We start from the raw sequence: 144,179 nt of genomic DNA, 5'->3' as shown, positions 1-144,179 counted from the left end.
GATGCATGACAGCCAAGTTCTTCTGGCCACATGTGATCGTGTTGAGAACTCATGCACTTTTTCTTCTCAGCAGCTGTCTCAGGCAGGAGGGGGGAACTTCATTTGTTGGTTTACAAAAGATATCATGATAGAGCCCTGCTTCAGTAAATTTAATGTACATACTACTGAGTATTATTTCTAAATTATAAAGGATAATAATCTAGCTGTTCCACAACAGTTGAAAGCTGAATGCTACAGAATACAAAGCCACTAACAGAATAGAAATAGAGCTTATGGTGGCAGCAGAGGGTTCAGGATTTCTGGCTTCACATCGTGTGGGATTGGAGGGCATCCAGATACAGCTTTCACAAGGATAAGATGGGGATGTCTGGCACAGTCTTTACAATACAGACGTAGGGGTGAAGCTTGCAGTGAGTGGTGGTGAGAGCACCTGCTGAACTGTGAGGAGAGAGCATTTGATTTAAGTTTATGTGCATTGTGATCACAATGAAAGGGAAAAATGTGAAAGCATTCCATATGGCAGGAGCTCTCGTGCAGGGGTTAGTGTCACGGCCTCTAAGTCAGGTGTTCTGGGTTCAAGTCTCCAGGTTTGACTTGATGACCATGAAAGGTGTGTTCATAATGTTGCCAAACAGGTTTTTTGTCAGGCTGCTTGAAGTGGAGTGGTGCCCTCTGATTACAGGCAAGCAATCAGTTCCAGGAAAAACTTGCTACAGAACCAGGTGTAAGCATGTCCTTCATCTGCTTTATGCATCTCTAGGGGCAGAGTTTTACCTCCCGCGGGCGGGTGAGCAACCAACCCAATCGGGCGTAAAATAGCACATGATGGCATCGGGCGAGTATCCCAACGTCATCACACACTCACACACACACTTTAACGTGTCCCTGTTCATGTGACAATCATATGTGGGGACATGTTGCTCTTTAAAATCTTTATTTTTGTTTCTACAATTCTTCAGCTCCTTGAGGCAGCTCTGTGCCTTCAGGGAGCTTTCAGTGTGTGCTCCTGCACACATGCGCAGCCTTCAGTGCCCACCCTCCTCTTCCACCCCACCCCCGCTCCGGCAGTGCTGAGCCTTTCAGCACGTTGTTAATTGGCCAGCCAGCGTGAAATCACAGTCACTGGCCATTCGCAGGCGGCGGACCGTTTCCTGGCCGCGCCTGACCTGTCCGCCGCGCCCGCCCGACAACCAGAAAACCCTGCCCTAGGTGTGGAAATAGAGTCAAGAAGATGACTCCATGTGGCACTGAGCTGATTTCTTCAGCTTTTATTGTTGAGTGAGCAACAGGTGCGTTTGGTTGGGGTGGTAGAGAAATATGGAAACAGTGAGGGGAAACGGTGAACTAAATTGCAAGGCTTCAAATGAGGCTGGAGTAGTTAAGAGATTTGGACAGGCTATCAGCAGAGGGAAGAAGAAATTCAACATTGAAATTTTGAGTTGTCAGCCTATTTGAAGCTAGTTGTCGGTATTTCCCAGTTCTGTACATTGATATTTGTGTTACTTCAAAATATCAAATCTGAAAAATATAAAACCGAAGAAACATTGCGGTGAATTTTAAACCCAAAAATTAATGCATTGGGATGAGATGTAAAAATCAAAAAAAACTCCAATCCACCCTATTCTGGGTTTAATGGTGGCAGTGCCAGGAACAAGAGAGGCAACACATGTTGCCCATTTGATTAATTTAATGAGGATGGCAGCTTCAGATTTAACCTGCTTAAACAGGTTTTACTCTGGCCAGTCAGTTGTCCCAGGTCTCAGGAAACCTGGCAGCTCAAGGGAGGTGAGGACAGCTTTGGGGCACGGGGGTTGGAGGGGGTGGTTGGCAGAGGAGGTGTTAGTAAGTGCCTTTATGGCATCGCTTATGGGCCATGGGGAGCAGGAATGCTTCCCTCCGTTCCTCCAAGCTCACTTTCTTCCCTTGAGTTGTGCCTCCCACCGACACAATTCTGCGTTTGGGAATTGAACCCACCCTTGCAGTTGAGGATTAGACCCCCAAACCACCTAATGCCTCCAAAGCTCCCACTAGTAGCTTGCAGTGTCCTTATCTGGGGCTGAAACTTGCTCCATAGTGTTCTCTGCCCAATTGGGAGCCAAGTCTGTTAATGAGGCAGGGAATCTTTTTTCTTTACTCATTTACAGGATGTGGGCTTCGCTGGCTGGGCCAGGATTTATTGCCCATCCCTAGTTGAGAAGGTGGTGCTGTGCTGCCTTCTAGAACCACTGCAGTCCATGTAGTGTAGGTAGACCCACAGAGCTGTTAGGGAGGGAGTTCCAGGATTTTGACCCAGCAACATTGAAGGAACGGCGATATATTTCCAAGTCAGGATGGTGAGTGACTTGGAGGGGAACTTCCAGGTGGTGGTGTTCCCATTTATCTGCTACCCTTGTCCTTCTAGGTGGTAGTGGTCATGGGTCTTGAAGGTGCTGTCTAAGGAGCCTTGGTGAATTCCTGGAGTGCATCTTTTAGATAATACACACTGTTGCTATTGTGCATCGGTAGTGGAGGGAGTGAATGTTTGTGGATGTGGTGCCAATCAAGTGGACTGCTTTGTCCTGGACGGTGTCAAGCTTCTTCAGAGTTATAGGAGCTGCACTCATCCAGGCAACTGGGGAGAATTCCATCACATTCCTGACTTGTGCCTTGTAGATGATGGTCAGGCTTTGGGGAGTCAGGAGGTGAGTTAATTGTCGCATGATTCCTAGCCTCTGACCTGCTCTTGTAGCCACAGTATTTATATGGCTAGACCTGTTCAGTTTCTGGTCAATGGTAACACCCAGGATGTTGATAGTGTGGGATTTGGTGATGGTAATGCCATTGAACATCAAGGGGCGATGGTTGGATTCTCTCTTATTGGAGATGGTCATCACCTGAAACTTGTGTGATGTGAATGTTGCTTGACACTTGTCAGCCCAAGCTTAGATGTTGTCCAGGTCTTGCTGCATTTGGACAGTGTCTGAGGAGTTGCAAATGGTGCTGAACATCACCGCAATCATCAGTGAACATCCCCACTTCTGACCTTATAATGCAAGGAAGGTCATTGATGAAGCAGCTGAAGATGGTTGGGCCTAGGACACTATCCTGAGGAACTCCGGCAGTGATGTCCTGGAGCTGAGATGACTGACCTCCAACAACCCCAACCATCTTCCTTTGTGCTAGGTATGACTCCAACCAGTGGAGAGTTTTCCCCCGATTCCCATTGACTCCAGTTTTGCTAGGGCTCCTTGATGCCACACTCGGTCAAATGCTGCCTTGAAGTCAAGGGCAGTCACTCTCACCTCACCTCAGTAGTTCAGCTCTTTTGTCCATGTTTGAACCAAGGCTGTAATGAGGTCAGAAGCTGAGTGGCTCTGGTGGAACCAAAACTGGGCATCAGTGAGCAGGTTATTGCTAAGCAAGTGCCACTTGATAGCGCTGTTGATGACCCCTTCCATTACTTTACTGATGATGGAGAATAGACTGTTGGGGCGGTAATTGGCCGAGTTGGATTTGTCCTGCTTTTTGTGTACAGGACATATCTGGGCAATTTGCCACATAGCCGGGTAGATGCCAGTGTTGTAGCTGTACTGGAACAGCTTGGCTAGGGGCGAGGCAAGTTTTGGAGCACAAGTCTTCAGTACTATTGCCGGAATATTGTCAGGGCCCATAGCCTTTGCAGTATCCAGTGCCTTCAACCATTTCTTGATATCACGTGGAGTGAATCGAATTGGCTGAAGACTGGCATCTGTGATGCTGGGGACCTCTGGAGGAGGCCGAGATGAATCATTCACTCGGCACTTCTGGCTGAAGATTGTTGCGAATGCTTCAGCCTTGTCTTTTGCACTGCTGTGCTGGGCTCCTCCATCGTTGAAGATGGGGATATTTGTGGAGCCACCTCCTCCAGTGAGTTGTTTAATTGTCCACCATCATTCACGACTGGATGTGGCAGGACTGCAGAGCTTAGATCTGATTGGTTGGCTGTAGGATCACTTAGGTCTGTCTATCACTTGCTGCTTATGCTGTTTGGCATACAAGCAGTCCTGTTTTAGAGCTTCACCAGGTTGACACCTCATTTTTAGGTATGCCTGCTGCTGCTCCTGGCATGCCCTCCTTCACTCTTCATTGAACCAGGCTTAATTCCCTCGCTTAATAGTAATGGTAGAGTGGGGGATATGCAGGGCCATGAGGTTACAGATTGTGTTCGAGTACAATTCTGCTGCCACTGATGGCCCACAGCGCCTCATGGATGCTCAGTCTTGAGTTGCTATATCTGTTCAAAATCTACCCCATTTAGCACGGCTGTAGTGCCATACAACATGATGGAGAGTATCCTCAATGTGAAAGCGGGACTTCATGTCCACAATGATTATGCAGTGGTCACTCTGACCAATACTGTCATGGACAGATGCATCTGTGGCAGGCAGGTTGGTGAGGATGAGGTCAAGTATGTTTTTCCCTCTTGTTGGTTCCCTCACCATCTGCTGCAGGCCCGGTCTAGCAGCTGTCATTTAGGGTTCGGTCAGTAATGGTGCTACCGAGCCATTCTTGGTGATGGACATTCAAGTCCCCACCCAGAGTACATTCTGCGCCCTTGCATCCCTCAGTGCTTCCTCCAAGTGATGTTCAACATTGAGGAGCACTGATTCATCAGCTGAGGGAGGGCGGTTGGTGGTAATCAGCAGGAGGTTTCCTTGCCCATGTTTGACCTGATGCCATGAGACTTCATGGGCTCTGGAGTTGATGTTGAGGACTCCCAGGGCAACTCCCTCTCGACTGTATACCACTGTGCCGCCACCTCTGTTGGGGTTGTCCTGCCGATGGGACAGGGCATATTCAGGGATGGTGATGGTGGATTCTGGGACATTATCTGTAAGGTATGATTCCGTAAAGATGACTATGTCAGGCTGTTGCGTGTCTAGTCTGTGAGACAGCTCTCCCAATTTTGGCACTAGCCCCTAGATGTTGGTAAGGGGGATTTTGCAGAGTCGACAGGGCTGCGATTGCCGTTTTTGTTTCCGATGCCTAGGTTGATGCTGGGTGGTCCGTCCGGTTTCATTCCTTTTTTGTGTCTTTGTAGTGGTTTGTTACAACTGAGTGTCTTGCTTGACCATTTCAGAGGGCATTTAAGAGCAATCGAGAACTAATTCTTCTCTTCCACTCTCTCTCCTCCTAGTCCAGTCTTTTCTTCTACTTCAAATATTCATTCAAATTTTCCCTTTAAAAATACTATGGTCTCTGCACCATCAGCCCCTGGTGACAAATTAATCCATGCCCACCAATCCTCTAAGTAAAGAAATTTCTCCTAACTTCTCTCATAACTCAGTGACAATTTTTTTGAGATCACTCTATCAAAACTCTTTCATAATTTTAAAACTGCTATTAAAACTTTTCTTAGCCTTCACTAGTCCAGTGAAGATTATCTCAGTATATTTAGCCTCTCCTTATATCTGTAGTTTCCCAGCCTTGGCATTATCCTGGTGAATCTACGTTTTCTATGCAATTAGTGGTCTTTTTATAATAAAGCACCTGCACATAGCACTACAACTGTGGCCGATCAAATGTTTTGTAAAGTGCATTCCAACTTTACTTTGTAATGTATGCCTTCATCTACAGAACTCAAAGCGGCACTAACCTTCATGCTGCTTTATCCTCCAACTAAACATTGGGAAGACCACAGCCGTTACCTTCTACCTCTACTGTAAACTCCATTCCCTAGCCATTGGCTGCATTCCCCTCCCTGCCAACTGTCTGAGACTGCTCGCAACCTTGGTGTCGTATATGACCCCAAGATCAGCTTCTGACCACATATCCGTTTCATCACCAAGACGGCCTACTTCCACTTCTCTAACATCACCTGAGTGCACTCCTGCCTCAGTTCATCTGCTGCTGAAACTCTCACCCATGCCTTTGTTATCTATGAACTTGATCATTCCAATGCACTTCTGGTTGGCCTATCATCTTCTACCTTCTCATAAACTTGAGGTCATCCAACATTCTCCTGCCTTATCCTCACTCATGCCAAGTTCTAATCACCTATCGCCTGTGTGTTTTCTGACCTACATTAGCTTCCATTCGAACAGCATCACAATTTTAAAATTCTCATCCTTGTTTACAAATCTTTCCTTGGTCTCAGCCCGCCCTCTGCCTGTGACCTCCTGCAGCCCTATAACCCCCAGATCTCTGCACTCCTCCAATTCTGTCCTCTTGAGCATCTCTGATTTTAATTGCAGCACCATGAGCAGCATGTTTTCAGTGCCTGGACACTCAATTCTGGAATTCCCTCCCTAAACCTCTGCTTCTCTCACCCATCATGGTACTCATTAAAATCTACATCTTTGACCAAACTTTTGGCCATTGGTCCCAATATATCCTTCTGTGGCTCAGAGTCAAATTTTGTTTGATAATGCTCCTGTGAAGCATCATGGGGTGTTTTAGAACATTAAAGACGCTATTTAAATACTAGGTGTTGTTATCTACCTCTGCTTACACTTCCAGAGACTTAAGTATTTATAAGTATGTAAGTATATCCATACACTTTAAATCATTTCATTGTGATCATTCCTCATTTTTTCTCCCAAAATGTTTTAGCCTACATTATCCAAATAAATTGCATCTTCCACTTTTCTGCTCATTCTGCTAACCTGTCTGCGACTTCCAGAAGTCATTTAATCCTCCTTGTCATTTGCCTAACCCCTAATTTGGAATTATTAACAAATTTCAAGATTGTGTTTTCCAAGTTTATTGAATGTACACATAGCAAGAGTAAAACTGGACCCAGCATTAGATCCTGGGATATACCGTTATTGATTATTTTCCATTCCAAATGGTACAGATTTATTTTAACTCTGTTCTATCTGTCAACCAATCTTCCATCAGTGCTGCCAAATTTTCTCATGGCTTAGTCCTAAGTTTTTCTAAAAAGCCTTTTGTGAAATGCCTTATTTTGTCCTTTCTGAAATTCTAAGTATACTATATTCTCTTTATTTTCCAAAAGAAGCTCTATATGGTTTGTTTAATTCTGGTTTGAAATGAAGAAATCACATGTGTATGTGGCTGGCAGTATAGAACAATATCGAGATAACAAGTTATAATTACTCTGTCTTCATTTCTGCACCACAGGATTTAGTCATAGGAAATCTAAGGACTGGATTTTATGTGACCCCGCTGGGTTTGTTTTCAATGTGAGGGGGTCACAAAAAATAGGGTGGGTGTCAACCCCACCATCTTCCCGTCCACCCCTGAGCTCACTCCCTTAAAACAGTAGTGGGCAAATGCCAAAATCAGCAGCCCGCCACCACCTCATGAAAATAAATAATCAAGGGTCAATTGAGCTTGTTTAGGAGCCAATTGACCCCGATAATACACTGTCCATACCATAATATGGTTGGCATGGGCAGTTGGGCAGCAATGGGCAAGCTGTTTTTTAAAAAAGCTAAGTGGGGGTACTATCTTCAGGGGAGCCCTTTGTGTATTCGGGGGCCACCTCGCCCCCACAAGATAGTACCCCCCTTCTTACCCATGTCCTCACCAAAACCCACCATCCCTACCCTCCTGCCCTAAACTGGCCGAACCCTCCCCGCCCAATACCCCATAATTACCTTGGTCCAGGATCCATTGGACTTCCTTCTTGGGACTGGTTGCAGTCCTGGCAGTCCTCACTAGACAGTCCTGGTGTTGCTGGGACTGCTGAAACTGCCTTCAATTGGATTGACCAGCAGCTCCCCAAGGTGGGACTTCCTCACCAGTGAGGGACGGAAGTCTCACAGTGATGCAACGTAGCCCACCTGCAGCACATTATGGCTGCGGGGCTGACTGGCTTGGAGCATTTGGCTTCCCGCTGACTTTCCTTCCACAGGGGCGAGCCATCCACCCCCTTCCCCCTCCCTCACCCCACCCCCTCCATAATCTGCAGCCCTGAGTTTTGCTATGGAATAAAACATTCACCCAATTCTCATTTAACTCTTTTTTATTTATTCTTTATTTATTTCTAGTGTGCACATCAGACCAGTTTAAGTGCCACAATGATATGTGTAAACCCGTGACCTGGGTCTGTGATGGAGTTGATGACTGTGAAGATATGAGTGATGAAGCCAACTGTGGTAAGAAACTTGCTTTTTGATTATGGAAAATCTATGGCATAAAATTGGTGATAGATAGCTTTTCCAACATTATCTCAAACACTTTCTTTGAAAGTTATTCAGTCAAGTATGAATGCAGTTCCTTAAGCAATGCAGTCCTCTGATATCTTGTCCAAATGACTATTCTTCATGTGCAAGCTTCAGCTCAAGGCAGGCAAGAACAATTTTGGTGTGGGGATGGGGGGGGGGGGCGGTGGTGTTGGGTGGGAGGGAGAGTTAGGAAGCACCTTCAAAGCATTGTTTATGGGCCATGAGGAGCAAGCGTACTTCCTTCCACTCCCCCCAAGCTTACCTCTTCCCCTGGATGTACTTCCCAATGACAAAATTCTGCAATTAAGAAGCAGACCCATCCTAGCACTCTTCAGTTGCAAGCCTAAATCATGAATATTAACAGGCTATTAAAGTTTAGATGGGAAGGGTTTGCAGGAGTCCACTTGATCCATTTCTCAAGAAACACATGCACGCATAATTTTCTAGCAGGAACTATGAGGTAACAATCAGGAGGAGTAACAGTGACTGACAGTTTAAACTCCCTTGTTTGGGGATGCAGTGCCCAACCATGGCATTCTTATTTAAAAGCAAAAAACTGCAGATGCTGGAAATCTAAAACAAAACCAAAAGTACCTGGAGAAACTCAGCAGGTCTGACAGCATCTGCGGAAAGGAACACAGTTAACGTTTTGAGTCCGTATGACCCTTCATCAGAACTAAGGAAAAATAGAAAAGAGGTGAAAAAAAAGCTGGTTTAAAGTGGGGTGGATAGAGGGCATTCTTATTACTGGTCTAATTGCAATCAGTTTTCTCTGGGCCAGGCAAGGATTGTACTAGGAGGTTCTGCTCTTGCTTGCGTCAGTACCTCACAAGTGGACATTTACCCATAAAATCCAGCATCTCACCTGTGTACAGTGACTCATGGAGACATCAGCAAGGTTGCTATGTGGACAGGGGTGGGGAACGGGGGAAATAACTCTTTACATTTCTACTTCAACTTTTTGTAAGTCAATATCGCAGTGAAATACATTACTTCACTAACTTGGACTTAATTTTGCAGTACAAAGTGATCAATATTTTTTCTGTGAAAATGGATTCAAACCGAGATGTCAACTACAACATTGGGGCACTCTGCCACACACTCTTGAAACTCAATGTGACAATCAAGTAAAGCACATCAGTTGTGTTGTTTTCAACTTGTTTTAGAGTATCTCATGAGAAATTATTACATCTTCTCTGTTCCATTTCCAGATTGCCCTGCTGGGTTCTTCAGCTGCCAGAAAGATAATTGTTTGTCCATTAATACCTTATGTAATGGAATTACAGACTGTCCTGATGGCAGTGATGAGGCCAACTGTGATAAAACAGGTAGGTGCAACCTGCTTTGCCCTCCTAATATTATTTTCAGTACATGTACTGACATCAAAATTTTAAAACATTTGTTCTTTTAAATGTCCTTGTTGGTAAAAGTTATATTGGTGCTTTACATAACAGAGAATCATCAACAGCAAAGCCCACATTCCTTTATTTTAAACCAAAATTTTATGCTGATATATAGAATACTATAAATTGTGAGAAATTGTCACTTTTTATCTTGTCTGTGAAAAAGATTTATTTATGATCCAAAAAAGAAATCTGTAGAGTGTATAATGCTATATCAATCTTAGCCTGTGAGCTGTGACTCAGTTGGTAGCCTCCAAGTTAAAAGATTCTGGGTTCAAATCCCACTCCAGGATTTTAGTATGAAAATTCAGGCTGACATTCCAGGGCAGTATGGCTACACTATTTAGTGCCATCTTTTGGATGAAGTGTTAGACCAAAGCCTGTCTTCTACTCTCCCAGGGGGGGGGCATTGGAAATCCCATGGAGTTATTTGAAAAAGAGCAGAGGGGTTTATCCCCAATGTTTCTCCCTCAATCAACATCACAAAAAACAGATTACCTGGTCATTATCACATTGCTATCTGTGGGAGTTTGCTGTGCACAAATTGGCTGCCATGTCCCCCACAATAGTGACCACATTTCAAAAGTACTTATTTGGCTGTAAATCACCTTGTGACATCCAGTGATCATGAAAAGCACTATATAAATGTAAATCTTTTTCTTTTTTAGAAAACACTATTGGCAATGTCAGATAAGCCCACAATGTATTTCCAAACATTCCTCTGTCCACTGTTTTAGTGGACACCGTAACCAATTCAAATGGGCTGAGCCTGCTGCTAATAAACCAATCAAAGGAATGTGAATCTATTAGCCATTTATCAGCTAACATTTCCAACCAATCAGGCTTTATTTATTGGTAGTAAATTTGTTAGTTTGAATTTCACTAGGATCATTCAATGTCTTTAAACCACACTGTTACTAATCCTATTTTTCCCGCCTTTATATTTGTTAGACATCAAATGTACTTCCATCAGCTACAAGTGTGACAATGGAAAATGCATCGTCAAGCCCAATGCAGAATGTGATGGTATGATCGACTGTTTAGATGGTAGTGATGAATCCCATTGTGGTAAGTTCAAGAAAAGGAGAGAGAAACTTTTGACCTAATAGCATTTTTTGATCTGGGTTTATAGATAATACAAAGGAAGAGATACAGAAGTTACAGAGTTATTTGAAGCCAGGAATTATTTTACGTATGCATTAAAAATGCCAGTTTTGGCTTTGCATGTACATTGTGATAATCACATTACGAGTTTCATTTAGTCTGTTGAATATTAATCAGGTAAAAATCATTTATCAATAGCTTCTATTTTGAATACTTAGATGTCTAATAGTGTTTTGACATAAATGAAATTATCTCTTTTTGCAACATTCTCTCTCTGTAATACGTAATACAAAAGAAGCTAGATGACTCTATACATTATTTTTCATTACTATTGTTGATGCTTCCCTAGTCTGTTAATTTTTCATTACTGTATTCAGAAGACGCTATGGACTAAAGTTTGGTCTGCCTTATTTTTGTGGGTAGGGATTGTAATTCACGGCTTTCTCATACCCCATCAAATCAAGCTGGGCAGGTTTTTGTCTACCTACCCCATTTGACCAGTGGTAGCGTTGGGTTGAGCACTTCCCATATTGCTTGGTTGTTCTGCATGCTGCCTGTGGCCTCTGTGCACAGCAGGGGTCCAGCAGCATTGGCTGGAATTTTCCAGCCCCTCATGTCGGCAGGATCTTCCAGTCCCACCAATGTGAATGGAGACTTCAAGGGCTCGTTGGCCCCGCTGGAAGGGTGCTGGAAAATTCGGGCCATAGTTTTGCAATCATGTGCTCCTGGCAGCCTGCTCTTCTTAAAGGCTGTCTGCCTATTAAAGGGAGGCAGCACATATGAAATCATAGCTGATGGAAAATCATTTTGAAACATTGGAAGGATGTTATAGCAGCTAAGAGGGAGGGCTTCCTGGTTTAGTAACACTGCACTGGATGCTCTGGTCACTGAGGTGAACTCCAGGAGGGAGACAATGTTTCTCTGAGTAGAAAAGAAGCTATCAAGAAGCAGCCTGAAGAGAGAATAGAAGTACATTTTCTGGTGAATGAATGCCTGTAGTCTGGTGCCACAGATATGGTAGCACTGGAGGAAAAAATACAATGATTTCACAAGGATGGTTAAGGTGAGTGAATGCATCCTCACAGTACATCTCATGCCCACCACCTCAACAACGATTCACTGTGCTCAATATACCACACCCATTTCACTTGCCCAACAGCACTCCCTGGCATTCAGGATACATGCCTAATATTCTTAAACTCCGTCTCATCCACACACATCTTCCAATGCTGCAGCATTACAACCACCTCTGCCTACCTTCACAAGCCTCCAGCTATTCAAATAAGCCAGGCACCTCACCCAAGGAGAGTGCCACGTTGTCAATTACACTCCTTCTCTCTTGCAGAAGGTTGCCCATAACCATGAGGAAGAGGCAGTGATTGGGTGTAGAGTTGGGGTGGGGAAGAGGGGAGGTATGTGGGAGAGTCCACAAATCCATCCTGAAGCCTATGGACAAGATAGCCTTACACATCATGGGGCCAGAGAAAATGTAGCCCTTGCATCTGGTGGAGCACAGGCTGCCTAGGATGATGGTCTGCCTTATGCCACTTTTCAACTCCCTTGTCACCCTTGAACTGAGATGTGGCATCAAGTGGAAGCTGAAGACGTGTGACCATCGAGCTCCTGCTTTCCTTCCCACCGGCTTCCCTCACCACAATCATCCCCTCCTTGTTTGTATTCCCATTTTCAGAGACAAAAGAACTGCTGGCTGGAGAGCCTCAGCCGACACACGAAGTAGGGAAAAAACTACCCCATGGAAATGGTGGGAATGCATCGTCGCTTGATCTTCTATTTAGCACAGCTACCAACTCAGATACTGGTACTATGTGGGCCTTAGTGAAAGTGTGATGTACGAAACATCATAAGTCACTGGCACAAATGGGCTGCAGCCTGGCCAGCTGAAAAGGTTAGTTCATGTGTCAGCTTCTGAAGGATGAATTCACAGATGGGTTCCTCAGTAGGGAACTCAGATGAGGACATTGATGGGGCAATGTACAGGATAACAAATGACAATGCACATTGCGATGCTTGGGGAATTGGCAGACCTGGCAGACAGCCACCTATCAATGTCTAGGAGCATGAAGAGTCTAGCTCCGATGTGGCAGAGGCCATTGTTCAGTGCATGAAGTCAATCATTTCTACTGTGGAAGTGGTGGCCAACTCCATGTGAGCACTGGTGGCTTGGACCATAAAGGAGTATCTATTCGGTGGCCACTGTCTCAACTTCCACTGAAGCACAAGTGGAATCATCCCAATGCCTTAGTGCTGCAGTGGAAGCTAAGACGGAGGTCACAAGATCTATGGTTGCTGCCATACAGACTCAGCTTGTTGCCATCATAGGTTTGGATCTCAGTGTTCAATGGGGCATGCAGGTTCTCATAGCACTTGAGCAATTTGTGCTCCAGCACAAATTCTGAAGAGCTGACTTGTAGGAGCAGTGAAGAGGGTAATTCCCACCATTTGTGAAATGGCAGTTCGGTAGCTATATTACTGGACTACTAATCCAGATGTTTGGACAAATGATCTAGAGATGGGAGTTCAAATTCCACCATGTAAACTGGGATATTTGAATTCAATTAATTAAATAAGCCTGGAATAAAAAGCTATCTTAGAAATGATGATTGTGAAATCAGATTATTGTTAAAACTATTGGTTCGCTAATGTCCTTTAGGAAAATCTGCCAACCTTACTCCATATAGCCAACAAGTGATTTAGACCCACAGCAATTAGGTTTACTCCTAACTGTCCTCTGAAATGCCCTCACAAGACACTCAGTGGTATTAAACAACTGTGTTAAAAAAAGGTTGAATAAGAATAAACCAATTGGACCACCCGGCATTGACCTCTGCACCAGGAACAACAAAGGTACAGCCTGTCCAGTTGACCCTGTAAAGTCCTCCTCACTAACATCTGGGGAGTTGTGCCAAAATTGAGAGAGCTGTCCTACAGACTCATCCAGCAACAGCCTGACGTAATCATATTCAATGAATCATACTTTTTAGCCAATGTCCCTGACTCCTCCATCACCATCCCTGGATATATCCTGTCCCATTGGCAGGATTGACCTGCCAGAGGTGCAGAACAGTGATATACAGTTGCGAGGGAGTGGTCTTGCAAGTTGTCAATATTAACTCCAGACCGCATGAAGTCTCATGGCATTAGGTCAAACATGGGCAAGGTACCCTCCTGTTAATTATGACCTTCCAACCTCCTTCAATTAACAAATCAATACTCTCCCATGTTGAACATCACTTGAAAAAAGTATTAAGGGCAGCAAGGGCACAAAATGTACTTTGGGTGGGGGCACTTTAATGTCCATAACCAAGAGTGGCTCTATAGCACAATTACTGACTGAACTGGCCGAGTCCTGAAGACATAGCTGCCAGACTTGGTGTACAGCTGGTAAGCAACCATTACGGGGGAGGGTGCTACCTGACTTCATCCTCAACACTACCTTTCACAGATGCTTCTGTCCATGACAGTTTTGGTTGAAATGACCAGTGCACAATTTTAGTGGAGATAAAGTCCTTCCTGCTCACTGAGGACACCCTCCATGCTAAATGGGATTGATTAAGAACAGAGCTAGCTGCTCAAACTTGGGCCTTCATAAGTGAGCAGACTAAGAAGGACTAATGGAATACAAAGACAGATTTAGGATGCATCTATGTAAATGTATGAAGTGTGGTGAATAAGGTTGATGAGCTAAGCACAGATAGCCATGCGGGAATGTGAGTCCCAGTACATCCATACAGGGATTCCTCAGGGTAGTGTCCTAGGCCCAGCCATCTTCAGCTGCTTCATCAATGACCTTCCCTCCATCATAAGATAAGAAGTAGTGATGATTGCACAATATTTGGCATCATTCATGATTCCTCAGATATTGAAGCAGCCTGTGTTCATATGCAGCAAGAGCTGGACAACATTCAGGCTTGGGCTGACAAATGGCAAGTAATATTTGCGCCACACAAGTGCCAGACAATGACCATCTCCAACAAGAGACAGTCTAACCATCTCCTCTTGCCATTCAATGGCATTACCATTGGTGAATTCCCCACATCAACATCCTGGGGCTACCATTGATCAGAAACTGAACTGGACCAGCCAAATAAATACCATGGCTACACAAGCAGGTCAGAGGCTAGGAATCCTGTGGTGAGTAACTCACCTCCTGACTCCCCAAAGCCTGTCCACCATCTACAAAGCACAAGTGAGAAGTGTGATGGAATACACTCCACCTATCTGGATGAGTGCAGCTCCAACAACACTCAAGCTCGACACCATCCAGAACAAAGCAGCCCACTTGGCACCCCATCCACCACCTTCAACGGTCACTGTCTCAACCACCAATGCATAGTGGCAACAGTGTGTACCATCTACAAGATACACTGCAGCAACTCACCAAGGCTCCTTGATAGCACCTTCTGAGGCCATGACCACGACCATTGAGAAGGGCAAGGGTAGCAGACACATGGGAACACCACCACCTGGAAGTCTCCCTCCAAGCCACTTGCCATCCTTACTTGGAAATATATTGCCGTTCCTTTGCTGTCTTTGGGTCAAAATCCTGAAACTCCCTTCCTAACAGCACTGTGGGTGTACTCACGCCACATGGACTACAGCGGTTCAAGAAGGTGGCTCATCATCACCTCTCAAGGGCAATTAAGGATGAACAATAAATGCTGGCCTAGCCAGCGACACACACATCCCTTGAAAAGATAAATCAAAAAATAGAGCATAAGTTGGTGGAAGGTCAGAGATAATTTGCTCTTGAAAACCAATTAATCCCTTGAGATAATTGATTGGTTTATTGGGGTTATCATTTACAATCAGTATCCTTTTGCTTCTTCACTGTTATGACTCAGCTGCAAAAAGTACTGAAATACAATTGTCTTTTATTAGTCATCTGTACTTGAAAGGAATGACTTAGATGAGAAGGCCATATTTGGGTTTTCAGTCACCATGTGAGTTTCTCTGTTACAGAATACACAATGGTCATTCTGTTCGCTGTTTGTATGTAGGCCAATCTTCAGCTTGGAACAAAAACAAGAATTTGCTATGTTTCTCAGATGTGCATTAGGAGAATAGCTTTGACACTGACTCCAAGTTATTCTTATTCAGAAAAGGTTCAGAAATTTATCGGGTGCAAGTATGTTACCCTCTGATGAGGAGATGCAGCCTCTTTCATCTCATTGCAGTTTCCCCATCCAGATTATGCACCAGCATAGAGAGAACTGGTAACCTGCTGCCGGCCAAAGTCACTTACCCAGCCACAGGGAGATGCAGAAGCGTGGCACAGTAGAGACAAACTGGCCAAGTTTGCATCACTCAGTGGGAAAATGTTCAGTTTACCTGTTCTGCTTCCTCCATGGAGTGGGGCAATGCACTGTACCCTCCACTTCATGGCACTGGACAATAATAACCCATATTCATAGAACCATTTTATTACCAAAGAAACGTATTGATATGTAGAGGTGTAAGTTTTTATGAATTTGCACCCCAGTATGGAGCTTTGTGTATATCAAGGACTGACACAAAATGGTTGAGGAAGCACATGTGGGGAAAAGTGGGTGTGAGAGGACATAACACAATCATGAGAATCCTAACATCAATAGTTACAGCTTAAAATGGATAGGTACCCATTGAAAATCACATTCTATCTTTACGGTAAATCAAACCCACGACTGCTACCATCTAGGAGGACAAGGGCAGCAAACACATGGGAACACCACCACCCACAAGTTTCTCTCCAAGCCACTCACCACCCTGACTTGGAAATATATTGCTGTTCCTTCACTGTCACTGGACCAAAATCCTCCTTCCCTAACATCACTGTGGGTGTACTTATACCACATGGACTGCAGCAGTTCAAGAAGGCAGCTCACCATCACCTTTTCAAGGGCATTTAGGGATGGGCAATAAATGCTGGCCTAGCCCGTGACACCCACATCCCATGAATGAATAAAAAGAACTTTGTGGGCTTAAAGATACAGGTCCACTTTAGCAGCAGAATAATTTATTGTATGTCATATGTGTTATAATATCCTATAATTATATGAGTATCAAATCATCCGATTTATCCAATGTCATGTGAATGGTGATCCGCTAATGCATATTCTTTCTGTGCATTCTAGATCACATGTTCAACCCTTGTATTGATTACATTTATACCTACAGAACTGTGAACACTTAATTTTGACCATTGAAGGTTAAGATTCAAGTAAATAATTTTGCGCAGTTGTAAAATATAATTTTTTTACATTGAGGCATTTACAAAGAACTGGATTGAAGTTGTCTTAAGTGGTTTAACTGCATTCGGTGCTCATGAGGGGGTGGAGGTATTCCTCATGTGATCTATATCTGATTCCAGGTTACAAGGATAGGGGAGAATCTGGCAGCCAGTTCTCCTTTATTTGAATCTCAGTGGATCCTAATATTCTGGCAGCGCACCAGCAATAACCTTTCCCATCCTACACTCAGTTTCATCCTGATCATGGCATTCCTGTACTACTCAAAGAGTGCTTTAATTCCAGTAGAGAGATAATTTCTAGTAGCTCATTTGAGCAAATCACTGGATTAATTTCAACTGATCAATACTTTTATTCTCAAATATGGTGCCATAGCAGTTATTTGTAGATTACTGCCATGGCAGTGCCTTTTTGTTAAACTGTAGTAGGTGCACAATTTGCATTATCTTGACTTTAGGCAATTTTTATCCGGTGCCATTCCTCACTACAACTTGACACCTGTGTCTAATGATGCTATGTTTAAAATTATTCCCAGATACTTTTCAATAATATTGATCTACATCTTAATTCTAGGAAATGCCTAATACATCCCTACATTTGTAGTGAAATTGCAATGAGTGGTGGCACAAAATTACAGTTCTGTTGAAGTTGTCAACTATTCCCACTGGCAGAATAGCAAATCCTATAGAACAGTGCCCATAATAAACCAAAATTCCGCACTGGTAACCCCAGATTAGCTGAACTTGTCTACGTTTGTCATATGACCATGCCAACCAATCAGAGTTAGGCCACATAAAAGCATGGAGTGCTGGGCAAACCATTGTTTGACATCAAGGTCTCCCTGTGAAAGGATGTGCAAAACCTGCGAGTATGGCTAAACCTGTAATAATGTTGTCAATCAGAGAGAAGGCGAAGCTGATACAGCAAATGGAAAACCGTAACGCAAAGCCGAAAGTGGACATTGCGAAGGAGTGGGAGATTCCACCACTGAGTTTGCCCATCATTATGAAACAGAAGTGAACATCTTGGAACAGTTCAACAAGCATGCATTCTTTCCAGCAAGGAAGAAGATGAGAAGGATTGATTGCATTGACGACATGGTGGACTGTATTGCACATGTCCGAAGACCGCATGCTAAGCAGAAAATGATTACGGAGATTTTCCCAAGCTAACTCCTGACATTTTTCAATTCAAAGCTCTGGCCTTTTACAAGGTCAGGCCATTGTAAGGTGTGAACAAATTGATTAAAGACTTTTTCCCACATTTACTGCTTTACTGTGTTTTTATTTAACATTTGAATCAGTTGTTTTTGACATAGACCACATTTATCGGGTTACATAGAGATGCATTCATGTGGCAATGGGGCCTCCTCAGCTATCACAAAACTCCGCTTAGCACAAAATTGTGGGCAGAACCCCTGGGATTCGACTCATTGGGATTTTACTGTAAGCCATGATGATAGGTTGATCGCGTGGAAATGATCAGCTTTTAAAATAATTATCAGTTTAGTCACACTGTGTGCAGTTCAGGCAGTCCGCCAGTAAACAAACACTTGTATGCTAGAATCACAAAAATGTTTCTATCTGATCACGTTTAAAGTTTTGGAACAGTTCAAGTAACTTCATACAACAAAGAGCTTCTCTTTTTACACAGACTGTGGAAACCGACCCTTCCTTAAAAGTCGAATCATCAATGGTGATAATGCGGAGCTTGGTGAGTGGCCCTGGCAAGTCAGCCTCCACTTTGATACCATAGGCCATACTTGTGCTGCAACGTTGGTAAATAATTGGTGGCTTCTAACTGTCTCACATTGCTTCCAGGATGTTTATCCCTACAAGTAAGTGATAATCTAGATACCGCCAGAAAAAGAAAAAAATCTGCACCTTAGCGTAGCAAGTTATGTTTCGCTTGGTTAAAACTAAAAAACATTTCAATTCATTTCTGAAATTTGTATATAAAATTTGTAAGATCTCTTACTCAAAGGTACTGTTTTTTAAATTTTATTTTAAGTGTGCTTATCCTTTTTGCAAAAGACATTTTCTTTTTTTTAAAGAAAACATTAACATGTTGCTGATCATGCCTTATGAATTCATTTAACTCTGCCAGGCTCCATGTACCTGCTTCTAGGTTTATCCTGTACCACTGACTAAAGGGAATGTGATCTGATTGTCAAATGGAAGGAAAGAGGGCAGAGTCTCACATCTGCAGCTTCCCACATTAGTATGCATCAAAAATGGTAGTCCTGGCAAAGATTGGGGAGCTCCAGAAGTTTTACCACACCCCTGATAATTAAGTTAGCATGTAGTAATTAATAACAATACCATGGTCTTGGCATAAGCTTTCACATATTGGCTACATAAGCAATATTTATGTGAATTAGGAATACTTAGTGTTGAAATGGGTTAAACTGCAGCCATTAAGGTTTAGCATTCAGTTATTCTATTTTGGTTTGAGAGGGCTGGGGAGTTTCACTTGGCCTTTTGCAAATGTTTAATACCTAGCCACCATTCTTGAACATCATAAAGAACAGGAGTATCAAACACATTTGATGTGATGGGTCTGATCCAATAACCTGGCACCTGGCAGAGGGCAGAGGTCACCTTCAGCAAAAGTTATTAAGACAGAAATAGATAAAGATAAACCATATTGGCATTTACTCCCAGTTAGATTTTATTTCCTACTTGTGTTGACCACAGTTCAAAAGTACTTTGTCTGTACAGAGCTTTGGGATACTCTGAGGTTTGAAAAGTCCTAGATATAAAATTTAAAAGAAGTTCTATTTATTGTCACCCAATAACTAGAGACTGTGGTACATATGAATGCATGTGCTGAATAGAAAACTATACTGACTGAACAAGCCTTTTAATCAGAATATTGAATAGATATTATTGATGTGTATTTTATCAATTCTTCCTTCATTTATGCGGCATACCTCTCATTACATTTTGCTAACTTGAAAAAGACCCATTTATGCCTACTCTCTGCTTCCTGTTAGCCAGCTAATCTTCTGAGCTTTTATTTTCTGCAATAACCCTTGTTGTGGCACTTCATCAAATGCCTTCTGGAAACCTAAGTACAATACATCCACCGGTTTCCCTTTATCTACAGTACCTGTTACTTCTTCAAAGAACACCAATAAGTCGGTTAAACACAATTTTCACAAAACCATGTTGACCCTGCCTGGTGACCTTACGCTTGTCCAAGTGCCCTGCTATAAATTCTTTAATAATAGCTTCTAATATTTTCCCAATGACAGGTGTTAAGCTAACTGGCCTGTATTTTCCCACTTCTGTCTCCTTCCCTTTTTGAATAATGGAGTTACGTTTTGCTATCTTCCAATCTAATGGGACCTTCCATGAACCTAGAGAGTTTTGGAAAATTAAAACCAATGCATCAACTATCTCACTAGACACTTCTTTTAAGACCCTAGGATAAAATCCATCAGGACCCAATCTCTTGTCAACCAACAGCTCCAACAATTTTCTCAGTACCACTTCTCTGGTGATTGTAATTTTCCTGAGTTCCTCTCTCCCTTCCATTTCCTGATTTATAGATGCTTCTGGGATGTTATTTGGATCATGTATAGTGAAAACTGATGCAAAATACCTGTTCAGTTCATCTGCCATCTCCTTGTTTGCCATTATCAATTCTCCAGACTCACTTTCAATAGGACCAAATCTCACTTTGTTAACTCATTTCTTTTTGAAATATTTATAAAAACTCTTACTATCAGTTTTTATATTTCTGGCTCGTTTTCTCTCATACTCTAATTTTTCCCTCCTTATTAGTCTTTTAGTCATTCTTTACTTTTCCTTATATTCTGTCCAATCTTCTGACCTGCCACCTGTCTTTGCACAATTATATGATTTTTCTTTAATTTTGACACTATCTTTAACCTTTCTAGTTAACCACGGTTTGTGTGTCCGTCCCTTGGACTTTTTGTTACTCGTTGGAATTTATCTATTCTGTGTATTCTGAAATATCCCCTTAAATATTAGCCACTACATCTCTATTGACCTATCCCTTAACCTAATTTGCTAATTCATTTCACCCAGCTCAGCTTCCATGCCCTCACATTTGCCCTTATTTAAGTTTTAAAAGATTGTCTCATACCCACTCCTCCCTCCCTCAAACTGAATGTAAAATTCAATCATATTGTGGTCGCTGCCTTCACTATGAGATCATTAATTACTTCCATCTCATTGCACAATACTAGGTCTGCTCTCTGGTTGGCTCCAGAATATACTGTTCTAAGAAACTATCCTGAAAACATTCAATGTACTCCACATCTAGGCTATCTTTGCCCATCTGACTTTTCCAGTCTATGTGTAACTTAAAATCTTCCATGATTATTGCCGTGCTTTTCTGACAAGTTCTCATTATTTCTTCCTTTATGCTCCACCCTACCATGTGGTTACTTTTAGGGGGCCTGTACGCAAATCCCACAAGTCACTTCTTGCCTTTCCTATTTCTCATCTCTACCCAAACTGTTTCCACATCCTAGTTTCCTGAATTTAGGTCATCCCTCTCTATTGTGCTAATACCATCATTAACTAACAGAGCCACCCCTCCACCTTTTCCTTACTCCCTGTCCTTCCTAAATATCCTGTATCCATTAATATCCAGGTCCCAATCCATGTCCTCTTACAGCCATGTCTCCATAATGGCTATCAAATTGTAATTATTTATTTCTATGGGCCCTCTCCGTTTTGTTTGGAATGCTACAAATGTTCATTAATTTACGTGTTTTTAAGAACAATGAGATTTGAAGCCAATAAGATAGATGCACCCTTTAAACCCCAAAATATCATTACAATTATTTATGCTTGAATAGCCTCAGATTAACCCATTTGATTTCTAAATGTTACATAGAATTACACTGACTTATTCCCATGTTATAATTTCATTCAGCCCAATCAGTCTGTGTTGGCGTTTATCCTTCATATGAACAGTAGTCATACTTCCATTTGCCTAGCCTGTTCTCCTACTTTCTGCACAAATCTTTTACATTTAGTCTGATAAATGTCCCCTTGTTTTAGGCTTCTCAAACATGAAAAGCAATCCATTTTAATTACCATTTATACTCGTGTAAAAGTCGAATTTTTGAGATCCAATTTTAGGCAAAAAATTTAGGGAGCGACTTTTACACAGGTAATGTTTTCAAGGGACCTACTTTAAACCACATGCAGACACTTGTGGTTCACACAGACAGCTGGTTACTCCACACAGATATCTCTTGGGCTGATATATAACTTTTACGAAAGTTCTCCATTATCTCAGTTGACTAATTGCCATCTTGCAGTCTTGTACTGATGTAGAAAGATCAAAAAACTCCTGATACAAATCCTGTGTTACACTGAATATAGAGTGGGGCAATAGGCTGAGTCAAAGTGGAGACCTGCCAGGATTTGCTGTATCCGTGCTCTGGCCACAGGATGGGCAGCAAAGTCACCAACCTGGTTTGGGAGGCAGTGGCAGCAGTGGTCAGCACAAACATCCTGCAGAGGAGGACAGTCACCTAGTACCACAGAAGGATGAATGATCTCCGTTCCTCCAGGGTAAGTCACCCTTTTCATTACTCCCAACTCTCACACTCATCAACCCATCACACATCCACAGTGCCCTCACTCACTGCCAGTGCAAGGGACATTATCATTCACTCTTTCTATCACACACACTGTCATTGTCCTCATCCCATCCGTTGGACCACTCACCACCCACACAGGCCAGGCATACTTATCGTTCGGCCTCACAGGTATCCTGACACACTCTCCCCATCTCTATCCATGAAGCACAAACTAGTTCACAACAAAAGGGAAAGGTCGCAGGCAAGTGGGGGGGATTCCAGAGACCAGAGTTCTGACAGAATTCGAAAACAGAGCCATTCAGCTGGCCGACGATAACCAGGACTGGTCCTGTGCGGATGGTGAGGTCAGCGCTGCTCTACCAAGTGAGGATCCAGCAGTGCAACATCCACCAGACAACCATGCCGTGAGTGATGTGTCCTCTTTCAGAGGCAACTGCCATGGGCTAATTATCTCTCCTTGCTTTTGCAGGCATATCTGCCAAACAGCCGACAGAGTACATGACCCAGGCCCTCCAATCAAGCCCCGAAGAAACCTCTGAAGAGGAACCTGAAGGCACCCTCCCTGAAGTCCCATCAGAGCTCTCACCTACACCCCCCACCAGCACAGAGACACACACCTTGGTGGGACCTAGCTGTAGAGTAGCCTCGGGATCACAGTCTGGTGAGCACATCACACTTTCTGATTTATAGCAGGCAGAGGCAGGGACTTCCCAGGTCCCCGGCACTCAGAGGACTGCTGGAGGCCAGAATGTTGCTTAGTTCAAGTCAGATGATGAGCCTCTGGACTCAGTCATGTCACAGTTGCTGGAGCTGCAAAGACAAGCTCGGGAACATCTGGAAGGGATGTCTGCTGCACTCCTCAGATTGCAAGGCACAATAGAGGAGGTTGTCTGTCTTCAGGCTGAATTGATAGCGCCGGCATTGCAACACACCAAAGTCAACACTGGCGGGCTAAGTGGACGATGGCAACCTGCCTTCACGCTATCATGAAGCAGGTTGCACCATATTTTCCACGCAAGCCACCTATCACACTCACCACCTGCAGGCTCAGAAAATTTCTTCCAACATCTTTCCTACTGTGTGGAGCCCTAAACTGCAACTATGATCTTATTAGGTTCATATGGACAGCGATTTTCCAGTCCCATCGCGGTGGGACCTGCCCTGGGAGATTCAGTGGCCGAGACAAATGTCCATTAACTTTCGGCAGGACAGGATGGTGGTGGGTGAGAGCAGAATATCTGCTCATAGAATCACCATATACCTGAACATTTTTGCCATGAAACTCAGCATTCCATTAGTTTTTTTTTATGGCTTTATTGATTTGAAGAGTAGCTTTTAATACCTTGTGAACCTGAAACCCCCAATGCCTTCAGCTGTTGCACATCAACCTGGCTTCTACCTTTCAAAACTTAATTACTGCTCTTTTTAAGTAAAAATATAACACACACTACTGGCAGTGTAAATTATTTGCTTCTTTTATCCATTCCAGCACCTCATCATATTTATCTTTCCATTTGTAGTACAATCCCACTAATATGACAATCGCTTTTTTTTTTAAAAACTCTAACGATAGTGAATTTTCTTAACTTGTTTTATGTACATCAGTCTTCTCTGCACGTAATCCCTCCTTGAACAATATCCTAAGTTAAGTCCTGCTCTCTTCTATTGCTGTGTACTTCCAATGTTTCTTCTTAAGGCATCTTTCTGAATACTGCTGAAATTAAAATGAATGCTGAAAATCTTACATAAAACCAAAAAGGCACATTAGTCACCACAAAGGAAAGTGCTTTTCTGAACACTTCACGAACCTAGACGAGCCTGAAGAATACTTGTGCTTAATATGTTAAGTTCTTTCCTCTTTTCAGATGTTTTTTTTTAACTTGCTGTATAACTCCAGTATTTTCTGTATTTTCCCACGCTCTCTCCTCCAGAGTTCATTATCAGAATACTGTTGCTGAGAAATCTGAATATTCGGAAACAGGCCTTTACCTGCCAGGGCTGATGTTAGCAGTGGCTAACTGATATGGCAACAAGCCAACTGAATTGCCACTCCAAAAGTATCCTCCTTTCAGCTGCTTTTCTTTTAATGGATGACAGCCACCACCTAGTGGTTAATAAATAAGTGGAAGTAAATGACTACAACCAATGACTTTTCATTGTGGGGTGAAGATCATGACAGAACAATTAGTTTGGCATCATTAGTTTATTAATTAATTTTAATAATTAAATTAATTAATTTATTAATATCCCTCCATAGGGTGAGTTGTCTGTTTATTTAAGTTTTCTGTTTCATTCACTCAAAAAATATTCTTTGTGATTTAATAACTCTAAATTCAGGAATCTTCAAAGAGTACATTTTCATGTGTAGAGGATATCTCAGAGGTTTGTAGAAAGACTTTGAATCACTGATTAGAGGAAAGAACAGAATAAATTCCCTTTTGTTACCTTACTTAAAGTGAAGTTCTCCTCTACTACTTCTGACTGAAAAGCTGTGGCAGCAGACTACTGAATTTAAAACTTGAACAGACCCTCTGTTTCCAATTAAAAATAAGGCAACATGAAAAGGAAGGTTTGGAGAACATAACAGCTGAAATCTCAAAAGAACCCCTCCCCAACTTCCTCTAATTAGAATCAGGAATTTAGAAACAATAGCTACTTTTATAGTTCCAGATCAGATACAGAGCCAGGAGAGCCTGCAAGAAAACATTCGCTTTATTAAAAAATGTTATTGGCAAAGTAGGTTGTATTGTGCTCGTGTTCTATAGTACAATGTGTTGTGTTGATAACTCAAGGCTCCTTTGCTCCTTTAGCAATTGCCTCCTTAAACTCCTCTACCCTGTCTCTCCACCTTTATCTCTAACAAGAGTGAAGAGCTCATTGACTTTTTCATCATTAAGATCAAACTCATTGTTCATTGAGCCAAGTTTTCCCAGTCTCCTGCCTTCCCTAACCCTGAAAATCCATCACTTCAAGTTTCTTCTCCTATCCTCATTCTAAGTTCCTCACATCCATGGACTCACCTCCTATTTTCTCAACCCAATACCCATTAAACTCCTGAACACCCACCATTCTATTCCTGACCCTCATGGTAATTAAAATATGGTGTGCTCTTCTCAAGTAGTGTCTTCTTTCCTGTCATCACCATCCCTCCTTAGAAACCTGCCCTTAACCTTTCTATCCTAGCTATTAACTGCCTTTTCTTTCAAAGTCCTTGAATACATTGTCACCTCCCTGCTCCATGAAAGATTTTGGTCACACCTCTTGATTGGTCCTTCATTAGCTCAGCAGCCATTTTTCCTCATGTCTCTGTAAAGTGTTTTGGGATGTTTAGCTGTGTGAAAAGGTACTATATAAATGAAAGTTAATATGTTTCAACCACCTTGGAAGATGTAAACTCACAGGCACAGAGTGCACAAAAATTAAGTGTTAAATTAGATGGTTCACAGCCTGTACCTTTTCCAAGATGCACTGCAGCAACACACCAAGGCTTCTTTGACAGCACCTCCCAAACCCGTGACCTCTAGTGCCTAGAAGGACAAGCAGGGGCTTGAGAACACAGCAGTCCATGTCCAAATGCAGCAAGATCTGGACAATATCCAGGCTTGGGCTGACAAGTGGCAAGTTACATTCGCGCCACACAAGTGCAGGCAATGACCATCTCCAACAAGAGAGAATCTAACCATTGCCCCTTGACATTCAGTGGCATTACTATCTCTGAATCCCCCACTATCAACGTTTTGGGGTGACCATTGACCAGAAACTGAACTGGCTGAACTGGACTAGTCATATAAATACTGTGGCTACATGAGCAGGTCAGAGTCTAGGAAACCTGCGGCATGTAACTCACCTCCTGACTCCCCAAAGCCTGTGCACCATCTACAAGGCACAGGTCAGGAATGTGATGGAATACTCCCCAGTTCCCTAGATGAATGCAGCTCCTATAACACTGAAGAAGCTGGACACCATCCAGGACAAAGCAGCCCGCTTGATTGACTGCAGAAACTCACCAAGGCTCCTTAGACAGCATCTTCCAAACCCACAACCACTACCATCTGGAAGGACAAGGGCAGCAGATACATGGGAACACCACCACCTGGAAGTTCCTGTCCAAGTTACTCACTATCCTGACTTACAAATATACCATCGTTCCTTCGCTGTTGCTAGGTCAAAATCCTGGAACCCCCTCCCTAGCAGCACTACACCACATGTACCTACACAACATTGGCTGCAGTGGTTCAAGAAGGCAACTCACCACTAAATTCTCAAGGGGAATTAGGAATGGACGATTAATGCTGGCCTAGCCAGTGATGCCCACATGCTATGTATGAATTAAAAAAAGTTTGCCTCCAAGTCACACACCATCTTGACTTGAAAATATGTTGCCATTCCTTCATTACTACTGAGTCAAAATCCTAACTTTCCCTACCTGACAGCAATGTGGGAATACCTTCATCTCGCAGGCTGCCATGGTACAGGAAGGTGCTCACCGCCACCACCTTCTCAAGGACAATTGGGGATGGGCAATAACAGCAACACTGACATCCTGTGAATGAATAAAATAAAGTCCAGATCACCTTCATTCTAGTAGTCACACAAATAACTTATATTCACTATGAAGTTACCGTTTTCAAATAAGAAATATATTTTCTTCCTCTTTTACTTACATACTGACTAATGCTGACATAATAACTGTTATCTATGCTGCTAATTGCTTAACTTCATTGCGTTGCAAACAAAGGAAGGAACTGCCATTTCCCAATGCTATTGAAACATGCTGAAACATTATAATGGGTTATTTTCTCCTAGGAAAATAGTCATTGAACACTCACTTTGGAGGATCTGAGATTTAAATTCATTGTTGCACCTGTGTTTCCGACACATAAGGTGCAAAAATTACAAATTTGACAGCCCACTGCTAAATTCATCCTGAAATGGATTTTAAGGTTCATGCACTTTAATAAAGACTTGTTTCCTAAATAGGAAGCATCTAATTCACTGGGTCTTAACCTTGACAGGAAGAAATTGTCTTAGCAGTCAGGAAGTATGCTGCAAAAGGTCTATTTAGTGGGATACTCACCTTCATTAAGGTAAGTCTCTGTTTGGACTTGAAAGGCTTTGGAGAATGTTTTGCGTATTTTTGAATACTGTTTCATTGAGCTGAGTCTAGTGAGTGATTTTTGAGAGGTCCTGCTCTGTATCCTCCAGGGTGAAGGAGGGATGAAGAAAGTAGGCCTTACACCATGATGTTGCACACCAGCTATTTTACCTATATAGATATCAACTTTGCAGAAGAACAGTGCATCAGTGGTTCTCCAGAAAGGCAGTGATTGAGTTCTGCCACCAAGGAGAGCAGGCCAACATCAGGGTATCCACAGCGCTGCCTGTGGCTGTAAAAGTCACTTTGGCCTCAGCCTTTATGCAATGGGCTTCAACCTTTAATGGGTGACCTCAGTTACGTCTCTCAGTTTGATGTGTACAATCCAGGATGTTACAATGTACTGTTGCTAGACACGAGGAATTTATCACTTTTCCAAAGGAGGCTACTAAGCAAGGGAAAAGACAGCAGCGGGCTTTACAAAAATTGCTGTATTTTCTCGGGTATGAAGTCCTCTGTTACACCCATGTGGCTCTGCATGATCCTATATAAAGCTCTTTATTCTATTCCTTAAACATGCAGGTCAGCTGCGACCATTGCTGTAGAATTCTGCAGCTGTGTGCCTGGAATCCTGGCAGTAGCCATGATGACTTCATCCTATGTCAGTCCTCAGTAACTGGCCTCTTCCACCCAGGCCATTGGGCTGGTGGCTGGCTGGCTGTGTGGGGACAAAGACTAACCCCTGAATAACTGGCTCATGACTCCTGCTGGGAATGTGAACACTGACATACAATGACATCCGATTTGGGCTCTCATGGAAGTAGTTGTTAAGCTTTTCAAGCAAAAATCCCAATCACTCAAAGAAGCTATAACAGCATGCTTCAAGAGAGCCTAGAATAATTGTCAAGGTGTTTCATTGTGTGCTTGTTAACACATTGTTTCAAAACCATGGAGGAAAGTTACTGAACAGATTCATAGGAGTCTGCTGATGAACTTTTAATAAAAAGAATAAAATATTTATTAAAACAAAAAAAAATGAATTATGTTAACCAGACAGAAAGGTTGGAAGATCTCAATACGAACACAAGAAGATTATTCAAATTCCCACCGTTCCTTTACCCTAGCAATATCTTTGCAGACATACAAATCAATGAGGAGTTACCACTAGCTTGATACAAAGGCTTCTCGCTTGGAACTTATTCAATATTCTTAACCACCTAAGGGCAACACCTATGAAGTTAGAATGTATGCTTCTCACCCAACTTGTAATTCTCCCTGAGACACCCAAAACCACACTCTAAACTCCCTTGTTTCTTCGACAGCAGAGGAAACAAATAAGTTCCCTAAACTCAGTCTTCTAGTAGCACCTCTGCTAAACTGGTCACTTTGCTGAGTCCTAAAACTGATTATTCAGTTAACTACTGTCCTAATAGCCTTGTAGTGTTACTTCTCAGAAAGCTTAAAATCCCTGTCTTCTCTCACTGACACACATACACTGCACTCCCTCTCTCCACTCCTGTCTTTCTTTGCCTCTGTCACTGGACACTGCTGCTAGGCAACAGTAAAGTTTTTCTACTTTGTTTTTTTCCCAGAATCACTGAACTTTCAACCCTTTTTAACCCATCTCTTTAACTTTAGGGGTTGTAATGCCTCCTTAAAATATATATACAAAATATATATACAAAAGACCTGAAACCTTTTAGCCACAAGTCCATCCAGACTCCCAGGCTCCAAGGTTCAAAGACAAAGCCTAAATGAAACTGAAACCATTTTTACCTTTCTCGACACACAAATAAAATTCAACTTAAAATTATACATTGTTCATAATATGCTGCACAACTTTATCAGTAAAGAGGGCAAGTGTTAGAGCTGCAAAGGAGGAAGAAGCTGAGGAAAAACAAGAAGGCAGATTCGGAAGCTGAGGTTGCAGATAAAAGAGCAAGGCCCAGCGATGCTGTCAGAACTCTCTTCCCCTCCCCAGTGCACTACAGTCCCTCCATCCACCTAACAGCCACTATCTGAATGCCTTCATACATTCTAACTTCATAGGTGTTGCCCTTAGGTGGTTAAGAATAATGAACCAAAAGCAATCCAAGAAAAAAACTTGTTTACTACACAAAGATAGTTCATTGGTCTTTATTTGACAATGCTTATACTGAAACAAAATCACCAAATGAAAGCACTTGAATCTATCATGTGTGTTTGCTTACCTGTTGTAGTGCTGCTGCATGACCCTTTTGCCTACAGCAAGGGAGGCGAAAAGCTTCTGAACTTGCATTGAGGATTCCTAAGATGAGCTTGGTGGATGGCCTTAAATAGCTCTGGCTGTAAGGTCGAGCTGCAGACAGCAGAATCTCAACAGCAGCAGGAGCAGCCAGCCCAACTGGCTACTTGGCATCAACAAAGGCACTGATTGAAAGTTTGGGAGAGGAATGGGCATGCATCACCTGACAGCATCTGCATCTCACATGGAGCCAATGCCACCTTCATGGGGCTGTACTTCACCCTCCCTCCACCCCCTTGCTAATGCTGTGTGTAAGGATTGAGTATAGGAATAATGGGATGCTCTCAAAGCCCCTATTAATGCCATCCTTCATTGCTCTAAGGATGTTCTGGAGTCCAGAACCAAGATGGTTCCAGTCTGAGCTCCAACGAAGCTGTCAGATGTCATCAAAGGCTCCATCATTATGGTTGCCAATGCAGTGTTCATAGAGCTGACCACTCAGTCCATGTTCTGAATACCGTGTGTGAAGACTGCGTACAAATTGGAGTTGGGACATTTATAAGGGCTTTGTCATTGTGCGGAAGCTCACTGATAGGCTGTCCAGTGCACATAGAAGTTGTGCTATTTTGCAGACAGTTCTCTTCTGTCGGCTAGGTCATAGTTGTTTTCATTTCTGCCCTACAGGGCTTGGATATAAGGTCTCTCTCTGACAACATGGGGTGGAATATTTTATTCCAGAGGCTAAGTGCGGTGGCAGGCGGGAAAGTCGGAGTGATTCCCGTTGGGCAGTGGGGATGGATTTTCACGTCAGATCTTCCTCTTTTCAGCTCATTAGTTATGCAGCAGCGAGGAGCTCATCAAATTTAATGGCAGAGCGGGTGGGGATTCGTTCACCCCATTGTTACCTCATGGAGTCAAAGATCCTGGCGCCATATTTAAACGGCATCCACACATGCATTCACTCACTGCAGTCCAGATGTGTTGTGAACTTCTGTTTCTTAATGGCGACCAAAAGAACAAAACTCTCCACTGCATGGTTCAGCGAGGCCTCACTGGAGATTCTCCTCCAGACCATATAGGAAAGGCGGGAGGTCCTCCATCTGAGGGACGGGGGAAAGAGGTCCACCAACCTCACCATGCCGGCCTTGGGGGAGGTCACCAGGCAGATCAGCGCCTGGACCACTGAAAAAAGGACTGCCTTTCAGTGCTCCCTCAAGCCTCAGGCCTTCCCCACTCATAAAGCCTCAGACCTCTTACACCCCTTTACAAGCCCTGGGCCTCTCCCCCTCAAGACTCAACCCTCACAATCCTCTCCCATCTCAAGCCTCTCCCTCTTATCCAAGCCTCTCTCCCCCGTCAAGCCTCTCTTCCACCTCCTCAAGCCTCTCCCCATCCCCCACCCCTCGCGCCTCTCTCTCTATCTCTCTCTCTCCCCAACACCCCTTCCCTCCCTCTGGCCTCCCAATCTCCCCAAGCTGACATCTATCTTCGTCCTGCCTCCACCACTGGTCTCATGCTGGCAGGAAAGTTGCAGAGACGGCCCCAATTTCACCTCCAATTCTAGCTGGCCCTGTGACCTGAGCTTTTGTGTGGGAGAATAGGGGAGGTGTGTGGGTCAGGAGGAAGGGGTTGGGTATTGGGGCAGAGGGGTATATCAGGAGGGAGGGGTATCAGGAGGGAAGGGTGGGAGTCAGGAGGGGTGGGACGGTGGTCAGGGGCTCAGAATAGCTGGGGAGGTCAGGGGAATCAGGAAGGGTGGGGGTCAGGAGGGGGTGAAGGTTCAATGGGGGGTCAGGTGAGGTTGGGGTGGATGGGGGTTAAGGAGGGGACAGTGTAAGGAGGGAACAGGGGTTCAGCGGGAGAGTCAGGAGCAGTTGGAGGTGTCAGGAGGGTTCTGGGCCTTGATGGGGTCAGTGTGGGCCTGGTGGGTCAGCAGGGGCAGGAGGGGTTGGGGTTAAGGGAGGGTTGGGTGGTCAGTGGGGATAGCCTGGAGGGATGGTCAGAGGGGGCTCCAGTACTGTGTTTGGGGGGTCAATTCAGTAGTTACCCAGGAGTTAGAAGTGGTTATATTCCTTCTAACTTTTCCTGGCTCACTATTCTGCTAAGAACATAAAAGCAAAATACTGCAGATGCTGGAAATCTGAAAGAAAAACAGAAAATGCTGGAAAACCTAAGTAGGTCAGTTCCAAAGAAGAGTCAGATTGGACTCAAAATGTTAACTCTCTTTCTCTCTCCACAGATGCTGCCAGAGCTGCTGAATTTTTCCAGCATTTTCTGTTTTTATGCCGCAGAGTTGGAACCATCTAGAGTTCCAGGTGCAGGGTAATTGCCCGTCAGAAGTCTAAACTTCCCGGGCTATTCCCATGCAGTCCTTTCCTGGCGGACTTCCGGGGTGACCCCAGCGCTTCTTCCAGGATTTCTCAGGGTACATGTCCCGATTAATTTTAAAATCTGTTACTGTGACCTGATTCAATGTACCTTTTATATTACCATACTGATTTCACTTTACTTTACCCTTCAGGATGAAATCACCTGAAAATTGGGAGGTGGACATGCTTGCACCCCCAAAATAATCACTACAATAAATGCGCACTGATCTTAAGCAATTTACACATTGGAAACTTAGAAAAATATGTTGTCTGTTAACTGTGATTGTTAACAGTTCCCATGACCAACTTTATGCCTTTGTTGATGCCATTGATGTTGTTTTGGCTTTACTCCATGTCAGTTAAACACCAGTGATGTCAGTTAAATGCTTCTGATAACTTTGAAGGTTAGCAATTTGAGCACTGTGTGATTTCATTTCAGGTCAATGATTTCACTTGATTGCAATGAGATGTCAAATGATACCCGAAAGATCACTTTGGAACACAGATCATCACAAATACATGCAAATGAACACCATTGCATTCAGAATGTTGTCAAAATTTTTGGGTGGGGGAATTTGAGCATTCGAATGTGCATTTACAACAAGAATGTTCATTAGGGACTCATGAGACCTAAATCATCGGACCCACAGTCAGCCTTGTGTTGGTTGTCCTCCCGTCACCTTTACAACTCGAGATACCCAGTCCTTGCACTTCGGTCCTGACTGCAAATATGGGGCAGAACTTTTCCCTTGGTGAGTTGGGGGCAAGGCCCACTCGCCAACGCAAAAATGATGCAGGATGAGCCCTCGATGTCATCCCGCCCCATTTATATATTCAGGAAGGCAGGGGGACAGCGCGATCAGCTGTCCACCCGCCAACCTGTCAATGGCCAATTGAGGCCATTGACAGGGTAGTTAAAACAATTAAAGGCCCTGCCCGTCCAACCTTAAGGTTGGTGGGCAGGCCAGGAGCCCCGGCAGGGAATAGAAAAAACAAGAAACCTCATCCACAGGCGGGATGAGGTTTCATGTCGGTCTTAAAAAATTTTATTAAAGTTTCTGTGTTATTTATTAACATGTCCCATCTCGTGAACATTGTCACGTGAGGGGGACATGTTAATGATTTTTTTATTTTTCTATTTTTAAAGTTTCAAAAACTTTCAGCGATCTCCCTGAGGCAGCACTTAGCCTCAGGGAGATATGCGCTCTTTTGTGTGCATGCACAAAAGAGCGCGCTCACGCATTTGGGGAATCCACCCCCCCCCGCCTGCACAGGAAGTGCACAGCGCTTCCTGTCGGGTGTCACGCTGGGCGGGCCTTATTTGGCCCGCCCACTTAAAACGGCGGCGGGGCCCATTTCAGCAGCGGGGATCAGCTGCCCGCCTGCCGCCAAGTTGGTCGGGCCCACCCGCCCATCAAGGGCAAAATTCTGCCCATGGTGTCTTGAATGCCATGACCAATGCACTGGAAATATGGAGGCTTGTAGGCCCATGCTGCCTCTGCTTTGTAGACGTGGCCATTGATTCTCAGAGCTTTCTGACATGTCTCTATGAGGATCAGATACGAATTACAACCATATACAGCACAGCACCTAAAATTAACGGATTGCCGCCTGAATGCACACCATTAGGAGAGGAGCCAAACTCACTTATTGTGCATGAGATCCCCGAATCCAGCGCTCAGCTGAGCCATGCTCTCCATGGTTTGAACAAGACAGTTTTAGGATGCACCTTCAATTAGCCAAGACTTGCTCAGCTGAATTCCTTCCACATGCCCTGAGATTTCTCCCCGACCCACTTCTTCCTAGCTTGATTTTAGAAGGTAAAGTGGAAAATGGTGCTGCTGACATTTGTGTGGGAGACCAACTTCCAAACTCCCCCAAGCGTCCACCAAGTCTCCCATCATCCTCCATCCTCACCACCTCCTAACTCTCCTTCCTGCTATCACTATCCAGCCTCCCCCTGTTACCCTTGAACCCATCATTATTCATGTTGATATTCTTGTTCTCCTCTCTGAACTCTTTAATGCACTTTGTTGATTTGATCCTCCCCTTCTCGAGGCCACATGCACTGTGACTTTCTGGGACTCCCCCACTATGAGACCATCCAATACCAACCCCATGACATTTCAGCTCTCGACTTACAAAACGCAGTTTCCCCTCACCCCAACTGTGACTCTGCCTACCTCTAACCTCCAGGACCAAATTGCTTAGGTGACTGACCACACTCTGCACACCTTGCTGTTTACAACCGTCACTACCCAGAGAGCTGTTCCCCCGCCCAAGACTGGTACCAAGACATGTGTGCCATGCAGAACCCTCTAACATGGCCCACACAGCCCCAAGACAGTCTATTCAATATGCCCCCAACAATATGGCCTCAACCCCAGGACAATCTGTTCAATATGCCCTTGACAGTGTGTCCTCAGCCCCAGGACAGTCTCTGACTCCTCCTTGGACAGTCTTATAATTCTTGACCCAGGACAGTCTTTCAAGTCTTTCAGTGCTCCATTCTGTTCCTTGCCCCTCCCCACAATCCTGCAAAGTCTTCTCCCTCCCAAATCTCACAGCAACCATATTACAGGTAGGCAAAAGAAGTGTCTATGTACCTCAAAGGTGTTGATGAAGTGAAGCACGCCGCTTATATATGGTTGGGAAACAGGCCGTTCTAATTATCTGCTGGCAGGGTGCTTAATTTGGAGGGAAAATGTAATTCTGGCGGGTTGGTCTTTTAGTGAGCATTCATGAAATGCAAATGTGGTTCCCAACATAGATCAGCGGGGAAGTCAACCCGTTTTTAACCCGACATGGAAGAACAAAATTCCAAACTAAGGCCATCATGCCAAATTTTGTTCCCCTGCCCACCACAATTCCTGCTGCTGGCGGGAGGGGAAAATTCTGACCATGCTTTCTGGGATGTGTTATCCATCTGCCCTTGTTCCTACATGTGCTCGGTGAACTTCTCAGTTCAGGTATCTCTACTCTAGCCTCTAAACTTTCCAGGATGCCTATCTTGGAACTGTTTCTTTTGTTCTTTCATGGGATGCGGGTGTCAGTGGCAAGGCCGGCACTTATTGCCCATCTCTAATTGCATTTGAAAAGGAGGTGGGGCTTACTTATGTAAGGCTGAACAACACTGCAAGTTCCGGAAGAATTTCTACCTCTGCTGTGTCATCAAGAGTTTCAGGATCTGAAAGGAAAGAAATGGACAAAGGTTAGCAGTTACAGACAAGGATAAGGAGAGACAGATGTGTGACGGCCTAATGTTTTTGAATGAGAATTTAATGAGAAGGGAAATAAGGTGAGCTAAAAATCTTCAGGACTTTTCCTTCAGTTCTCCAGAAGCCATATTCCTGACAAGTCACTTTCCCACAATTTCCATGACAGTCTCTTCCAGAATGACGGGGAGTGTACAAATGCCTGTCTCCTCCTGAGGCTGCAAACCCCTGTTATCGTGTGTCAATCACATTGACAAAATGAAAGGGATTGTGTTAGTGTTAGCGTAGTGAGATGTTTTGAGGATGTGCATGTCATGATAGAATAGTATGGATGGTGCGTGAACAATGATATTATCTGTAACGAGGTGAGGGCAGTAACAGTGTCAGAGTTCTGCAGTAACAGCAGAAGGAGGTGGTGAAGTGGCTGATCAGAGGAGAATGGTGGGAAGTGGAGAAGGAATAATTGTGATTGCTGAGCATTGCAGGACTCAGTAGAGAGGAATGAGACATGGGTTAAGAATCTTAACCTTAAGTTAAGGACCTGCACCCAGGTCCTTAAAGGGAATATTCCTGGTGCCATTTTGCTGTGTTACTGCTTCTTACTGTTAAAGTTAGCCAGGATACCTTCTGCCACTGGGTGGATAGATGACATTCCTCCTCCTATTGATCTATCCCACTAGCATCTCCAAAGTTGCAGCAGTGGGGAGACCTTCAAGTATCTCTTCTGTCTGCCAATTCAGTGATTGAAGGAAGTTGATTGTAGTCACAGTGCTCATCCCCATGGAAAAAAATCCTTGTGTCAAATAGAATATAATGAAAATTATGAGGGGCACTGACATTTTGTTTATTTCATGTTAAGCTGGCAGAGGGACAAATGATGTCCAAGCCCATGGGAGCAGGAAGGCAATCTGTTCAGCAGCCACTTAGCCCCTGTTTTCTACAAATTTCACATCTATGCCCATCTAACCCATCTGTGCTTGCAACTACCATCCTGTCCTCCCAATAGCCACATGTGTTATTGGCTAACAATCTGTTGCCATCTCTCCTGCAATTGCCTGGTTGCATCACTGCAGTCAGGTTCCCACTCCTCACAAAGTATCATAATAGCCCTAACCAAAATCACAAATGATATTCTATTTGATTATAACGATGGTTTATTACTCCTCCCCAACCACCCTGCAGCCTTTGAAGTATTTGACCATATCATCTTCATCCAGTGCATCTCCTCCAGTGGGCTGTCAGCAGTTTCTCCATCTTTGTGGTATCTGGTCTGGCAATGTCACCTTCCTTACCAGCTTTCTTTTTCTTCTACCGAGGATTTCCTAACCCACTCCCCCCATCACGTTCCAATGTGGTTGACAGGGCCTTCTACCACGTCCATTCCTTTTCTCTCAGCTCTGCTCTATCCTTTCCCCACCCTCCTAGAACCATGATAAGGATAACGCTTCTCCTCATCTTTCACCCAAACAGCTTCTGCATTCACCAAATCAACATCTGCCATTTTCACTACCTACAGCATGGTGCCACCACCAGCACATCTTCCCCTCCTCTCTCCTTTCAGAATTCAAAGGGAACATTCCCTTTGTGACACCCTGGTTCACTCCTCAATCACTATCAACATCACCTTTCCTTCCATTATGAAAGACTAGAAAATGAAACACCTTTTATCTCCTCCCTTCATACCATCCGAAGCTTCAAATACTCCTTCCAGGTGGAATAGCCATTTACTTGTACTTCTATCAATTTAGTATGCTGTACTCACTGCTCATGATGTTATCTCCTCTGTGCTACAGAGAGCAAACATAGATATCAGCTTTGCAGAACATATCCTTTCAATCTGCAAATGTCACCCGAGCTTCCAGTCACCCCTCACTTCAATTTTCCTTCCATCTCCCATTCTGAGCTCTCTGACCTTGGCCTTCCACACTGTTCCAACGAAATTCAACATACACAAAATAGCACCTCAACTTTTGATTAGGCTCTTTACAATCTTCTGGACTCAACATGGAGTTCAGTATTTTCAGATCATAACCTTTGCCCCATTTTTCGAACAACAGCTTTTTGGTGAAGATTCTGCTATTTCTGATTTACACCCACTCCCTGACCCATATTTTGTTTCTTTACTTATCCCATTCCCATCTCCTTTTGTCTTAAACTATCATACCTTTTGTCATTTAATCTTGCCTACCTTCCATCATATCACTGACTTTCCTTTTGTTCTGCCCCATCCCTTATCAATAGCATATAACAAATCTCATTTCTACTCTTCTTCAGTTCCGAAGAGGTCGTATTTAACTCGAAACATTAACTCTGTTTCTCTCTCCACAGATGCTGCCAGATCTCCTGAGTATTTCCAGCACTTCCTGTTTTTATTTCAGTGAGATTGTGCATGCTTAGTTCCACTCTTAACCAAGTTTCACCTCCAAAGACTTCACTTACCAACACATACCATCACCTTGGGAGCCTCTCCAATTGATCCATCCTCTCCTTCATCTGTATGATTCCCTTGACAACATCATCCACAGACACTGCTTCAACTTCATCTGGATTCCTCCTTCACTTGAGCTCCATGACTGACAGTCATGGCTGAAGTCATCTAAGCCACACATTATGGAACTCTCTCTCTAAACTTCTGTGCCTCTCCAACTCCCTCCCTTCTTTTAAATATTCCTTAAAAGCCAACTGCTTTACCAAATATTTAGTTACCCTTATAATATCTCCTCCTTTAGCTTACATCAGTAATTTACCTCTGAGGCATATTAGTGTGTTTTCCAACATTAAAAATGCAATATAATATAAGTTGGTGTTTTTATATAATCAAAATAGATCAGCACGAAGGCAAATGTGCCTTGATTAGTGATCATAATAGTACAGGTAAACCAAGGAAATTTCTTTAATTTAAAAAAAAAATTGCATTAATTCTATTTTCAATTTTTTTTAAGTTTAGATTTATGCATTAAAACTCTACTGTCATGCCAACGTGTCAGTTAAGGATTAGCGGCAGCGTTTGAATACCAGTCATGTGTTTCTACTAATTTGTTCATAATTTCTTTTATAAAATTGTCATACTATTATAGAACATATGAAACATTTGTTTATAAAAATGCAAAATACTTATTCATGTATTTTAGTACCACACCCAAGAACTTATTTTAGGGTTCACAATCAAATAACTTTTGCTCTTTTTTGCCAGGTACTCTAATCGACTGTTATGGAAAGTGTATGTTGGACTGCATTCCCAAAGTTTTTCAGAAACTGGTGTAGAAACGCGACTAATCAAACGGGTGATAATTCATGAGCAATTCAATAATGTCACAATGGATTATGATATAGCCTTGATTGAACTTTCAGAACCTGTAGCATACAATAATTACATACAACCAGTGTGTCTTCCATCAGCATTACATGTGTTTCCTGCAAATCGAAAATGCTACATTACTGGTTGGGGCTTACTGCAGGAAAAAGGTAAGTTAGTTATCCTCAAAGCTATTTCTAGTTATTAATTTTCATTAGGCTAAAATACTTTGATTGTGTTGCTAACTATATAGCTAAAATGAATTAGGGGATAGATTGGTTTGGTCAATTATTTAGTGCTACTAGAAAAATCACGTGAAGAACTCTTAGAATGATTGAGTGTGCGCATATTCACATGCCACACATGCACAAATACATTTAATAATATTCCTGATAATTGGAATAAAAGATCATTTTTAGGAAATTAAATTCTGCATTATTAGGTTGATAGATCCACGGCTTTTCTTGATCTATATTAATGACCCAGGGTGGGATTTTCCAACCCCGACACTGACGGGTATCATCGCGGGCAGGACGGGAACATTTGGAGAGCCGTTAAAAGTCAGTGTCAGGGCCAGAAGATCCCAGCCCTACACTCGGGTGTGCAGTGCAAAAATCCAAAATTTGCAGATGATATAAAATTTGGAAGTATTGTGAATTGTGAGGAGGACAATGATAGATTTCAAGAAGACATAGCCACACTGGTGGCATAGGTAGGCATGTAGCAGATGAAGTTTAATGTAGAGAAGTGTGAAGTGATATATTTTGGTAGGAAGAATGAGGAAAGGCAATGTAAAAAATAAAGGATAGAATTTTAAAGGGGGTGCAGGGTCAGAGGAACCTGGAGTTATAATTGCACAAATTGTTGAAGTTGGCAGGGCAGGTTGAGAAAGTGGTAAAAAAAGGCAAATGGGACCCTGGGATTTATCAGTAGAGGCACAGAGTACAAAAGCAAGGACGTTCTGGTGAACCTTTATAAAACATTGGTTCGGTCTCAACTGGAGTATTGTGTCCAATTCTGGGCACCATACTTCAGGAAGGATGTCAGGGAAGTGAGGGAGTGTGGAAAAGATTTATGAAAATGGTTTTGGGGTGAGGAATTTCAGTTACTTGGATAGAGTGGAGAAGCTAGGGCCGTTTGCTTAAACAAGAGAAGGTTGAGAGGGGATTTGATAGAGGTGTTAAAAGTCATGAGGGGTTTGCACATAGTAGATAGGGTATAATTGTTCCTACTGGTGGAAGGGTCAAGAACCAGAGGACACTGATATAAAATGATTGACAAAAGAACCAGAGGTAATATGAGGAAAAACCTTCTAGGCAGCGAGTTGTTAGAATTTAGAATGCACTTCCTGAGAGTGATGTAGGCAGATTCAATCATGTCTTTCAAAAGAGAATTGGATAAATGTCTACAGGGAAAAGGCAGGGGAATAGAACTAGTTGAATTACTGTCACAGAGAGCCAGCTGAATGGCCTCTTGTGTCCTAACCATTCTATGTTTTTATGATTCTTTATATATCCTTGCTATTAAATTTCCCATATCCCTTATTTAATGGTCAACAAAATTGTCCTCTCATTGTAGAGGCCACAAGGGAGGAGTTCTAAACTGGAGGAGCACGTGGGCTAGGGTGTGGGGAATAGTTTAAACCGACAAAAATGTTAGCATGTCAGCAAGCCAGCTTCAACTCACTGACTACCGTATTTCAGTGGCAACTTACACTTTAGACAACAGAAAGGAACGTTACCCTTTTATACTTATAAGACCCCCATTGCACTCTCCACGGAATTACAACCTTCATACCAAACAGTCTACAGTTGTTCCCAGCTTCCAATGGGTTCACTTTTTTTGTTTCACCAAGTAGTAACTTTGAGTGACCGCCTCCAGGGATTTCCCCTTGTTTTCAGAGGTTCCTTAAATCCACTACCAGTATTAAAGCCTGCCCTGATGATCCTTCCCCACTGCCATGCCAGAACAAATCTTCCAGAATCCTTAGATTTCTGCGGGATGCGTATCTTTCAACTAGAGACCATCTCCCTCCTGAATCCGGCTGTGGTAGATCGCAGAGCCAAGCTGCATCTTCTATCTGCTGACCACACAAAATTGCTGTCTATCTGTGATATGCATTGATTTGTAGGGAAGCCTGCAACTTGATCTCAAAAATGGAACTCTTACACATGGCAAGGTAAAACACATTAGCCTTGCATCCAGGTAGAAATGCTGATTAGCTATTCTTGACTGCAGCTCTCATCGTAGAAGTAAATGGGCAGTTTATAGCACAACTGTTTACAATCTAATACTTTCAATGCCTTTCTAGGACTTTGGGAGACTCAGAGTCTAACCATTGTGAACTCAGAGACTGCTACCATTGTTTCCAGCCCTGAACATCTTACACCATCACCTTACTAATACAATCTGGGCCTCCCTTTGATCTTTAACTGCCCAGGTATGTTGTCAAGCAGACCTTAGAACAGGTCACATTACCCCCTCTGTTTTATCTTAAATCAAAGATGTAATTCCAAAACATAACAATCATCTGAACTTTATAATTGTAAGAAAAAGCCATTGACAGAAATGCTGAACTTTCTTCAGAGTTCCCTGCGCAATATCGGACAACCCTACTCCCAAAGCGTCTCTGAGTTAGTAATGGGGCCAATCTCTCTTGTAACCTGAACCCACCAAAACAAATTCAAGATATCCAGAAATTTTTAAGATATTCCATGGTATGTGATCAAGAAATAAAATCTCAAGATATGTAGTTTCACTAGAGCTAATAAGTACAATTGCCCAGTTATTGATGAAGATGTAGTTCACTTTTATATACACAATTACAAGAAGTTGGGAACTGTTCACAGTCATGGTGTTATATTTGATCCCAAGATGGGCCTCTGACACAAATTTGCACTGGTTATGAACACCACATCTTCCCATCTCTGTAACATCACTGGACTCTGCCACTGTCTCAGCTACATAGCCTCCTGGTTAAGCAATGCCTTGATTTTAAATTTCTCAAACTTGTTTTTAAATTCCTCATCCTTGTTTTCAAATTCCTGCATGGTCTCACCCATCTCTTTAATCTCCTCGAGCACCAATCCCTCTTGGATATCCATGTGCATCTAATTCTGATCACTTCAGTGCTTCAGATTTTAATTGTCCCATTATTGTAGTTTGTACCATCAGCTGCTTAGGCCATAGGCTCTGGAATTCCCTGACTTATCCTCTCCACCGCTCAACCTCGCTTGCCTTAAGACACTCCTCGAAAAGAAAGACTTGCATTCATAAAGCGCTTTTTAATGACCATTGGACTCAAAGCCCTTTACAGCCTATGAAGTACTTTTGAAGTGTACTCACTGTTAAAATGTATGAAATATGGCAGTTGATTTGTGCACACTCCCACAAACAGCAATGTGAAAACAACCAGATAATCTGTTTTTGTGAGTGAGGATAGGACATTGGCCAGGACACTGAGGATAACTCTTCTTTACATACACAACTTCAGTTTAATATCTCATCAGAAAGATAGTACATTTGACAGTGTAGCACTCCTTCAGTGCTTCATTGGAAGCATCAGTCTTGATTTTTGTACTTAAGCCCTGGAGTTGAACCCAGAACCTTATGATACAGAGGTTAGATTGTAACCAGTTGAGCCACAGCCAACAACTGCCACTTAAAGCATCTCTGATTGACCAAGCTTTTGTCCATCTGCCCTAAATCACTTCATTTGGCTAGGTGTTAAATTTTGCTTGTAATGCTTCAGTGAATTGCCTTGGGATGTTTTATTACATCAAATGTGCTGGTGTTATATAAATAAGTTGTGTTTGTTTTGAGCAGAAAGGCTTCATATAAAAAAGATCACAGTATAGAGCCACCTGTGGCTGGAACTTGCACTGCATCATTGCTGTTGACAGCAATTGTGATTGGGAATTGTTAACAGAAAAATAAGAAAGGAAATACTAATATTATTGAAAAGGATGCACAATGTTCAATGAAATATATAGACATAGGCAATGTGGGAGACGTTTTTTAAGTGAAGACCTCCAATACAGGCAGATAGATGGACCAAAGATTAGTGACAAGTCATATGTAATCATAATTTTTTTAACAAAATCCTCATGACTAAATCCAATATATATGTAAAAGTAGCAGTTTTGATAATATATATATCAAAGAGAACAGTTATGATTTTATATTTTATTAAAAGGTAATCTGCACCATTGCTTTTTTGCACCAATCTAGTTGTGAAGAATAAGAGATTGCTTTATTAGGCGCATAATGGTCCTGGATCGTTTATGTGTCTGTTCTGCTCCTGTACAAGCATTACAGGAGCAATGAGTACAGTTATGATTTGACCAAGCAATGCATGTTATTTACAGTAGAGCTTCACTTGAAAAGAAAAGTTTGTAACCAATTCCAAACTAAACAGAAAATGCTCTTTGTTTCACAGGTCATCTTCCTATAATCCTTCAAAAGGGTGAAGTAAGAATCATTAATCAAACAACATGCATTAACTTCATGGGAAATATAGTATCATCACGAATGCTTTGTGCTGGATATCTTACTGGACAAGTCGACGGCTGTGAAGTATGAATAGTTACATTTCCATTGAAACTTAGCACAGCTGACAACTGTAGCTTTCACAGGTTTATGGTGCGGTAACTTTGTTCATCAGGTTTTTTAATAAACAGAATAACACAATACAATCAATATTGTATCGGCAGCAAGTACCTTAAACTTATAATTCTGTCATTAAAAAAATTAATGTAAATTTGGATACAGAAAGGCCCATACAGAAGGTCAATACAGAAACTCCCAGCTTCCCCAGCCGTGATTAGTAACTCATCACTGCTGGGGATCTACAACTTGCATCAGTGGCCCCAGGCTTATTAGGAAAGAAAAATCAGCAAGTTATCCCTCCTCCTGATTACGATCCGGGGGTGCCTGCTGGAAAGGATAAGATATCCCCTATGGGAAATATCTGTTCACATATGAAGGATAGTTACTTGGATAAGATGTCAGGGCCATGGAACTGGAACTGTGCTTATCATGAGACATACCTTCAAAAGGAATGGGGCAAAACGGAAGGAAAGTTTTGGGATGGGATACCCTACTGATACAGTTCTAAATTCTAGATTTCTATCAACTAATAGTCTAATATTTGTAGTAACAGTCATGGAACTGTAGCAGATAGCACCATTCTCAAGTCTTTTATGATTGGCGGAGTTAAAGCAAGGGTAGTGAACAGGAGTTAACTTTTTTATAATAGCTATGTTACATCTGCTAGGGAGTCACACAACTAGACATTTATAAATATCTTCCACAAAAGAGATAATTAAAAAGAACCCAGAATTCTCTTCTTAAAAAAAAGAGTATTTGAATACCGGCAAACACAGATCAGTTAAGAAAGACTGGTTGACATTTTGGCCAGACCTGAACCTTCCTAATTGTTCAGAATTGCTTGTTCAATAAGTATTAAATGCATTTTAAAATAATTTTTATTGTAATAATTTCTTTACTGATGACATTTACTTTTTAAACCGTATATAAACAGAATATAAAGAACAGAGGATGGATTTTTTGGAAACCTTGCTTGAGTAATTATCACATAGGAATACTAAACTCAGCTTGATAGAGCTACACATCTGTGTTACTTTTTTTTTGCTCTCTGCAGGGTGATTCTGGAGGACCACTGACCTGTGAAGAAACATCAGGAAAGTGGTTTCTAGCAGGAATTGTGAGCTGGGGGCAAGGATGTGGTCGATATGGGTACCCTGGAGTTTACACACGAGTCACAAAGTTCCGAGACTGGATTCAGAGGAACATGAGAATCATTGGCAAATGATCAAAATTATTACATGGCAAAAAGAAAATTTTAATTTAATTCAAGCAGTGGTTCCTGCTATTTTCTGTAATACTTATATCACTACACCAATAGAACACTGAAAACACTTAATTATCAATTCATTTCCATTATTTACCTGACATAAATAGAGCTTATAGATATCAATTTGGATGAAATGAAGTTAAGCATTGCTTCCTTTTTATTGTTTCAATTTGGTAGTCCACTGAATGTCGCAGAGTCATTGTGGCGCAGAAAGAGGCCATTCGACCTATCAAATGTGGCTCTCTGTAGAGCACTCCAGTCAGTCCCACTCCCTAGCTTTACCCCTGGGGCCCTTTAAGTTTATTTCTCTCAAGTGTCCATCCAATTTCCTTTTGAAATCATTCATCTGTGTTTTCTTCCACCACACCCCTCCCAATAGGCAGTCAATCCTTGGGCATTACCACTTGCAGTGTAAAATAATTCTTCCTCACACCTCCCTGCATCTTTTGCCAAAACCTTAAATCTAGAGCTAATGGGAACAGCTTTTCTTTGTCTACCTTATTTAAATCTGGCATAATCTCTATAAAACCTTCCCTCAATCTCATTTGCTGTAGGGAGGGCAACCTAATCTTGTAGCTATGATCCCTCATCCTGGAACCTCTGCACCCTCTCATGTCCTTCCTAAAGTGTGCTGGCCAGAACAGGAAGCAATATGCTAGTTATGACCTAACCAGTACTTTATAAAAGTTAAGCATAACTTCCTTGCTTTAGTATTCAATTGCTCAATAAATAAAATTGAAGAACACACATGGGGAAAACATTCTCCCCCCCACCCCCGTCGGGGTGATTGTGCGGGGGCAGGTGTGAAACCGATTGGTGCCCCCGATCGGGGCCTTGCCACCATTTTACATGGGTGGACCAATTAAGGCCCACCCAGCGTGACACTTGCCCGGAAGTGCTGTGAGGGCAGGGGGTTGGGGGTGGGGTGGGGATTCCCTGAGTCGTTTCCTGTGCTTTTTCACACATGCGCACGGAAGAGCACAGAGGTGCCTCAGGGAGGTTAGTTTGACATGTGTAAATTTAAATAAAGAAGAAAAAAAACTTTTAAAACATGTCACCTCATGTGACACTGTCACATGAACTGGGATATGTCAAAAAATTAATGTAAAATTTTTTATTAGATTTTAAAACACTTCATGAAACTTCATCCCGCCCGTGGATGAGGTTTCATGAAAAATGTGAAGGCCGCCTGGGCTCTTCGCCTGCCCGCCGACCTTAAGGTTGGACGGGCAGTTCATTTAATTGAGTTAATTAGGTTTTAAATGGCCTTAATAGGCCTTTGACAGTTTGGCAGACACGCAGCCAAATTGGCTACACGCTCGCCGAACTGAAAATCTAAACGGCGTGCAGTGACATTCGCTTCATCAACATTCTCTATTGTTTCATCAAAAAAATCAATTAGATTAGTCAAATATGAGCTTCCTTATACAAATCCATGCTGATCCTCCATAATTAACTCAAACCTCTCCAAATGCCTGTTGAGTTTTTCCCTGATTATTGTATCTAAAACCTTACCCACTACTCAGGTTAAACTGACTGAACTGAAGTTACTAGGAATGGTCTCATACCCTTTCTTCAGTAAGATTGCCACATTGGCCATTCTCCAATCCTCTGGCACCTCACCTGCATCAAGGGTAGATTGGAAGATTATGGCAAGCCCTTCCAATATCTTCACCCCCACTTCCTTCACTGACTTGAGATATAAGACATCCGACCAGGTGACTTAACCACTCTAAACATAGCCAGCCTTTCCAGTACATTCTGCCTACAACTTTCACCCCATCCATTACCTCTACCATCTCTGCTTCTGCTGAATTTTTGTCAGCATCCTTTTCCTTGGTAAATGCCAATACAAATATTCTATTACATCTCCAAGCACATATCACCCTCTCTGTTCCTTATTAGACCCCAGTCCATTTCTTACTCCCTGCTTGCTATTTACATGCTGGTAGAAGACTTTTGAGTTGCTTTTAATCTTAGCTGCTATTTTATTCTCTCATTCTCTCTTTGCAAGTCTTATTTTCCTCTTCACTCCCCCTCTCAACTTATTGTACGTGGCCTGGTTCCCATTTGAAGAATTCATCTGATGTGCATCACACATTCCCTGCTTTTTTATCATATATTCTATCACCCTACTCATACTGTAATCCCTGGTTTTGGTTCCTCTACCTTCTGCCCTTGTTAGAATGTACTTAGTCTGTATCTGAAACATCTTCTCCTTAAAGAAACCATTGTTTCATTACAGTTTTGCCTGTCAGTCTTTGGCTCCTTCCTGCCCTAACTAGATCTCTTCTCAGCCCATTGAAGTTAGCCCACTTTCAATTTAGAAGTTCTACTTTAGATTGTTCCATACTTGTTTTCCATTACCAATCTAAACCTTGTGATAAGATGATCACTCTTCCAAAGTGTTCCCCCACTGATACTTGGCCCACCTCATTCCCCAGCACTAGATCCAGCAATGCCTCCTTCATAGCTGGACCAAGGACAATACTGGTCAAGGAAGTTCTCCTCAGCACATTTCAGAAATTTTTCCCCCTCCTTACTCTTTACTCTAACATTATCCCAATCATTATTTGGGTACTTAAAAGTCCCCCAGTATCAGCCCTCTATAGTTATTGCACATCTCTGTGATTTTCCTGCAGATATGCTCCTCTATCTTTCCCTCTCTCACTACTTGGAGGCCCAGTGTTATGATCCTTGATGCACCTAGTCCTCACCATTTATAAGCCAGGTTTCCGTTATTGCCAGCACATCATATTCCCACATAGCTGTCGGTGCATGTAGATCACTAACTTCATTCACCACACTTTGTCTGATTATGTCATTTAATTTAAACACTCCCCAACCACACTAATGAACCTTCCCGTGAGTCCTATTAAGAACAAAGAACAAAGAAAAGTACAGCACAGGAACAGGCCCTTCGGCGCTCCAAGCCTGCGCCAATCATCTTGCCTGTCAAACGAAAATATTTTGCACTTCCGGGGTCCAAATCCCTCTATTCCGATCCTATTCATGTATTTGTCAAGCTGCCTCTTAAACACCACTATCGTACCTGCTTCCACCACTTCCTCTGGCAGCGAATTCCAGACACTCACTACCCTCAGCGTAAAAAACTTGCCCTCCACATCTCCTCTAAAGTTTTCTCCTCTCACCTTAAATCTATGTCCCCTAGTAATTGACTCTTCCACCCTGGGAAAAAGCTTCTAACCATCTACTCTGCCCATGCCACTCATAATTTTGTAAACTTCTATCAAGTCGCCCCTCAATCTCCGTCGCTCTGGTGAGAACAATCTGATTTCTCCAACCTCTCCTCATAGCTAATAACCTCCAGACCAGGCAGCATCCTGGTAAACCTCCTCTGCACCCTCTCCAACACCTTCTGGTAATGTGGCGACCAGAATTGCAAGCAATATTCCATGTTTGGCCTAACCAAGGTTCTATACAGCTGCAGCATGACTTCCCAGCTTTTATACTCAATACCCCTGCCGATGAAGGCAAGCATGCCATATGCCTTCCTGACTACCTTATCCACCTGCTTTGCCACTTTCAGTGACCTGTGGACCTGTACACCCAGATCCCTATGCCCATCAATGCACTTAAAGGTTCTGCCATTTACTGTATAATTCCTGCCTGTATTAGACCTTCCAAAATGCATTTCCTCGCATTTGTCTGGATTAAACTCCATCTGCCATTTCTCTGCCCAAGTCTCCATCTGATCTATATCCCATTGTATCCTTTGACAATCCTCTTCACTATCTGCAACTCCTCCAATCTTAGTGTCATCTGCAAGCTTACTAATTAGACCAGTTACATTTTCCTCCAAATCATTTACATATACTACAAATAGCAAAGGTCCCAGCACTGATCCCTGCAGAACACCACTAGTCACAGCTCTCCATTCAGAAAAGCACCCTTCCACTGCTACCCTCTGTCTTCTATGACCAAGCCAATTCTGTATCCATCTTGCCCGCTCACCTCTGATCCCGTGCGACTTTACCTTCTGTACCAGTCTGCCATGAGGAACCTTGTCAAAGGCCTTACTGAAATTCATGTAGATAACATCCACTGCCCTTCTATCGTCGATCATCTTCGTCAATTCCTCGAAAAACTCGATCAAGTTAGTGAGACACGACCTCCCCTTCACAAAACCATGCTGCCTCTCACTAATACGCCCATTTGCTTCCAAATGGTAGTAAATCCTGTTACGAAGAATCTTCTCCAATAATTTCCCTACCACTGACGTAAGGCTCACCGCCCTGTAATTTCCTGGATTATCCCTGCTACGCTTCTTAAACAATGGAACAACATTGGCCATTCTCCAGTCCTCTGGGACTTCACTCGTAGCCAGTGAGGATGCAAAGATTTCTGTCAAGGCCCCAGCAATCTCCTAAGGTGAAACCTGTTCCTTTTAAGTAGGTGCCTCCTTCCCCATTAGTAGTCCCAATGCCCCGAGAGGTTGAAACTTTTTTTCCTGCACAATGCCTAGTGACATGCATTGACCCTCCCTATCTTTCTCTTTTTACTCTTGCTAGTGCATTGGACTGGGAAAAGTCCAGAGATTACCTTTCAAGCAGGTCCTATTTTTACACTTCCCCCTAGCACCTGAAGATCTGACTATAAGTCCTCAATACTTACCCCTTTCTGTCATTGGTACCAACATAGACCACAACTTCTGGCTTACACACTTCCCCCTGCAGAATATTGTGTACCCTCTCCATGATGTATTTGACCCTGGCTCTCAGAAGGCAACACAGCATGTGCGACTCACAATGACATTTACAGAAATGCCTATCTCCCCCCTAAATGTGGAATTCCCTATAGCAACCACATTCCTACACTTTGATGTTCCCTCCTGTGCAGTCCCTTGCCCATTGGTACCATGATCTGGACTGCACCCCTTCAAAGTGTTGTCACTCCCAGTAGTCTCCAATGCTAAGCAATGGTTTGAGAGTGGTATATACTCTCAAGAATCCTGTACTTCTTGCCTTTTCCTATTCTTCTGGGTGGCCACTCATCTACTATCCTGAACTCTTACTGCCTCCTCCTGGAACATGCTATCTAGGAAATACTCATTCTCCCTGATGCTCCATTGTGAGAGAATGAACCAAATTTTAGATTAAAAAATGGGATTGTCATATAGTATAGATGTGCATTTTACAGACTTCCTTTTTTTTAATCTGCACTGCATTAAAATCCTAATTGAGTAATTCATTGATGGCTTCATCAATGCAATTCAGAATGCATTTTCTAGAATATGTTTGCACTGAAATTACCAGTCCAAGAGTAGTAGCCGCTGCTTGGGTTTCACAGACAGTAGCTATTCAGTAGTTATTTTACGCTATTTAGATGAAACTTCAAATTTGCTTTCCTGTGTGCAGAACTCTCCTCCTTAAGTTTAGAACGTTCAGTGGCAGCATCTAGATTTATTCAAATTAGCTGCAAATTGGTGTAAAATGTGCTTAGAAGATCCAAGCGGCCCCCAAAGATTTTTTTACACCTGGTTTGACCTCACACCAGATTAACAGTCTATGTGGTATCAAATGGAAAAAAGCAAGAATTTGTCAGTCAGAGTGTTCTCGTGCTGTTTTGTTCTGGAGTCTGGTTGGGCTGCAATTCTAAAGTTACACCAGAGCAGAAATTACACCAACGCTAAAGTTGTCATGTGATAGCATCTAAAGAGACATCTGCTGCAAGCAACGACATTGTAGAGTTCAGCTCAGCATCCACTTTTCAAATGAAATCAATATAAATATTTTCAACAGAAGGAGAAAAAAAGGTTTTCCTTTAACAGTAAAAAGGCCCGATATGCCTATATTGGTATAAGTACCTTTACTTTAGATAATGGGTGTGGACTCAGAAGTCTGATAATACTTTTCCATGAGATTAATTTGATTAATGTTGACTGCAGCATGGTAGGGTTGATTTTAACCCCCAATCTACCAACTGAAACCTGCACTGTTCCTACCTGATGACATTTTATCTTTGCCAACTTTGAAGTGAGCCGTGGCTCCAGCTGGAAGTAGGCAGGATCCTAATTTTAAATCTAAATGTCTCAACCTACTGATGTCATTGGTGGCACAATAGCATTTTAGTTTTGGCATTAAGGAGATCTGTACAGAGCCAACCCTGTGAGTCGTGCGGCATCTTTGTGGGATAGAAAGGAATCCTTGGATCTGCCCATAACTAGTCTTCCTTCTCCATTCCTCAGCCTGCATTGGCTTAGCAAACCCCTCCATCCAACTCCCACCCCCATTCCAGCACTTACCTTATACCAGGGATCATTCCCTTGGGTCCCTGGTGACATTCTTTTTTGAATTCATTTAAGGGGTGTGGGCTACACTGTCTAGGCCAGCATTTATTGTCCAAGCCTAATTGCCCTTGAGAAGCTGCTGATGAGCTGCCTTCTTGGACCACTGCAGTCCCTATGGTGTTGGTACACGCACATGCTGTTAGGGAGGGAGTTCCAGGATTTTGACCCAGCGACAGTGAAGGAACGGCGATATATTTCCAAGTCAGGATGGGAAGTGGCTTGGAGGGGAACTTCCAGGTGGTGGTGTTCATATGTATCAGCTGCCCTTGTCCTTCCAGCTGACCCTGACATCAGGCCTATCAGCTTCAGGTGGGAGACAAATATAAAGTGTTTAAATGAGGCACTGGAAGTTAAAATTGGAGAGGCCTTGTTGCGGGCCTTGTGTAACTCAAACCCCCGATGAACCATGTTAAAATCAATTCCATTGTATCACTATCACAGCTGTATGTCAATCCTAGTTGTTTGACTTGTTAGGTCAACTCTTTGTTTAAACACCGAAACCCTTGTATTATCCACTTTGAACTGTGAACAGTCCTTACAAAAGCTGGAATTTTGTCTGTTTTATATATGAAATATATTCATGTAAGTATTTCTGTATGATGGCATTTCACAAAATTTACAAGTTGTGGGGCATTTTCAAACTAGTTTATAGCAAAACATACAAAAACTGTTTTTAATCAGCATGATTAATTTTTTTGATTTTTGAGGCAAATTGTGTACTTCGATATATGGCATTGTCAATCAGCAAGATGATTTCTCTTACCCTAACAAGTTTCTGTCCAGGTGAAAACATTTTTGGTTTTATACATTATACATTTATACATTATACATTTGGTTTTTATACATTGAAGGCAAATGATCATCCTTTTAGATTTATTTAAAATTAAGCATCTGTATAACAGAATAGTATCTTAATCAGAAAGTCACATAGAAGTGCTGCAGTAAAGTATTCTATCATAGTTTACACCAGCATAGAAACAAATAGGTGTAGATTTGTCAATTGCTTGATGAAGGCAGCATCCCTTTCAAACAATGTAATAATCAGGGCAAAATGCTTGATTATTGTACAGTGCCAGGAGAAATTGAAGTTACTTAAAATAGTTTACAACAATAAGCTGAAGATGATTTTCTATATTGAATTTTGTTGATTTAAAAAATTTTATGTTTATTTGGAACAAAGATCATAAAAATTGTTTGTGTAATAAAGTTCTTTTAAAGATCAGTTCAGATTTGATCAAAAACAAAAACAGAATTACCTAGAAAAACTCAGCAGGTTTGGCAGCATCGGCGGAGAAGAAGAGTTGACGTTTCGAGTCCTCATGACCCTTCAACAGAACTAGGTGAATCCAAGGAAGGGGTGAAATATAAGCTGGTTTAAGGTGTGTGTGTGTGTGTGTGGGGGGGGGGGGGGTGGGGGGGGGGGGGGCGTTGGGTTGGGGGAGAGAAGTGAAGGGGGGTGGTGTGGTTGTAGGGACAAGCAAGCAGTGATAGAAGCAGATCATCAAAAGATGTCACCGACAACAGAACAAAAGAACACATAGGTGTTGAAGTTGGTGATATTATCTAAAAGAATGTGCTAATTAAGAATGGATGGTAGGGCACTTAAGGTATAGCTCTAGTGGGGGTGGGGGGAGCATAAAAGATTTAAAAATATTTAAAAATAATGGAAATAGGTGGGAAAAGAAAAATCTATATAATTTATTGGAAAAAACAAAAAGAAGGGGGAAGAAACAGAAAGGGGATGGGGATGGAGGAGGGAGTTCAAGACCTAAAGTTGTTGAATTCAATATTCAGTCCGGAAGGCTGTAAAGTGCCTAGTCGGAAGATGAGGTGTTGTTTTTATCAAATTTGATCAATCCTGTTTCAAATCTAAAAAATAACATTTCCATTTATATAAGTTATTATTTAGCAACCACCAAATTCCTAAGTACTTTTACTGTCTAACAATGGATAATAATGTGAGATATTTCAAGATGTTTATGAAATCCAGAAAGATCTAGAGAGCCTTAGCAATTGAACAGATGAAACAAAGGTGGCATTTAATGCCGAATATATTACACACACACAGTCTGATTTCCTAAAAGTATTCTGGGAATGAAGCAAGGTTTTGATGTTCAATTGTTAAAGTGTTTCACTTGGCTTGACAATTTGCAGGCACTGCTAGATTGTTTCCTGTGGCAGAACTAATGGTCAGTTGGAGATTAATTGCTAAAGAAGTATTTAGGATCTGGAATGCACTGCCTAAGAGTGTAGTGGAGGCAGGTTTAATCAAGGCATTCAAAATCATTATCTGAAGAGGAAAAGCATGCAGGGCTACTGGGAAAAGATGGGAGAGTGGCCCAAGGTGAATTGCTCCTGCAAGGGGCCAGCAAGAACATGATGGGCTGAGTGGCTTCCTTCTGTGCTGTAATCATTCTATCAATATTTTAAATGCATTTACAGGATGTGCGCTTCACTGGCTAGGCCAGCCTTTATTGCCCATCCCTTAGTGCCTTTGAGAAAGTGGTGGTGAGCTGCCTTCTTGAACTGCTGCAGTCCCTGTAGTATAGGTACATCCACAGTGCTGCTAGAGAGGGAGTTCCAGGATTTTGACCTAATGACAGTGAAGGAATGGTGATACATTTCCAAGTCAGGATGTGAGTGGCTTGGGGGGGAACTTCCAGGTGCTGGTGTTCCCATCTATCTGCTGCCCTTGTCCTTCTAGATGGTAGTTGTCATGGGTTTGGAAGGTGCTGTCTAAGAAGCTTTGATGAGCTCCTGCAGCGCATCTTGTAGATGGTACACACTGCTGCTACTGTGCGTTGATGGTGGAGGGAGTGAATGTTTGAGGAAGGGGTGCCATTCAAGTGGGTTGCTTTGTCCTGGATAGTGTCATGCTTCTTGAGTGTTGTGGGAGCTGCAATCATCCAGGCAAGTGGAGAGTATTTCATCACAATCCTGACTTGTGCCTTGTAGATGGTGGACAGTCTTTGGAGAGTCAAGAGGTGAGTTACCCATCGCAGGATTCCTAACCTCTGACCTGCTCTTGTAGTTACTGTATTTACATGGCAAGTTGAGTTCAGTGTCTGGTCAATGGTAAACCCCAGGATGTTGACAGTGGTGGATTCAGCGATGGTAATGTCATTCAATGAAGGAGCAGTGGTTAGATTCTCTCTTGTTGGAGATGGTCATTGCCTGGCACTTGTGTGGTGTGAATGTTACTTGCCACTTGTCATGAATGTTGTCCAGGTTTTTCTGATTTATACATGGACTGCTTCAGGATCTGAGGGAGTCGCGAATGGTGCTGACAGTGTTTAATCATCAGCGAACATCCCCACTTCTGACCTTGTGATGGAAGAATGCTTTTGTAGATTGGCAACTGCTTATATGATTTTGACTTTCTAAAAGAGAGAAACCAAATTATCAAGGTCAGAAAAATGGCCAGGAAGTGACTGGCTTTCTTTTTTTTGAGTATCTTTGGTATGTGATAGATGCATACCTGGCATAAGATATTTATTTGTCTTAAAAGGTTGTATCTAGATAGATTATTGGTTAATTATTGAACATCAGTGTGCAGCAAATGTTTCAAAAGCAAATTGGAATAGAGGGCCATACACAGAAAACAATGCTTGGGATATTTTGTAAAGCATTAGAGAAGATGTGCATGTGTCGAGGCTGGCTTTGTGTTTTTATATCCAAGTAGGTCCACTGCAGTTTGCAAAATATTGGAATAATAGAAAAGATTCAGCAAACAATATTATGCTTTGTGTTAGTTGTTCGACCACTGAGTTGAAGAGATTCCAAGTTGGCAAAACAATATAAGAAAATACACTAAGCATATTTGCTCATAGAGATTTAAAGGTCACTAACATAAACCAATGCCGTCATGTGGAAAACTTAGCCTACCTTCTCCCTGTTTAGAAATTCAAATGTTTACAATGGTGCAGTGCAGGCAATTACCAAAAGGAAACTAGATCAGCTTTTCATTGAACAGAGTCTCACTAAGAAACAATAATGGTGGAGAGGATTACAAGGATGCCCCCAAACACGTCCTGGTTAAAATGCAAATAGGATTATTCATGACGTGTTGGGGTCAGGTTTCACAGTTTTCACAATCTAACCATTTAACCCTGCTCCTGCCTGCCACCCCTTCCAGCCCCCAGCCCACCTAAAACAAGGGGCTAATATTCCACTTGTAGTGTTCACAAGAGTTGTTAGTAGAGAGTGAGGGCAGAATTTTTACTGAACTGACCCGCAAGGTGTGAGTCAGTCAGACCATCAGGGGGTAACCCACAACTCAGGAATCCTGTCTCTGGCATCATGAATCAGTTCTCTGAGGCCCAACCTGATTGGTTTGGGTGAGGAGCCAGTCACTGATGGCCACAACAGCAGATAAATCTACCCTGGCAATGGAAGGGGAGAAAGGGTTGAGTTGGACGATTGAGTGGGGATTGCCAATTGTGGGGCGAATGATAGAGGCCTTCTGGTAAAGGAGAATCGGGGCCTTCTATTAGGGTGGGGGCTAGCGTTGTTTTCTGGGCCTGATTTGAGGGGGTAATCAGAGCCTATTGATGTATGCATCAGAGGTGTGGTGGTGGGATCAGCTCAAGGCAGATCAGGGTCAGGTGAAAGGCAGGGAAAGAGTCTTGGGGCCTGGCAGCGATGGGGACCAAGGCCTAGATGGAGGCAGGTATTGGGGCATGGCGGGGTGAGTGGGGGACGGTCTGGGGCTTGGAGGGGTGGGAGAATTGGAATCATGGCGGGTGTATGTAAATCTCAGGGCTTTGTGAGGAAGGACTTGGAACCATGGAAAAGTTATGGCACAGAAAGAGGCCATTGAGCCCATCGTATCTGTGCCAGTTTAAGAAAACAATTAGCCACCCATTCTAATCCTTCCAGCACCTGGTCCGGTTACAGCACTTTAGGTAAAGATCCAGATACTTTTTAAATGAGTTGGGGGTTTCTGCCTCAGCCACCAATCCAGGCAGCAAATTCCAGACACCCACTACCCTCTGGGTGAAAAAGATTTTCCTCATGTCCCCTCTAATCCTTTTAATCGCCTTAAATCTGTGCCCCCTAGTAATTGACCTCTCCACTAGGGGAAACAAGGTTTCCCTGTCTATTCCATCTAGATGCCTCATAATTTTGTACAACTCAATGAAGTCTCCACTCAGCCTTCTTTGTTCTAAGGCAAACAACCCTAGCCTATCTAATCTTTCCTCATAACTGCAATTTTCCAGCCCTGGTAACATTCTTGTAAATCTCCTCTGTACTCTCTCAAGAGCAGTTATGTCCTTCCTGTAATGTGGTGACCTGAACTGTACATAAAATTCCAGTTGTGGCCTAACCAGCATTTTATACAGTTCCATCATTACATCCCTGCTTTTGTATTGAATACCTTGCCTAATAAAGGAAAGCATTCCATATGCCTTCTTTACCACCTGATCTAACTGTCCTGCCACTTTCAGGGACCTGTGGACATCCACTCCAATGTCTCTCACTTCCTCTACCCCTCTTAATATCCTCCCGTTTTTTGAATATTCCCTTGCTTTGTTTGCCCTCCCAAAATGCATAACCTCACACTTCACATGTTGAATTCCATTTGATACTTTTCCACCCCCTCAACCAAACCATTGATATTCTGGAGGCCACAGCTATTCTCTTCACTATCAACTACCAACTTTTGCGGAATCTGCAAATTTCCCAATCATGCCTCCGGCATTTAAGTCCAAATCATTAATATATACAACAAACAACAAGAGCCCTAACATTGAGCCCTGTGGAACGCCACTGGTAACTGATTTCTATTTGCAAAAACACTCATTGACCATTACCCTTTGTTTCCTGTCATTGAGCCAATTTTGGATCCAACTCGCCACATTCCCCTGTATCCATTGGGCTTTTACTTTTCTAACCAGTCTGCCATGCTGGACCTTGTCAAATGTCTTACTAAAATCCATGTAGACAACATCCACTACATTACCCTCATCAATCCTCCCTGTTATTTCCTCAAGAAATTCAGTTAAGTTAGTAAGACACAACTTTCCCTTAACAAAACCATGCTGACTATCCCTGATTAATCTGTGCCTTTCTAAGTGACAGTTTATCCAATCTCTCAGAATTGATTCCAATAATCTTCCCACCACTAAAGTCAGGCTGACCAGCCTATAATTATTTGGCCTATCCCTTGCACCCTTTTTAAAAAATGGTACAATGTTCGGAGGCCTCCAATCCTCTGGTACCTCACCCATATCTGGTGAGGATTGAAAAATGACCCCCAGGGCATCTGCTATTTCCTCTCTGCCTTCCTTTAACAGCCTGGGATACAATCTACCAATCCCTGGTGATTTATCCACCTTCAAGGATGTCAGTCCCTCCAGTATTTCCTCTCTTGTTATTCTTCTTGTATCCAAAATTTCACACTCCTCCTCATTAACTGGAATGTCTGCATCCTTCGTGAAGACAGAGACAAAGTATGGGGGAGATGGTGACATAGTGGTATTGTCATTGGACTGGTATTCCAAACACCCAAGGTAATGTTCTGGGGACCTGAGTTTGAATCCTGCCATGGCAGATGGTGCAATTTGAATTCAATAAAAACCTAGAATTAAAAGTCTACTGATGACCTTGAAACCATTGTTGATTGTTGTAAAAATCCATCTGGTTCATTAATCCCTTTTAGGGAAGGGAATCTGCCATCCTTATCTGGTCTGACCTGCATGTGACTCTAGACCCACAGCAATGTGGTTGGCTCTTAAAGTGCTCCCTGAGCAAAGGCAATTAGGGATGGGCAATAAATGCTGGCCTAGCCAGCAACGCCCACATCCCATGAAGAAAAAAAGAACACTGTCTACACCTTCCGTGTCAATGCATAAGCTACCTTGTACATCTTTGATAGGCCCCACCCTTCCCTTAGTTATCCTCTTGCTCTTAATGTACTGATAAAACGTCTTTGTGTTTTCCTTGAATATACCTGGCAATATTTTTTCATATCCTCTTTTTGCTTCCCTGATTTCCTTTTTTACTTCACCCATATATTTTCTTTTTTCCTCTAGGCTTTCTAGCTTATTAATTTTTTTGTGACTGCCATAAGACTTTTCTGCTTTATCTTATTCTGTATGCTTCTAGATAATCAAGATGCTTTAGAGTTGGCAGTACCACCCTTTTTCTTTGTGGGTCATGGCTACCCTGTGCCCCTGGAATCTTGCTACTGAGATCAGAAGCCTCAGTTGTGGGGGGATGGGGGTTGGGGAGGGGAAACCAGGGATTGCTGTCCTTGGCAGTAGAGGGGGGAGGTCTGAAGGCATTTAACTCCTCAATCCAGTCTTCCTCAACTGAGTATTCGCTTCATAGAAGGTGCTGGGTTTCCCCAGGAATCCAGGCCGACAGCCGTTAAATCCCATGAATGAATATAAAAAAGTCCTGGAGCCATTGGGCAGGATTTTTCGGATGGTGAGGTTTCTCACCCTAACAGTCAAAGAGACAATGGGAAATACATTCCGCCAATATCAGCTACCCCGAAACTATTTAGCGCTCAGAGTTTATCAGCTAAGGATGGGACTTCCACCCCCATCTAGGGAGGAGATGCCGCCTTAGAGAGCTGTCAGCCAATCCAATTGCAGTCCCAGCAGCGCTAAGTTCAAGTGGTGACCACTGCTGGGACTATGGAAAGTCCCAGTAGAAGAGAAGCTAACAGAGACCAGACTTTGGCTAAGTCTGGGGTATCAGTGGGGCCTGGCTGGCAGGCTTCAGTGAGGTGGATGAGGACCTAAGTTTGAGGATCTGGGAGGTGAGGGTTAAAGACGGGTATGTCCTTGTGGGGAGTGCCTCCAACAGGCACAAGGAGATCTCCCCAACCTGCCCGACACCAGCTCACCTAGTAAAAGCTGCAGGGTTATCCTCAACAGGTCCAAGGGCAGGCAAGCTATTCTACACCTCCATCTCTACACCCCTGTGAAATGGGAGACAGGTCAGGGTGGGTGGGTAGGCAGCACACAGGCCACTGAGGCTATTTTCTGGGGCCTCGCTGGCCCCCCCCAGCTCCCTCCGCCTTCAAACCCACCAGCAGGAAAGAGTAAAATGCCACCCATTGTTTTTTTCCAGAAACTTTGTTCCTTAGTCATTGACTCCATCCATCCCTCCCTCTGTCCCTGGCAACTGTCTGAGGCTCAAATTTGGTACTGTATTTGACCCCAAAATGAGAATCTGATCACGCATGCGCACTATCACTTAAGATTGCTTATTTCCTTCTCCATAACATTGCGTGAGTTGGCCCATGCCTTAGCTCACCTGCTGCTGAAAACTTCATCCATGTCTTTCTTACCGAGACTTGAATATTCCAATGAACTCCAAGCCAGCTTCCAATCTTCTAACTTCTTCCAATCTTTCTAACATCCATAAACTTAAGGTCATCCAAAACTCCCTGCCCATATCCTTACTCAGACTTCTATGCTCATTGATCTGCATTGGCTCTCAGTTAAACAATTACTCAATTTGAAATCCTAATCTTCGTTTTCAAATCCCACAGTGGCCTTGCTGTTTCCCATTTCTGTACCTCCTCAGCCCTACAATCCTTGATACCTCTGCTTCTCCAATTCTGGCCTTTTATGCATCCTGATTTTAATCACCCTATCGTTGATAGCCGTGCTTTAAGCTGCCTAGGTCTTAAGTTCTAGAACCCCATCCCTCAACCTCTCAACTTCTCTTGCCTAATTTAAAATATTCGTTAAACTCCTAATATCTACTTGTACGTTCAGTGTCAAATTTTATTTGATAACACTCCTGTGAAGCACCTTGGGTTGTTTTACTACATTAAAGTTGCCATATAAATTCCTTAGATAGCACCTTCCAAATCCACGACCGCTATCATCTAGAAGGACAAGGGCAGCACAGACATGAGAGCACCACCACCTGGAAGTTCCCCTCCACGCCACACACCATCTTGACTTGGAAATATATCACCGTTCCTTTACTGTCGCTGGGTCAAAATCCTGGAACTTCCTCCCTAACAGCATTGTGGGTGTAACTACACCACAGGGACTGTAGCAGTTCAAGGAGGCAGCTCCTTACCATCTTCTCAAGAGCAATTAAGGATGGGCAATAAATGCTGGCCCATTTATGTCCATATCCTATGAATGTATTTTAAAAATGCAAGTTGTTGTTATTGACTTACTGAAACATGACTACATAAGAAGAGGACTTGCAACTAAATATGGTAGCTTTATGTGCTGGAGATAACAACGGTTGTTAGAAAATGATAGAAGGTTTAAAACAGAATTCTTATGGGTTGAAATAAAAGATTAGAAGGGATTGGTAATGCTAATTGGGGTTTACTACAGACCATCTAATAGTGGAAAGGTGATAAAACAAGAAATATGTAAGTGAACAGGTAAAATGTGTAAAGGCTCAGAATAATAATCATGGGAGGATTCAACTACTCCAACATAAACTGACAAGAAGAGGTAGCAAAAAGGGTACAGGGAGTGGAGTTTTTACAATATGTGCAGCATTCCTTTCTTCTCCTAGATTTAAAATGTCCAACAAGAACTGGAGCACTGCTGGATCTAGCAATGTTAAATGAATGAGAGTGAGCCTAAAGGAAAACAGTGCTGTAGACCCTGGGCTGAATTGAGCTGGCCTGGCAGCAGTCTCATCCACCAGTTGGAGAACAGGCTGCTGCCAGCAATGCAAACACCAGAGGCCCAGGATCAGAGGCACCCCCTAGATCAAAGATGGCTGGTTAGCTCAGTTGGCTGGACGGCTGGTTTGTGATGCAGAGTGATGCATCAGGCTCAGCACAGGCTCAATTCCTGTACCCACTGAGGTCATCCATGAAGGCCCTGCCTTCTCAACCTCACCCCTCACCTGAGGTGTGGTGATCCTCAGGTTAAACTCACCACCAGTCATCTCTCTCTAATGAGAGAGCAGCCTATTGCCAGCTGGGACTACGGTGACTTGTCTCTCTGTGAGGTCAAAGATGAGTGAGGCTGGGATAAGAGACAGGGGATCAGGGGCAATGCCACAGGTGTGGCTTATAGTAGATCCCTCCCCCTCCAATTTGCCAATGACAGATCCCTTGATGGGGCACTGAATGCCTGAAACAGGGTTTGCTGGGTGTCATTCGGGATGCACAGAAAGCCACGCAGCTCCTCAGAGGGTAAAAACTGGGAAATGTTTTCCACCATAATGGGCTGCATCAAATCAAGGCCCACAGATAAAAGCAGCATTGGGGGAGTCAGTAGGAGTCAGAGAGACCATTATGAGACCAAGTCAACGAAAAATCAAGAGCGACATTGCAAGCAGCAGGCAGGTGATTGGTTGTTTGGAGAGCCTGAATGTGAGGAATGTGTAGCTGAAGGAGCTCAGGGACAGAGCAGCAACGTGAAGTGAGTGTGAGTGCCATGGAATAAAATTAAAAAGAACTAAAGGTATTATCAGCACAAGGGAGGAGGCTGACTAGTGAGAATTTTTTTCTTTATAAATCCTTTCATAAGTCTTTCTGTTAAGTTTAGTTAGCCCAATAAATAGAGGCATGGCAGGGATCCTTAGTCCTGAGGTGTGCAAATCCTGTAGCATGTGGGAACTCCAAGACGCTTCAGGTTTTGGAGCTGGAGTGGCAGCTGGCATCACTACAGTGCAACTGCAAGGTTGAGAGCTATGTGGATAGTGCATTTCGGGATGCGCTTACTCCACAGCTTAAGGGTATGTAAGCCAGAGGGAATGTGTGGCCTTCAGGCAGTCAACAAGGACAAGGCAGGTAGTGCAAGAGTTTCCTCAGTGCATCTTGCTTTCCAATCAATATTCAATATGAATACTGGTAAGAATGATGGTTCCTCTGGAGTGTGCAGCCAAGTCCAACAGCTGTACTGGGGTCAGGAGGAAGATTTGGAAAGCGATAGTGATAGGGAATTCTATAGTGAGAGGAACAGACAGGCGTTTCTGTGGCCACATATGTGAATCCAGGATGATATGTTGCCTTGCTGGTGCCAAAGTTAAGATGTCACTGAGTGACTGCAGAGTACTCTGAAGGGGGATAGTGAACAGCCAAGTGCCAATGACATAGTGAGAAAGAGGGATGAAGTCCTAGGGGCAGGTTTTAGGGAGCTAGGAAAGAAACTAGCAAACAGGACTTCAAAGGTAGTAATCTCCAGATTACTCCCTGAGCCTGAGGGTGGTGAGTATGGAAATAGGAGGATGGAGAAGATGAATACAGAGCGGAGAAATGGTGCAAGAGGGAAGACTTTAGATTCCTGGGATATTGGGATTGGTTCTGGGTGAGATGGAACTTGTACAGGCTGGATGGGTTGCACCCGGGTGAAGCCTGAACCAAAGTCCTTGTGGGCCAGTTTGCTATTAGGGACATCTTGAGCTAACTTGGCTGGGGAGGGGAACTTGGAGGTGACCCTGGAGAGGAAAAATATGGTGCACAAAGAATTGGGAGACACAGATAGCACTGGAGTGAGAAATGGTAAAGTATTTTGTGGAGTCAGAGTAAGTCAGAATGCAGTAATGGCTAACTTGGATTTACTGTGCATATACATGTCTGCAAGGAGTGCTGTAACTAAGGTTGGTGAGCTGTAGGTGTAAGTAGCCACACAGGAAAATGATGTTGAGGTGATATAGAGCCACAGTTCAAAAAAAGGGTAGGAATGGGTAAGAAATATTCCTGGATACAATGTGCTCAGGAAAGATGGGGAAGGAATGAAGTGATAACAAATGGTAGCATTGATTAAGGATAATACTAGAGTGCTGAAGAGAGCATGTTGAGAGGGTTCAAGGACAGAATCTATTTGTTTAAAGCTAAGAAAGAATATAGGTACGATAACATTACTGGGTGTATTCTATAGGCCACCAACTAGAGGGAATTTATGGTGAAATGTATTTGCAAGGAAATTACTGAGAGGTATAAAAACTATAGGGTAATTATAAAGGGGGACTTTAATTATCCTTATATAGACTAGGATCGTATTAGTGTAAAGAGCAGAGAAGCGGAAGAGTTAATGAAGTGTGTTCAGGAGAATTTTCTACATCAGTACATTTCCAGTCCAATGAGAAATGAGGCGTTGCTAGATCTGATTCTGGAGAATGAGGTGGATCAAGTGAATCAAGCATCAGTTTAAAAACATTAAGGGATCAATAATCATAACATAATAAGGTTTAGGTTATGGAAAAGAGAAAGAAATCATCCAAAGTAAAGATAATTAATTGCAAGTGGTCCAATTTGAATTGGGTGCGAATTGACCTGGACCAGTTTAACTGGAATCAAGACTGGCAGGTAAAACTATAATAGTACAATGGGCTGCCTTTAAGGTGGAGACAGTTTGGGTACAGTCAAAATTGATTGAGATATTCAAAATCATGAGGGGTCTGCATAGAGTAGACAGGGAGAAACAGCCCCTGTTGGTGAAACTGTTGAGAACCAGAAGACACATTTAAAATGATTGGCAAAAGAAGCAGATACAGAGTGAGTAAAAACGTTTTTATGCAACAAGCGGTTAGAATATGCATGGCCTGAGAGTATGATGGAGGAATAAAAAAGATCTGCGGGGTTAGGGGAAAAGGCAGGGCAGTGGGACTAGTTCAGTTGTTCTTACAGAGAACTGGCATGGTTACGATAGACCAAATGGCCTCCTTCTGTGCTGTAACCATTCTATCATTCTATGAACCAGAATAGATGAGAGTACTAAGTGTAAGGAAACATCTGAGCAATAGTAATCACAAGATAACAAGGTTATAGATACAGATTGAGAAGGAGCTAACTAACAAATTTAAGCTAGTCAGCCAAGCTGGTAATGTTGTGTTTGCTAGGAGATACATACATTCACATGCAGAGACCTGATCTCTGCAAACACAAGGAATATGTTCAAGCCTTTCTGAATTACCCAGAAGCCTAGGGAGCCTATAGTTCCCTGTTGCTTTTGCCATGACAATGCCTCAGCTAATTAGAGTCACCTTGCCAACCAATCAGCACCCTTTTCTCCTGTAGTATAAATTGTTTTGATCATTTTGAAATTTGGCATTCTTCCATTTCTACTGGTGAGTGCAAGATGAAAAGCTGTGGCAACATGTCTCTCTTTTCAACAATATTCTAATATGTTTCAAAGCAGTTCCAAACAAGCTCCTTTAGTGCCAAATTTGCCTCATTTATACTGTGAGTGGATTAAGCAACATTGGAATGGCTGCATGGGTGCAAGGCACATACATTCACAGCCTCTAAGAAATTTAATTTGTTAGCAAAATGTCGCAAACATAATAATCATTCTGGTCAGGGCCCAGCATTGGAGGAGGGGGAGGAACATGTTATGTCGATAATGCTAAAAGTACATTGCTGTCATGGGAGGAGCTGTAGTAAACCTGATGAAGTGGAATTTGTTTAATACAAGATATTAATATCTAATTCTAAAATCAGAATTAACCAACTCTCTAAATAGCATTTGTGAGATCTACAGAGGTTTATGTGTAAAGTGAGGTACCCTGTCCCTTTAAGAGAATGGAAGTGTACTGATCATGTGACAGCACTGACAAACCACTGTATAGCGTGGGCAACTGGGAACTGTAAATTTAGTTCTGGGGTTTCTAAGTGTGATCTGGTGCTCTGCCCTAAGTCTCAATAAACCATCACTGTTTATTCTTACATCAGTCTCTTCCTGTTACTGATTGCAAGCAGCAATTGATAAGAACATAGGCAGGCATGCAGTTAGAGCTCAATTGGCCAACGAGCTCATTTACCTAAGACACAAAAGTGGTGATGAGGATAAAGAACAAAAGAAAATAAATTTCAAGATGGGTGAGCAAAGCATTGGAAAGAGCATCTGTGCTTAGCTTGTAAATATGCAACAGCTGGCAATCAAAGCAGAAAGCAGTACAGCAGTTTAAAATTTTTTTTAAAACCCTACAGAATCGCGATCGGGGGGATCCCACCAAAACTCAAAAAGAGCATGAAATCCAACAGAGAAAAGCCGACGGCTGCAGATACAGAGTTAAAATAAAAAGTGACTGCTCTTAAAGCAGCAATGCATTTAAAAGAGTAAATACATGAAAATGGATACAGACAGAAAATTATAAGAGACCCCAGGGAGAGGGTGACTCTGCAGTAAGCCAAACACCTAAATTCGTCATTATCTGGAAAGCCTATTGGAAGTGCAGTCCCCTCGCAGTCGTTCACGATGCCGCAGTTCAGGCATGTCGATCCATTCAACCCCATTGCAGATGACTGGTCTCAGTATGTTGAACGCCTAGCATTCTTTTTTATCGCTAACAACATTGCAGGGAGGAGAAGAAGAGGGCGATCTTTTTGTCCTCATGCAGGAGCAAAACATAAGGGCTGATCTGCAGCCTTATGTTACCTAGTGCCCCAGACTCAAAGACTTTCGACAAGTTAATAAGAATTGTACAGAGCCACCTGAGACCAAAGCCCTCAGTTACTGTGCAGCGCTTCAAGTTCAATTCAAGGAACAGTCTTCCAGAGGAGACAATAGCTGACTATGTGGCCATTTTAAAGGCATTAACTGAGCATTGCGAATTCAGAACGTCCATTAGTGATATGTTGAGAGACCGGCTGATATGTGGAATTGGAGATGATACTACTTAAAGGCATTTGCTGGCCAAACCTAGTCTAAACTTCAATAAGGCATTAGAATTAGCTACTGCGATGGAGAGTGCTGTTAGAAATTCTGAAGGTATAAAAGAAACACAAAATGGCGCCATCCATCTGGTCGAGCGGGACAATCCGGCGACAAAAGGCGCAAAAACACGGAAACGCGGAAAACGGTCTCTAGCTCCAGGCCATTCAAAAACAACGATACTGCAGTGCAAACCACAAAATGAATGAGAGAAACACGTACAGGCCTCCAGTGAGAAAACAACAACTCAAACAAGTCGAGCGCTTTTTCTGCCACTGCTATGGCCACATAAGGAGGCACTGCAGAGAAAGGCTAAAACAACACTATAAAGGCAGAAGGAAAAATCGTGAAATATGCCTCATGGAAGAGCCAGAAGAAATAGAATCAGACATCCATTCATTATATAACCTCAAAGTGGGCGGAACCGAGCCAATCCAAGTAGTCATTACAGTTAACGGACAACCCATTAAGCTGGGGGTTTATACGGGAACGTTGATGTCCGTCACTGGAGTGCATATGTTTAGATATCTGAGTAGAGGAACCCAGCCTTTGAAGTTAGAAGTTTCGGACATAAAGCTGAGGCCATACACGGGCAAGAAATAAATGTGAAAGGGGTATGTCAAGTCAAGGTGCTGTATGAGGAACAGTCTGCAAGATTAAAGGCGTTTTCCGCCTTTCCGTGTTTTTGCGCCTTTTCGGTCGCCGGATTGTCCCGCTCGACTAGATGAACGGCACCATTTTGTGTTTCTTTTATACCTTCAGAATTTCTAACAGTACTCTCCATCACAGTAGCTAATTCTAATGCCTTGTTAAAGTTTAGACTAGGTTCGGCTAGCAAATGCCTTTAGGTAGTATCATCTCCAATCCTGCATATTAGCCGGTCTCTCAACATATCACTAATGGACGTTCCGAATTCGCAATGCTCAGTTAATGCCTTTAAAATGGCCACATAGTCAGCTATTGTCTCCTCTGGAATACTGTTCCTTGAATTGAACTTGAAACACTGCACAGTAACTGAGGGCTTTGGTCTCAGGTGGCTCTGTACAATTTCTATTAACTCATCGAAAGTCTTCGGGTTTGGAGTGCTAGGTGACTTAAGGCTGTGGATCAACCCTTTCGCTTTGCTCCTTCATGAGGACAAAAGAATTGCTGTCTTCTCCTCCCACTACTTGCTGTGTCAGGCAGGGGACCGAGTCTCCTCAGAAGGAACTGGCTGGGAGAGATAAATCTTGAGGGCCTACTTAGTTCCCAATTCAAAACCAGAAGTGTTGCTGCAAGAAAAAATGAGTACACAAAGACTCAACGGGAGAAGCCTGTAGAATTGTTCCACCAGGACAGAGTTCAAACTGAAGTCATCATCCTTCGAAAGGAAATGGGAAATCTATTAAAGGACTTTTGTGCGCTACAAAATTCAATCAACTCTCCATTAGTGCCACAAGAGAGATATGAAGAAGAAAAGGAAAAGTTAAGCCTGTCTCTGGCCGATTTAAGGAACGAATTAGCTGAGAAGGGGCAACAATATGCGATTATCCAGGAAACTATCAATGAAAATAGGAAAGAATTGGAAGAGCTGAAGCAGCAGCTGCATATAAGCCCTGAAGTTTTAAAGCCAGAAGGCCCTGAATTCTCAGAAGAGCTGTCGGAAAACCCAACTACTGGGCTCATTCAAGTTCAGCTTGTGCCTGAGTCTAGTCCAGCCATCAGTAAAATTAAAGAAAAGACAGAGATACATGTCAGTGCTACCAAGAAAAGGACACGTGGGAAGAAAAAGATATTATTGACAGTCCTCAGAAAGAAAAGCAAAAATATTTTTTTTTCTTTTACCTCTCCTCACACATCATGTAGTTCATCACTGCATTGTTTTGTGCTTGTTGCCTTTTATCTGTTTCCGCTTGGAGAGGAGGTACAGCAGGATTGAACATGGCTACACCCGGAAGATGGTGAAATCATCCACTGAGGCAACTGCCCTTGAAACACCCACTGAGGTTGTTGGGCTACGATGCTCAACCCGTCAAAAAAGGTCTCCTATGAGACTCGACCTGTAAATGATTATTGTGTAAATAGTTAATGTCTTTTAAGCTTGTTAGCTTTTTAAGTAACTTTTAAGCAAAGGGGGAGGGATGTGGTAAAGTGAGGTACCCTGTACCTTTCAGAGAATGCAAGTGTACTGATCATGTGACAGCACTGTCGAATCACTGTACAGCGTGGGCAACTAGGAACTGTAAGTCTAGTCCTGGAGGTTTCTGAGTGAGCACGTATGATCTGATGCTCTGCCCTATGTATCAATAAAGCATCACTTTTTAATCTTACATTATCTTGCCCGTTATTGATTGCAAGCAGCAATTGCTGAGAACATAGGAAGGCATGCAGTTAGAGTTTGGCTGGCCAATGAACTCATTTACCCAAGACATAAAGGTTTACCATACAGTTTGATATTTATAGATGTGTTTGGATGGTTTAAGAGAGACTTTATCATTGAACTGGTGGTCCTGGAGAGATAGTGCTGCTGCTTAACTTGTCCAAAGAGCTTCTTGTAACAACACATGATAGCTAAACAAAAAGAACCTAAAAGAACCAAAAGCTCTCAATTAAGATTTCAGAAGTCTTTCTTGTTTATGGGAGAGTGGCAAAATAACAGTTGTCACCTTTTAACAGAGATTAACAGATTGCCATAGCAAAGCTGCCTCACATAATTTTTGGCAGATTTAAAATAAGTGATTGATAATTATACAGGTGTAGGTACTGCTTACAGAGCTCTATGCACCTCCATATGTTTTATAGCAATGAGAAACAATAACTGTTAGACAACAGAGAATTAAAGTTAAGGATATTTTCCTCTTCCCTTGAAAGAAGTCTAGCAAATAATTTGTTAGCTAATTTAAATCAGCAGAAATTACATAGGTTAACATTTTAATCCATTGGTGTTATCAGAAAGAACTTTTATTTACTAATTCATAAACAATCTTGAATTTTGAGAGAGAGAGAGAGCTTAAGGTTCCCCATTTTGTACTTATGGAAGAAGCAACTTCCATTTAAATATTCATCCTTCATGATTTTAAAATATAGTAAGAGTATCAAAGGTAAAAAGGTAAATTCAGGAAAGATTATAGAAACCTTGCTAAAAACAATTGAACTTGACTGGAGAACAAAACAGTTTCAACAGAACAGTTTTTTAAAAATTTATTTGTTCACAGGATGTGGCCATTGCCGACTAGGCCAGCATTTTTATTGCCCATTCCTAATTGCCCTTCTGAAGGTGCTGGTGAGCCACTGCCTTGAACTGCTGCTGTCCATGTTATGTAGATACACTCATGTGCTGTTAGGAAGAGAGTTGCAAGATTTTGACCCAGCAACAGTGAAGGAACAGTGATATAGTTCCAAGTCAAGATGGTGTGTGTATAGGAGGGGAACTTGCAGATGGTCATGTTCACAATCATCTGGTGCCCTTGCTCATCTAGGTGGTAGAGATCATGGGTTTGGAAGGTATTACTGAAGGAGGCTCGTTGAGTTGCTGTAGTGCATCTTGTAGATGGTACACACTGCTGCCACTGTGTGTCAGTGATGGAGGGAGTGAATGTTTAAGCTGGTGGATGGGGTGCCAGTCAAGCAGGCTGCTTTGCAGTGGATGGTGTTGAACTTCCTGTGTGTGGTTGGAGCTGCATTCATTCAGGCAAGTGGAGGCTATTCCATCACACTCCTGACTTGTGCCTTGTAGATGGTGGACAGGCTTTGGGAAGTCAGGAATTACTCACTGCAAAATTCCCAGCCTCTGACCTACTCTTTGTAGTCACAGTATTTATATGGCTAGTCCAGTTCAGTTTCTGATCAATGATAACTCTCAGGATATCGATAGTGGGGGATTCAGTGTTGGTAATGCCATTGAATGTCAAGGGGAGATGGTTAGATTCCCTTTTGTTAGAGATGGTCATTGCCTGGCACTTGCGAAGCATGCATGTTAGTTGCCACTATATAGCCCAAGCCTGGATATTGTCCAGGTCTTGCTGCATTTGGAATGGACTGCTTCTGTATCTGAAGAATTGTGAATAGTGCTGAACATTGTGCAATCCTCAGCGAACATCCCCACTTCTGACCTTGTGATGGAGGGAAGGTCATTGATGAACGGGCTGAAGATGGTTGTGCCTAGGACACTACCCTGAGGAGCTCCTGCAACGATGTCCCAGGACTGAGATGACTGACCTTCAACAACCACAACCATTTTCCTTTGTGCTAGGTATGACTCCAACCAATGGAGAGTTCTACCCTTGATTCCCATTCGCTCCAGTTTTGCAGGGGCTCCTTGACACCACACTCGGTCAAATGCTGCCTTGATGTCAAAGGCAGTCACTCTCACCTCACCTCTGAAGTTCAGGTCTTTTGTCCATGTTTAGATCAAGGCTGTAATGAGGTGAGAAGCTGAATGACCCTGGCAGAGCCCAATCTGAGCTTCAGTGAGAAGTTTATTGTTGAGTAAGCGCCTTTTGATAGCACTGTTGATGACACCTTCCATTACTTTGCTGATGATGGAGAGGAGACTGATGAGGCGGTAATTGGCCTGGTTGGATTTGTCCTGCTTTTTATGAACAGGACTCAACTGGGAAATTTTCCACATTGCCGGGTAGATGCCAGTGTTGGGGCAGTGCTGGAACAGCTTGTCTAGGGGCTAGTTCTGGAGCACAAATCTTTAGTACTATTGTCGGAATGTTGTAAGGGCCCATAGCCTTTGCAGTATCCAGTGGCTTCAGCTATTTCTTGATATCACGTGGAGTGAATCAAATTGGCTGAAGACTGGCATCTGTAATGCTGGGGTCCTCAGGATGAGACTGAGATGGATCATCCACTCAGCACTTCTAACTGAAGATGGTTGCAAATGCTTCAGCCTTGTCTTTTACACAAATGTGCTGGGCTCCCTCATCATGGAGAATGGACGTATTTGTGGAACCTCCTCCTACTTAGTTGCTTAATTTTCCACCACCTTTCATGATTGGATGTGATCCATTGGTTGTGAGATCGCTTAGCTCTATCACTTGCAGCTTCTGCTGTTTGGCATGCACGTAGCCCTGTGTTGTAGCTTCACCAGGTTGACACCTCATTTTTAGCTACACCTGGTGCTGCTCCTGGCATGCCCTCCTGCACTTTTCTTTGAACCAGGGTAGATACCCAGGCTTGATGGCAATGGTAGAATGGGAGATATGCCAGGCCATGATGTTATAGACTGTCATTGTACACAATTCTACTTCTGCTGATGACCAACAGTGCCCCATAGATGCTCAGATTTGAGTTTTCAGATCTGTTTGAAATCTATCCCATTTAGCTTGGTTGTAGTGCCACACAACACAATGGAGAATACCTCAGTGTGAAGATGGGACTTTGTCTCCACAAAGACTGTGTGAGGTCACTCCTGGCAATAATCTCATGGACAGATCCATCTGCAGCAGGTTGACTGATGAGGAAAAGGTCAAATAGGTTTTTCCCTCATCACCTACCTCAGACCCAATTTAGCAGCTATGTCTTTTAGGACTCAACCAGCTTGGTCAGTAGTGGTGCTACCAAGCCAAGATTGATGATGAACATTGAAGTTCCTCAACCGGAGTACATTTTATGCCCTTGCCACCCTCAAGGACTCCAATCAGTGTTCAACATGGAGGAGTACTGATGGGGAGGGGGTGTGGCAGTAGGTGGTATTCAGAAGCAGGTTTACTTGCCCATGTTAGACCTGATGCCATTAGATTTCATGGGGTCTGCAGTTATTGTTGCGGACTCCAAGGCAATTCCCTCCTGATTGTATACCACTGTACTGTCACCTCTGGTGGGTCTGTCCTGCCGATGGCACAGGACATACCTAGGGATGGTGATGCTGGTATCTGAGTCATTGTAAGTTATTAATCAGTCAGTATGACCATGTTAGGCTGCTGCTTGACTTGATTGTAGGACAGTTCTCCTAACTTTGGCACAAGCTCCCAGATGTTAGTAAGGAGGACCTTACAGGGTTGGAGTTACCATTATTGGTGCTTATGTCGATGTCAAGTAGTCCATCTGATCTCATTCCTCTTTGACTTTGTAGTGGTTTGGTACAACTCAGTACAGTGAGGCCATTTAGGAGTCAACCACTTTGCTGTGGTTCTGGAGTCACGTGGAGGTTAGACCAGGTAATGCCCTAAAGGGGCATTAATGAAATTGATGGATTCTTATGACAACCGACAATGATTGCCATTACTGAGACTAGCTTTTAAATTCCAGATTTATCATTTGAGTTGAAATTCCACCAGGAGCCATGATGGAATTTGAACCTGTGTCCCTAGAGAATTAGCCTGAGCCTCTGGATTACTAGTCGATGACATTGCCACTACACCATTGCCTTCCCATTAAATGCTACTATATCAGAGAGCTGGTATGTGTTTTATATTATCATTCAAGTTATAGCTAACTGGAAGCACACAACTACTGTTTCACTGGGGGAGAAATAAGAAAATGAATGGTCTGTGATAGGGTTGACACCAGGAGAGATTACATGACAAGAAGTTTCATAGTACAAAATCCAAAGGGGGTGGTAATGGGTATACTAAATGAAGGGTCATTGACCTGAAACATTAACTAGGTTTCTCTCCACAGATACTAAGATTCCAGCATTTTCAGTTTTAATATTTCGTTATGATTCCAGCTGCCGTTACTACTGGACAAGTCAGATCCCTGGGTGAAACCTGACTTGATGGATCCTAACTTTAATTTTTTGTTTAGAAACATGGAGGGTGGCTACTGAACAGAATCAGAGGAGTCAGCTGATGAACTTTAATGAAAGGATAAAACATTTATTAAACAAGAAACGATTAATTGTATTACAATACTCCTTCATCCACAACTATACATTTACAGATATATACAGATACGTAAGGATAACACAAGTTATAAAAGCTATCTTATACTCTAATGTTCAAAGTAAGTACACAGTCCATGTAAACCAATAGGTGACCTGTGATTAAGCACACCACACTTTGAAACCAAGTGACAGATGCCACCCCAAACAGATACTATGGATCTCTCATTAATTCCCACCAGACGCTTGTCACACCGTGAGCCAACCAGTCTCACCGAACTCCATCTCTCACACAAGGGTTTATGAGCTCCACTCTCAAAGAACTTACTCGGAATCTTCTTCCAAATGACACTTTCTCTCAGACGCCTTCCATAGGGGTCCACCTCCAGGGTTTTGAGCTCTCATTCCGATGTTCCTCTCCCCTGGATCGCCACATGCATTCAAGCTTCGCCTTCCATGCACTTTCTCTTGGATACTCAGCCATGCCAACACTGCTTTACATGCCCATATAAAGAGTTACAGACCTTTGGCTGTCTCCTTGGATCTTCTGGCTTCTCACAAGCCTATTTTGCTTTAAGTCTGCTTCCTGCAGCTTTCTCTCTTTAATTTGGAGCCTTCTCCTCTGCTGTTTACTATAACTTCACTGAACAGATTCCTGTTCTCCCTTAATGGTATTCCTGGGACCTTTCTCCTGTTCCGCTCCATGGTTTTGGGACTTTTCTTTTCATCCTTTGGAACCTGCTTTCTGCAGTTCCCTCTTCTGCACCCAGCTAAGAGCTGTAGGATTTTCTTCTCGTAGATCTAAAGTTAAGAATCAATCAAGATTTCATAAATGGTTTAAAAACAAAGTGCTGAAAAAACCCAGCAGGTCTGTGTGAGAATGAATGTTATTTTTTAAAATATTTTTTGGCAAATATTGTGTTATTCTGTGAAGAAGGCTGTGTGTGTGTGTGTGTGTGAATGATTTAATTAGACTGGGAAAAGGATACCAGAGACAAGTTGTCTGGGAGATTAAGACATGAAAGGATAGAGGCATTAGGTGTGCATTTGTAATAAGATAAGGTAGGTTTGAGGTCCAAGTAAATAGGTTGGATCTAACATTTGCATTTTTAGATAAGTTGAGAGTTAGTTTGAAGATCACAGGGAAGTCAGAGGTGTCTTGAAACACTTTTACACCTTACAGGTGTTCCATGAGTAAACAGAAGAGCGTATATTACATTTTATTGACCCAAAAGCAGAGACAAAATAGAAACAAGAAAGATTTTATATTTGGATGGATTTGCGTTTTAAAGAGGTGTGAGAACAATGGACCCTGAGGTGAAAGGGGGGGGGGGGAGGGGGGAAGGAAGGTATTTTAGAGATACTGTTGAAAGCTTCAGGGTTGGCAGTTGGCTGTTTGCAGTTGGCTGTTGGCTGTGTGAAGAAGAACTCCTGGAAATAGCTCTAGACAGGGAGAATCAGCCATCAACTCAAGCCATAAAAATCTTGGGCTGCAAATAGCAATCTTGTTCTGAAGTCTTGGATTTCCACAGCAGAGTGGAAGAGAGTTTAAAAGGTCATGTAGTATGCCTTTATTAAAGCTGCAGCAATTTGTTTTGGGTAATATTACTGGATTTTTATAGATAAACATCTGTAAGGGAGTGTTGCATGGAAGGTATTTACTTGTGGCTCTGAACAAGTAGGGAGCCTTTTGGGGGGAATGTTTTGTAAGACTAACTTTAACTGTGTAACTAAATTTTGTGTAATCTTGTTAATAATACTTTTACTTTTAATTTTTAAAACCCCAAAGGTGTCACTGGACTTCTTGATGTTGAGATCAGTACATTTTCTTCTCATTTTCAGAATATAATAAAAGGTATGGCCTATAAGCCAAGTTCCCCTCTGGGATTTGGTTTACTTAGCAATTAACATCTGCTGTGGTCATAACTTCTGGCAGCATCTGTGAAAAGAGAAACAGAGTCAATGTTTCAAGTCCAGGAACTGAGCAGTTCCAAAGAAGAGTCATATTGGATTCGAAATGTTAATTCTGTTTCTCTCTCCACAAATGCTGCCAAACCTGCTGAGTTTTTCCAGCTCTTTCTGTTCTTATTTCAGATCTCCAGCAGCCACAGTATTTTGCTTTAATTCTTAATTGGTTTTATTGACATTAAAACACAACAGTTTTCCAGATGAAGTGACATACAATCTTATTCAGCAGAAGCAAGGTTAACCAAAGTTGTCCTCTGGAGTATTGAGGAGTTAATTCTTCATTGACAGATACTTCAAATGCTTCTGTGGTCTATTTCCAAAGTCGTTTTCTTTCATAACTCGAGTAGTAGCTTGAGTTATTGCCAAATAAGGAAAACGCATACGCTACTAAATTAGTTTTCTGCATTCTGCTCAATAGCCATCGTCGAAATTAAAGTGTTTCCTTACAAATTATCTTACATTTGACCTAATGTAGTAATCTACTACATAATATAGCACCCCTGTACTTGCTTAAAAGCTCGCATATCTCTAACTTTTTCAGCTGCGAAATCCTGAAACATTAACTCCACAGATGCTGACTGACCTGCTGGGTATTTCCACCATTTTCTGTTTTAAATTTCAGATTACAGACCAATACTCTACCCACGCTAATGGCCAAACAATTGTTCTTTTGAATTTGCGGTTGGTTTATTCGAATGATAAACCCCAATTGAGCGTTATACTAACACTCTCAATGCAAATTTCAGATCCCAATTTTCTGACAAAGTTTATCGCCACGTCCTGAAGGAGACCCAAATTGTTGCCACCAGCTCCTCACAAACATTCCTCCCCAGGAGGATTCCTAATGCTTCCAGCAATTGTTGGCAATGGGTCGTTTACAATTAAAAGAGTTACAGAAAGCTAACAACTCTTTTTAAACATGATTTCAATTCATCCAATCTGTGGATTGACCCTTACATTAAGTAAATTGGCAACACTCCAGTTTATCTACGCCAAGAGGTGTGACCAGCGCATCACTTCGCTCCTGGAAACTTCCCCACCCCCCCCCCTCAGAGAGCCGGAGGGAGGAGGGCGACGTCCACCCTTCGTGTAACTCGGAACTAATCAAGGGTCAGTATTATTGCGTTGCTTATTCTTATACATAACTAGTTTTAGTTTAGTTTTTTTCCCGTTCCCTGCAAACTTGCGAAACGTTTCCCTAGACTTTCGGCTGGACTTCACCTGAGCCCCAAGACTTCCGGGTTTAGAAAACCTAAATGCGCTGGGAAACTTAATACTTGAAAAGTGAAACCAAGTCGTGGCTTCGTTTTCCCTTCGAAGGAATTGTGTTACAACATGGCAGAAGAAATATCGATACCAATGACCGAGCTTTCACCCAGCTCAAACAGCACACAGGAGCAGAACCTTCTTCCGGACTCGAACCGGACCGACCAGGTGAGCTGGAATACTTGCCGAACTCTTTAAAGGGAGATTTAAAACTCTAACTCACTCGCCCGTTCACATTGTGAGCAGTTCCTCGTGGATTTGTTTGCTTAAAACATCTCCTTCCATTTGCACTTTCTTTTCTCTCCCATTCTAATGAGCGAAAGTTGACGGGTGTCATGGTGATACTGGACTAGCAAGTTATAGGACTGAATTAAGTTACTGTACATCTGAAAAGCACCTGCAAGTCTATAGCACCCTTCATCTCCTAACGTGCCAAAATACTTCTCAGCTATGAATTACTCTGAACTGTAGAGGCTGTCCTTATGTACGCTAAATTCCCGAGTCAGGACAGCGCACAGCAAGGTCAGAAATGAGGTAATTAATGAGGGAGTCTGTTTTTGATAGTGCTTGGACAACGATTGTTTGCCAGGGCACCAGGAGAACTCCCCTACTCTTTAAATGCTGGCAAGGGACCTTTACCATCCACTTGCTATCTAAAGACAGACTGTTAAAACAGAAAAGCTGGCTAAGGAGCCGCACCCCCTGACCAGGGAGAGGACACAAGAGCAGGAACAAGGGTCTTAATAGAGTGCGGCTTAGATCATATATATGATTCCTTAGATCTTTGATAGCTCGGAAAAGATTTCTATAACATTGTTTAATTGTCCTCATCTGGATTCATGTTTTAATTCTTTCTTTAGAATGAAAGGAACAGTCATTGGGGAAATCTGCGTTGCAGAGAGACAAGTACTTGGAATGCCTGCAATAAAATAATCTGCTGGAAGTGTAAAATGTGGATGCCTATTCTATTTACTGTAATATTAATAACTATAATCATTGTAATTACTGGCATAAGTAAGTACAATATTTGTATTATTAATAAATCAAACATGTATCTTTTTATTGTATAGATCTCATTGCTGATACTTCATTCACTTGGGAGTACAGGGCTGGAAAATTTGGGGCACATTCCTTGATTTTCTGCTGATAAGATTTGACCCTCTCATTTTATCTTTACTTCTACTAAAATTGTACTTAAAGCCACAATTATTTTTAGCATGTTATAAACTGAATAACGGTCTGCTTTCCCAAGGATTTTAGTCACCCATCTTGTTCAGTTTAAAAACCTGTGGAGGAGCTCCATGTTTTTCCAAGTTAAAGTGACTTGACACTCCCCTTCACCGAACATAGGGCATTTCCAGGTTCTTTGGCAGTGATGGGCCACCTTAGTTATACCCTGATCCCACCAAAGATATATAAGTCCCAGAGAACCTCCTCTTGAGAAAGGATCAGAAGCAGAGATCCTGGACAGTTTTATCTTGAACTTATAATGAGATGCACCATTTTATGAAATTTCCAGGCACAGATTTAGATAAATCTGGCGATGAACTTGTGTCTGATAAAAATACTTATTTTATGAATAAATCAAAGTCTGCACTTTTAATTTTTTACATCTCTGTGAATTCACACTGATCCAAGGAACATGGATAACAAATTTAGTAGCTTTCTAGTGAAAAATCTTGCACTTAAAAGAAAATGGGGAGAGGAAAGAGCCAAACAACTGGAAGACCTATCACCACTCTTGTGGAGGTATGGCTCCTGTTATAACGCTGATCTGCCTCTGTTCTTGGGTGGCGGAGAGGCATCATGAGCCACCTTTTCAACGGATAGCCCTTGTCACCCAGTAGCCATCCATCCATCCATCCGGGCTGGAGCACTGAAGAGCCTCGGCACCTGGGAACGTCTGAGGATATAAGCGTCATTGGAGCTGCCAAGGTACCTTGCACAGGCTTGCAGAATCTGCATCCTGTGGTCACACGCTATCTGGACGTTAATTGAGTGTAATCCCTTCCTGTTGACGAAGGCACCCAGCTGACCCGCTGGGGACTTGATGGCCACATGTGTGCAGTCGATTGCACCATGGATGTGGGAGAATCCAGCAATTGCTGCAAACCCTCTGGTTCGCTCAGCATGGCTGGCCTTGTCCGTACAGAAATGAATAAATGTCATTACCCACCTGAACAGAGCATCAGTCACCAGCTTGACGCAACTGTGGACAGCTGATTGGGATGCTCCACAAAGATCCCCCACTGACCCCTGGAAAGAACCAGAGGCATAGAAGTTGAGGGCCACTGTGACCTTCAAAGCCACAGGCATGGGATGTCCACCCATACAGTTGTAGCTGATCTCCGGGCCGATCATCTGACAGATGAAGGTCACCCTCTCCCTGAAGAGGTGCAGCCTCCTTTGGCATTGCACCTCGAACATAATGAGGTAGCTGCATTGCTGCATGTAAACCCTGGCAGCAGGATAGTGGCGTTGTCTACAACCCCTTCCGCCTTGGGCTACCTGCTGGCCCTGCGCCCCTTGTGCCTGTGCCTCTCATCCCACAGGTTGTTCCTCTGGAAGCTGCATTGGGACACCCGGCTGCCTCTCCCTTCTGCTTCTCTCTTCCTCCTCAGAGGAGGTGCCTCCAGCAGAGACCTCAATCCCGATTACCAGGATAACAGTCTGATACCTGGAAGGGTCCACACGGTCAAAATCCTCCAGGGGCCTTGGAGACACCAATGAGTCCTGAAATGAAGCCCAGAAATGCTAAGAATGAAGTTCAGAACTGAGATGAAGCTGTCAAGTTCAAATAAGCAACCAGCAGCAAGCTATCTCCTAAACTCCTCCACTACTCACACTGGCAATGCTGCTGACCCTTTTTAACCCGCGCTTGGATGAACCTTTCCAAAATGTGGGCTTCCTGTCTGCCTGTTTTGCCCATGGGACGAGTGCAAAATCATATAGGCAATGTAAAATCACATTGGATTTTTAATGGCCTTAATTGGCCTTTTAATTGACACTAGGCGCGGCTCTGACACCCGTGTGCGCCCTGAAGATATTGCGCGTGTGCGATGACATCTCGCATTATTTTATGCCCGATCGAGTCAGGCATGTGCCCACCCACAAGGCATAAAATTCTGTCCATTGACTTAGGCGGAACCATAAAATCGCGCCAGTGTAAAGTTCCACCCCATGTTATTGCGCACAAATGGCTGATATTGTTAGCATGCAGAGTCAGATTTAATGTAGAATGCACCACTGAGTAAGCATTTGGTAATCAGTTGCTTTGATTATACTAGTCATTTTGACCTTCAACATAAGTAAACTGCTTAAATGCACATTCTGATATTTGGGCTGATATTTGATAACAAGTTTTTTTTCTTTTTTAAAGAAGCCACTTCAATTGATGATGACTTTATTGATCCAAGTCTCAAAATTTATGGAATTTCTCGATATTATATTGGAAGTATGAAAATATCCAAATATTCATTTACACCTGAACTAATACCTCAATCTAAAACTTACTTATCCTTGTCAAAGGGGTTGAAGTTTATGGTAAGTAATTCAGAAATGCTAACACTTTATAAATTGGAGAGGTCCTGGGGAACTGATGGCATAGTGGTATCGTTGCTTGACTAGTAATTTAGAGACTCCAGGAAAAAGCTTTGTGGACCTGGGTTTGAATCCTGCCATGGCAGATGGTGGAATTTGAATTCAATAAAAATCTGGAATTAGAAGTCTAATGATGACTATTTGTAGAAACCTATCTGGTTCACTAATGCCCTTTAGGGAAGGAAATCTGCTGTCCTTACCTGGTGTGGCCTACATGTGACTCCAGGCCCACAGCAATGTAATTGACTCTTAAATGCCCTCTCAACAAGGGCAATTAGGGATGGGCAATAAAAATACTGGTGTAGCCAATGACGCCTACATCCCATGAATGAATATAAATAAACAAATAAATGAGATAATATAGGAAGAGGCAGATGTAGCACAGTTTGTGTTTCTTTATGTATTTGCTTGCTACCTTTCTGTTAATATTGTTAGTGAATGTTTACTCTGAAAATTTTGTAATCTGGATTTTTGATTACAATTTGAATATTTATTTTAGTAAAACTGCAGATTACCCTTAACAATCTGAAATGCTTTGTTATAATGATTTTAAGAGAAATAGATTATTTGTATTATAAATCATTATTGCTTTCTCCATTGGTTAATCCCCCTTAAATTTACCTAATTTATTCAGAACCTGTCTGTAAACTGGCCCACTGAATACTTCCAAAATGCATGGAGATGGTGGCCCAATTGAGAATGGTGGCGAGGGGCAGGTTGTGTTACTTGTCCACCATTAGAAGTTGTGGGATTTAATTGAAAATTCTCCTTATGATGATTGTAACGTCTTTACCACTCATGACTTTCTTGACATCCAGGCTTGGTTATTCCTTTAGCTCATAATCTTATAAAAACTGCATTTTTAAGGTTTCCTATTTCCATTTGGATTTGTGACTGACAATGCTCAATAACATTTTATTTTCAGCTGTGTCAGCTATATAACAAATCTCCAGCTCTTGGATATTATTTTGTGGACAGTGGTGTTTTCTCATTTAGGTAAGGCAGAATATGTTAACTTTATTTTTTCCTAATTGCCTGTAAATATAAGTGTTCATAGCCCTGGTAAGCAAAAGCAGGCAACCAGCCATCAATTTTTATATCTGTATTTTTGTGATTCTAATATTTTCAGTTAGCTAATGCTCAGTCTTGCTATACTTTAAATGATGACAGTGAAAAGAACAAATGCAATCACTGGCACAAACATTTCTAAAAAGCTGTGTGGATTTGTGTACTAAGCATATATATGCATGACAGAACGTTTAAGGGAGAAGCAGGTTATGATGTTTCTTTGATAATGAGGAAGACTGGAGTCCTAAACAATTTTTGTAAATCAAGATTTTAATAAATCTATGAATATTGCATAGGATCCTATTACAAAGATCTACTGTAAGCTTTTAATACTTGAAAAGGGGGTGATTTTGGACTCGTTTTTTTTCTTGCTCTTGCTTTTTCCGTTAGAATGATATCCTACAGATGATGTTATTGGTCGTAATTTTATAAGAGCTATTGGCAAACAAATTTTGGTTTCAAATAATGGTTTCAGCTATGGTGGGGGTATAAAACTGGCAGTTGCCTATTAGCTGCCCAAGAAACACCATCCATTTTCCTTTTCATTAAAGTCGAAAGAAATAAAAATTGGCTATCATAAGGGACCATCACCATCCATCTTGCCAATGTTGAAAGTTTTGCTGAATGTTTTTTAAATGTTCTCCCATAGCCCATCCATCCGGTAGTTCTTGCTGATTTTCTCCGTTTACATCTCCTTTTCCATGCTGGAGATAAAGGTTTCACAAGTGGCACTAGCCCCCAATACCTTAGGTTAATGGTTATTTTTCAGTGTCAGTGAGCCATTCAATGTATGGGGCATGAAAGCAGAATCAAATCCTGCCTATGACCAACCATGTCTAAGAAAAGAATCCCTACATATATGCTTCAACAGGGTCACTGGCTCACAATTAGGAGTTGATATCTTTGCATTTTATTCTGATCACTGCATCTGAGGATAAGACACATTATAAAACTGCAAATCACCCTGATTAAGATTAGCCAGCTTAGCACAGACCATTATAGTAGAAAGCAAAATACTGTGGATGCTGGAGATCTGAAATAAAAACAGAAAATTCTGGAAATAGGCAGTATTTCAGGTAGCATCTGTTAAGAGTGAAACAGAGTAAATGTTTCAGGTCAATGGCCTTTCATCGGAACTGACGACCTGGTACTGATGAAAATTCATTAACCCAAAACATTAATGCTGTTTCTCTGTCGCTACGGATGCTGCCTGAACTGCTACATATTTTCATATAACTGCTGGAACTTTTGACCTCCTTGGTTTCTATGGTCACTGTGTCTTACTATGCTGTGCATTCAGAAATCTGAGGACATGGTCCTGAAGGGAAAAAGGAAGTTACATTCTTGTAAGCTGATAAATGTTCCGTTCACGAAATAGGGGATTTTTTTGACTGGTACTTATTCAGGCTTGGATCACAGTATTTAAGCAGAGTTAGCTAATTTTCATGTAATTCACACTGTGCTTAAGTCAACCAGAATATAAGTATTCTAAAAATATTTGTGCAGAACCATCGAAATTTAAGTACTGTAAAGTCATCTACCACAAAATGTGACAGTCTTAAAAATACATAACCCAATATTTGCATGGACTGAAACTTTGTCACAAGTTAAAAGGCATACAAATTTGTTGTATCAAAAAAGCATTATTCAGGTTTAGATTGAAAATGACTGACCTACCCTTTTTAGCGTTGAAACTGGTCCTGACTTTCAAAGCAGGATTGGATAGGTGGCAAGACAGACATTTTTCAGCAGTAATTCTGGAGGCAATAGCAAAGGGGGAGCAGATTCTGTCTTCACGGTCCACCAGTGGATCAGTACTCAGAAAATACTGGCAAAAAAAAAACAATTTTGCACTTGCTTGTTTACATAGACTTTTCACAGCTGGTGAGCAGAAAAAAAGCCTGTGGTTTGTAACTTTAAAACAGTTGTTTATACCATGGTTTGTCTGTTGGTACAGCACTGTAGAATCCAACCTACTATTTCAAAGAATTGAGTTTCAATCATCATTGTTTGGGCTACATTGCACAACAGTCTTGCAACAGAAAGGGAGCATAATGTCACTAATCAGATTAAAGTTACAGTAAAATGAAAACTAAAATAATAGAGAACTAAAAAGTGTATTAACTAGAGCAAACTTGTTGAATACATAATGACAGCAATGGCAACAAAACTACGCACAGATATTCCAGTCTCTAGATCGTCAGAGACCAGACCAGAAGTGCTGTGGGATCTATTGTAAGTCCCAATACACTGAGCCTGTGGGAATTGCCTGGGAAGTTTGAACTTTTCAATGGGCTGCTGCATTCCCTGCTCCCCAGGACCCTCTGAAGAAGTCCCTGACTCTGATTTAGTGTCGGAGACTTCAGACAGTTCCGACTTACTTACATGGATAGTTATCCACAAAATGTTAGCCAGAAAATTCCTAATCTAACTCCTGGCTAGCTATTCAGTTGTCCCTGTGACTACCCCACCTAGAACCCCCAACTGCAGCCCCCACCCCCCCCACTCCAAAGACCTGACCTGACTAGGCCTTGACCTACCAGCTCCCCCCTCCCCTGACCATCCAATTCCCAACACACCCGACCTGACTAGCTCCCACCACCTGATTACCCCGTCTCCCCACCACTGACTGCTCGACTCCCCCAACCTGGACTAGCCCCTACCCCCTGACTCCCCTTTACTCTTCCCCAACCCGACTTGACTAGCCCCTATCACCCGACTAGCCCCCTGACCCCATGACACCCCCACTCCCCCCAAACCCGACCTGACTAGCCCCCACTACCCAACTACCCCCATCCCCCGACCCGACCAACCCCCGACCTGACAACCCAAGTACCCCCACTGACCTACCCACTCACTCACCTACGCACCTCACCCATCTGCCACTCTCTGCCACACCCACCTGCCATTCTACCTATTTAACTCACCCACCCTTTCCACTTAGCAACTTACCTTATCCTACTACCCTTCCCGTTCTTTCATTCGCTAGCATTCATCCATCACCCATCACTGACGTTCACACTGGACATTCAAATTTACCTCGCGGCGGGCTAGTGCCATAAAAAGGGGTGGTTTTAGCTTCTGGCTGGTTCTCTTTGCTGGTCTCTGCAAGTATTCCTGTGCTGAGGGAGTTCTGTATCATGGATCAGAAGATGGAGCCTTTTCAATGTATCCAGGTAAATGGGTAGCTTTCTGTCTGATCAGCTTCGACACAGGGGTTCCGACTCTGATCGCAGGTCTTGGGCCATTATTGAATGGAAGACACTGTTAAAACAAAATTTAAAAAAAAAATGGAAAATAGGCCAAATTAAACTGAGAAAAGATATAAAGAAGAGGGAAGAATATGAGGAATAATTGAGATCTTTTCTGGTCTTTCTATACATTCCTAACCACCATCATAGTTTGAATAATTTGCAGTATATAATATAGTTAAGAGAAATACATCCCAGATTGCTTTCTGGAGGAGTAAACAAAGGATAAATAAAATAAATAAAGGAGCAGACAGTGAGTCATGCTCATACAGTTGGGAGAGGGGACTAAAAGTTTGGTTTACAATCTGTGTTTTGGGAAATGTTTTAAATGTGTGGACCGAGGTAGACATGCAGATGGATAGGAAGCAGTAGAGAGAATGAAATCCATCATCTCTTCACATTTGGTATTGAAGGTGGGGAAAGGAGGGCTGTGTAAAAGGGTTTTGAAAAAAAACTTTCTCCTTCAATTTGTAATCTCCTTCAGCCATAGATCCCCCATCCACACCCTTTGGTCCTCCAAGTCATGTCCTTGACCCCCAGGATAATCCTTAGAATAATAGAAGGATTTTACTGAGGAGCAGGAGATTAGAGTGCTGAGGGGAAAGAGAAGAGGGACTAAATGTCACCCATTTTAGTAGCACCTCTCCTCTGAGCTCTATCGGTAGCTGATTTTTTTTTTCTCCTGAAATTTTCTCCCTTAGTTTCCTTTCCAGATGCCTCTGGCTCCTTTCTCCATAATTCAGTAAAATTTAACATTTCAACTAAGTACAAGTTCATGGCTTTCCTGAACTCATTACTGAAACTACGCTTTCATTCATTTGCAATACCTGAGGCAAAAAGCCAAAAGCCCACAAAACCTGACCCATTTCCAATCCCTGATCTTGGACTCTTGCTGCATACCAACTGTCCTGGGAGATCTGTCCCTGGACAGACTGCTTCATTTTCAGCTGTTCCAGTCTTCACTGCTCCCCACCTCAAAATTCTCCCAGCAATTTTCAGCTTGCAACATTTTTTAGTACTTTCTGCCTAATTTTTGGGCAGTCCTTTGGCATGAGATTCCAGATTAACCTGTCATGTAGATCTTACCCTGCGAGGAAAGGTAGCTCCTAATTTGAATACTAGATGCTGGTATTGTGTTTTTTTTTCTCTGTTTTTATTTTATTCTATGGTTAAACATGTAATAAATGTGAGTTTTTCATACCCTCCTCTTTGGTGATAATCGTCATTTATATGTTGCCAGCTAACATCAGATAACTTGAAACAGGAAGCAGCAGAAGCCATAGGGTTTATCGCAGTGAGCCTAGATTTTCTGTCATTGGCCATCTGTTGCAGCCGTGTACTTTGGATGGTTGGTAGCAGAATATAAGTAAAAGTTCCATCCTGTCAGACCTCCCTTCCTTTGTGCTGCAGCACTGGGGGATGACGGTGCGGCTCGATCCGCAATGTACAAAACAACCACTTCCAACAAATGGGGGCTTCTTTTAAATATTTATTTAGGGGTGGGGATATCCTGAATGGTATTTCCTGACGTTTGGAGGTGCAGGCTTTTGCTTCTTAAGGACACCAATGTGAAAATGGGCATTTAGAATTGCTGGAAAATCAACTGTGGCAGCAACTGATTTGAACGTCATAGGTGAAGTGGAACGCTGCAGATTCACATTAAGCATTACTTGTTCCCTTGTATTCTTTTCCTCCTCAGAAGAAAGGAAAGAGAACCCACGGAGTGATCCCTGTTAGGTTAGGCTGCACAAAGAAATGGTTTTTGCTGACCTACGGAGCCCATACCAGCCACATTTAGAGAGGTAGCCAGAAATTCTTTGGCAGACATTTAATGCATATAGAGGCCCCTCTTCCTCAAAAGCTAGAATTGCAAATCAGATGGTGCAATTATGATATGTAAATGATTATAATGTTGGGATACCATGGGATGATTCCGATCAGAGTATGTCATGCTTTGAATAGCATTCTATGAAGCAGGGTGTGTCATACTCTGATTATTTGCATCCACCAAAATGACACTAATCATATCTACAGTCCCTGGCACAACTATGTGACCATCACAATGTGAAACTGTCTGTACTGGGTGAATCTAGCAGGAAACCAAATGAAGAGCTGTGCCATCTGCTGGAAAGGTACTTGCCACTGCCATGCAACATAGAGTTAGCACATCCGTCTCAGTAAACCAAAATTTTGCTGTAATTCCTTGCAGAATATTGACCTATTTGGATTTTTGGTTTGGGACAGCAGGGAGGACCATCCTCTTCGCTATTATCTCATACATCACTACTTCCAGTCATCACACTAGGGGTGCAAGGAGGGTGGGAAGCTCATGTGGAGAGTTCAGTGTGAAGATTGGGCCAATTAACTTGCTTAAACTTGTCATTTGGATATAAACTGTGCCATGGACAGAAAATTTAAGCTACAGTACTTTGATCAGTGGAGAACATACATTTGAAAAACTATCTGTAATCTTTACATACTAGTCTAAAAACATATTGCTAGAGTCAATAAAATAGTGAAGGCTAAAGCCTGTGTGCTGATCACCATCATCAGCAGTCAGTCTGTTTGTTCACCAGGGTGTTGTTAGCTTTCTCCATACCTGTATACCAATTGTAAACTTGTGTTGCACCCTGCCTAAAGTTTTATGAAATACACTTTTAATATTTATAACTGGCCAGTGTGAGTAAGGCAGGACTTGTCAGTGAAAATTTGTTACTGGCTATTGTAGTGTTAGGCAATAATGCTTTTCTCTGGCAAACATGGGGTGGGATTTTCCCCTCAGTGCACTGTTTGCAGTGGCGGGTGTGAAAATTGGTGTTTTTCCCACCGGCCACATTGGTGAGTTTTTGCGCTGTATCATCTGCTTCCCGCCTCATTAAATATGCGCGCACAGGAAACATGCCGGCTCGCCCGCCCTGCCACGAGCTCAATGCTTCCTCACTGCGGGTGCCATATTTAAAGTGCAGCCACACACAGCGCTCTCAATGTCTGCAGCCCAGGATTACTCTGCTTAAGGCATGGCCCCGAAAGCCACGAAGACAGCAGCCCCCAAATTCAGTGACGCCTTACTGAAACGCCTTTTGGAATCAGTTGAAGCCCACCATGATGTCCTCTACCACTGCTCTGGCCACAGGAGGTGCAGCAAGCTCATCAATCCAGCTTGGGAGGCAATGGCAGCAGTGGTCAGTGCCAAAGCTGCACAGAAGAGGTCAGGCACCCAGTGCAGAAAGAGGATGAATGATCACATCCGTGCCACCAGTTCAACCATCTCATCACTCTCAACTCACACACTCACAAGCCCAACACACATTGCTGGCCTCTCACTCACTGCTAGCTCAAGGGACATCACCAATCACTCTCATACACACCGTCACATCTCCATCTGGCCTCATCTCCTCTAGAGATCACATCCCATCCATGGCTCCCCTCGCCATCCACATATGCCAGGCATCCTTATCATCTGCCCTGGCATACGCCTTGCACACACAATCTCCGTCTGTCTTTATGCAGTACAAGACCATGCACAATCAATGGGAGAGGTCCCAGACTGGGAGTAGAGTGCTGGAACTCAAGGTCCGCACTCATTTGAAAACCAAGCCATGAGTTGGCTGGACATGCACCATGCCTGTGGCAGTGGTGAGTTTGGCGGCAAACACTCACGTCAGGATCCTGCACTGGCTCATCCCTCAAACAACCATACTAAGAGTGCATTGTCCTGTTTTAGAGTAACCTGCATGCACTAATTATCTCTACTTTCTTTCATAGGAACCTCAGCAAAGTACCCGACAGCCTCAACCAACCAGGCCCTTATCCCGAGCCCTGAACATATCTCAGATGAGGATCATGAGGACACCAAAGCAGAAGACCAGTCACAGCGCTCACCCACGCACTCAACCAGCACAGAGACATGCACCTCAATGGGACCTAGTTCTAGAGCAGGCTTGGGGCCACAATCTGGTGAGCACAGCACAGATTCTGGTCTACAGCAGGTGGAAGCAGGGACATACACGGTCGCCGGCACTCGTAGGACGGTTGGAGAACAGATTCTGCTGAGTCCAAGTCAGATGATGAGTCTCCTGACTTGGTCCTAATGCAGTTGGTGGAGCTGCAGTGACAATCACAGGAACATCAGGAAGGGATGTCAGCTGCAGTCATCAGATTGCAACAGATGACAGAGGAGTCCATCAGTGTTCGGGCTGAGGTGATAGCACTAGCATGCCAATGCACCGAAGTCAACATTGGGAGGATGGCAGCAGCCATGGAGACCTTGGTCCAGGACATCGGCCCTGCACTGGTGTGTGGGCTGAACTCCATCACTGTAGCCATTGGTGGCATCCATATCAGTGGCTACGCGAGAGGGGGCAGGACACCTTGATCTTACTCCAGGTGCCCCTTCTCCTTAATGAGTCAGCCAGGGGCCCTTGGACACCCATAGGGAGGAGCACCAGCAGATGGACACCCTGGGGCCAACCACGCAGGTGACTCCAGGAGTGTCCAGTTGCATCCTTTCCCTTATTCCTGTGATCCTATCACCTCCAGCTCCACAGGCCAAGATGGGGGTCTACCTGCCTCACAGCAGGACACCCAAAGCAGGCCAGGGTGCTCCAGGTATCGACCCTCTGGAGGACACTTGCCAAAGACATCACAGACAACAGGGCTTAGCACTCAGCAGGCTGCCTTCACCTCCACTGTGGATGTCAGGGATGCACCCAAAAGTGGCACTAGGTTTTTTTTTTTATTATTCATTCATGGGATGTTGATGGCTAGGCCAGCACTTATTGCCCATCCCTAATTGCCCTTGAGAAGATGGTGGTGAGCTGCCTTCTTGAACCGCTGCATCCCATGTGGTGTAGAAAGACCCAAAGTGCTATCAGGGAAGGAGTTCCAGGATTTTGCCTCAGTGTGCTTCGATATCAACACAACATGTGCCCCTTTTTCAGATCATTCTCGATATCAGTGCTGCTTCGACCTTAATGTTAAATCTGCTTGTGGATGGAAACTCATTCATATGCTTTGCAGGGCCATGTCATGCTTATTTTTGGCTGTGTAAGATTGAGGCAGGGGTGTTGTCCTAGCTTGTCTGCATTCTTGAAGGTTGAAGGAGAGATGTGATTTTCACACATGGAGAAGGGTCATATGCAGTGCAACTCCACGTGCTCTCTGTTATTCCGCAGGGTTTTCATGTTATGAGCCCGTACTCCGAGCTTGTGTGCGCTGCTGCCTGCCAACTGCTTTTCCGACTATCCAAGTGTACATCTGTTTAGTTCACTAACAAGTGGGAGCACCTTGTCACCTCAGGGTGCCGCAATTCTGCCCCGCTCAGCCACATATTGCTCTGATGCTCGAACCTACAACTTTGTTTCTCAACCTGTAATTGTCTGTATTGCAGCCACGAGGCTCTTGTCACAACGTTGGGATGCAACACTCGCCAAGACGTGTGATGTTAATTGCAAATGGTGATTTGTGGCAGCCAGTGGAGCCTTTGAGTATGTTCTGGATGTACACATCCTAGCTTTAGACAATGTTGAGGGGATCAATAGAATAGGAGCGAGGATATACTGAAGCTGAAGTCTGCTATTTGTGAGCAATGCTTGATCACCTTGAGGGCCTCGTGGTGTCTGAGCATTTTGGAGTTCGCAAGGGCCAGGGCTGGCTATTAAGGCACAATGTATTCTTAAAGAGGAGACATTTTAATATCTGGCATGCAAGTGGTTGAATGTTGTCATCTTCAGGTGATCTACATGCGTAGTAAGGTGAGAATAAAAGCTGGCCCGCATCCCCAACTGAGAGTGCTGGGTGTTAGTGTGAAAGAGAAGAAGGTGACACAGAGGATTGAGTCCTCTCTGATTAGATGCACATCTACGGAACGTCCTAAACAGCCTTGGCCCAAGTGTCACCTATCAGTTTTACCATCAAGGTTACACAGAATATGTTGTCCCGTTGCTGGAGATGGATCACCTTGAGGAGCTTTGTCAGATTGAAGGCATACAGCTACGAGCTTACTAAGCCCACCTCCTGGCTCTTGTAGGCTGCCACTGCGACTGGGATGTTGGGGATACGCTTGAAGAGGCAGCATCTTCTGATGTCTGATGCCAGGAGGCCTTCCTCCAGTTAGCACCTTATCTCAGCAAGGACACATGCTCCCAAGGCTTCATCATCCTTCAAAGGATCAGGACAATGTGAGCTTCATTGTACAGGATGCAGGCTGTACAGCATGCAGCAAGCCACAATGATCTATGAGACCCTCTGGGGAGTACTCTGGAGTGCTCCACCAGATCTCTTCAGGCATCAGAATCGCATCTTTAGAATCCCTGTGATGTGCTCCACCAATGCTTGGGTAGTGGCATGAGATTCATTGTACCTTCTCTCTGCAGGAGTCTGTGAATGTCGCATGATGTAGTCAGCCATATCCTTTATGGATACCCCTGGTCACCGAGGAGCCAACCCCAGATCCTGCGTGGTCCCTCGAAGATGTCTGGATCTGCGATCTACTCAAGATGTATGAGTTGTGGATGCTTCTGGGTATCTGGCACAAACCTTCTTATGTTGCAGACCAGCTGTATATTGAGGGAGTGGTAGCCTTTCTGGTTTATGTATTGCAGTTCCTGTTGCCAGGGAGCTTTTATAGCCACAAGTGCAGTCTATGGCACCTTGCTCCTGTGGGAATCCGGAAATCACTGCAAAGCCCAGTGCTCTTGCGTCCTGGCTTGCTTGATCTCTGTTGAAGTTGATATAATTGTGGACCTTGGCAAAAAGGGCGTCTGTGACCTCATGTATGCATTTGTGAGTGGACGCTTGAGAGGTCCTGAAGAGGTCTCCTGAGGAGCCCTGGAAAGAGCCACTGGTGTAGAAGTTCAGTGTGGCAGATATTTTCACAGCCAGTGGCAATGGATGTATTCCCCCCACCGAGTATCCACGATGCCAATTCCTGGAAAATGTGGCAAATGTGCGTCACCAGGTACCTGGATATGCAAAGGCATTGGTGACACTACCTCTTGCTGACCTGCAGATAAGACAGGCAAGTTCTGAACACCCTTGGTCTTGTGAGGTGCCTATGCATGATGTCTCTGTAAGCATCATTCTCTGCATCTGGAGGGGGTCCTGCTGCCCTTGGTCTTGAGGGTTTACTTCCTCCCTTTGGTGAGCCTGGTGCCTCCATCACAATCTCCTCCTTCTACTCTCCTGCCTGTATGCGATTATGCAGGCAGCAATAAATCCAGTCTTCATCTTCCTGATGGTCTCCTCTCTGCAGCATGTCAGACATGAGTCAGCATCAGTTTCCAAAGGTCCTCTCTCTGGTAATGACTCATCAGTGAAAGTGAATTCAAGGGCTTTGTTCCAGTTTCAGAAACTAATTGCCCAAATATCCAGGCCAGCACAGGATTAGTTTCAAGGTGTGCCTTCCCCCCCCAATCTCCTCCCCTATACATGTCCGACAACTATGAAATTGCTTTGGCCAGGTGCTTGGATGTGCTGCTTTCAGCCCCGGCGCTTGGGTCCTTGTTCACTGCACTCTAATACCCTAATACCACACACTTTGGAATACACATGAGGGAAATGTTGAGTCAGGAACTGAGGCTTCTCTTCTGTGAAGCTGCCAGCACAATGACGGTAACATGCATCTGAAGCTTGTCCAGTTCGCCCACTCGCTCTGGGAAATTTCCACACTGAACAAGGAGCTCAATTAGTGCCACTTTGTGGGATTAGTCTTGCATGAAAGCACATGATAGTGCAAGGAATCAGGAAAGTGAAGCTGTCACAGGCTCCTAACATGTACCAGCTGTGCATCTCTCCTCATTTGGGAATGCACAGTTCAGTTGGCTGTCCTTTTATTCGAGCCCCAGTGCAGCGCACTAGTTCTCCAACTGGTCCTCAGCAGCAGAGTATCTCTTCATTTTAATTTTGTACTGTAATGTTGCTGCAGGTTGGAAGATGGTGGTGCTGAGCTCTCACTACCAGACCAGTTTGGACTCTCCCTGTGGGAGTGTGGAAATCCCTCCCATCATCCTGAGGAGCTTAATGTTCAGGTTTCCCTCCATCCAGGAACCTTTCAACCCTTCCATCGTGATTGTGGTGAATACCCCTTTGTTACCCCCAGAACATGGTGAGGTAGATGTGCTATATCCCATCTGGTTCTCACCTCTCTCCATCTTGAGGCCACTTGCACAATTTGACATCTACCCACCCACCCCCCTGCCACCGCTGCCTCTTCTGACACCCTTGAATGCCTCCACAATACCTTTTTCCCATCTAAAGTCTGCAGATGCCTCCCCTGACTGAATGTGCTATCTGCAGCCCATCTGATGCCAGAAACCCCATGGACAAATGTGTGATGTTAGACAACGCCCTGCATGTAGCATTCTAGGCACGTCTGAGACTGGACTGACATGCCATCCCCACTGCCTGGACTGGCAGAAGGACAGTCTTTGCAAGCTCAACACTGAAGCACTTCTTCTCTCAAAGATCAGCCCATTTTGGCCCAAAGTCACTTTTGACATTCTGTAACCGACTCTCTCCCCATCTGACACTTCCCCACCACCCACCCCTCAGTCATGTGTCTAAGTGCAACTTTCCCCCCTTCACCAGTGAAGGCCTTGCCCTCCAGCACATTAAAAGCCAGCCCTGCTTTACCGCTGGTCTGGTAGGTAGAGGCTTGCTTCTGACACCCCATGGAAAGCAATGTTGTGCTGCCTGTGAAGCCTGGCACTGTGTCTGGGTTGCCGCAAGTGCTGTGTGATGCAAGGTAGGCGAATGAACGTGGAAGTCACAAGCAAAGTGCAGGTTGCCAGGTGCACGTCTCTTTTAAACCATTGTGAAACACGTCGGTCTAATTAAATGCCGACATGCCCTCTTCACTCAACGTGGGAGGATGATTCTGGCGAGCAGCCCTTATATTGAGATGCAAATGTATTAAAATTACATTCTCGATGTACCGCGGTCCGCCTTTGACGGCTGGAGTGGACGATCCCGGACTGCTTTTATAACGGCGGTAAACTGATTTTTTTGATCTCTCGATATTTTCCGCTCCTGCCTGTCATGGCACCCGCCGCATGCAGGAGTGCAAAATCCCAGCCATGGTTTCTTCCCTAGGAACCGCTATTTTAAGTCACCATCTGTGATCATTATCTTTGTTCCTCAGTCACCTTCTTATCTTAGTTTAACCAGCCTTCATATACACGATCACATTCCATTGTAATAACATTACATTGGTCTTTTGATTCAGAGACTTTGATGCAAAATTTGATGCATAGTGCCTGTTTTATGGATACTGTGACTGGCCTTAGAAATCCAAAATGGCATCGGTGGCATGTATGCACACCTTTTTGGTGCAAACTGCACCGTACACCATATTGACAAGGACGATAGTGCACACGCATGCAGTGGACATCTGGCAGAGTAGGCAGATGTTGACGCCATATGCTGATTTGATGCCCATGCTACCATTTTGGAGCTCAGTGCTCCAGCTAACATTGCCTGTTAATCACGCACAGCTGAACATGTACTCAGAAGCAGGAAGGACCGCTATTTTAAGGGATCATTAACTAATTTCAAGTCAGTTTTCTTTTATTCATTTATGGGATATGGGCATCACTGGGTAGTCCAGCATTTATTGACTATATCTAAATGCCCTTGAGAAGGTGGTGATGAGCCACTGTCATGAATACAACTGAGAGGCTTGCTAGCCCATTTCAAAGGGCAGTTAAGAATCAAGCAGATTGCTGTGGGTCTGGAGTAACATACAGGCCAGGCTAGTAGGGATTGCAAATTTTCTTTCCTAAAGGATATTAGTGAGTCAAATAGTTTTTTTATGTGGCTTACGCTGCTTCCAATAGTGCAGTAGTAAGCATTCCCCTTGGAATATAGCAAGACTGGTAGATTGAGCAGAGTGTACAGAGGGCAAGGAGGGGCTAATAGAAGAGGGAAAGGAGGACTGGGAATGGACGCTCAGCAGGAGATCCCATGATGTTCAGGGTGCTATCCATTGACAACATGGCTGACGACTCTGGTGTGCAACCCACAAACAAGTAGTAGGCATTATGCATACAATGAAAGCCATGCTGTCACACAAAATGTGATAGTGCACACCATTGGCTCAAACAATGCTTCTGCTGCATGGACCACTCTGGAGGAATCATGCAGTGCTCAGTAGAGTGAATGTCTACTATTAGCTGTACAATGTTACTATCATAAAGGCACAGCCTTTGCCACCAGCTATATGGCGAGCAACTGAAGAGCCAAAGGAGGAACAGAAGAAGGATGAAGAATAGATTAGGAGGAGAAGAAGAGAAAGAGGAAAGGAAGAGGCAACCTAGACAGCCCTTTGTGGCTGGGCTGTACGTGAATAACTCATCCAACTGCGATACTAGAAAAAAGAACCATAATTTCCCATTCACCAAGAGTCCAACACCTTCACTTCCCTATGTCACTGACTACTACAGTGTCCAACTGACCTCAATACAAAAATAAAAGCCAACACAAAATAAGCATTTCAAACCAGATTTATAAATCAAAGTATGCCATTTTGCATACAAATTTCAACTAATCACCCTCGTGCATTTCTTAGTTCCTGTCTTCTGTGTGCTTTTGCCTGTCCTAATTCTCCAATGCAGTATCACCCCAGTGGCTGCATATGGCTTTGGAGGATGCCAAGTAGCTCTTGACCTTGAAGGTCTGACCTAAGACAGCAGCAGTCTGGGCTGGCTGCCTGACAGGCAATAGCTAGGACACTGGCTGGGTGGAAGTGGTTGAGGGACGAATGCAGTATCCTGAGAGAGAAACTCTCCACAGAGCCATTACCACTCCCACGATATGGCACCTCAACGATCCTAGTAATTTGTTGGAGGACAGATTGCTGGACTGCTGTGAGACCCTGCAAACCCCTTTGAGCACTGGTAAGCATACAGCGTAGCAAGATGAGCTGGCATGGCAGAAAGCTGACTTTGCATGCAGCAGTCTGAGTTTCAAATGCAGCATTCAGAATTTGGATAGCTTTTGCTTGTGCCACAATGAAAGCTGAGACATCAGCCATTAGATGGTACATTAAGACTGGAGTTGGCCACCAGTCACCTGCTGGAAAGGTTGAGCTTCAAGCTCTGTGCAAAGTCCTGTGTGAAGTTGGAGCCTGGCTCTTTGACATTATGTGCAAGTTTTCTGGCAAACCTGCCAATACGCTAAGCATTTAATTGTGCATCTAAGTTTGCTGATGATACCAAGCTAAGTGGGAATGCAAGATGTGAGGAGGACACAAAGAGGCTGCAAAGAGACATGGAAAGGTTAAGTGAGGGGGGGCAACAGGGTGGCAGGTGGAGTGTTATGTGGGGAAGTATGATGTTATTCACTTAGATATTAAGAATAGAAAAGCAGGTCATTTTTTAGAAGGCATGAAGCTTGTAAATGTTGATGTTCCGAGGTATTTGCATCTACTCATGCAAGGAACACAAAGTTAGCATGCAGGTACAGCATGCAATTAGGAAAGCAAATGGCATGTTGGCCTTTATTGCAGTATTGGAGTACAAGAATAAGGAAGTCTTAACAATTGTACAGGGCTTTGGTAAGATCACACCTGGAGTACTGTGCGCAGTTTTGGTTTCCATATTTATGAAGGTATGGTTGCTTTGAAGACAGTACAGCAAGGGTTCACTTGATTGATTCCTGGGATGAGGGGTTGTCCTATTATGAAAGGCTGAGTAAATTGGGTCTACATTCTCTGGAGTTTAGAAGAATGAGAGGTGATTTCATTGAAATATACAAGAGTCTGAAGCAGCTTGACAATTTAAAAAATTCTTTCATGGGATACGAGCAAGGCCAGCATTTTGTTGCCCATTTCTAATTGCCCTTGAGAAGGTGGTGGTGAACTTCCTTCTTGAACCATTGAAGTCAATCTAGTGTTGGTGCACCCAGACTGCTGTTAGGAAGGGAGTTCCAGGTTTTTGATTCAGAGACAGTGAAGGAACAGTGATATGATTCCAAGTTAGGATGGTGTGTGGCTTGGAGGATAACTTGCAGATGGTGGTGTTCCGATGTATCTACTTCTCTCATCCTTCTAAGTTGTAGAGGTTGTGGATTTGGAAAGTTCTGTTAAAGAAGGCTTACAAGTTGCTGCAGTGCACCTTGTATATGGTACACACCACTGCTACTATGCATCAGTGGTGGAGGGAATTAACGTTTAAGGTAGTATGTGGAGTGCCAGTCAAGTGGTCTGCTTTGTCCTGGATGGTGTCAAGCTTCTTGAGTTTTGTTGGAGCTACACTCATCCAGCCAGTGAACAATATTCCATCACACTCTTGACTTGCGCCTTGTAGATGGCTGTTGAGATCTTTGCCATTTTGGCATCGAACTTTGGTCTGCTTATCTGCATATTTGCTCCAAAATGTTATGTAATCCTATTAAAACCAGAAAGAAACACTAAGAAGCATCTTATGAATAAAACAGGTTAGGGCAAATCTTACCTACAATCTTAATATTATTTTAATCCTCAAAATAGGTAATTGGAGCACGATCAGTCATCCAACAGAAATTGACTCCAAAGCATGCTAGCTGTCTGCATTGGCCATTTCCTGCTCAAACCTCCACTCAAATTCAATTGCAGGCTGCCAAACCTAAATTGTTCCAAGAACCAGTGCAGTCAGGCAATTTTTTGGAATGTAATTATTTGTTTATTTCAAAATATTCCTTGATATCTTTAAGAGCTGTAACCTGGCGCAGTTTTAATAATAAGGCTGAAAATGGATTTATCACAAAAATTAAGCTTTTTTACTAAGTGCATTGTCCACCACCTGTGAGCAACCTGATTATAAATGATTGAAATGACTTCTAAAAGCTACACAGAACCATTTACTAGGTTCGTTGGTGAACAGTCAGATTTTTAGTAAATTAAATTGTTTTTAAATGTTGAAAAGTTTTTGAAAGGTTCCTTTGTGCTGTCACTATTGCACGATGGGTAAGTTAATCTTAAAAGCTTACGAGAAGGGCTGCAAACAGGTTCAATTAGCAGATAAAAGGAGTAACTCACCTCCTGATTCCCCAAACCCTGTCCACCATCTACAAGGCACAAGTCAGGAGTGTGATGGAATACTCTCCACTTGCCTGGGTGAGTGCAGGTCCAATAAAAGTCAAGAAGTTCAATGCCATGCAGGAATAAGCAGCCCGCTTGATTGGCACCCCATCCACCACCTTAAACATTCACTCCCTCCACCACCGATGTACCTTGGAAGCAGTGTATACCATCTACAAGATGCGCTGCATCAAGGCTTCTTTGACAGCACCTTCCATTGAAGGTTTGATACACAAAAACACAAGAATTGAGAGCAGGGATAGGCCATTCAGCACCATTCGAGCCATGGCTGAACAGATTGTGGCCTCAACTCCACTTTTTTGCCTGCCCCCTACAATCCTTGACTCTCTTATCGATCAAAAATCTAATTCAGCCTTGAATATATTCAATGATACAGCCTCTACTGCTCTCTGGGGAAAAGAATTCCATAGCCTAACGACCCTCTGAGAAAACAAATTTCTTCTTTTCTTCTCATCTCAGTCCTAAATGGGAGACCCATAATTTTTAAACTGTATCCCCTAGTTCTAGACCCTCCCACAACGGGAAACATCATCTCTGCATCCACCCGAAGTCCCCTCAGGGTCTTATACACCTCTCATTCTTCTAAACTTTAATGGGTATAGGCCCAACCTGCTCAACTTTTCTTCATAAGCTAACCCATTCATCCCAGGAATCAGTAAAGTGAACCTTCTCTGAACAGCTTCTACTGCAATTATATCCTTTCTTAAGTAAGGAGACCACAACTGTACACAATACTCCAGATATAGGATCACTAAGGCACTGTACAGCTGTAGTAAAACTTCCTTACTTTGATATAAGATTCCCTTTGCAATAAACACCAACATTCCATCTACCTTCATAACCATTTGTTGTACCTGCATGCGAACCTTTTGTGATTCACGGAGAAGGACACCCAGATCACCCTGCACCTCAGAGTTCTGCACTCTCTCTCCATTTAAATAATATGCTGCTTTTCTATTCTTCTTGAGAGGTGCACAAGATTATGACAGGTTTAAATAAGATAAACAATGGAAACTGTTTCCATGAGCTGATGGTACTGGACTAGGGAACGCAGATTTAAGGTTTTGGGAAAGTGATTCAGGGACGATGTGAGGAAGAACCTATTTTGAGGTGGAATTCACTGCCTATAAGGTTAATAGAAAGGGGATGATGAATGATTTCATAAGGAAATCTGATTGGCACTTGAGGGAAATAAAGGGTTTTGGGGATAGAACGGGGGAATGGAACTCTACAGATAGCCGGCATATACCTGTTGGGCCAAATAGCACCTAACTGTGCTGTAATGACTCTATGACCTCATCATCACCTCTTCCAGCTCAGACTAATCTTAAATTCATTTACACAGCGTGAGAGATATACCCAACACTGCAGAGCACAATAAAACCCAGATATACCAACACAAATTTCAGACAAGTAACTAAAATACATCAGCAAATCTGCAATTTAACAAGTCCCACTACAGTGCTGCACTGCCTGCAGGACAGTACTGAGGAGGACGGCACTGTTAGAAGGTCAGTTCTGAGGATGCACTGCAGTGACAGAGGGTCAATAAGGAGGGGGTGCTACATTGTTGGAGGGGAAGTACTGAGGGCATGCTGCAAAGGGGCAGTAGCGAGGGAGTGCTGCACTGTCAGAGGAGCAGTACTGAGGAGGACTGCACTCTCAGTTGGCAAGCACTGAGGGTGCACTATGTTATCGAAGGTTCAATAGAGAGGATAAGCTTCGCTGTTGGAATGTCAGTACTGATAGATTGTTGCACTGTGTTAGGTTCAGTGCTGCATTCAGCATCATGATCCTTGCATCTGTTTTCAGGGGCTATCATATTTAGTCCTCAAGCTATTAATAAGCAGCTATGGTGCAGTTTACTAGTTTTACTTCTGTTTAAGCATTTTTCCTTTTTTAATCTTCCAACTTTACTTTTCACACTTCTGCCCTTTGTTGCACTGTTTTAAATTTTATGTTATAACTTGAAAATTTTATACAATAGTTACTTCCACAATTTCAATTCCACTTAATGGGACAGTGGCATTTGTGACTGATCCAAGATGAACAATTCTGACAGATGGATAAGTTGTCAGTAAACCTGATCTGCATATTTCGATAACTATAACTGCCAGGTTAAATTAGTTCGATAATTGACAGGACTCCAATTAGGTGCCACATTTCTCATTTTTGCTAGCATTCATGTCATGGATTGGACAGTGGTGTTCTGATATTAAATGCTTCCATGAATTCCTTTCTGCTTAGTCTTGCAAGATGCAGAGCATGCTACTTAGCCCACAGTTGTGCAAGTTGGATGTTTACAACTTCCTCAGAGACCTCAGCTGAAATAGTGCATGTTATTATTGGAGTTGCCAACGAATAATGATTAACTTCTTTGCTTAGTTCCAGCATATAGAATTCTAATATTATCCTTTCGTTTTAAAGAACGTTATATTGTGTGTTTTAGAATTGCCAATTTTCCTACAATTACCTTCTTTGAAGACATGATCTCACCCTTGCCATTACAAATTAAGTGACCATTCGTTTCCTAAGCTGAAAGATATCCATTATAAACTGGTTCTTAAATTCCTAATATCATGCCACTGTATTAGTCACTTATTTTAGCTCTAAATGTCATCAAATCATTCTTCCCCTCCTTCCTCTCTTGAAGCCACCGGGCCACAGTTCCATTGAGCAAACTCCCTACAGTGTCTTTTCCAAGCAGCCACTATTGATGTGCTTATTTGATAGTGAGCATTCACAGACTGTTTTTCCATAGGAGAATCAGAGTTGAGTCTGATTCAGTCCTCACCTGATGTACACATGTGCACTACCAGTTAGGAATTGTTGATGGCAATCTGAAGCTGGAACCCTGGTTAATCTTCCCTTTTAAACCCAGGTCAGTCCCTGCTATTACTCTAGCTGAAATCAGCTGACTCAGACCAAAGATTCTGGTTGAGAACTGTGGTTCAGCTACTCACTCTGTAAATTGAATGAGCTGAGAGATGCTAATCAGTCACTAGTCTGTCAAATCATTCACTACAAACTACATTTTTTTAAGGTTTGCAATAGATAATTTTGATTAATGAAGGGGAACTTAACTGATTTTCTTTCTGATATTGTTATTTTTATTTACAGCAATGGTACTGCCTATTTCTGGCTGCAATTTGCAATGCCAGAAGAACATGACCTTTTGATTAAATATACACTAAGTGCAGAAGTGTTGTTAAATGTATTACGACAGCATCTCTATACTGACAGAACGGGAGAGAATATCGAAGTTGAACCATCTTCAATCGCACTAAAATGTAAGGACTTCATTTATATACTGTATAAATCCAGCCAAAGATAACAGAAGAAAACTTATATTGTTGATTACTTTAACACTAAACCAAGCTGGTAAACTATGTTGTAAGATTGTGGTTTAGTGTTTAACATTTACCTTTGCACTATAGGAATAAATGTGGCTTCCAAAAATGCTGCTAAAGTATTGTAACTTTGTATGTCTCTTTAAGGTGTAATAATGCACATTGCTCAGTTAAATTTGTGGTCATACTTTTGGATGCTGTGACAGAGTCTGTAAAGTCTTTCCAGATAAATGAGATAAGATCACAGAATCACAGAATTGTTACGGCGCAGAAGGAGGCCATTCGGCCCAATTGTGTCTTCTCCACCTCTCCAAATGAACATTATGACTTAGTGCCATTCTCCTGCCTTTTCCCTGTACCCTTCCACATTGTTTGTATTCAAATAATCATCCAATACCCTCTTGAATGCCTCAATTGAACTTGCCTCCACCACAGTTCCAGACAGTGTATTCCAGACTCAAACTACTCGCTGAGCGAAAAAGTTTTTTCTCACATCACATTTGCTTTTTTGACAAATCCCTTCAAATCTGTGCCTTCTCATTCTCAATCATTTTACGAGCAGGAACAGTTTCTTCCTATCTATTTCACCCAGTCCCCTCATAATATTGAACACCCCTATCAAATCTCCTCTTAGCCTTCTCCTCTCCAAGAAGAACAGTCCCAACCTCTCCAATCTATTTTCATAACTGAAGTTTCTCATCCCTGGAACCATTCTTGCAAACCTCTTCTGCACACTCTCCAATGCGTTCACATCCTTCCTACAGTGTGGTGCCCAGAACTGTACACAATACTCCAGCTGAGATCCAACTAGTGTCTTATGTAAGCTCCTCCTTGTTCTTGTGCTCTATGCCACTAGATAGGCCAAATAATCTTCACTTTCGTCTACCTTGTGAAGCAAGGACTTGTGAATTAAAAGAAGACATTATCCTAACCTAGTATAGCTTGTGCTATCCTTTATAAAAGTAAGAATGGCCAGCACTAAAAGCATTATTTATAATCATAGAGCCATAAACTATGAACATAGCTTAACAGTAAATTTTGCCACAATCATGGCAAATTATTTAGGTTAACTTTAGTAATTTACGCACATTTGTATTTTGTTATTGATTATTCTGTTTAACCATAAATTCCTTTCCTTGGTCTCTCTATAGAGATGGAAATGAGGGGTCATTTGGTAATGCTTCAAAGTGAAAGTGCCCTATCTTTTAAATTATTGACTGAGTTTATTTTGGGTCTTTTTACAGTTGCTAAAGCAGGATATGTTCAAAGCTTGAAAACTGGTGAGTAGCTCAAGTGTGGAGGTAGGATACCAGTATTCAGGGGAGGAATCATTGGAATGTAAAGTTGGGTAGAACAGAAGATGTCAGTTTAAAATAATAATTGCATTTATATCACACTTCTCATTTTAAAATGCCTTAAAGCATATTGAATTACTGATTTTGAAGTGAAGTGATTATAATGCAGGGAGTTGCTTCACACAATTAAGATAATTGTTTAAAGAAAAGATATGGGGAACATTAGAATTTTTATGCAGTGAGTTACTATAATCTAGAGTGCATTGCCTAAATGGTAGTGGAAGGTGATTCAATCATAACACTGAATGGGAATTGGATGTGTACCAGAATAAGAAAAAGTTTCAGCACTGAGGAAATCAAGAAAGCAGGAAATTGGGACTAAGAAGAAAGAGCACAGACATTGTGGGCTAATGGCCTCCTTTTGTACTGTAAGCCAGTTCTATAAGGTGAACTTTAATCTAGAGGAGTATTTGGGTTTCGGTGCAAGTGGGGGTTGGGGCGGTGGCGGGGGGGATTGAAACTGGCAAGCGTCCCGACGTCATCGTGCATCACGCGATATTTTGCTCAGCGGGCACAAGCAAGTGCTGGAGCAACGCCTGCCATCAATTAACAGGCCATTAAAAAGCCAATTGCCAGCAATTTTCCGTTGCCTGTGTGATTTTGTGCTCGTCGCACGGGGCAAAACAGACAGGCGGGCAGCCCACAATTTCAAAAACCTCATCCCAAAGGCGGGATAAAAAGGGTCAGCAGTATTGCCAGTGTGAGTAGTGAGGTTTTTGGCACATAGCTTGCTGCTGGTGACTTATTGGTACTTGGCAGCTTTATCTCTGTTTAGGGCTTTATTCTTAGTATTTCCAGGCTTCATTTCAGGATTTATTAGTGTCTGCAAGGCCCCTGGGGTATATCGCCTTCCATTACTCTGGTAATGGTGATTGTGGTCTTGAGGAGGCCAGGTGTCTCAATGCAGCTTCCAGGGGAGCAACCTGTGAGAGGAGAGGCGAAGGCACAAGGGGCACAGGGCCAGCAGAAATTCCAAGATGGAAGGGGCCGCAGAAGATGCTACTATCCTGCTGCCAGGTTTTACGGGCAGCAATGCAACTACCTCCACATGTCCAAGGTGCAGTGCTGAAGGAAGCTTCGCCTCTCCAGAGAGACCTCCATTTGTCAGATGATTGGGTCTAAGATCAGCTCTGATTGTGTGGGTGGACCTCCCATGCCAGTGGCTCTGAAGGTCACAGTGGCCCTCAACTGCCAACTGCTATGCCTCCGGCTCTTTCCAGGTGTCAATGGGGGATTTGTGTGGAGTCTCCCGATCAGCAGTCCACAGTTGCACCAAGCTGGTGACTGAAGCTCTGTTCAGGCAGGTAATGACCTTTATTCTTTGCCATACGGACAAGGCCAGCCAGGCTGAGCGAGCCAGAGACTTTGCAGCGATTGCTGGATTCCCCCACATCCAGGGTGCAATAGTCTGCACATATGTGGTGATCAAGGCTCCAGCGGGTCGGCCGGGGGCCTTCATCATTCCGTGAATGTCCAGATAGTGTGCCCACAGGATGCAGATTCTGCAAGTCTGTGCAAGGTACTCTGGCAACTCCCACGACGCTTACATCCTGAGACACTCCAGGTGCCGAGGATCTTCAGTGCTCCAGCCCGGCTGGATGGATGGCTGCTGGGTGACAAGGCTATCTGTTGAAGAGGTGGCTTATGACGCCCCTCCGCCATCCAATAACAGAGGCAGAGCAGTGTTACAATACGAGTCATGCCTCCACAAGGGCAGTGGTAGAGAGGACCATAGGTTTTCTCAAGATGTGCTTCCGATGCCTGGACCATTCAGGGGGAGCACTACAATCTGGCACTGGTGAGGGGGCACCCAGTGGGGGAAGAGGATCTTGATGCAGCTGCACAAGCCACAAATGATGATTCCAGCAGTGATTCAGAAGTGGAGGATGGCGAGTAGAATGCTGAGGGCATGGACGTAGACCTCGGTAACCTGCAGGGAGGCCGGGATGCCTTGATCTAACGCTCCTTCCGCCAGGCTGCCAAAGATCAGCTTCAGCCGTATGCCAGGGCTACTGCCTCCTTCCCTGATGCCTGAAAGGATCTTTTCATTTGAACACAAAGAACCTCAGTACCTGTGCAATAAAGCTCAGAGCCACCTACATCCAGCATTACACACTGACGTTCCGCATACCAATTAAATAAAAAGGTAAAGCATGCTTAGGCCATGCCGACAAAAACACAATTTATCTCATTTTGAAAGTTCAATAATATTTACATAATCGTTCCTGGTCTTCAACCCCAGACCAGTATACATAAAGGAACATAAAATCACCTGTGACTTGTCGCTCATGGTGCCTTTAACTTATGTTTATGGGTTACATCTTAGTGCCCCACCCCCGCCTCACTGGCACCAGCATTGAGGCAGCCTGCTGACTCTGCTGTCTTGTTGGCCTTGATGACCTTGGCTGTCGTCTTCTGCCCGTGGAGCCTGTGCTGGCCCAGCCTGGAAGGGAGCAGCCAGTGCCATAGCTGGCATCTCCCCAGTTGCTGCAACCTCATCAGATGCCATGGTCACTATCAGAGGAGCTGCTGCCATCATCCAGAGCACCCTGAGAGGAGCCCACAGAGATGACAAGCAGCTCATGCACCAATGTGAGGTCACTGTGGACTTCGCTGCTCATCATAGATGAACGGGCACCTAGCTGGGATACTGGGTGCCGCATCCATCTCCCACATGGACACTGATCACCTGAGGTCAGTGCCTGTGTGAGGGCTTGCAGGTCCGAGTGCAACCCCAGGAATCCCTGATTCTGTCCTTGGAGCTGCCTTTCCATGAGAGTTGCCACTCTCTCCATGGAGGAGGCAGTGCACTCGGCCATGACGGTCAACGCAGTGCTGATGCTCCCTATGGATGCCTCCATTACAGAGACCATGGCACGCAGACCCTCATGGATCTCCGCCAGGTCCTCCCACACATCTCACTGGATATCCATCATTTGCCACCTAATGGACGACTCCAGAGGCTCATCAGCCTTTGACTCAGCATCGTCCTGGTGCCCAGCTGTACTCCAACTGCAGGCGCCCTGGGCACTCTCTGCCTTCGCCTGCACCTCAAGCGAATGTGAAGTGCCCTCACCAATGCGCGCTGAGATACTAGCCACTGACCTAATGCCCACTGAGGTGCTGGTATCTGCACTGGTGCCTGCTTCAGAGAGCAGGTGTGAAGCAGGTGCAGCTGAAGCCCGGTGGTCCTCCGGTGTCAGGCCCTTTGGGGTCCAGAGAGCGCATGCCTGCTGGTGAGTCTAAAAGGGAGAACAGGGACATGTCATTAGTTAAAGTCATCACACTGTCACTGTGCATGCCAGGCGCCCTGGTGAGACCATGGAGATCTGCATCATGGTGCCCACATCTTTCAATGATCAATGGGGACTCCAGGTTTGAGGCTCACATCAATGAACAGACTACACTAGAATGGTTGCACAAACCTAAAATCTCACCTCTGTGCATTGCACTCTTACCTTCGTCTGGCACCCCTGCCTCTCCACGACCGGTTGCATGTGAATTGTGTCAGCTCTCGAGCTTCAGGGCATCTTCCTTGTACTTGGAAAGAATTAAGAGGCTAATGGGGCCTCTGCCAGTCTACAACCCTTCAATATTATGGTGGGCAGTCTTCTCCTGAAACAACAGAGGAGCATTGATTAGTCCACTCTGTACATGTAGCACCATTGCAGCCTGACCAACCCCAGCTGAGGAGCACCTGGCAGGGCACATCCGAGTCGTGGGCCTCGAGCTGCAAGGCACCAGTCCAAGCAGCCAAGCCTCAGCCCCTTGGCCAGCTCCAGCGTCATTGACAGTTGGCACTCAGACTCTAGCATCCCTGAGGTCCATGGGGGGATGGCCACACCTTAACACTTCTGCACACTGACCGATGCCAACATGGGACTCAGCCTTCCTGAGTACAGCAGGTCATTGAAGTGCTTCTGCTTCTAGCCCGCCCGCCATGCCCGCCCGACGACCTCAAAATTCAGCCCTAAGAGTTTACTTTCTACTTCAGAAGTGCTTCAGCTCATTTTAATTTGTCAAAAACATTGTATTAATGCAAGTTTTGTCGATTTTGTCAAGTGACTTAGGCCAGGAATTTCCTATGAGTTGATCTTGCTTCACCATCATAACTTTGCTAGAAATCAGAAACCGCATTAACGTGCATAAATGCAACTCTGAGGAAATTTTGTTCCTTAGTTCGGGATAAAGTACCTAGCTAGGAAGATCCACTTGGCTCGCATACTAAAGTATTTGACCTAAATATCCTAATTCCTTTGGGTTTCTGTGTTTTTTTAGGTCAGTGTGTATTTCGTGTTCTGTTATTGAGCAATGAACAGACATTTAATTCACTGAGATTAGTGAACTGCAGCAAAAACAGCAGTAACTATTGGCTGGTGCAGAGTGAGAGTGATCACTCCATCAAAACTATAATTTCAACTGAAGATGAAGGATCTGGCTGCACTGGCATGAATGTGGCAATGTACAATACTTGGGTCCCAGGCTCCAAGCAAATTGTTAGTAAGTACGTGTCATTCAGAGAAACTTTGCAATAGATCAATTTGAAAATGGATTTTAATTTCTTCTGTTTTGCTTTACAGACTATGATATTTATCTCATATATCATTATTAGTCTATTTTAATGAACTCCATGATTTAAATTAAAGGATGTAAGAAATAGGAACAGGAGTAGGCCATTCGACCTATCAAGCCTGCTCCCCCATTCAATAAGATCATGGCTGACCTGAACTTGGCTATAATTCCAGTTTCCTGCCTGACTCCCCCACCACCCTCTATAACCCTTGACTCTCTTGCCAATGAAAAATTTGTCTAACTCTGAAGAGTAGATTAGAGTTAGACATTGCAGGAGCATTGATCTCCTCTTTAAAAACATACACTTTTAACTAGCATCACTAAATTATTGTGGTTAATTTAACTGGCAATTAACACACAAGTGCGGCAATTTCATGAAATCGCACAGGGTGGATAAGGGTGGGCTGCTGGTTTTGCAAGGGTAATGTCAGATTGATTAGTGCGATTGCTTGTGTTTTTGGAGCTTGCCTATACTTCGCGAAAGATTAACTTTTTTTTATTCTTTCATGAGAGATAGGTGTTGCTGGCTAGGCCAGAATTTATTGCCCATCCCTAGTTGCCCTTCAAAAGGTGGCGGTGAGCTGTCTTTTTGAACCACTGCAGTCAATCTGGTGTAGGTACACCTACAGTGCTGTTATGAAGAGAGGTCCAGGATTTTGAACCAGCGGCAGTGAAGTAATGTTGTTATGACTCCATGTTGGGATAGTGTGTGGCTTGGAGGAGAACTTTCAGGTGATGGTGGTCCCATGCATCTGCTGCCTTTGTCCTTCTATGTGGTACAGTTGCAGGTTTGGAAGATGCTGTTGAAGGAGCCTTGGTGAGTTCCTGCAGTGCATCTTGTAGATGGTACACACTGCTGCTACTGTTCATCAGTGGTGGAGGAAGTGAATGTTGAAGGTTGTGGATGAGGTGCCAAGCAAGCAGGCTGTTTATCTTGGATGATGTCCAGCTTCTTGAGGGTTGTTGGAGTTGCACTCATCCAGGTAAGTGGAGAATATTCCATCACAATCCTGACTTGTGCCTTGTAGGTGGTGAAAAGGTTTTGGTGAGCCAGGAGGTGAGTTACTCACCGCAGAATTCCCAGCCTCTGACCTACTCTTGTAACCACAGTATTTATATGGCTGATCCATTTCAGTTTCTGGTTAATGGTAACCACCAGGATGTCGATAGTGGGGGATTCAGTGATGGTAATGCATTGAATGTCCAGGGCAGATGGATGGATTCTCCCTTGTTGGAGATGGTCATTGCCTGGCACTTGTGTGGTGCAAATGTTACTTGCCAATTATCAGCCCAAGCCTGAAGGGTGTTCAGGTCTTTCTGCACATGGGTGCACACTGCTTCAGTATCTGAGGATTCGTGAATGGTGCTGAAAGTTGTGCAATCATTAGCGAACATCCCTACTTCTGACCTTATGATAGAAGGAAGGTCATTGATGAAGCAGCTGAAGATAGTTAGGCCTGGGATGTACTCCGAAGAGCTCTTGCAGTCTTGTCCTGTGACTGAGATGATTGATCTCCAACAACCACAACTATCTTTCTTTGTGCTAGGTATGACTTCAACTAGTGGGGAGTTTTCCCCTGATTTCCATTGACTCCAGTTTTATTAGGGCTCCTTGATGCCACGCTCAGGCAAATGCTGCCTTGATGTCAAGGACAGTCACTTTCACCTCACCTCTGGAGTTCAGCTCTTTTGTCTATGTTTGAACCAAGGCTGTAATGAGGTCAAGAGCTGAGTGGCTCTGGTGGAATCCAAACTGAGCATCAGTGAACAAGTTATTGCTAAATAAATGCCTCTTGATAGCACTCCTTACATCACTTTGCTAATGATTGAGAGTAGATTGATGGGGCGGTAATTGACTGGGTTGGATTTGCCCTGTTTTTTGTGTAAGGACATGCCTTGGCAAATTTGCACATTACTGGGTAGATGCCAGTGTTGGAGCTGTACTGGAGGAGCTTGGCTAGGGGCATGGCTAGTTCTGGAGCACAAGTACTATTGTCAAAATGTTGTCACGGTCCATAGCCTTTGCAGTATCTCATATCTTCTGCTGTTTCTTGATATCACGTGGAGTGAATCAAATTGGCTAAAGACTGGCATCTGTGATGCTGGAGACTTCTGGAGGAGGCCAAGATGGATCATCCACTCAAACTTCTGGCTGAAGGTGGTTGCAAATGCTTCAGTCTTATCTTTTGCACTGATGTGCTGGGCTCCCCCATCATTGAGGATGGGGAGATTTTTGGAGTTTCCTCCTCCAGTGAGTTGTTTAATTGTCCACCAGCATTCACGACTGGATGCTGCAGGACTGCAGAGCTTAGATCTGATCCGTTGGTTGTGGAATCACTTAGTCCTATCTATCATATGCTGCTTAGTCTATGAGGAATGGGTTGACTGGCACTGAGTGAGTGGCCTGGTAGGCCTCCCTCTGGGAATTGAGCATCTTTGGGATAATGAAGAGAGGCCATGCAGCTCAGGACAATCTGCTGGAGGGAAGATGAAGAGGGGAGGGGAAGAAAAACTCTCAGTGGGAAGGTAAATTCAACCATAGTCTTTGGGGAGCAAATCTCTTAGCTTAGCTCCAGCGAAGATCAGTGCACGAAATGTCTTCGCTTCATGATTGAGTTTGTGACTGAAATCTGCCAATGGTTGCAGCCACAATTGCAACCTCAAAGCAGGCAAGGACAGTAGTGGATGTTAACTCAAAAGCATAATGCTGTAAATGTGGCATATCTGAAATGAAAGAAAAAATGCTGGAAATACTCAGCAGGTTAGGTAGCATCTGTCAAGAGAGAAACAGTTAACATTTTGGATCGATGGCCTTTCATCAGAACTAGGAAATGTTAGAAATGTAATAGGTTTAAGCAAATGAAAGGGGAAGGGTAATAAAAGAGCGAAAGAGAAGTTCTGTGATAGGGTGGAAGACAGGAGACATTAAATGGCAAAAGTGTCGATAGTGCAATGCCAAAGAGAGTGGGAATGAAACAATCAAAGAAACTAGAAATGTGTCTGGAGGAGACGTGGATGGCTGAGTGATGAACAGCTGCCATCTGAAAGAAAAATTGTGAGAAAAATGTGACTTAAAAACAAAATCTCCTATTAGGAACTAGTTAGTTTTAAATAAGTTATGTGTGTATTTGCGTGTGTTAGAAATAAGCTATAGCTTTAACTTTAAGTTTTAGCTTTAAGTTTAAGGTTAAATTATATGTTTTATTTGTGCGTTAAAAGGATGAAATCTGGGTCTAGTTTCATTTAGAGTTTTCCTCTGTGAGATGGAGTTAGCAAGTCTGAAGTTTTGTTTGTATACCTGCATTTTAATGAGATTTTGCAACACTTGAAGTGGATTAAGGAAGTTAAACAGAGCAGGGAAAACTGTACCATTGCCTAGTAACAGGGGATCCACAGAGACAGAGAAACAGAAAGCAGTTTGAGTTCAATTGGTGATTACGCTCTAATGGAGCAGTTTAAGTCTCTCCATAACTGGGCATACTAGAAGATTGCTGAGGAAAATAGGCCTAAGAATCTTAGATGAGTTGCTCTAAAATTAAAGTAACAGTGAACGTCAAGTGAGTTCTGGATCTCAAGGGAGATACCAAGTTTTCAGTAGTGGTGTTCTGTTGGCCCTGCTAAGCCAAAGAGAGTGTGTGGAAGGTGGAGTTTGAACACATGTGGCAATCCACAGGAGGGGAACATCAGAGGAAGAAATCGAAGCCCTGGAGGTGGATCCTTGTTGAAGATGTCTGTGAGAAAGCGTCATTTGGGAAAAGATTTCAACGCAAGTTCCTCAAGAATGGAGATTGGAAACCCTCGTGTGAAAGACAAAGTTTCTGTGAGACCAAAATAATAAAGATAAAAACAAAAAACTGCGGATGCTGGAAATCCAAAACAAAAACAGAATTACCTGGAAAAACTCAGCAGGTCTGGCAGCATCGGCGGAGAAGAAAAGAGTTGACATTTCGAGTCCTCATGACCCTTCAACAGAATCAATGGTTCAATGTCTTCTATATTTAATTGATAGATTTTTAATTGTAGGCTGAACGTTTACCTCTTGTAATACATTAAGTGTTCCAGAGATGGATTTTTTGTGGTCGTTGACCTTCAAGTGATTTGTCTTGCCTCATTAATTAAAATGGGGAGAAATATTAATATAAACATAGAACAGAAATACTAGAGTCAAAACAATATTTTTGTTCATTGTGACATGTTTACAAAAGATTGCCAACAAGCAATTACCTTGTGAGCAAGCAGCTGTCAGAGGATATTAATTATGAATCATTTTGCTGGGGAGATTTAATTAATGCTCCTGACCCTGACTAGATATTAGAAGGCTCCCTGTGGGAACTGCAAGTTGATTTGTAGCCTGGAATTTTCATTCATCAGCTGCCTCACATGACTCCACCCACCATTGTTTCGTTTTAAGTCACTCACTACTAGTGCACTTTTTTTTTGAACAAATGAACTTTGCATGACCCTACTTGGAGTGGATTCTCAATGAGTTACGTCTGTGGTGGAAACATTTCAACAGCTCGTATGAATCATATGACACTGCTAGCTAGCTAGGTGTGATTGATTACAGTCAAATCCGCTGCTGCTTCAGCTAATAGAACTGACCACTTGAGTATTTCCCGTATTCATTGCTTTATGAGGAAGGGGATTTTTTTTCTATTTGTTCATGGGATGTGAGTATAGCTGGCAAGGTCAGCATTTATTGCCTATCTCAAAAACCGTCCATGAGCAGATGGTGAGTTGCCTTCTTGAACCACTGCGGTCCACGTAGTGTAGGTACACCCACAGTGCTCTTAGGAAAGGAGTTCCAGGATTGTGAGCCACAGGCAGCGAAGGGATAGTGATATAACTCCAAGTCAGGATGGTGTTGCCTGCAGTTTTGTTGCTCAACCCCAATTAGTGGGGTGGTGATGGTGGATGTTTGTGCATCTTATATATTCAGTTGGGTGGAAGGAGGGAATGATTGGTCCTGATTTCCTTTCCATGGAGAGGAGTGTTGGTTTTATCCCATTGAGGTGGGACTATGGGAAGGAAAATTCTATAATTTCCAATGTGTTGGTGAAAGCATTGCATGTGGTGATTGTGCTGTTCCTCTGCAACTCGCACATTATTCTACTGAGACTTTCTAGTTTTGTTTGTGCTCCAGTACAAAGGCCACCTGCCACACGTTTCATTTTGTTAGCTTAGAGTTGTCTGAGATTCTTCCTTACTGGAGTGCTGTGCTGGTGGTGTCGGGGTTGGGCAGAGGGTGGGGGGGTGGGGGGGGTGGTGAGTGGGGTAGTGGATGGTGGCACTGGTGAAGGGCAAGGGAAGAGGTGTTTGGACCCTTGCTCATAGAGTAATTGAGAGGTGCTACACTTTGCTCAGCTATGGGGTAGGGCATGATTCGTGCTTAGGGGTGGTCGAGAATCAGTGGATCTCACTTGGGGGTAGTGCTTCTTTCAATGGATGAAAATCGGGCAGGTTTTGCAACTGGCGAATGATCTGCTCTGCTAGATTGTTGGCTAAGCAGTAAAAGTAACAGTGATCCTGGCTACTTTTAATAAAAGTTAGGTAATAACATTTGAAATAAGTGCACCAGGTATAGCATTTTCCAATATGAAACTGCCAATGCCCTGCACTCTAACTGCACTGTTGATTGACATGTCATTTGAATCACATATCATCATAAAATAAAGATCATACCTGATGTCATTTTCAACTGTTCCTCACTTAGGATGAATGGGATGTTTCAGCCTACAAAAGAGAGGTGTCATGTTAATTTGGGAGGCAAGTTAACTTGTTGCAACAGCCAGCTTATTAAATTGTATGCGAGCAACACAAAACAGAAACAAGAAATGTGTACTATCCATCCATAAGTGAACAGTTCGCAACTCTGTCATATTTTGAATGTTATTATACTGTTAAAATAAACTTCTATTAATCTAGTGCAACACGTACAAGTAAAATGTGAAATACAAAATATTTATGTAGCCAGTGTAAACACCAGGATATATGTGAAATATTTCTATATTATCATTGCTGTTAGATTAGCAAGGCTTTTAAATAACTTATAGTGCCACCTTTTTTTTTAGGGTAATCACCATACCTATTTTACACTGCCCATCCAAGACCTCTATCAATGATTCTGCCAAGGTCTGCAGGGAAGGTCTATTCATTTCCATAGTAATTGCCAACATCTACAGACCCCATCTTGCACCACAGGCCACAAATTGTTGGAGAAGTTGCTGGTTTTGTAAGGTGCCTGGTGTTTCCCATCAAGGAAATAAGTTTGAGATGCCCTTGGCAGCTCCCTATGAAAGTCCTACCCTGGACCCTCAAGTAAGCCCCACTTCAATAGTTTGGCAGCACGATTGCAGTGAACACCACCCTTGTTTCCTCTGAAGGTAGATGACATGGAAACTTCCAGTGTAGGGAGTCCCTGCCTTTGGCCCTGTCCCTTCTTATATCACTTGCCAAATAACTGATGTTATTTGTAGCTCTGATGCTGTGGAATCCAAAAGCCAACCTAAATCCAGCCCTTTTGAATGCTGCTGTCAATGATGCATCGATAGTGTTATGGGTTTTCAACCCCAGCGCCTGGGAAATTCCACTGATTTATTCCCACACCATCAACTCAGAATGTTTGGAAGTTTAAAAAAAATTAATTTTATTTTCTGTGTGTAAAAATTACTGCTAAGAAAAATTACTTCAAAAAGGTAACAAGATACTTCTGTTTGTAGGTTTAGCCAAACTGGCCTACCCATTACGAGTGAGGTAATTGTTTCTGGGAATGTACTATTAGTGACCTTTAGCCCAAGAGGAGAATGTGACCTTCCAAAATATTCAATTACATTTCTTCAGGCACCAATGACAGGTAAGGAAAGTAAAAGTTTGCTTTCTTTCTATAGAAAGATCATTTCTAGATTTTGAATCAATGGTTTCTTGGTACATTGCAAAACAAAATATGTGGGACAAAGTACCTTCAAATATTCCTTGAATAGTTGTTAAACAGTTTTTAGTCATTCATGTTAATTATCTGCCACAATAAAACAGCTTATCTAACAGATATTTATTTCAACAGAACTGAAAAGTTTAACAACAGTGATTAGCTAATGATTAAAACTGCACTAGTGTGCAACAATGGAAAATTCTCAAGTGCAGAATGCACACAGCTTCAAGGGTTCATCCCATCACATGGTCACAATTAAGCCCCCAAATTGGTCTCCCTAATTAGATAAAATAATCAGGCTACCAGAGCTATTTTTTTGTGGCTCACCTAATGCACCACCAATTTTGCATAGTGCTGATGAAGCCACCTACTTGAAGGGATAGCTGGCAAATATAACTGAAGATTGTGGGCAAAGACAGCCACAAGAGAAGCTGCAAGAACCATTATTTTTCTAACACTGCATCAAAAGTGAATGAAGGTTGACAGTGAAGGTTACCTTCTACCCAGTAGAAGATAACCAAGCAAACTATCCAGCAGGAGTGGACAGAGGTGACAAAGTGGGTCAGTGCCATATGTAGCCTAACTCCCCTCCCCCAGCCCCCTTCCAGAAAAAGTTAAATGGCCTCACAGCTAAGGCTAGCTAAGGTAAGCCTCCAGACCTGTATCTCTCATTGGACCTTGCCAAGCCATTTGGGAACAGCAGGAGCTGAGGGCAACACTGCAGTACATAAGTGTCACTTGACCTTAAACTTGCAGACCCTAGTTCTGAGATTGGCACCCTACACATTTCAGAGGATAGCCTAGTGAAGTAGCACATCAAGCTACATGCAGCATAAGCGCATTGAAGCAGGAGCAGAGAAATAAGTAGGACAACTTGCATCCTAGCCCTGCTCTAGAGTCGACAGCTGAGATCATCATGGGCACATAATTCATATGAAAGTTGATAGCAATACACACAGATGTTAAATGCAAGTTTGCACACAGTGTGGTAGCACATGTTGGAGTTCAGCTGTAACTTGTGTGATGTATTTTAAATAGCATTGAGATCATGCTGTCAACCATGGAGTCATGTGTGAGTTGTGTGTGTGCTTGAGGAACTTGATAGCGCTGGAGCCTCTGATGACAGTTTCTATGAAAGCTTGAACTGCTGCCATCTTAGCTCTGGGGTCCATCATCTCCAGTTTATAAAAGCTTAAGGAGAGTGTGGATACAGGCATGGAGAGCATTCCAGCATACCTGTGCTCTGTTTTCACCCAGAGCCGTGGCAGTGCTGAGGCTGAGCTCTCCGAGAGCAGCATTGCCTCAATCAGAGAGGACCTGTTGTACTCTTTCAGGATGACTGCATGCCTGAATCCTCACCAGCCACTCAAATAGTGGCCTTGTTATTGCCAGGCAGCTAGCTGGGCCAGTCCGCTCTGGTAGTGTCCAAATTCCAGCAGTCTGCAACCAGGTACTAAATACCAAGGGCTCCTTGAGATCACAGATCACAGCTATTTCAAGGGCAGGATTTTTACCTCGTCAGGTGCAGCGGACGGGCCTGGGAGCAGCAGCAAAACCGACTGCCAGCCACGATCAGGCCCCGACCACGATTTCATGCTGGCTGGCCAATTAATGGCCGGCCAGTGTGAATCGTGCGCCGAAACGTTTAGCGCTGCCTGGGGGCAGGGAGGAGGGCGAGCACGGAAGTTGGCGTGTGTGCGCCGATGTGCATGCAGATAGCTCCCTAAAGGCAGGGAGCTGCCTCAGGGAGCCAAAGATTTTTAACATGAAAAATAAAGAATGAAAAACCAAGGAAAACATGTCCCTCATGTGACTCTGCCACATGAGCAGGGACATGTTAAAAATTAATTTTAAGTGTTTATTTTTTTAATCACTGTTTGAAACCTCATCCCACCTGTGGATCAGGTTTCGCAATGGCCGCTTGGTTTAATTTAATTAATCAATGGGCTTAACAGCCCTCTTAATTGTTGGCGGGTGTGCTGCTGACTCTCGCGTATGCCGGCTGACTGAAATATCGCCTGATGATGTCGGGACATGCCCATCCGACGAGGGACAAATACTGCCCCAAGTGTCTGCAGGAGCGTTCATTAGCTTTCCAGCCCCAAGCTGTAGCCACTGGGACATCACTTCATAGGAGCACTGGAATGTATAAACAAACATAAGATAGGCAATAAGGATTGCACAAGGGGATTTGTAGATATGCATCAGTCACGTAACCATTTGTCAAATCAAGAATACAGTCTTTTGCAATAATGAAGTAATACATTTTGTTTTAAAATAGCTGTTAATCTTCATAATATTAGTGGAGTTACAGGAAAACCCATGAAGTTGCACATTTGCGAGCATGATTGTTGTCAGGTCTGAGTTAGATGAAAGAAGGGAATATTGATGCCTTGGGAATTGGAGGAATAGTTCAGGAGAATCTTTTCTAAATAATATGCTTCTTTACAGCTCTGGTGGCTTGCAACATTGCTGGTCTATACATCCTTCAGCTTCCTGTTTCCTTCTTCATTGGTGATGTGGAGTAAGACAATCTCAGGAAGCATCAAGGCAACTCCCCTCTGTATCATAGAATCATGGGACAGGATTTTCAGGTTGTTGGGCAGGCGTGGAAGCAGGGCCCAGGAGCAACAGGGAAATGGTCGGCCGCCCGTGATTGACCCCTGACCATGATTTCACGCTGGCCAATTAACAGCCAGCCAATGTGAAAGGCGCACTGAAAGCTTCAGCGCTGCCGGGGTGGGGGCGGGAGGAGCGCAAGCTCAAAAGTCCGCGCATGTGCCGGGGAGCACGCACTGAAAGCTCCCTGATGGCAGGGAGCTGAACAATTTTAAAATCAAAAATAAAAACTTTTAAAATCTGAAAAAAAATGTCCCGACATGGGACTAACTCACAATAACATGAACAGAATAAAAATTCTGCCAAAAAATTATATTTATCATTTATTTAATTATGGAAACCTCATCCCGCCCGTGGATGTGGTTTGCTAAAAAACTGAAGGCCACCTGGCTAATTCGCCTGCCCACCAATCATAAGGTTGGACGGGCAGCGAAAAGTATATTTAAATTAATTGATTAAGGGCCTTAATAGACCTCTTCATTGTCATTGGGCGCGTTGCTGGCTCTCATGCGCATGCCAACCAAAATATCGCGTGAGTGCACAATGACGTTGGGACGCTCGTTAGACATCATTGCACACTATTTTATATCCGATCAGGTTGGGCGCCCACCCATCCGCGGGACTAAAATCCTGCCCATAAAAACTTGCAGCACAGGGGAAGGCTACTCAGCCTTTCTCTATGAAAGAGCTATCTAATTAGTTCCAATTCCCTGCTCTTTCCCCATTGTCTTGTAATTTTTTTCCCTCAAGTATTTATCCAACTCTGTTTTGAAAGATGCTTCCAGCATCCTTTCAGGCAGTATATTCCAGATCATCATAACTTGCTGTATAATATAAATTCTCATCTCACCTCTGACTCTTTTGCTAATTACCTAAAATGTGTTCTTTGTTTACTGACTTTCTGCCAGTGGGAATAGTGCCATCCTGTGTGTTCTGTCAAAACCCTTCATGATTTTGATCATCTCCATGAAATATCTCCTTAACCTTCTCTGTTCCAAGGACAAAGAACCCAGCCTCTCTATTCTCTACATTTATTTGAAGTCTCACAACCCTGATACCATTCTAGTAAATTTCCTTTGCACCCCATTCAAGACCTTGACATCCTTCCTAACGTGTAGTGCCCAGAATTGGACACAATACTCTATTTGAAGTCTAATCTGTGTGTTATAAACATTTATCATGACATCCTTGTTTTTTGTTCTCTGTGCCTTAATTTATAAAACAAGGATACCATGTGTATTTTTTTACAGCCTTATTCCAACTGTCCAGTTATTGCCAAAAAATTCTCAATGTAAACACCCAGTGGTGCAGTAGAGAGATCTGATGCCCTCATACATGAACCACAAAAGTTGGCAAGCGATGCAAATTAAATGTTGCCCTTAATTGCAATAGGATGGAGTATAAAATTAGGGAAGTTTTGCTACAGCTCTAGGGTGTTGGTAAGACCACACACACTGTACTGAATACAGTTTTTGCCTCCTTATTTAAGGAGGTATGTACATGCATTAAAGACAGTTCAGAGAAGGTTCACTAGGTTGATTGCTTGGATGAAGGGGCTGCCTTATGAAGGAAAGTTGATTAGGTCGGGCCTATACTCATTGGACTTTAGAAGAGAGGTGATCTTATTGAAAGATATAAGATTCTGAGGAGCTTGACCGGGTAGATGGTGAGAGGATGTCTCCCCTCAGAAAGGAGAAGTTAAGCAAGGAAGAATAGTTTCAGAAAAAGGGTCACCTATTTAAAATGGAGATAAAAATTTTTTTCTCTTTTGAATTCCGAGAATTCAAAGAAATGTGGAGGCTGAGTCATTCAAAGTTAGTCAGATTCTTGAACAAAGGTAAGTCAAAAATAATGGAACACAAAAATGGAGTTGACGCCAAGATTGGATCAGCCATGATCTTATTGAATGGTAGAAAAGGATCAAGGAGATTTTTGACCTATTCCTGCTCTTATTTATCGTGTTTTAATGTCTTTCTGTTCTTGCACCCCTGTTACAATTGTACTATTGACTTTAATACCTCTCCTCATTCTTCCAAGATTGTGGAGCATGCAACACATCACTATAAATCTTGACATTTGCTCTGAACAGTACTGCATTATTCCTCCACAGTTGCTCAGACAAATTAACTGTTCTTTTGAGTTTCTCATTGAGAATCCTTGTTGCTGCTTGGCTGTCATTACACCAGCGCTCTTTGTCTTAGAGTAATTGCGAGTTGGTTGGTGAGGGTATAGCCCTTGCCTGTCAGCCAATAGCCTGGTTGAAGCAGAGCAGATAGTGAAAAGTGGCACAAAATAAAGGAGATTGAGTGCAGACCTATATAACTCACTGTAGCATGCGTCATAACAAGTTGCACAATGAGTGAATGGAGGCATTTCCTGCTGAGAAGCAACATTAATTTGTAATGGTCAACCCACATCTATGGGTATGAGATCTATGAAGTACCAAATAATCACTCTGTCAGCTTGCCACTCATTTTAGGTATAAGTCAAATTTCTTCCTTGAAGCACTCCATTCAAGTGGTACTTGAAATCTAGCACCAAATTTACCTGGGGAGTATAAATGTAAATTGGTGCAGAGAAAGTGAATGAAAGGCTCGACTAATCTCCTCCTGGCCATTCTGCTGCTCCTGAATGAGGACTCATTTTTGTTGGTAAATTGCTGATTGTGCTTGCTTGAACCATCACCTCCATATCTCACCCAGCAAATAGAGACAGAAACAGTCAGAAAACAGTTTTAGATATTTAAAGGGATTGTCATCTCCATTGTGGTGATCTTAACTCATTATTTCAGGTTCCTAGGGTGCTTCAGGGCCAGGTCTTCAGCTGTTTTGACACAAATTGTTTGTGAGGTACTTTTGCAGGGTGAGCTTGTAGAGTCACAGCATTTATGTTCTCAATTGCTGAACATGAGAATGCTACTGTGCTTACCTTTTGAGGTTCCCAAATGGGACCATCAGCAAGGAAAGCAGCAAAGGTCTGTACGGACTGAAAGAAAATTGTGAAGGAGACAAGGAGGCAGGAGACATTCCAACATGCGAGTATTCAAGAAAAAAATATCATACCAGAATTTCACAGAAGAGGAGCACTTAAGGTATTTCAACAGGAAGACATTCACTTACAAACGCCAGGGCATGCACTGCTGTGGCAATGAAAGTCACCGTGGCTTAAACCTTTGTTTCTGGCTACTTCCAGGTATCTTCTGGTAACATGAGCAACATCAGTTAGTTTGCTGGTCATATGACAATGTAGTAGGTGGTGCACTTCTGTGAGTTGACGACAATTCGTTCACTTCCCTAAGGCTAACAGGCAGGAAGAAAACACTGGGATTCCTCACATGGTGTGGATTGCTGTAAGTGTAGCACATCTTAGATGGGATCTGCAGAGAGTTCAGAAATCCTGCTACCTACATTTACAACCAACTCTGAAGCAACTACATCAGTACAAGTGGTCTCTGTTATTGTAACTTCTCTAAGCCAAGTGCTTTTAGAAGCAGGGCCTCCTGTCATTTGTACAAGGCTTGAGTGAACAGAATAACATGCTGATAAGTATCTATTTTTTCCTTTGCTTTAGAATGTGGTGGTGTCCTTAGCGGAACAAATGGAAGCTTCACATCACCTAGTTATTCTAACAACTATCAAGGAGAAATCAATTGTACATGGAATTTGAAGGTAACTCGTGGGGATACAGTCTCTGATACATTTTGAAAAGTAAAGCACATTTTCCCAATTGTAGAGTTCTGTAGCTCCTACAGGCACACAATGTTATTAAATTTATGGTCTGCCCCATCAAGCATGGAAGAACAAAATGGCAAAATATCCAATTATCAGTTCTTATGATTCTATATTGAGTACAAACTCATGAATTGGAAATCTGAAAGCAAACCCACATTCTTTCCTTTATAGAAAAAAGCAGCATTTGTTCTAAAAATGCCCATGCCATAAGTTCTTCCCTGCCAGAGGGATAATACCCTTTTTGTATGTTTGTTCAGGCCAAAAGAACTGATATTTCTATGATGTGTCCTCATGATGTCCAAAAGTGCCTCACAGCCAACATTGTCTCTCAGCTGCCCGGATGTAGTCATACAGCAATTGGGAAGTGCCGCATGGGAGACAAACAAGCACACAGGCAGCGGTGCCTTTTAAGATGTGTGCATGCATGGTTGCACGTCAGTTAAAGGGACTGCGCAGTGCAACAATTTTTAAAATGTATTCTTTTATGGTATATTGGCTACGCCAGCATTTATTGCCCATCCCTAATTGACTTTGAAAAGGTGGTGGTGAGCTGATTTCTTGAGCCACTGCAGTCCTCCACAGTGCTGTGAGGAAGGCAATTCCAGGATTTGACCCAGCAACAGTGAAGGAACAGTGATATAGTTCCAAGTCAGGGTGGAGTGTGGCTTAGAGGGGAACTTGCAAGTGGTGTTCCCATGTATCTGCTGTCCTTGTCTTTCTAGGTGGTAGAAGTTTTGGAAGGTGCTGTTGATGCATTTTGTAGGTGGTACACACACTACTGCCACTGTGCATTGGTGGTGGAGGGAGTGAATGTTTATGGATGGGATGCCAATCAAGTGGGCTGATTTGTCTTGAATGGTGTGAAGCTTCTTGAGTGTTGTTGGAGCTGAACTCATCCCGGCAAGTGGAGTGTATTTCATCTCACTCCTGACTTGTGTCTTGTAGATGGTGGACAGGCTTTGTAGAAGTCAGGAGGTGAGCTTCTGTTCGCAGAATTCCCAGCTTCTGACTTGCTTTTGTAACCACAGTATTTATATGGCTGGTCCAGTTCAGTTTCTGGTCAATGGTAACCCCCAGGATGTTGATATTTAGGGGAGTCAGTAATGGTAATGCCATTGAGTGTCAAGGGGAGATGGTTGGGTTCCCTCTTTTTGAAGGTGGCAATTGCCTGGCACTTTTGTGGTGTGAATGTTACCTTGACAAATAGACTGTGAATAGCAACGGAAAATTAAAGGGCAATTGCTCACAGCAATTCATTACTTTAGTCATCTTGATACCTTGAATCTTGTTCATCTTCAAAGGTGAACAAATTCATGCTACATTGCACATCCAGCTCTGAGCCAGCAGCAAGTACACAGTCATCAGCAAATGAGAAAATGCAAGATGTGTTCTTGGAGACCCTCGTCTTTGCCTGGAATCATCTCAGATTGAGCAACTTTCCATCCATGAGATACCTGATTTTGATGGCAGGACCACCATGGAAGACATCAGAGAGCATGGCAAAAAAAAAACATGCTGAAGAAGTTTGGCACTAGCACGCAGCCCTGTTTAACCCCATTAGTGACTGCAAATGGGTCTGAAGTCTCCATCATCCAGGACATTGTAAGCATGCCATCATGGAACTGTCGAACCATTGTGATGAATTTCTCAGGGCAGCTGAATTCCTCCATTACCTTTCAAAGGGCCTCATGGCTGACTGTGTCAAATGCCATGGGCAGGTAATCAAACATGATGTAAAGGTCCATGTCCTTTTTTATATTTGGCATTTCTCCTCGAGCTGTCCAACTGCAAACACCATACATTGGTCCCTCTACCTTTTCTGAAACCTCACTAATTCTCTGGCAGCAGATTCAAGCTGAGATGTTGCACTAAGCGGTTCTGAAGGTTGTGGCTAAGATTTTGCCAGCAATAGAGAGAAGTGAGATTCCTCTGTAATTGCCACAAGAATGGCAAGTTCCTTTTTCATTCATACAGGTGAACAATCGAGGCATCTATGCATTCTTGCAGGATGGTTCCTTGCTCCCACATAGAGTGAAAGAGTTCAGTGAGCTAATTGATCATTGATCGCTAGCCTTGCGATCCTTGGGGGCCGGTGGGGGGTGGGGGGGGGCGGTGGGGGGGGGGGGGGGGGGGGGGGGGGGGGGGGGGGGGGGGCGGGCGGTGGTGGGGGGGGCGGCATCAAGAGAGCAATTGAAGGCAACCTGTTTTGCTTCTTCATTGGTGGAGGAAGGCTGAGGATGTGGCTAAAGTGCTCTGGCCATCTTTCTAGAATTTGGGATTTTTCTGCGAGCAGTGTTGACTCATTGACGCTGAAGCTTGTTGATGAACCAGTAGACTGGGACACACAGACAGATTTCAGAGCATCCTAGAATCTCTTCCAGTCTTCATGGTCTGCATAGGACTGACTTTCATATACTGCCCAAATGTCTTGCATCTCTCTGAGCTTGCACTGGGCAGTCCTTCAGGTGTTTCAGTAGGCATCATGCCTGAATATTGATGATTTGTCACTGAGGAAAACCCTGTGGAGGCATTGTTTCTCCACCAGTAGTTTCTGATTACCTCATTGTTTCCATCGAACCAATCTTGATTGCAAGAGGTAGGACCAAAGGCCTTGAAAACAAGGGAGTCTACTATATCCTTGAAGGTCACCCAGTCATCCTCAATGAAATGAGTATCTATTTTCGCTGTACACAGGTAACTCTCGAGTTTCTGAGATTCCTTCATGACTGCCTGTTTGAGTTGTGAGACATTGAGATGCATCTGCACCTTTGTGCCCTGGGGCATCTTGTGGTGATAGATCTTGAAGTTTAGCTTTGAAACGATAAGAGCATGGTCAGTCCAACAGTTAGTGCCACAAATGGCTTTTGTTACATGCACATCCTGCCTATTCCTCTTCCTGGTGATGACACAGTCGATTAGATGGCAATCCATAGAATGGGACTGCATCCAAGGTGTCTCATTGTGATTAGGGAGTCAGAAAACTGTGGTGATTAAGAGCTCTCACTCAGCACACTTCTTCAGCAAAAGGAGATCATTGCTATTACAACTGCTAACCCCGGTTTTTCCGATGACTCCCTGCACCAGCTGTTGAAATCACCATGAATAATTAGCTCGTTTGACTTTGGCACAGTACCAGTTAAGGAGTCATCATAGAATTTATCCTTGACTTCATCAGGATTAATCATGATAGGGGCACATACACTGTCGCTAGGGGGGAATTTAACCACTATCAAATGATCATTAATACCCTTGGGAAGGCAAATCAATTTAGTGACGAGATGGTTCATGGCAGCAAAGCCTACAGCTTTGCGCTGTTCGTTCTTAAACAGCCAACTCAAAACGTATAACCTACAGGTTTTCTTGAGCTGACCTGCTGACCCTCCTCAGATAGACCAGTCTCACTGAGGGTGTCGATCTGGACATTATACCTAGCCAGCTCTCTGCCAAGAAGAGCTGATCTCCTCTTGGGTCTGTCAGCTGTGGCATTGTCCATGTTCCATGCACCAATGGTCACCAGTGTCACCTTTATTTTCTTTTTTGAGATTGACTTATGACTGCATCGATGGGATCCCTGCCAGCTGCAGCCTGTTGGCCGGGGGTGGGGGGGTGAAGGAGACAGTATTTAGGGCACCTTGTCTGGCCCATTCCTCATACTAGAGAGGTTAACAGTCCTGAAAATGGCTGCTCAGTCGCACAAGGCTGCTGAGTTCCAGTGAAAAATTCACCTATGGTCTAGGGCCACCTGTGTGCAGGTTCGCAGCTACAGCTCCTAGTGAATCTACACCTGCTATGTTGCTCGCCTGTCACTGTAGAACTTGTGACAAATAGATGATGGATGATAGAAAAATTATGAACATGCCTTTGCACATGAATTGGATTATAGTGAGGGAGAGTTGCGCGTTGTCAGCCTCACTGTTTCATCCTGACCTGTCTTTGTTCAATGGCAAGATTAGTCTTGACTGCTGGAGATAGATGCAGTGGATGACCAGAATGTTGCCTTCGGTGTCTTGTCAAACTCTACACAGTCCACAAAACAGTGCTGTCCTAGCTTCAAGACCTCTGGGCCTTTTGGCTGGTCTCATCCACCCAGTCCCCAGAATCAGTCCTTATATGCCAGGATAGACAAATTCCTAAGTCACCAAGGGTAAGAGTCTTGATGGCTACCCTCACCTTGTTTGATCCATCTGACCCAAAGTGGTTTAGTGGGGTGTGGCCACTATCACATGATAACTACTTGGAGCTACAGATGAGAGCTGGGTGAACGCGGGGACCAATATAGGATGAGCCGTTCTAAACAGCACGGTGAGCCTACCTCCTAAGAGGTGCTAACCCTCCCTTACATCCCCGTCTTGATATGTAGCATACGTGGCAATCAATTTGTCTACATTAAATCCCACAAACTGGAAATAGGATGAATAACCAATTAAGAAATAAAGAAAAGAATTTATATAACACATTATCAAACCCTCAGGATGGCACAGCATGCTACAGCCAATATCTTATTTTTGAAGCACAATCACTGTTGTTAAATAGAAATCCTGGGAGCCAATTTGTACATAATAAAATCCTACAAATAACAATTGAATGAATGGCTAGGTTTATTTTCTTTTGTGATTCTAAATGAGAGAGAAATGTTTTTGACAGTGCACTGGGAGAACTCCCTGTTCTTCAAATAATGCCATGGGATCTTTTACATCAAGTTAAATAGAAAGAGTGTGTAAGTTTATGATCTCAGCTGAAAGGCTACAGGCAGAATTTTCTGCTCTAGCTGATGATGAGCTTGGAGGCAGGAGGGGCGTGTAAGTAGGTTGGATGGTGGCATACCGGAACCCCGCCATCTTGCTGCCTCTGCCAGAAATGCAGCCAGCTTGTCACATCCGGGAATGGGGCGGTTGTGAGGGGGAGGGTGGTGAGTTCTGCTGGGAGCCATCCCCTTTCCCTTGCTGCCGACCCTCCTGCACCCCTCTCCCTGCAATTATTCCCCCACCCCACATTACTTACCTGTGGTCTGGGTTGCTCTGCAATCCTGGGGCTCCAATGCCTGTCCTTCAGACAGCAGACATGGTCTCCCCAGTGGCGTTGTTGAGCACAAGAGTTGCTGGCCTCTGATTGGCCAACTGATGGCTCTCCCAGTGCATTAGCTAGTGTTTCTCTCACAACCAACAACACAAAATAAATTAATTGGGCAGTCATCTTTTTGTCCTTTATGTAATGTTATTTGTGTAAAATTGCTGCCACATTTGTCTACAAAACAACAGTAATTGAATTTCAAATTAGTTGATTACACAAGTGCTCTGAGAAATTTGAAGTGATAGGAACAATAGAATGCGAGCCTTTATTTCTATCTTTCAGAAATGTTTATTTTTCCTCATTTGGCCATTGAAACTTCTGTGACAAGACAAGGATATGTTTATGTTATGCACTCCTCCACTTGGGGTAAAACCAATCCCAAATATTTTTCTTGGAGTTGTGACATGTTGTTTCACTTAGTCAGTTTACTATTGATGAAGAATGGAGAATGATGCAGAATACAAATCCTGGTGCTTTTTTTCCTCAATGCTGTAGGTTCAAGAACATTTTAGAGCCATCATTTTTTTCAGAGAATTCAAGCTAGGTGGTCCCTCAAAATCAGGAGAATCATGCGTGACAGATTATCTGGAGGTTGCTGGTCAAAGGTGAGTAGAACATGTAATAGCGTCAATTGTTTTTTTAGTTCTGTAATTTCTTTATATTGCAATTCAAATTGATGAATATATTGGCTGACAAAAAAAATCTTATTCTACATAGAAAGCTAAATTAAAGACAGTGATTAACACAAGATACAAAAGCTTGAAGTGTAAATTTCATACGGTAGGTATTTTATACAGTCTAAGCATATTCAACCAAAATTTTGTCAAAATAACAACGAAGCTAATTATGATTGTTGTTGTTTATGTATAAATGGTACAGCAACTTCAAGTGAGAAGCAGGTGTATAATTAAATGCGAATATCCAAGTTGCTGAATTCCATCACTCTGCCCTTAGCTTTGCAAAGACAGCATCTCACCTCACGATTGGCATGGACAGAGTGTCATGAAGTTGCATTTGCATGTTAGATATAACTAAATTAATTGCAAATATTTAGGGCTAGTAATTAGCACCCTTTTAACCTCATGATAATTGTTAATTATGGTCAATCAACCTTACAGATTATTAAACACAACAGTAAATCTGTATATTTGGATTCACTGGTTCAGCTCTTTAAAAATGGATAAATAGGTTCTAGTGTTAGAAGCAAAGTGTTCAGATGTGTAATCAACCTCTGAATTTTGAAATTGGATTAAATTATGGACATTGTCTACTTGCGTAGTTGTAATGAAAATTATTTTAAAATTAATTTCTCGATTTCATTTGACCGTCTCTGCAGTTATAATTTGTTTAAACATCTAAACTGTGAAACATTCAATTTCCCATGAGAGAGAATAAAATATACAGCTGAGTAGCACATCAGGATTTTATTGCCCATTTGTTGAAATTGCTTTGGATGTAGTGCCGCTCAGCTGTTTGAATTGCTAATGAGTACAGCATATTTGAAAGTCAAATGGTATTTGCTGGCGTGGATACTTAATCTCTAATGGATTCTGCCTGTCAATCTGATTATCACCACTGGCAATGCTGCACCAGATAATGTGACAATTGTAGTTATATGCTGCCAAGTCCTCCAAACTAAAATGGGAGGCTTGTGCCAAAATTGGGAGAGCTGTCTCACAGACTAGTCAAAAAACAGCCTGACAGAGTCATACATCATCATACTATACAGACAGTGTCCCAGACATCACCAACCCTAGGTATGTCCTGTTCAACCAGCAGGGCAGACTCAGCAGAGATGATGCGGTACAGTGGTTATACAGGCAGGAAAGAGTTGCCCTGGGAGTCCTCAACATGGACTCTGGATCCATGAAGTCTCATGGCATCAGGTCAAACATGGACAAGGAAACCTCTTGCTGATTACCACATAATGCTGCCACCCCCCAGTACTCCTTCATGTTGAATGCCACTTGGAGGAAGCACTGAAGGTGGCAAAGGCACAGAATGGATTCTGGTTGGGGAACTTTAATGTCCGTCAGCCAGAGTGACTCAGTAGCACCACTACAGACTGAGTTGGCCAAGTCCTAAAGGATATAGCTGCTCGACTGGGTCTGCGGCAGGTGGTGAGGAAACCAACGTGAGGGAAAAACATTCTTGACCTCATCCTTACCAACCTGCCTGCCACGGATGCAACAGTCCATTAGTGTATCATTAGGAGTGACCATCGTACAGTCCTTGTGGAGATGAAGTCCTGTCTTCACATTGAGGATACTCTCCATCATGTGGTTTGGCACTACCACTGCTAAATGGGATAGATTTAGAATAGATCTAGCAACTCAAGCAGGGGCATCTATGAGACACCGTGGGCCATCAGCAACAGCAGAATTTTACTCAACCACAATCTGTAACCACATTGCCAGACATATCCCCCACTCTACCATTAACTCCAAGCCATGGTTCAATGAAGAGTGCAGGAGGACATGCCAGGAACAGCACCAGGCATACTTAAAAGTGAGGCATCAGCCTGGTTAAGCTACAGCACAGGGCCACTTGCATACCAAATAGTAAAAGCAGCAAGCGACAGACAGAGCTAAGCAATTCCACAACTAACAGATCTGATCTAAGCTCTGCAGTCCTGCCGCATCCAGTCATGAATGGTGTCGATAATTAAACAACTTACTGGAGGAGAGGCTCCAGAAATATCAATGACCATCTCCAATGAGGGAGAATCTAATCATCGCCCTTTGACATTCGATGGTATTACTATTGCTGAATCCTCCACTATCAACGCCCTGGGGGTGACGATTATCAGATACTGAACTGGACTAGCCATATAAGTACAGTGGCTATGAGAGCAGGTTAGAGGCCAGGAATTCTGCAGTGAGTAACTGACCTCCTGACTCCCCAAAGCCTGTCCACCATCTACAAAGCACAAGTCAGGAGTGTGATGCAATACTCTGTACTTGCCTGGATGAGTGCAGCTCCAACAACACTGAAGAAGCTTGACGCCATCCAGAACAAAGCAATCCGCTTGATTGGCACCCCATCTACAAAAAACATCCACTCCCTCCACCACCGATGCACAGTGGCAGCAGTGTGCACCATCTACAAGATGCATTGCAGGAACTCACCAAGCCTTCTGAGACAGCACCTTCCAAACCCATGACCGCTACCATCTAGAAGGATATTCATATGATAAAAACAAAAAGCAGCGGATGCTGGAAATCCAAAAAAGAAACAGAATTACCTGGAAAAACTCAGCAGGTCTGGCAGCATCGGCGGAGAAGAACCAAGTTGATGTTTCGAGTTTAGGACTCTACACTAAAAGGACTCGAAACGTCAACTTGGTTCTTCACTGCCGATGCTGCCAGACCTGCTGAGTTTTTCCAGGTACTTCTGTTTTTGTTTTAGAAGGATATTCAGTTGCTCCCTGGGTATAAGAAGACAGCACACACATGGGAACACCATCACCTGTAAGTTCCCCTCCAAGCTACAGACCATCCTGATTTGGAAATAGTTATAAGGGAAAAATCATAAGTGGTTCTGCAGATCACTTCTCTTGCCATGAGTAAAGTCAGTTTCTGTTACCATAACAGTTAGCCTTAGATGGCACAAGTCAAATGGGCATTTTCTAACATTGGAGTCTTAATTGAAGTGCCTGAGAGCTGAATGCTTGCTGACTATAAGAACAGCTGCAACTGTAAGCAATTTATCTTATAGATTCAATAGAGGTTTTCCCCATATTCAGTGTGTAAGAAGGCAGGCTAACATATCAGATGTTGTCTTTTTTTACAGCCACTGGTGTTTCCTCAGGAAGAGCTATCTGTTTCCAAACTACCTCCTGTAATGCGTCAATGGTTTACTTGTATTTCTGTGTTATTAAGTGGTGTTGCTCTGTGTAATCATTCCCTTGAGTTTCTGGATCCAAAAAGCTACTTCATGTTAGCTTCAGGGTTTAGGGAATTGCCTCACAGAAAGGACATGCTGATTATGTAAGAACATCTGGTTGTGTTCAGTTTATCTTACAATCAGTGAGCACTCTGCCCTTTCAACAGTTGCCCTGAGCTGCTAATGTGCTGGCTAGCGGTCACAATAACCAAATGGGCACTCCCTTTTACTATGAGCTGGCCTGAGAGAGGAGGAACATCTGTGTTTCAAAGCATGCTGCTAATTTAAAGTGCTAGTGAGTGGAAAATGACATTCTGAGTTTATTATATCGGAAGGTTAAAGAACTGGAATTAGACAATAAAATGTTCTTCCCTTCTCTTGTTACATTCTATACCACATGTTTTTTTTAAAATTCATTCATCGGATGTGGGCATCACTGGCTGGGCCAGCATTTTTGGCTTATCCCCAATTGCCCTTGTTCAGGGTTCATTTTAAGAGTCAACCACATTGCTGTGGGTCTGGTAAGGATGGCAGATTTCCTTCCCTAAACGACATTAGTGAACCAGATGGGTTTTTACAACAATTGACAATGGTTTCATGGTCATCATCATTCATATTTTTTTGATTGAATTTAAATTTCATCATCTGCTGTGGTGGGATTTGAACCCAGAGCACTACCCCAGGAATCTAGTGACAATACTACTAATGCCACTGCCTCCCCTGGTTTATTCTTATTACTCACAGAACTGACATAGCAAGCTACTGAGCTCTGGAAATAATTGCTGCTGGGAGGCCAAACATCACCTTCACTGGGCAACCACAAATTACACCATTACCTCTGGAGTACCCCAAGGACGAACCTTCGCCCACTCCTATTTTTCACCTACATGCTTCCAAGGCATATGATGTTAGGTACTTTTTACCAGGTCTTGCATCTCCCCATGGCACTATTGTCCTTTTTATTTGCTGCCAGAAAGAGTTGGGGACAGTAGTGAATGGGTGTTGTAAAAGTAAGTGGAGGTGTATAAAGCATTTGAATAATATGTACTTGCTGAGAAGAATCAAGGATGAGGATGGGCAGGTGGTGAATGTAAAAAGAAGTGAGGAAGGAGTGCTGGGAGAAGTTGATGATTGTGTAAATGCTAGGATGTGAGAAGAGGAATGGTGTCAGTATGTAAAGTGAAGAGAGCAGAGGAAGAATGTATTTGGAATGAAAGGTGTTGCAGTGAATTCTTGCATTGTTGAATGATGTTGATGGAACAGGCAGAATTATTGAGAAAGGTGGAGGAGGGAGTGAAAGGAGTGTTGTTGAGTGGGATGGAGTGATGAAGAATTGCACTCAACCTTGTTGGTGTTATATAAACTTAATTACCATCTTCCTACACTGAAGCTAGGACCTAGGGGTGATGGTGCTAGCACTGGACTCTGAGCCACCTCTGTGCAGGTCTACCAAAATTGTCAATGTGCTTCTGCTCCTGTGGGGGCTGGAGAACTATGTCTCTCCTTACCCAGACCACCTCCAGCAGGACCACCGGCAAGGTATCCATAAACCTGGCAGCAGCCTTGCAACTTACTATTGCCAAAATAATTATTCCCCCAGTAGTAATTATGGTTTTATGTAATGTGTAGTATGCCTTTGAGAATGATGTTATAACAGAAGATCACAGGATCTTATGTAACCAATAGAGGAGTAGTGTGGGCTACCTCATAGTAGTCAGAAGTATGGAGACAGGGTTTGAGTTGGAAGCACACAAGTGTAGCTGCTGAGTACCTCTGTAAATTAACAGATGTATTTACCTAAGTACTGTCTGCTGATCAACTCTGGCAATTGTACAACTTGGCTATCCCAAAACATGTGTGCAACCTGGATCCATAAGTCTCAACAAGCTGGTGACCAGGATCCAACAAAACTTATGACAAGAACAAAGCAAAGATACAATAAACTGCCTTTGAGAATAAAACAAATTAATGAAAGAAATCAAGAGAAACGAAATCGGGCTGTACTTTGCACAATAATTGTAAGTAGAATTTCCATCCTTTCGTCGAAGCAATCTCCTCACAGTATGCTGCAATTCAGAAGAATTGATCCTTTTGATCCAGTCATGGACGATTGGTCACATTATATTGAATGTCTCGCGTTCTTTTTCCAAGCGAACAACATTGCGGGGGTAGAGAAGAGGTGAGTGATCCTTTTATCCACGTGTGGGAGTAAGGCCTATGGATTGATTCGAAGTTTGATGGCACCCAGTACCCCAGATTTGAAATGTTCTGATGAATTGGTGGACCTCTTAAAGGGCCATTACCAGCCAAAGCCCTCGCTAACAATGCAACGGTTCAAAGAATTAGAGCCCCGGGGAAGACAGTTGCTTATTTAGTTGCAAGATTGACAGTTGACAGAAGATCTTGAGTTTGGTACATCTTTAACTAACATACTCAGAGATCGTTTAGTGTGTGGTGTGAATTCAGACATGATTCAGAAGAGATTACTGTCTGAAACAAATTTGGATTTTAAGAAGGCACTAGAAATAGCACTGGACATGGAAAGCACTGTAAGGGATTCAAAAGCCATACAGGGAGTGCAAAATGGCGCCGTCTTCCATGTTGGGCGGGAAGCCCCAGCCAAAAAGGGCATAAAAATGCAAGACTCAGCTGAGAAGCGGAAAACAGCCACCGCTAGCAGGCAAATAAAAAGAAATGACTTAGGGGGAAAAAGGAATAATTGCAATAGAAGTGGAAACAGACAACCTTATAGTGAATGTTTTGTTGTCATTGAAATGGACACCTATTGAGACAATGCAAGTAAAGAATCAGGCAGACTTTCAAAGAAATGAAAAATCCCCATGAGATCTACAATATAGAAGAGCCTGAAGCAACAAAATCAGATATTTATTGTTATTTAATTTGAAGGTTGGAAAAACGGAACCAATATCTGCAACAGTGAAGGTAAATGGCAGACTTATCAGAATGGAAGTGGACATAGGAGCTTCCACTACATTGACTAGTGAACACACCTCCAAATATCTGAATTATGGTAAATATAAATCAAATTTAGAAGAAACTGATCCCAAATTAAAAACTTACATGGGTTAAGACATCAAAATCAAAGGCATGAGCAGAGTTACTGTCCATTACAGAAGCCAATCGGCAAGCTTAACAGTGTTGATACTGAGAGGCAGAGGACCAAGCCTAATAGGGTGAAACAGCTGAGGGAAATCAACCTTGATTTGTCAGAGATTCCAAAAGGGAGCTGAAAATGTTCCTGTTTTGGAAAAGGATTGTGTAAAGTCTCAACAACCTAAGAAATGCAGGATGTTTCAAGCAAAGGCACGATGGGACAGCAAAAAGAACTAGAAGAGACCATCCAGAGGGACAGAGTCCGAGTCTAGGTGAACAGCCTCTAAGAAAAGTAAAAACCTGCCAAAAGACCTTCACACGTTATTAGTTTCCCTTCTGTCTAAGTATGTGCCTCTGGAAAAGTATGAATAGAAACAGAAAGAGTTCTGCACCTCCCTAAGTAAAATGAAGAATGAATTGGCAGAAAAGACACGACAATGCTTAATTTTCCAGGAGGCAGTACACCAATGCAAAAGAGATGGAAGAGCTGAAGAGACAGCTGCATGAAGCTAAAGAGGCTTTGGAGACAAAAGATGCAGAATTTTTCATGGATGCAGGCAAATGATGACATTCTGGGAAACTCAACTACTGAGTTCACTCAAGAAGAGCTAGCAGCTGAGAGTAGTCTGGCCAATATGGAAGTCGAAAAGAAGACTGAGAATAAAGTCAGTGTCAGAAAGAAGAAAGCCCATCAAAAGAAGACAGAAACACAAATAATACCATTGATCCTGCTTGCATTCAAGAATACTTTTGTCCATTGGCCTGGAAATCAAATTGCAAACACTAATGTACAGAGTCATTTGCCCTTACAAGGAAAAGATAAGCATGTCCCAGTTCCACAAGAACTAGTTTTGTTGATGAATTTCTTAGATTCATCTCCAGTATGTGCTAGACAGACCAGAGACTGGACAAGTCGAGACCCAGTCTTATCCAAAGTATGAAAACAAGTGCTTTCTGGTTGGTCACGAGCATGTGTTTGATGAAATTAAGTCGTACTTAAACATAAGACATGAAATAACCAGCCAGGATGGTATATTATTGTGGGGAGCATGAGTGGTTGTTCCTCCAAAAGGAAGAAAGCCATTGTTGATTGAACTGTATAGTGCACATCCAGGAATTACCCGAATGAAGACCATAACACGCAGCTATCTATGGTGGCCTGGGATGGATGGAGAAATACAAAGTTTAGTGAAGAATTAGGTACAGTGTCAGCAATTGCAAAAGTCATCTTCAACAGCTCCGTTACATCCTTGGGAATGGCCAGGAAGCCCATGGGTACAATTACACATTGACTATGTGGAACCATTCAAAATGGATGGACATAGGAGATGAAGTCATCATCACCTTCTGCTACAATTGAGAAGCTACGTCAAAGTTTTGCCATTCACAGACTGCCAGAAGCAGTTGTTTCTGATAATGGCATGGCATTTATGAGTGCTAAGTCTCAGTGGTTTATCAGCCTCAACAGTATCACTCATGTAGAAACTTCACCGTACCACCCTGCTTCAAATAGACTGGCTGAAAGAGCGTTCAAACATTCAAGGCTGGCATGAAGAAATCAAATGGAGATTCCACAGCAACCAAGCTAGCATGCTTTTCCATTATAGGACCACCCCTCACACAACAACAGGTCTCACACCTGCAGAATTATTGTTGAAACACCGCCTCAGGACGAGATTGAGCTTAATAATGCTGAATTTAGGGGGGATGTGGAAAGGAGTCAGGGAAGTCAGAAAACTAGACATGACTGGCATAGTCATGACAGGAAGTTTACCGTAGGAGAGACAGTTTATGTGAAGAACTTTGGAGATGGACAAAAGTGGATACCGGGTGAAATAAGTGCAGTGACTGGACCCCTATCTTATCATGTGAAGGTGGAAGGCCGGGTCATACGGAGACATGTGGATCATCTAAGGAAGAAACAAATCCCCCAAGAAATGATTCCACCACTGCTCATGACTGAGTCAATGTTTCCTGTTGAAAGAACTCAACCTTGTCCACATGTGTCAGATGTGTCTGTTGTACCTGCAAGAGTTGAGGAAACATATTTGCAGGTGCCCATCGAAGAACCCAATGTTCAGACAACTCCAGGAAAGGAGGTTCCTGACAAAGCATCTGAAGTTGTAGAGCTGAGACATTCTACACACACATGGAAACTCCCAGAAAGACTGAATTTGCAAATTACTTATCTGTGTAAATAATTTGCTATTTTTAGAAACTTGTACTTGTAAATGTAAAATGTGTTTCCAAATAAATGTTAATTAGTGTTAATTATGGTTTTATGTAAGGTGCAATATACCTTTTAAGAACGATGTTATAAAGGAAGATCTCATGATCTTATGTAACTAATAGAGGAGTAGTGTGGGCTACCTCAGTAATCAGTCTGAGTTAGTAAGGAGAAGTATGGAGACAGGGTTTGAGTTGGAAGCACACAAGTGTAGCTGCTGAGTAAGCTTTGTAAATAAACAGAATGAGTTCCACCTAAGAACTGTCTGCTGGTCAACTCTGCCTATTGTACCAACTCGGCCATCCCAAAACAATCGTGCAACCCGGATCATAAGTCCCAACAAGCTGGTGACCAGGATCCAACACCCACCTTGTTCCAATGAAATCTTTCAGAACAGGATGCAATCTTGTTTTAAGAAATACATTCCTGCTTTAAATAGGCTTAAAAAGGCCTGCTTAAAATTGCACAAGAGAAAACAGGCAGGTTCCCCATTTCCTGATCTGATCAGGTGGGCAATCTGTCAATCATATTAAAATGAAGCCCAAAAGTTAAAATCATCTGGGCAGCACATCGGCAATATCATGTGGGAATTGCTGCTCAACTGACCCACCCAATTCCTGCCCTACGTCAAACTCGGAACTATTATTACAATAGTGATAAGCTGTTCCTTATGTTGTAGAAAGTCATTCCTGTGACATTAGTGTTTAGACAACCTCATGGTACATGAACTGAAATTTGATCTGGATTTGTAAGTGGGCTGAAGGCCAAAAAAATAACAATTTTCTCCACTTTACTCTTGTTCCTGATACAAACTTTTAGCTTTTAAGAAGTGTCTTGATTTAAAGGAATTTTAATAAATTAGACCATACTTAATCACCTTGTTTAGATATTAATTTACATGGGAACAGTTGCGACTATTCAGCTTTTACTGCACAAAAGACTAAGTAAAAATAACTTGTTTTCAAAATGCATGCATTAAAGTCAAATTTAAATATAAGGAAAAATACTTAATTTCTTTATTATTAGTGATAATATGAAATCACTGGCTTTAAAGAATGTGGTAATATAACAAGCTATCCAAACAGCTTAATAGAGTTAATAATATTCATCTTCTGATTTCTTCCATAGATTCTGTGGAGACCAGAAGCCATTTCCTTTTTACAGTAATAGTTCCAGTTTACAAATAAACTTTCATTTCAGTAAAATATACACACAAAGTTTTGCTGCTGACTACATAGCCACTGATGGTAAGAATCAAAGCTTTGAATCTTTTTCATTTGTTAGATCTATTGGCTATCATCAATCACAGAGCTTAATGTACTTAAAATTATTACAATTGAAGATCAAATTAAAAAAGCATTTAGCTGATTTGAAATGAGAAAATTTCTCCAGAATCTGCTGTTGGTTTGTGTTTAGTACTGGAATAGCTGGCGTAGAGAAATGGAATTGGAATGTGTTCTGTCGCACAGCTACCCATTTTAATGTCTGCTGGATTTCTAGCTGAGAGTGATGGATGATATTTATACATCTATTGCATAAGGGTGACATACTGAACTGATAATCAAAGGATGGAAATATGTCATTCTGTGTATTTTCTGTCATTTGACCTTCAGCAAAATTGAATGCCACGGAGGCCTGTTTGTCTTTGGCAAACAAAACTTTACCCTTTTTTAAAGACATTTTCCCTATAAATAAGACCAGACAACAGACCTAATACAGTGATACTGGGAGAGGGTAGCAGTTTTGGGGAGGAAGGGAGGAGGTAAGTGGGTGAGGTATAGTGGTTGAGAACTGGGAAGTATGAGTTTCCTGGATGTCCTGGCAACTTAAACATGTAGAGATTGGTTGGGGGCCAAAGAGTTAGGGGCAGGAGGAATTTTGGGTCTCAGGGGTCTGAATGCAGGGAGGGTGATCTAATCCCATGGACTGGGATGCAGTTCTGCAATGGCACTTGTAGGATCTGACAGTTCTTGCCTCCCTTCAGCTGCTGCGTTTCATGAGTCCTGGGAAATCCAACCTGTAGCCATTAAACTTTAAAGCTAAAATCTGAAGCGCCCAGACTCATAAAATATTTAAGTTGGCAACATCCCTCTGGAGAGCAGGTTAGAATTCCAATTTGATGCGGGTGTGCTGGTTAATTCACTGCTGCACTCCCACTCTGCCCTCTCTGTCCTTGGTCTCTTACCCCTTTCCTGTGAAGCTCAATGGAAGCTTGAGGAACAGCATCTCATCTTTCAGTTAGGCACTCTACAACCTAAGCTCAACATTGAGTTCAACAATTTCGGATCCTAATTATGGCTCTCATCTTTTTTCAGACAGTAGCTGTTGGTAATTTGTAAGGAATTTGCAATGAGGTGTAGAAATTAGTTATAATGGGGGACTTCAGATGTAATGGTGTAAAGGGCAGAGAGGGGCAAGAGTTTCTAAAGTATGTTCAGGAGAATTTTCTACATCAGTATGTTTCCAGTCCAATGAGGAAGGAGGCAATTAAAAAAAAAATATTTGTTCATGGAATTTGGGCATCACTGACTAGGCCAGCATTTATTGCCCATCCCTAATTGCCCTTGGAAGGTGGTGGTGAGCTGCCTTCTAGAACTGCTGCAGTCCATGTGATGCAGGTACACGCACAGTGCTATAAATAATATAAAATAAAAACACAAAAATTGGAAAAACTCAGCAGGTCTGACAGCATCTGTGGAGAGAGAAAACAGAGTTAACGTTTTGAGTCCATATGACTTCTTCAGAGCTAAAGAGAAGTAGAAATATGTTGGATTTTATACTGTTTAAGAGAGGTGGAGGAAGTGGAGCAAAATAAAAGGTCATGGATAGATGGGAGCTCAGGACAAATTTGAAAAGACATAGGACAAAGGGAGTGTTAATGGTAGTGTTAAAGACTAAAGAAGGTGCTAATAGTGGCATAAAGGTAAGATAGCAGAATGTGTTAATAGCAGAACAAGGGTCCACGCTCTGTGAAAGCAAAACATAAGAATAATGGCCCTGTGGGGTGGTGGGAAGGTTGGGGAAAAATAAACAAATAAATAAATTCAATTAAAAAAGGGTAAAAATGAAGGAGAGAGTTTAATGTTCTGAAGTTGTCAAACTCAATGTTAAGTCTGGGAGGCTGTAAAGTGCCTAAGCGGAAAATGAGGTGCTGTTCCTCCAGCTTGCATTGGGCTTCACTGGAACATTGCAGCAGGCCAAGGACAGACATGTGGGCATGAGAGCAAGATGGTGGGTTGAAATGGCAAGCGACAGGAAGGTCTGGGTCATGCTTGTGGACTGAGTGAGGATGTTCTGCAAAGTGGTCACCCAGTCTGCATTTCGTCTCCCCAGTGTCGAGGAGATTGCATGCAAGCAGCGAATACAATAGACTAAGTTGAAGGAGGTGCAAATAAAGCATTGCTTTACCTGAAAGGAGTGTTTGAGGCCTTGGACGGTAAGCAGAGAGGAGATAAGGGAGCAGGTGTTGCACCTTCTGCGATTGCATAGGAAAGTGCTGTGAGAAGGAGATAAGGAGTTGGGGGTGATGGAGGAGTGGACCAGAGTGTCAGAGAAGGAATGGTCCCTATGGAATGCTGCTGAGTGGGGGGAGGTGAGGGGAAGCTGCATTTGGTTGGGGGGGGGGGGGGGGGGGGGGGGGGCGCGCGATCACGCTGGAGTTGGTGGAAATGGTGGAGGATGATCCTTTGAATGCGGAGGCTGGTGGGGTGAAAAGTGAGGACAAGGGGGATCCTATCATGGTTGTGGGAGGGAGGGAGGGGAAGGGATGACGGCAGAGGTGTGGGAGATGGGTCGGACATGTTTGATGCCCCTGTCAGCCACAGTGGTGGTGAACCCTCGGGCTAAGGAAGTAGGAAGACATGTCAGGAGCGTTGTTTTGGAAGGTAGCATCGATGAAACAGATGCGATGGAGATGGATGACCTGGGAGAATGGGATGGAGTCCTTACAGGAAGCAGGGTGTGAGGAGATGTAATTGAGGTAGCTGGGGGAATCGGTGGACTTGTAATGAATATTGGTAGACAGTCTATCACCAGAAATGGAGACAGAGAAGTCAAGGAAGGGAAGGGAAGTGTCAGAGTTCGACCATGTGAAGGAGAGAGGGGTGAAAATTGGAAGCAAATTTGTTAAATTTTTCCAGGTCCAGACAAGAGCATGAAGCAGCACCAATACAGTCACTGACGTACCAGAAAAAGTTGTGAGAGTGGGCCTGAGTAGGACTGGAACAAGGAATTTTCCATATTCCCCAGAAATAGATAAGCATAACTGGGGCCCATGTGGGTACCCATAAAAAGGTTTAGATAATATCGCCACCGTCATCACCTCTTTGTCCTTTCGTCTATGACATCTTTTGGCGATCTCCACCTATCAGCTGGCCCTCTATCCAGCACTACCTGTCCAACCCCCACCCCCCTTAAAGCAGCTTATATTTCACTTCTCTTCTATTTTTCCTTAGTTCTGTTGAAGAGTCATACGGACTCGAAACGTTAACTGTGTTCCTCTCTGCAGATGCTGTCAGACCTGCTGAGTTTTTCCAGGTATTTTTATTTTTGTTTTTGTTTTGGATTCCCAGTATCCGCAGTTTTTTGCCTTTAGCATAGATAAGAAATTGGCTGAGTGACAGGAAACAGAGTAGCAGTGAACACTTGTATTTCAGACTGGAGACAGTATACAGCGTGATTCCCCAGGGGTCAGTGATAGGACCCCCGCTTTTCCTGACATATATTAGTGACCTAGACTTGGGTGTACGAGGCACAATTTCAAAATTTGCAGATGACAAAAAACTTGGAAGTATTATAAATTGTGAGGAGGATAGTGATAAACTTCAGAATGATATAGACAGGCTGGTGGAATGAACAGTCAAGTGCCAAATAAAATTTAAAACAGAGAAATGTGAAATAATTCATTTTGGTTGGAAGAATGAGGTGAGGCAATATAAAATTCAGATTACAGTTCTAAAGGGGTTGCAGGAGCAGAGGGCCCTGGGGGTATATGTGCACAAATCATTGAGGGTGGCAGGACAGGTTAGAAAGTGGTTAATAAAGCATACAAGATCCTCGGCTTTATAAGTCGGGGTGCTAAAGTAAGAAGTACATAGAGTACTAAAGTAAGAAAGTTATGATAAACCCCTCTACAAAACACTAGTTTTGTGTCAACTGGAGTCCAGTTCTGGGCACCACAATTTAGGAAGAACGTGAAGGCATTAAAAAGGTGTAAAAAAGATTCATGAGAATGGTTCGAGATGAGGGACTTCGTTTACCTGGATAAATCAGAGAAGCTGGTGCTTTTTTCTTGGAGAAGATTGAGGAGATTTGATTGACCTGTTCAGAATCATAAAGTCTAGACAGATTAAATAGGGAGAAACTATTCCTATTGGTAAAAGGATTGAGAACCAGAGGGCATCAATTTAAGGTGATTGTAAAAAGAAGCAAGGCAACATGAGGAAACCGCTTTTTTATGCAGCAAGTAGTTAGGATATGGAATGCACTTCCGGAAAGTGTGGTGAAAGCTGATTCAATAGTGGCTTTCAGAAGAGCAATGGACAATTATCTGGAGAAAAATATTGCAGAGCTGGGGGAAATAAGGTGAGGGACTGGGATCCTTGTTCTTGTTTTGGTTTAACAGAGAGTCAATCCAATAGAGGCTACTGGAAACTGTAATGCAAGCCCAGATCACGATGGGCAAAATTTTGTCCCCGATGGGCAGGCGGGCCCCACTGGCTCAGCGGCAGGTGGGCAGCCAATTGCTGCCACTGAAACAGGCCCCACCGCCATTTTAATTGGCCCACCCAGCGGGCCACCCGAAGGGAAGCGCTATGCACTTCCTGTGCGGGGGGTTCGGGGGGAGGGGGGGAATTCCCAAACTGTCAGTGCGCTCTTTCATGCATGCACGTGAAAGAGCGCACGTCTCCCTGAGGCAAAGTGCTGCCTCAGGGAGATCGCTGAGAGGCTGGAAAGTATAAAAAAACAGAACAATAAAAAATTCATTAACATGTCCCCCTCATGTGAAAATGTCACACGAGATGGGACATGTTAATGAAATAAACGAAAACTTTATTAAACGTTTTTTAAAACCGCTCTCAAACCTCATCCCGCCACTGGATAAGGTTTGTAAAAAAAAAAAAATAAATCACCTCCCCGCCTGCCCGTTGGGCCTGTGCGCCGAGCCAAAGCTCGCACAGGCCCCTCAAAATCATCAATGATTGGCAAGTTAAGGGCCTTAACGAGGCCTTTAATTAATGGTGGGTGCGCGTCCCACTGCATAGAGCGCCTGCCAACTGAAATATCGTGATGCCACGCGCTGACGTCGGGACACTCGCACGACATCAGCGCGCAATGTTTTAAGTGCTGGCGTGCCAGCTCCGCCACCCGCACACCAGCCAGAAGATTCTGCCCGATGTTTCTGAGGCCCAGTAGAGTTTTCTGCCTTTCCACTGGATTCCATCTGAGAGCCAAATTATGTTTTTCTCCCCAGAAGTTGCTTACTCTGTTCAGCCAAATTGATTTCAGATTGGAGGCTCCATATCTTAGATGACATGTTAAATTGGGGCTTGTTTGCTTATCAAGACCAGTATAAAAGATCAAATATTATTTGTGGAAGAGTAAGGAGTTCTCCTAATGCCCTTTCCAATATTCTTCCCTAAAACAACACCAAAATCAGATGTATTAACCAATTATCCCATTTGCTATTTGTGGGAACTTGCTGTTCACCAATTGATTGTCACAATGGTCTTCGTAACAACAGTGGATACTAAATACTTTGAGATATCAGTAGGATATAGTAAACTACTAGGTAACTGCAAGCTCTTCCTTGTTGAGGTGGAATGCGCCAAGCCAGTCGAATGTTGACTGGCACCAATCCATGTACATATCATTCTCATTTTCACCATAATCATATCAATTTAAAGCCAACTGAAACATATCAGAGTTTCTATTTTGTACAGACCTACTAACTACTAGGCGAATAATGATGTTGTAAAATCCTCCATCTTAAAATCTGTTTGTTTATTTTCCAGGCAGGTAACCGTACACGCACCAAGTTCCACTCATGAAACAAATGGATTAGGACATTTCTACCCATATATCCAGCCTTTACCATACGAAAATGTTGTCGTAGATCTACATGCAAGCTTCAAAGCATCTCTGCTTGCAAGACCAATGTTGAGTGTGTATACTGTGCAGAGGGAAATGTTTCCATCTCAGTTGACACCCCAGCACTATTTTCTTCAAACCTTGCTCCTAACATCCACTAAGGCAGCTGTCGGGACACATGTGATCTTTACAGTTGTTCTCTTGTTAAACTGCCAAGTATATCAATGAAAAAAATATTTTTAAGACTAATGCGGGTCACTGATTATTACCATGGTTTTTAGGTTTCCTATTTTTTTGGATATTCAGTAAGGAATGTCATTCCTGATCCAATATGTGCTTTTAAACCCAACTCATTTAATGCTAACAAATGCTTAAGTTTCAACTCCTGTATTCCTCATAAGACATAGGAGCAGAAGTTGGCCATTTGACCCATGGAGTCTGCTCTGCCATTCAATGAGATCATGGCTGATCTGATAATACTCAACTCCACTTTCTTGCCTTTTCCCCATATTCCTTGATTCCCTTACTAATTAAAAATCTGTTTGTCTCCACCTTGAATATACTTAACGACCCAGCTTCTACAGCCCTCCTTGGTAAAGGATTCCACAGGTTCACTACCCTCTGAGAGAAGAAATTCCTCCTCATCTCTGTCTTAAATGGGTGACCCCATGCCCTGAGATTATGCCCTCTGGTCCTAGACTCTTCCACAAGGGGAAACAACCTCTCAGCATCTACCCTGTCAAGCCCCCTAAGAATCTTATATGTTTCAATAGGTCGTCTCTCATTCTTCTAAACTCCAAAGAGTACAGGCCCAACCTACTCAATCTCTCCTCCATAAGAAAATCTCTCCATACCCAGAATCAACCTAGTAAACCTTCCTTGGACTGCCTCCAATGCCAGTATATCTTTAGATAAGGGGAACAAAACTGTTCACGGTATTCTAGGTGTGCTCTAACTAGCGCCTTGTATAGTTTTAGCAAGACTTCCCTATTTTTATACTCCATTCCCTTTGAAATAAAGGCCAACATACCATTTGCCTTCTCTATTACCTGTTGAACTTGTTTGTTAGGTTCTCTCTAGGCTCTGACTCCACAGGATCTCAAACCACCCACCCAATACAAAAAAGAGTGACCATAGCAGCTACTTTCTGATTACATATAAGCAGCAAAAAAGTGCAATTTAACAGGAGCTTTCATAACCTTGTGTCACCCCAGAGTGTTTTCGAAGTGCAGTCACTGTCGTAGTTTAGGAAATATAGCATAGTCCCTCTTCCACCACTCCTTGCCCTAGAAACATTCCATAGGATCATCAGTCATAAAAATGAAGGCCTTGAAATTCCTGGGCCAATGAGCATGGATTTTGGATGCACTGCTGTGGGAAGAGTGGAATTTTGGAACTGCGTGATCCTTCCCCTTCCCAGCAATTCAGAATTCCTGCCAATTTGGGCAAGCGCATACTGTAGACAGAAATTAGTGAGTATAACATGATACCTCAAGTGAAGAAGATAAATCAAATAACATATTTTCCTCATTTATGCCCTCAGTGAGACTGGACACAAGGGATACCTCTGTATATCCCTGGCACCCAGTATTGCTAGGGCTGTGGGTGTGGGATTCAAAGGTTGATGGAAATAATGCAGTCAGTTGTTTCCTGGAGTACTGTGGACTGGTCACCTTTAATTGATTCTTCTTGTCCAACATATTTTCTTTTGTCATAAAAGGAGCATACTGTTTACTTGATTTATGAAACGTTTATACTATACAAATGATTAAAACACTAAATAGATTTTTGTTTATAATGTAATTGTTATAGATCTTATTATTTATACTTTTTACTGACTTTTGATTTTGGAGCTTGTTAATTTTCTTTTGTGTTTTTCCCTGGTAATCTTATGATATTTTAATCAACAATGTATATTTATAGAATATTCTGAATTGAAAGATCTATATTTTTTCATTAAATATTGTTTTACTAGTACTGTATTGTTTTAACTAACCGGGGGCAGCCAACTTCACTGAAGTGAAGGCAGACATATTTGTTTTCAGAATAGACCTCTTGACCAATGAACCCCAAGGCTCAGCATCTATCTCCAGCTGAGCAGAGCTTGGAGGGTCCTGTCTCTGTCCCTGCCTCCAGCACCTGCTCCTGCTCACTTGTGATGTAACAACCCAGCTACCTGCCTTGAGGGCCAACCATGGAAGGTGTGCGTGAGTCATGTGATGATGCTTGCTCAGTGTGTGACTTCCTCAGAGTGTGCGACTTCCACTCAGGACTCTTCAGCCTGCTCCTGCATCATCTCCTGTGTTAGGATCTGTGAGGGATGAAAGACATGAATTAGAATTGACAAGGCAAAGGGTTCAAAGTTATCATTGTGCAGATGATCATATTTCAGTTACAAGTGACTCCAAGTTAGCATGAATCATTAAGATAAAAGCAAAAAACTGCGGATGCTGGAAATCCAAAACAAAAACAAAAATACCTGGAAAAATTCAGCAGGTCTGACAGCATCTGCAGAGAGGAACACAGTTAACATTTCGAGTCCATATGACTCTTCAACAGAACTAAGGAAAAATAGAAAAGAGGTGAAATATAAGCTGGTTTAAGGGGGTGGTGGGTGGTGGTTGGGACAGGTAGAGCTGGATAGAGGGCCAGTGATAGGTGGAGATAACCAAAAGATGTCATAGAAAAAAGGACAACAAGGTGTTGAAGCTGGTGATATTATCTAAGGAATGTGATAATAAAGGTACAGATAGCCCTAGTGGGAGTGGGGTGGGGGGAAGGGATCAAAATAGGCTAAAAGGCAGAGATAAAACAATGAATGGAAATACATTTAAAAATAATGGAAATAGGTGGGAAAAGAAAAATCTATATAAATTATTGGAAAAAAGGGGGATCAGAAAGGGGGTGGTTGGAGGAGAGAGTTCATGATCGAAAGCTGTTGAACTCAATATTCACTCCGGAAGGCTGTAAAGTGCCTAGTTGGAAGATGAGGTGCTGTTCCTCCAGTTTGCATTGAACTTCACTGGAACATTGCAGCAGGCCGAGGACGGGCATGTGGGCATGAGACCAGGGTGGAGTGTTGAAATGGCAAGCGACAGGGAGGTCTGGGTCATGCAAAACGGTCATGCAGTCTGCGTTTGGTCTCTCCAATGTAGAGGAGACCGCATTGGGAGCAGTGAATGTAGTAGACTAAATTGAAGGAAGTGCAAGTGAAATGCTGCTTCACTTGAAAGGAGTGTTTAGGCCCTTGGACGGTGAGGAGAGGGGAAGTAAAGGGGTAGGGGGTTGCATGGGAAGGCGCCGTGGGAGGGGGTTGAGGTGTAGGGGGTGATGGAGGAGTGGACCAGGGTGTCCCGGAGGGAACGATCCCTGCGGAATGCCACCGGGGGGATGAAGGGAAGATGTGTTTGGTGGTGGCATCATGCTGGAGTTGGCAGAGGATGATCCTTTGAATGCAGAGGCTGGTGGGGTGATAACTGAGGACAAGGGGGACCCTATCATGTTTCTGGGAGGGAGTGGAAGGTGTGAGGATGAATCATTGCTGTGTACTATGTGACTATGTGATATCTAATTCTGTGACCAGGTATTTTGATGATCCCCTTCTCACCCCATCTCCAATAGCAACGGTCTCCGACAGTCTGCTGATTTCTAGTGTGTGGTCCTCCACTGTTGTCAGGGTGGCAATTACTGGAAGGCCATCCCTGCTTCCCAACCTCTCCCTAATGTTC

The 144,179-nt window shown here is 43.1% G+C and overlaps 2 protein-coding genes across 6 annotated transcripts in view; both read left to right on the top strand.

The window, feature by feature from the left end:
• LOC121290438 (suppressor of tumorigenicity 14 protein homolog) overlaps window positions 1–44,520 on the top strand; it is a 172,606-nt gene extending 128,086 nt beyond the window's left edge. The window contains exons 14-21 of the mRNA XM_041210876.1: window positions 7,974–8,081; window positions 9,362–9,478; window positions 10,505–10,621; window positions 12,348–12,476; window positions 18,556–18,739; window positions 38,586–38,857; window positions 43,126–43,262; window positions 44,350–44,520. Coding sequence (XP_041066810.1) covers window positions 7,974–8,081; window positions 9,362–9,478; window positions 10,505–10,621; window positions 12,348–12,476; window positions 18,556–18,739; window positions 38,586–38,857; window positions 43,126–43,262; window positions 44,350–44,520 — 1,235 coding nt within the window. The remainder of the gene's footprint in view (window positions 1–7,973; window positions 8,082–9,361; window positions 9,479–10,504; window positions 10,622–12,347; window positions 12,477–18,555; window positions 18,740–38,585; window positions 38,858–43,125; window positions 43,263–44,349) is intronic.
• Window positions 44,521–75,109: 30,589 nt separating this feature from the next.
• On the top strand, window positions 75,110–142,428 carry LOC121290649 (TPA-induced transmembrane protein homolog). 5 transcript variants are annotated; one of them, XM_041211374.1, is made up of 13 exons: window positions 75,308–75,361; window positions 75,454–75,685; window positions 76,378–76,531; window positions 78,897–79,060; window positions 80,043–80,113; window positions 99,632–99,801; window positions 101,106–101,141; window positions 105,495–105,720; window positions 112,508–112,641; window positions 118,906–119,003; window positions 124,632–124,741; window positions 134,491–134,609; window positions 140,376–142,428. In XM_041211374.1, the coding sequence occupies exons 2-13, from the start codon at window positions 75,587–75,589 to the stop codon at window positions 140,381–140,383; spliced, it is 1,389 nt and encodes a 462-aa protein (XP_041067308.1). In that variant the 5' UTR covers window positions 75,308–75,361; window positions 75,454–75,586; the 3' UTR covers window positions 140,384–142,428. The 5 variants fall into 5 exon arrangements, with proteins under 5 accessions (XP_041067307.1, XP_041067309.1, XP_041067311.1 ...); XM_041211373.1 differs by having other exon boundaries at window positions 75,110–75,685; XM_041211376.1 differs by lacking the exon at window positions 75,454–75,685 and having other exon boundaries at window positions 75,311–75,361.
• Window positions 142,429–144,179: the final 1,751 nt, after the last annotated feature.

This window comes from Carcharodon carcharias, chromosome 18 (genome assembly GCF_017639515.1).
Source record: "Carcharodon carcharias isolate sCarCar2 chromosome 18, sCarCar2.pri, whole genome shotgun sequence".
NCBI lineage: Eukaryota > Metazoa > Chordata > Chondrichthyes > Lamniformes > Lamnidae > Carcharodon > Carcharodon carcharias.
The sequence above is the reverse complement of the archived record's forward strand: the minus strand, read 5'-3'. Positions and strand labels throughout refer to the sequence as shown.

Bases quoted from the DNA above. Each gene is read 5' to 3' on its own strand.
- LOC121290649 (XM_041211373.1), top strand. From the start codon at position 75,587: ATGGCAGAAGAAATATCGATACCAATGACCGAGCTTTCACCCAGCTCA. The intron at 79,061-80,042 runs GTAAGTAATTCA...TTTTATTTTCAG, and splicing joins CAAAGGGGTTGAAGTTTATG to CTGTGTCAGCTATATAACAA. The intron at 99,802-101,105 runs GTAAGGACTTCA...GTCTTTTTACAG, and splicing joins ATCTTCAATCGCACTAAAAT to TTGCTAAAGCAGGATATGTT.